The sequence below is a fragment of the Camellia sinensis genome, chromosome 9 (genome assembly GCF_055761805.1).
Source record: "Camellia sinensis isolate YWXY chromosome 9, ASM5576180v1, whole genome shotgun sequence".
In the NCBI taxonomy this organism is placed as follows: Eukaryota; Viridiplantae; Streptophyta; class Magnoliopsida; order Ericales; family Theaceae; genus Camellia; species Camellia sinensis.
In genome coordinates this window covers 147,206,193-147,350,371 of record NC_138969.1, presented here as the reverse complement: position 1 = coordinate 147,350,371, position 144,179 = coordinate 147,206,193, and the positions used below count along the sequence as shown (strand labels likewise).

At 40.8% G+C, this 144,179-nt stretch overlaps 1 protein-coding gene and 2 pseudogenes across 15 annotated transcripts; all 3 read right to left on the bottom strand.

Moving 5' to 3' along the window:
• Positions 1-37,051: 37,051 nt before the first annotated feature.
• On the bottom strand, positions 37,052-95,848 carry LOC114316740 (wall-associated receptor kinase-like 22 pseudogene; annotated as a pseudogene).
• A 13,772-nt stretch (positions 95,849-109,620) lies between these two features.
• Positions 109,621-111,245, bottom strand: LOC145799809 (tRNA (guanine-N(7)-)-methyltransferase pseudogene; annotated as a pseudogene).
• On the bottom strand, positions 111,015-117,789 carry LOC114316507 (long chain base biosynthesis protein 1-like). Of its 15 annotated transcripts, XM_082887784.1 has the most exons (13): positions 117,292-117,781; positions 117,028-117,099; positions 116,229-116,361; positions 115,314-115,488; positions 114,985-115,125; positions 114,803-114,898; positions 114,488-114,629; positions 113,354-113,481; positions 113,026-113,073; positions 112,621-112,710; positions 112,460-112,522; positions 111,664-111,738; positions 111,015-111,263 (listed from the first exon to the last, which is right to left on the bottom strand). In XM_082887784.1, the coding sequence occupies exons 3-13, from the start codon at positions 116,276-116,278 to the stop codon at positions 111,252-111,254; spliced, it is 1,020 nt and encodes a 339-aa protein (XP_082743910.1). In that variant the 5' UTR covers positions 116,279-116,361; positions 117,028-117,099; positions 117,292-117,781; the 3' UTR covers positions 111,015-111,251. The 15 variants fall into 15 exon arrangements, 13 of the variants coding, with proteins under 13 accessions (XP_082743910.1, XP_082743915.1, XP_082743907.1 ...); XM_082887789.1 differs by lacking the exon at positions 116,229-116,361 and having other exon boundaries at positions 117,292-117,770; XR_014340417.1 differs by lacking the exons at positions 117,028-117,099; positions 117,292-117,781 and having other exon boundaries at positions 112,614-112,710; positions 116,229-116,540.
• Between the last annotated feature and the right edge of the window lie 26,390 nt (positions 117,790-144,179).

The window sequence follows — 144,179 nt, the reverse complement described above, 5'->3', positions numbered from 1 at the left end:
AATTTGGTTGGAAATCCCAAGGAGTGGTGGGTTGACACTGGAGCAACTCGTCACATATGTGTGGACAAGAAGATGTTCACTACCTACAATGAGGCAGCAAATGGTGAACAACTTTTCATGGAAAATTCTTCTACTTTTACTGTGGCTGGACAAGGAAAGGTGATCTTGAAGATGACATCAGGGAAGGAACTGACCCTGAACAACGTACTACATGTACCAGACATCCGGACGAATTTAGTTTCTGGTTCTTTGTTGAGTAAAAATGGCTTTAGGCTTATCTTTGAGTCTGATAAATTTGTATTAACAAAGAGTGGTATGTATGTTGGTAAGTGATACATGAGTGATGGTCTCTTCAAATTAAATGTAATGACGGTTGTACCAAAAGTTGCTATTAATAAGAATAGCACATCTTTTGCTTATATTCTTGAGTTGAATTTATGGCATGGTAGATTAGGACATGTGAATTTTGATGCTTTGCATAGATTAATTGGTTTGGATTATATACCAAAGTTTGAAATTGATCCTAATCACAAATGTGAAATTTGTGTAGAAGCGAAACTAACTAAGGCTCCATTTAAATCGGTTGAAAGAAAAATCAAACCTCTAGAATTAATTCATACTGGTGTATGTGATATTAAATTTGTTCAAACTAGAGGAGGCAAAAACTATTTCATAACATTTATCGATGATTACACAAGATATTGTTATGTATACTTACTTAGAAGCAAAGATGAAGCCTTAGAAATGTTTAAACTTTACAAAACAGAAGTTAAAAATCAACTTGGAAAAACCATTCAAATGGTTAGAAGTGATAGGGGTGGTGAATATCATGCACCATTAAATAAATTTTGTGCACAACATGGCATTATTCACCAAACTATAGCACCCAATTCTCCACAGCAAAATGGAATTATTGAAAGAAAGAATTGAACCCTTAAAGAAATGATGAATTCCATGTTATTAAGTTCAGGTTTACCGCAGAACTTGTGAGGGGAAACAATATTGTCTGCTAATTATGTTCTTAACAAAATACCTCACAAGAAAACCAACAACACTCCTTATGAATTATGGAAAGGTCGACCACCTTCCTATAAATACTCAAAAGTGTGGGGGTGTTTGGCAAAAGTTGAAATTCATGTTCCTAAAAAGGCTAAGATTGGACCAAAAACAGTAGATTTGTGTTTATTGGTTATGCTCAAAATAGTAGTACATATCGGTTTCTGACTTATAAATCAGAAATACCTGATATAAATGTGAACACTATTATAGAGTCAAGGAATGTTGTATTTTTTGAACATGTCTTTCCTTCCAAGAAAGGACAGGAATTAAGTTCACAGAAAAGAATTTATGATTGTACACAAAGTCAAGAAACTAATGACAATCAAACACAAGAGACTAATAATGATCTCGACCAACAGGATTTAACTGATGATGAACCAAGATGAAGTAAGAGAGCAAGAACATCAAAATCCTTTGGTCCAGATTTTCTAACATACCTGTTAGAAAATGAACCTCAAAGCTTTAAGGAAGTAACGACAAGTCCTGAAGCACTTTTGTGGAAAGAGGCTGTTAATAATGAAACTAAATCCATTATGCAAAATCAAACTTGGGAATTGGTGGATCTTCCACCCGGTTCTAAACCTCTTGGATATAAATGGATATTCAAGAGAAAAATGAAAGCGGATGGTTCAATAGACAAGTATAAAGAAAGACTTGTAGTAAAAGGTTACAGACAAAAGGAATGTCTGGACTATTTTGACACATATTCCCCTGTGGCAAGAATAATATCCATTCGCATACTTATTGCTATAACAGCATTGTTTAATTTAGAAATACATCAAATGGATGTTAAGACAGCTTTCTTAAACGGTGATCTAAATGAAGAGATCTATATGGAGCAATCCGAAGGGTTTGTAGTACCGAGGCAAGAAAAGAAAGTTTGTCAGCTTGTAAAATCTCTTTATGGATTAAAACAAGCACCTAAGCAATGGCATGAAAAATTTGAGCATGCTATGCTTACTAATGGGTTTAAGATAAACGAATGTGACAAGTGCGTCTATGTTAAAAACACTGACCAAGGATATGTCATAGTTTGTCTTTATGTAGATGACATGCTTATCATTGGAAGCAGTCAAAACATGATTAAATCAACTAAGCAAATGCTTAATAGAAGACTTGATATGGAAGATATGGGGGTCGTAGATGTTATATTAGGAATGGAAATTACTAAAACATCTGACGGATATGCATTATCTCAATCACATTATATTGAGAAAATTCTTGGTAAATTTATCAAGGATGATATGAATTTAGCTAGAACACCTGTAGACATCAGTCTTTATTTATCAAAAAATAAAGGTGATACGGTGTCTCAGTTAAAATACTCCTAAATCATTGGAAGTCTGATGTACCTAATGAATTGTACTCGTCCTGATATAGCTTATGCTGTCCGCAAATTGAGTAGGTACACTAGTAATCCCGGAGAAGACCATTGGAAAGAGATCATTTGGGTTCTTACATAAATAAGATTTACCTGTGATCATGGTTTGAACTTTACTCGATATCCAGCAGTACTTGAAGGTTATTGTGATGCCAATTAGATATCGGATACTAAAGATTCAGAATCCACTAGTGGATATGTCTTTACTCTGGGAGGCGCTGTTGTTTCTTGGAAATCCACGAAACAAACATGCATTGCACGCTCCATAATGGAATTCGAGTTCATTGCTTTAGACAAAGTAGGAAAATAAGCAGAATGGCTTCGTCACTTCTTAGAAGACATTTCAATGTGGCCAAAACCTATGCCAGCTATTTGCATTCACTGTGATAGTCAATCAACAATAGGTAGGGTACATAATCATATGTATAATGGTAAGTCACGACATATTCATTGTCGACATAATATCGTAAGGCAATTGATCTCAAATGGAATAATCTCAATAGATTATATAAAACCGAAAGAGAATATTGCGGATCCATTAACAAAAAGTTTGACAAAAGAGCAAGTGTATAGATCATCGAAGGGGATGGGATTAAAGCCTATTACTTAAGGGTCATCATAATGGTAACCCTACTTATATGACTGGAGATCCCAAGAACTAAGTTCAAATGGACAACTAAGTTATGTGTGGCTTGCCAGAAATCACAAAGGGATTAAAATTCCTTACCCATTCCTATGGTGAGAGTGATATCTACAACATGTGTTGTCTGCAAGGGTCTAAGGATAAGCTTTGCTTTTAATGATTACTTATATCTTAATTTAGGAATAAAAATCAAGACGATTATAAGGAGATACTCACAATAAGAATTACCTATATGAGTGTCGAACTGGGGCCGGTTCTATGAGAATGAAGAGGCTAAATTTTCTAGAAAGCACTCATGAAAACCAGGAGCGTTTAAGGCCAAAATGAACACAACAGTGAGAACCACGATGTGTTAGATGATATTTTGTGTGAAATCTATTGTCTTGGCTTACACAAACGGCTGAACAATTCAAGGCATCACGTCCATTGGTTAGCTAGTAAGTCCGATAGGTTATCACTAGGGAAGGTTCAAGGCCGAAAGCCACATATCCTGATGCAAGATATGTTCGATTTATACTCTTTCGACAAAGTCTATATATTATTGTATTTCCATTGTCATCAAATTCCATTCATGTGGGGGATTGTTAGAAATGTTTTGGAAAAATGTAGGTTAAAATTGAATTTTTTCTTAACTTTGGCCTATTTTTTAGGTGAGACCCGTGCGCCAAATTTGGCGGGTCTAAGTAGTAATGCGTTCTATGCCACGTTGTGATTCATGTGGTATATTTGGTTCCTGAAAACCATTATCGAGTGAATGGAAAATTGAAGCCAAAGTGAGCTCCATGGAAATGGAGTTTTTGGTGGAAATTCCTTAAGGTTTGAAAATTGGCTTGTCCCACATTGATTTGGTGGGAAACTTTGAATGGTTTTACAAGGCTTGGAGTTGGAACTTGGGGTAGGCTCCAAGGGGCACCCAAGTTTTGTAGAGAGGGAGGTTATGGCAAAATGGGCTAGACCCATTGCACCAAAAAATTACCACATGTGCGCGCCGTCCGTTCGGGCGGGCGAGCGGGCTGGGCCGAGCCTGGGCTTGGGTGCGGGTGCGTGGTGTGAGGTTGTGTTGGGCTTGTTCGGCCCAATACCTATCTTTTTGGGCCAAAAACATTTGAATTTTATTTTTCTAAATTTAAATTCTAATTTTTTGAATTTGAATTTCGGAAATTAAATTCGAAATTGGGTCCGTTTTTTCCCACCCGAACATAATTGAATTTCAAAAAACCCGGATAGATTCAAATTTGTGCAATTCGATTTTAATCTGTTCAAGTTTGAACCCAAACAATACCAATTTAAATCTAACAGGTACAGTACCTGTTCAAACAGGTATGCTACCTATTCAATTCAAAATAAAAGGGTGCCACTACATTTATAAATAGATTAGCCCTCATTTGATGATTCATTCAATTTTTTCCTCCAAATAATTCTGCAACTATTCTTTACATATTGTTGCATTATTTTCTTGTGAGAAAGAGTGTAAGCACTTAGTGTGCTCGTTGTGTGAATAAATTGTAGTACTGCATTTATTTGTTGACTGATCATTTTATCTTGGGAGATAGACGTCCATATTCTGAAACTACCATAGAGAGGACAAATCTGTCTTAAAGACACAGTGTCAAACACTGGACTTGATCAGAATTTTGTTCAATAATTTAATCAAGTAAGTTGTTTATTTATTTTCTGTTTTTATTTATTTATATCAGATTTTTTATTTTGTTTTTGTAACAAAATAAAATTTATTTTTATTTATTTAATATTATTTCTAGTTTGATTTTTGTAATCAAACATTCTCTCTCATTTCCTATTTTTCTTTTGTATTCTGCTTGTAGTTTAGTACATAAACAGAATTTATTTATTTAAATACAGTGAAGATTGTCCAACAAAATATACATACAAAATCAGTAATACATACAAACACACATGCAAATCAATTGAATGGGAAATTAGGATATATTTATAGCATACATGAAAAATACAAAATATTGAAAATCTAAAAATCACAATCAGAAAAGCAGCAACACTTGATCAGCATGATCGCAAAAAGATAATATATAACTTTTAATCGGATAGACTCGATAGTTTAAATTTGAAGATAAACTCTAAGAATTTTGAAAAGAGAAAATCAAATAAAATCTTCTAAGAGAGGAAGAGGGAAGGAGGAGTTTTCAAAAAAAAAAGAAAAAAGAAGATAAATGTGTGTGTGTGTGTGAGCACACACATGGGAAGTGGGTAAGCAAATCAATAAAACTCTAATTACTAGCATAGCAACACTTGATCAACATGATTGCAAAAGGATAATATATAACTTTCTATCTGATAGAGTTGATAGTTTAAATTTGAAGATAAATTCTAAGAATTATGAAAAGAGAAAATCAAATAAAATCTTCTAAGAGTGGAGAAGGGGGGGGGGGGGGGAGAAGTTTTCAAAAAAATAAGATAAATGTGGGAGAAAAAAAAAAAACAAATCAATAAAACTCTAATCACAATAAAAAAAAATAGCAACACTTGATCATCATGATCACAAAAGGATAATATATAACTTTCAATCGAATAGACTCGATAGTTTAAATTTAGGAGCACTTTTTTATAAATCCCTTTTGACATACTTATGTTCCATTTAGTCCACATTATTTCGTTATGTTCCAATAAGTCCTATAGGTGACATAGTTACCAAAATACCCCTAATAATATTCACATTTGCTATGTGAATGTTCTGTGATGTGAATATTCACATTATCAATATGAATGTTAACATGTCAATGTGAATATTCACATTGTAAAATACAAATGTTCACATTACTAAATTGCTAACCGTTCAAAAAATATTTGTAAGGGTAGAAATGTCCATAAAATATCTTAAATATAAGAATTAGGATTTGGTAGATCCAATGTCCAAATAATAAGACCTATTAGAATATAAGAATATCTTATGGACTAATTGGAATAGAAACACTTAAAAAAAGGATTTTCTAATAAATTTCCTTTAAATTTAAAGATAAACTCTAAGAATTATGAAAAGAGAAAATCAAATAAAATCTTTTAGGTAGGGGGGGGGGGGAGAGTTTTCAAAAAAAAAAAAAGAAGAAGATAAATGTGGGGTGGGGTGGGGGAATCAATAAAACTCTAATAATAGAAGAATTTAGAGTAAAATATTTTGTTTATTTTTTAATAATTGGATTTGGAAGAAGAAAAAAAAAATCAATTTCAAATTTAAAGATATATAAAAAATAAGATAAATTTGGGTAAAAAATCAAATCAAATAAAACTTTAATATAAGAATTGCGAGTAAAATATTCCATTTATTTTTTAATAATTATATTTGGAATCTTAAATTAGATTTGATCATATCTTCGAAGAATTGAGAGTAGAATATATCTTTTATTTTTTAATATTTAGATTTGAAATATCTTAAATTAGAGTTGATCATATTTTGAGTTCTATATGCATATCAATATCTTTTTTATTTCAAATTTTAATTTTTTTTAAATATAAAAAATAACCTTTTATTAGAAATTAGGAAAAATGAAAAGGAAAACTTAGGAGAGAGAGTCTCAAGTTTGAATAAGAGGCCAGGTTTAAGCGTTTTGAAACTTTAGAAATTACATTACATTTGAATATAGATATAGTACAGATAAGTGTACTTATTTAGATACATGCACTTATTTGAATCATATCATATCTCTAATTTTCTACACATATTTCCATAAAAATTTGAAAAATATACTTATTTAGATAATCCCAAACAACCCATTAATTTGTTAAAATCATTCAATTCATCTCAATTAATCTACGAATCGCGAATTCACTTGATTTGCGTTTTGAAATTTATAATTCACCTTTTGAAACTATTCAGCTCCACTGTAGCCTATAATTAATATATATATACCTTTAATGAAATATCATAGTAAAAATCAGTCAATCCCATGGCCTAGTGAAAATGAGGCCTGGGACTTGAGGGTTCGCTCCCTTAAAGTCTCAGATTTGACTCTCCTGATACCCTCAAACTTGACCAGTTAGTTGGAAACTTGTAGACTTATGAAGCCCACCAGATTTCTAAGAAAAAACAAAAAGATAGTGTGGCTTTCACTAGTGCCCATGAGACTGCAAAAACCTCTGAGATTGAGTTTGATCTAGAGTCCGAGATGACGGCTATGTTTACTAAATAGTTCAAAAAACAAATTAAAGAAAAAGAAGCCTAATTTCAAGGACCCTATTTCAATGATAAGAGTAATGAAAAACCCAAAATTTTTCCATCCAAAATTGCTCCTAAAACTGAAAAGAAGACCATAAAGGGGCAAGGGGTCAAGTGTTATGAATGTCAAGGGTTTGGACATATTGCTCTTGAATGTCCATCGAAAAAGAACCGAAAGAAAGTCTATACAGTGACTTGGGATAATGAAAGTGGGTCAGAGCAAGAACACGAAGAAACTGAATCCAGTGAAGATGGAGATAGTATTTACATGGCATTTTGGTCTATTGTCACTCAACCTCCTCCAAGGCCAGTGGAATTTGTTCGTGGTCAGAATCTACACCGTGCTCCTACCTTTGATGGGAGTAATTACTTGTTCTGGAATATCAGAATGAGGATATTTCTGAGAGCTTACAACCCTGAGGGCTGGCAAGTCATTGAAGAGGATGTGGAGAGCACTGACAATCCGAGCAATCAAAGAGTTCTGTCTACCATTCGTGAAGCAATTTCTGATGAAGAACAACAACGGATTGCTCACTGCACAAAGGCCAAAGATGCATGGGACATTTTGAGTCAATTTCATGAAAAAGGAGAGTCATCTTCACCACTATCTATCAATCTTCATGCCTTAGTTGCTCGACTGTATGAGATCCGGAAAAAACAGGAGCAAAAAGAAGATGATTAAACTTCTGAAGACAATGATGAGATTGATGGTGATGACTTATAACAAACGTATGAAAAGCTTTACGATGAATCTCTGAATTTGTCCAAAATAAATGACAAACTCACTCTTAAGCTCAAAGCATGTGAAAACGAGAATGTCAAGCTAAAGAGAGAGATTGAAGCTGCAAAAAATGATGTCATCAAGATCTCAAATGACAAGCAAGACCTCTGAGGAAAACTTCTAGCTTGTGAAACCAAAAGGAATGAACTTTTGAGCATCTATGCTACATTTGAAGAGAAGATTGGAATCCTTGAGATGTCATAAGCCACGTTGGAAGACCTGATTAGTCAGAAAGAGGAAGAACTCAAAGTTGCTAGAGCCATGATTGAGATGTGGAACAAAGGGTCAAAGACACTTGAAGGCATCATCGGGTCTCAACAAATGAGTGGTGATAATAGTGGAATAGGCTATACTGCTACAACACTTCAAAAGGGCCAGGCCTCTACATCACATGATCGAAAGACTCAAGCAAAGGGAAAGCTCAAGGTTGATACTTGTCTTCATCAACCCAAATGGAGTAAGATCGACAAACTGGAGGTAAAACCCGCGTTTGTTTGTCATCATTGTGGGAGGTATGGCCACATTCCTCCTTATTGTTTTGAGTTGTTTGGTAAAGTGTCTAAAAAGGGTAGAAATTCTAACACTCCTTGGGTTAGGAGACAACCTTACATGTCTAGGCGAAACACCAAGATTCATGAGGGTGTTCACAATGCTTAGATGTCTACAAAGACTGCCAGTCTAGCTTCCACTAAGACCAAAAATAAATGGGTTAGAAAGAGTGACTTAACATGTTTCGTTGTTCTCACTGCACTGAAAGCACATAACTCACACATGTGGTATCTTGATAGTGGGTGCTCTCGTCATATGTCTGTTGACAAATCCTACTTCACATCTCTTGATAAATATGAAGGAGGAATTGTTACATTTGGAGATGGTGGCACTTCTAAAGTCATTGGTAAGGGCTCTATAAATACTGCTGGTCTTCCTAAACTTGAATATGTTTTCCTTGTTGACGGTCTTAATGCTAATCTGTTGAGCATTAGTCAAATGTGTGATTCCCATCATGAAGTATTATTTTCAAAAATTAAATGTGAAATTTTGGATAAGAAAGGAAATACTGTCATGCATGGGGTTCGCACATCTGACAATTGCTATGGGATTGTTAGCACTAATGATCTTACTTGTCACTCGACCGTCACAAGTAACATTGACCTGTGGCATCAAAGATTAAGTCACATGAATTTCAAAGACTTAACTAAGATTGCTAACAAAGAACTTGTGAGAGGAGTACCCAAAATGGGTAAGAATGTGAACCATGTGTGTGGTCCGTGTCAACTTGGGAAGCAAACTCGTGCTTCTCATAAAAAGGTGAACAGTTTCACAACCAAATGCCCTCTTGAATTGGTTCATATGGATCTTATGGGACCCACTCGCACTGAAAGCATTAGAGGTAAAAGATACATTTTTTTAACCATTGATGATTTTACTCGTTTTTCATGGATAAATTTTTTAAGAGAAAAATCTGATACGTTTGATGTTTTCCAGGCCTTAGTCCTTAAAATCCAAAATGAACATGGTGTTTCTATTGGGCGTATCATAAGAATCCGAACTGATCATGGTCGTGAGTTTGAAAATAGTTTGTTTTCGGATTTTTGTGATATGTATGTAATTAAGCATGAATTTTCGGTACCGATTACTCCACAGCAAAATGGAGTTATTGAGAGGAAGAACAGGGTTGTTCAAGAGATAGCTAGGGTCATGTTCCTCAGTAAGAAAGTTCCTCCAAAGTTTTGGGTTGAAGCCTTAAATTCTACTATTTATGTTATAAATCGTGTGTATTTAAGGCCCGGTACATTACAAACTCCATATGAATTGTGGAAGGGATTGAAACATAATGTAAAATACTTCAAAACTTTTGGGAGTAAATGTTACATTTTCAAAGATAGAGAGCCTTTGGGAAAACTTTGTCACAACCCGCTCCCCGTACCCAACGCTTAAGTATCGTGATGGCCAGTAACTGAAATTTCCTCCGACCAATTCTTGAACAAATTAATAAACGCAAGCGTAAATAATATTTAAGTGGGGGTACCAAAATAATCATCGGAGCTTCTATTTTTATTACAAAATTTATTGACCAAAAAGGCTGATATTTACATAGAAAAATATCATAAAAGTGTTGTGTGTGTCTATTCTGCAGCCTCGCGTCTAAGACTTTCCAGAAACTATTTCTGAATTGCACTATTTCCTGAAAATTGATAAACAACTATAAGCACATGACAGAGTGAGAAATATTATGCCAAGAGTATAAGGGACACAAAATAACCATGGATAGTTATGTAACTAAAATATTTAAAATAACTTAGTCTGAACAAATAATCATTTAAGTAGCAAAACTGAGATTGTGTAAATAAATAACCATAACCACGGTACCGAACAAAACAGAACAGAGGTCACAGGAGTGACAGTCAAAACAAAGGTTTGGATTTAAAAGGAGGCTCGTACGAACTCTAGAGGTGGCACCCACAACAGTGTAACACTTAGCTCCGTACAGCACTTTGCTCGACACCAGAAATCAGAGGGTCAATGGATCCATGATGGATAAAGGGTCATAAAGTGACTAAACAGAGACCAACGGTTATTTAAGTCCCCCAAGGCATGGGACTCCCGTGGTGGTACTTATAAAATAGTTGCTCAAAAATATATTTAATAAATAATTATATCCATGGGTTTCTCTTTATTATACAAAATAAGGTTCATAAATTAAAAATATTAATATAATTTATAAAACATAACTTGTATAAAATAAACTATGGTAAGTCAAAACATACGTAAAATATATTATGGTAGCTCAAGGTATAATATAACTCACCTTTATATTAATTCCAACTTTTACCTTTCGCTCACTGCAACCCACTAAATGTTCCAAACTAAACTCAAACTTTTGTATATATAAAGGACAAACTAGTGACCAGAGAGAGAGAGAGAGAGAGAGAGTGAATTGGTGATAAGGATGAGATTGACATCTATATGCATCTATATATATAGAGGATAAGTGTGGCCCGCAAGACGGCTTGGTGGGCATGCAAGTTTGTTGTATAGAAAATTGTGTATTTTAGTGTATTTTGGTCCAGAAAAATATAGAGAAAAATATAATAAAAATACCATAACACTTAGAAAATAATATCGAATAATAATATAAAGTTAAAATTATTATTATTTTTTGAAATCATTTATAATTAAATAATACTAATATAAAATATAAGGGAAATTTAAAATTTTGGGTTGTGTGGGAGTCGAATTTTAAAGGAGGCATACTTTAACAAACAGGTATTGCCCGGTTCTATCCAGAACCATCAGGATGCCGAATATAAAGGGTAGATGGGCCGAATAAATACTGAGCTATGGAGCCGAATAAATATGAACATAATGAGCGAAAAGTGGACCTGGCCCCGAGGCCCAGTGAACGAGTATAAATAAAGGAATAGCAGACTGAGAAAGGTATGTGATAATTGTGGTGTTTAACTTAGAATACAAGTAATCTAGAACGAGACTGACTTGTCCGTCGGAGTGCTAATTCCGACACCCCCGACCGGAGTGTTTACTTCTTTTCAGGTGCCTATTGGTGGATCACGAGCGTCCCCCAGGATCAGAAGAGTATTTCCTAAAACCACTTCCCCACAATTGGCGCTGTCTGTGGGAATACTCAAGCACATCCATGGCGAGAGTGACGGAAGATCCTCCGACAGTCACTGTCGACCCTATACCTCACGATGAAACTACTCCAACAAACTTGCTTGGACCAGAGACTATCGCCGCACGACGTGCCTTGAATTTCACCTCACCCTCGACTTCGGAGCACGAGACAATGCAGGTGATCATGGAACAAGCAAAGCAAAATGAACAGAGGCTGGAGAACATGATCGCTGAGAACGAACATCTTCATGAAGATTTGGCCTTGGAAATGGCGAAGTCCAAACAAGCTGCACGCTTAAATCCGAAACGATCTCCGAAGGCAGGTGGTCGACAACCTCGAGCACGACAAGACACTGATAGCGACTCCGACTCATTATCCCCGGAGCCCAGGAAGAAGGGACGACATGAAACCACCAGCTCTTCCGAAAAAAGTTCCCATACAATGCAGAAGCGAAGAAGGAAAAGTTCGGACGAAGACCAACACGACCCCTTTGTACGACGGATCGCAAAGGCTACGCTTCCAAAGAAATTTAAAGCACCGTCGTTCACCCTGTACGACGGCAAATCAGACCCCACCGACCACATCCGCCACTACAAGCAGGCCATGACATTGCATGTAGACGACGAGGCCCTCATGTGCCGAATATTTCCCAGCAGTTTGGAACCGTTGGCGGTCCGGTGGTATTATAAACTGGAGTCGGCTTTAATCAAAACCTTCCACCAACTACAGAAATCCTTCAGGGCCAAATTCATTACCAACGAAGTCCTGCCAAAGCAAGCCGACTCCCTCTGGGCAATGCAAATCTTGCCAGAAGAAACACTAAGAGCTTGTTCGGCGCGATATTGGGAATGCTTTAACCTTGTCGATGACGCTTGCAATGACTCCATGGCCATCACTGCCTTCAAAATGGGACTATACCTAGATAGTGCCCTCTGCAGTTCCTTGACTAGAAGAACCCCTAAAACAGTCTGGGGGTTGATGAAGAAAGTAGAGGAATATTGCAAAGTGGAAGATGATGCCTTGCAGGTTAAAGCCGGACACGTGGTCAACAAAACGGCCCCTCCCGAAATCGCTCAGCCAATAAGTTCCGCACCACCTCAAAGCCCTGAACCACGACAGTGGGCTAAATGAGACAAGAGATGGGATTCTTGCCGATCCAGCAATCGATGCCCACACCAAGCCAATGAGCAACTGCAGGTCGATAGCAGGCGTACAAAGCGCGCCGACAAGAAATATACGGAGCTGTCAGAGCCAATCAGCTCAATTATGCCCAAGATCCAACATCTTCCATTCTTCAAATGGCCATCCAAGATGGTGGGACCTCCTGACACGAGAAGGCGGGACAAACGTTGTAAATATCACAAAGATCACGGTCATGATACGGACAGCTGCTATGCCTTGAAAGACCACCTTGAGGATTTGCTCCAAGATGGTCGGCTCCAGCAACACGTCCGGAAAAGAACAATCAAAACTGTCGCCCTTCGGCAGGAGTCACCTCCCCTCGGCGTTATACATATGATATACAGTCTTCCAACACCACGTACCATGCATGCAATCCATTCATCTCCCCAGAAGCAACGCACACAAACGTAATAGCCCCACCAAGCGCCGAGCATTATCTTCGACGATTCGGATCTTATCGGCATAACACTCCCCCATATTGATCCATTGGTTATTGAACTACACGCGAACTGGTTTACCGTTGAACGCGTCCTCATTGATCAGGGGAGCACTTCGGAGGTCATGTATTACGAGACCTTCATCAAACTCGGCTTCAACGAATCAGACCTATCTCCGGCTCCTCATCCATTATTCAGCTTCAACGCGAATCTGGAGTATCCGTTAGGGAAAATCACATTATCCGTTCGGGCGGGCTCCCTAATGGTGGAAGTGGAATTCCTGGTCATCAAGCTCCCCTCGCCATATAACCTCATTATGGGGCGGACTTGGTTTCATACTATTCGGGCCGTACCAAGCACCTATCATTAGCTGCTACGCTTCCCGACCGAGCATGGCGTTGAACAAATCCGGGGTTCCCAACAATCCGCACAAGCATGCTATCTCCTTTCTGGAAAGATGCCAACACAGACGCAGGTCAACTCCATTGAAGCATCAAATCAAGAGTCTCGATGAAGTTCGACGGTTAATGGAGAATTAGGCACGAATTCTATCATAAAACCCGACTTGTGGGAATGATATTGGTTCTGAGTGGCTCACCATGTACACTTTCCACTTCTGTAATGCAAAGATGCTTGTTTATTGACTCAGCAATCCAGTTCAAAAGCCTCCGGATTCAGAGCGCCCTTCATGGATGTCATGATTGGCCGAATTAAGTCTCCGGATTCGGAGCCCCATCGGTGCATGACGCCATTGGGCCGATAAAGCCTCCGGATTCGGAGCGCCCATCATGGATGTCACGATTAGCCGAATTAAGTCTTCAGATTTAGAGCGCCCTTTGTGGATGTCACAATTGGCCAAATCAAGTCTCTGGATTTGGAGCCCCATCGGCGCATGGCGTCCTTGGGCTGATAAAGCCTCCGGATTCGGAGCGCCCTTCGTGGATGTCACGATTGATCGAATTAAGTCTCCGGATTCAGAGCCCCATCGGCGCATGACGCCGTTAGGCTGATAAAGCCTCCAGATTTGGAGCCCCCTCAGCGCATGACGCCGTTGGGCCGATAAAGCCTCCGGATTTGGAGCGCCCTTCGTGGATATCATGATTGGCCAAGTAAAGCCTCTGGATTCGAAGCCCCCTTGGCGCATGACGCCGTTGGGCTAATAAAGCCATCGGATTCGGAGCCCCCTCGGTGTATGATGCCGTTGGGACAATAAAGCCTCCGGATTTGGAGCCCCCTCGGCGCATGACGCCGTTGGGTCGATAAAGACTCTGGATTTGGAGCGCCCTTCGTGGATATCACGATTGGCCAACTAAAGCCTCCGGATTCGGAGCCCCCTTGGCGCATGACGCTGTTGGGCCGATACGCATAAACGAGCCGGCACAACGGCATAAACGAAACAAAATGTGCCAACACTCGAAATAAGATGCTTAACAAAAATTCGCAATGAAATACAAACTTTTAAAATAAAACATTTTATTCGATTAAACAGTAATTACAAAAACGCAATTCGCGTTCGAGCATTAAAAAGTTTACTTTTATACGGCGTCACCTTCATCCTCACCCTTCTCAAATTTCGAAGGCGAAAGAGGGGAAGTGGTTGTGAAGGTACAGCGGCAGCGCCAGATCGATGCCCGATGCCCAGAGAGTGTTCGTAGCTCGAAATTCCTCGATCTGACTGCACTTGAACCCACAATGTTCACACCGGCATGACAATCATCCTTAAGGTCGAGAGCCTTGACACTATAGACAATGTCAACGCCAAGATCCAGGACAAGAAAAGGATTTCCCACGACAACAGTAAAATTCAACGGTTGTAGCACTACGTCGGCCTCTTTTTTCCTTCGGGGTGATCTGCTTCGACGACTTGGAGGTCAACGTTCTTCCCGTTCTTTGAACACCCCACCCCTCGCACGGGTGGGTTCCTTGCTGCGATTCATTGTAGTGTCAAGCTCAGCCAAGGTCCGAGCCCTTCTTCTGCTGTCGAAGAAAATTCCATTTGACATTCACATTTGTCTGCCCCATGCAACAAAGTTGTTTTAAAGCAAGTCTGAACACAGTAAGTGAAATTACTAGGGCAAAAAGTCTGAGGCAATCTATTTTTAATCCTTGCGGTGACCCCGAAGCAACGTCATTAATACTGAACTCGAAAAGACGGATGCCGATAGATGTTGGCCATAGCCATTCCATGTACTAATTTTTGGCCTTTTTGAGTTAAAATGGACTAATTATGGCAATTAAAGATGGGATGACAGTTTCCGGATTCGAAGCCCTTGGAGCATGGCACGTTTGGGCCAATTAAGCCTCCAAATTCGGAGCCTCATCGATGCATCAAGCCGACCGATACAAGTCTCCGAATTTAGAGCCTAATCGGCGAAGCGATCATGACAAGCCGGCACGTAACCTTTCGGAATTAAATGACTACTTGAGCCAGACAATGTTTATACAATGAAAACATATGCAAACACGTGTGTGCCGAATATAGATTACAATGAAACATTTAAAATAGGACGTTTTGTTCAATCAAGAAACAATTACACAATTACATAGTATTTTTATACGGCGTCGTCCTCATCCTCACTCTTCTCGACTTCAAAAGCAGAAAATGGAAAATGATTACGTTGGTATAGTAGCAGCACCGAATCAATTCCCGACACCCGGAGAGCTTCCGTGGCTTGAGATGCCCTGATCCAACCGTGCTTAAAGCCACGATTCTCACATCGGCAAACTTCTTCGGCGAGCTTCTCTTTGGTCTTCTGAATTCTGACCAATCGACTGTCATGAAAGCCCTTTTCATAGGCCATATTTCTCACAGTCTCGATCGCAAACATGTTTGTCGTATTACGATTGGCGATTGCATCACTAATCAGCCTTGAGTAACCCTCTCTGCGACAACTGGGTTGGGGGGGATGGCTGATTAGGGCAACGCAGACTTGTTTTTCCTCAGCTCGCGCTCGGCCTTTTCGACGCGAGCTTCCAACTTCCGAATGCATTCGTCTCTCTATTCTATGTCCCGACGAACGGTGCGGAGACGCATACCGATCTCATAAGACGTGTAAAGTCCCCTCACCGCCTCGTGAACGCCTTCACGAAACGCTTCAAAGTCCGGACGGCCTACCATCGACTGCTGAACTTTGGGCAGAAAAATCTGTCGAGCAAACTCGGCTGCCATATTTGGGTCTCGAATGATGAAATCCGCCTTCATCATCGGTCTGTTACCCACAAAGACTGCAAAACTCAATGGGCGAGCAGTTGCGTCAGATTCCCTTCCATGATGAGATTGAAGAGACTTATGTTGTGGCTGACTATCCCTCCTAGGCGATCTACTTCGACGTCGAGGAGATTGGTGTCTCTCGACCCCTCGACGTCCTACCGCCCGTGCGTGACGGTTCACCGCTTCGATTCATGGCACCTCCCAGCTCAACTAGCGTCTTCGCTTGACCTCTACCGTTGAAGAAAAGCTTATTTGACATTCGCACTTGTTTCGCCTTACTCAAAGAGCGGGACTGAGATGCTCATTTAGCACGTAAATAGGACCCTCGTTCACGAAGTACATGCCCATTTATTCCCTACAAGGACAGCATTTCCGAGGCTACCTCATTAATAATGAAGCATCAATAGCCCATCCTGTACCGTCCTGTACTAGTCCCAATCACCCCAATCGCCCTATCAACCGCTGATATACGACGTTCTCGGTTCATGAACCATCTGGAGCAAGGGTAGATTCATCAATCTATACGGCTCGAGTGCCCCAGCCGTTCCACGAATCGATTTATCTGAGCACTAGTCTTGAATTCATTTTGTTTTTGACTAAATCAGATCAATATATACGGCTTGAGTGCCCCAGCCGTTCCACGAATCGATTCTTGCGTGCAAAATTTATTACATTTTATTTGGCGTTCTACGTTCGTGAACCAGCTGGGGCAAGGGCAGATTCATTAATGTATACGGCTCGAATGCCCCAGCCGTTCCACGACTCGATTCTTGTGTGCAAAATTTATTACGTTTCATTTAGCGTTCTACGTTCGTGAACTAGCTGGGTTAAGGGCAGATTCATCAATCTATACGGCTCGAGTGCCCCAGCCGTTCCACGACTCGATTCTTGCGTGCAAAATTTGTTATGTTTTATTCGGAGTTGGGGCAAGGGCAGATTTATCAATCTATATGGCTCGAGTGCCCTAGCCGTTCCATGACTCGATTCTTGCGTGCAAAATTTATTATGTTTTATTCGGCGTTCTACGTTCGTGAACCAGTTGGGGCAAGGGTAGATTCATCAATCTATACGGCTCGAGTGCCCTAGCCGTTCCACGACTTGATTCTTGCGTGCAAAATTTATTACGTTTTATTCGGCGTTCTACGTTCGTGAACCAGCTGGGGCAAGGGCAGATTCATCAATCTATACAGCTCGAGCGCCCCAGCCGATCCACGAATCGATTTATCTGAGCACTAGTCTTGAATTCATTTTGTTTCTGACTAAATCAGATCCCTAATTTTAATCGACCGTTAAGTCAGCCGTCTCACGCATGCTTGACATTTTGTTCTAACTGCTGACTCTCCTAACTATACGCTCATATAACAGAGAATACGAAAAATAACTTGAGAGCATATAAAATTTTCATTCATAAATTGGGCGCTGGCAGCGGACATTTTACATATGAAAATCCAAAAAATGTACATTGAATATACTTAATAAAACTAGAATGTCTCCCAGATCAATCCTCGGGATCAGACACAAGTGGCTCAACATCCACTTGCTCGTATAGAATTAGCACGGCCGATGTAACTCCAACGGTAGCAAGGGCTTTGAGCCACCCATGTTTGAATCCCCGATTTTCGAATTTGGGGACTTCGTCTACGTATTCCTTGAAGGCGGCGCTCTTCCCAGCCTCAAGCACCGTAGAAACTTTGGATTCGGCTTTTTCCTTGGCTGCCTTCAACTCCTTTAACTCAGCCTCTGCCTTGGCAAGCACCTCCTTGGCTAACTCGAGCGATTCCTCGCTCGGGTTCACCCTATCCTCGGCTTCGGATCAGAGCTGGTCAGCAGTCTGAGCCCTTTCTATTTCCACTTCGGCTCGCACATTTTCCATAGCGGCCCTCATCGCCTCGAACTCGGTCCTGCTCCTTTCACCTTCAGCTTTAGACTTTAAGTGGCCAATTCTTTCGGCAGCATCATGCTGCCGACAGCCTAGTTCGACTATCTTTCCAGCCGTTTGCAAAACAAATTCGGATCATCACATCAAGCAATATAATGTGCAAACCAAATCAAACGAGCAGAAAAGAGAATATCGTATACATACCAGAAGGGCAGACTGGGCAGCGAACACTATAAGCTCCAAATCTGGCTCTTCTTGAAAGGTGGCCTTATCAGCCAGTAGTGAAACTGAGGTGGCCAAGCTCAATGCTACGGCCGGATCCTTTATGACGGATGCGTCATTAGAGATTGGCATGTTTTGAACAACAAAAGGAACAACCACGTCGGATTCCTCTAAACGAGGCCTTTTGCCAATAAGACAATCCTCCGAGCTTGCGTCTCCCTCGGCATTACGTTTTTCACCCCGTTCTTTACGAACCAGTCGTTCTTTCATGACCTGCTATTCGGCCTCCCTCTCTGTCTCATCCAAAATGATTTGAGCCGTTTCTTCCACAGTAACAGGTTGTAAAGATTCAGTCGGGGCAGGCTCAGAATGAGCGGCCTCTGCCTTCTTTCGAGCGGCCATTCGCTCGGCATTTCTGTTTCTCGCTATCAGTGTGAGATTTTCCCCAGCCATGCCTTTAGAAAAATCGCTGGGCAGGTCCCCCAAATCCGTAAAAATGTCTCCGAAAGAAAACTCTACCTGACCCGAAATGGACGTTGAGTTAGGTTGGTTAAGACTGGCAGTTTCAAACGCTAATTTCAGAGCTTTGTCGACTTCTGCGGCCTCGGTATTGAACTCCCTTGTTGATTCGACGACCACCTCGACTTCCGGCTCTAAGTCTTGCTCCAAATCGGAAGTCTCGAGACCAATCTGTCTCAGGGACTTGAAGTTGGGGAAGATAAGAGCCGTATGGTGTTGTTCACTGGTTGGGATCGGAATGTTGTCTGCGGCCGAGAACGTAGTATAGGTAGGCTCGTACCTCAGAAGAATATGGGCGGCTCTGCCTTGTTTTTGTACGTTTGGACAGCCAAAATACTTTAGCGTAGTCATAATGTTCGAAAGTCCTGCGTCGTCAGCCGAGGTTAGAACCCTCTTTAACTTATTGCCTGCAAAAAAGGAGGATTATATTTGGAGAAGAAGCCGAATAAAAGAAAGTTCAACAAACAAGGAATCACACGGCAACCCGGTTCACCCCTCCGTCTGGGAATAGGGTCCAGGCGATCTTCGCCTTTGCCGAATTCCCAGTTGCCCCGAACATTGACCATTACATCATTAACTCGTTTGCCAGAGCTGGGAAGCATGGTTACCAAGTGATGATCGGTGTCCCTGGCCCTGAGAAAGCAATGCCCGAGTCGACTGGAGGATTTGGCTAAAGCGTAGCAATGCCGAATCGCAAGAATGCCCAGGTTGATCCTGAGGCGTTGGTTCAATTCAACAATTCCTATTACGATTCGAAAGAAATTCACATTGAGTTGCAAGGGAATCAGATCCCAGTGGCGGAGGACGGCCCTAAGAAATGGATGTAGGGGAAAGCGAAAGCCACCCTCCGCAATGGATAGGAGAGGGAACACGATTGTATTTGGGTCATCCCTCTCCATATCCAGGGAACTCTCCATTACTAGAGATAGATGAACATCATCAGGAATAAAGAAATGTTTTCGGAACCCAGAAATTCGACCCTCAGAGAGGAGGTCTTTCAAATGCTTAGCCATTCTAGAGAGAACTCAAGGATATTCTAAAGCAAAAAATAAATATGGAAAGTAGGATTGCAAAGAAAAGAGAAGAAGACTTATGAGAGGCAGAGGGAACGAGAAGAAGACGAAGAGGAGTTGCAGAAAATATGTCGGAGAAGAAATATCGATAGGCGGTCCAGAAGGTTCAAATATTCGAAAAAGTATGTGTTCGAAGGGACTTAAACTTCAAATCATAATAAATGCGAGAGAAGCACGAATGAGGCGGGAAGGCGTTACAGTGACCGAAAAGCATGTAGGTGTCCTGACATGCATCGGGAAGAGGATTAACCGCCGAATTTCTGTTTTCCCAAATCAGGAACCAAACAAGCCGACTAACTGATGCTTGAAGGGTATTTGGGGGGCAATTGTGGGAGCCAAATTTTAAAGGAGGCATACTTTAACAGACAAGTATTGCCCGGCTCTATCCAGAACCATCAGGATGCCGAATATAAAGGGTAGATGGGTCGAATAAATACTGAGCTATGGAGCCGAATAAATATGAACATAATGAGCGAAAAATGGACCTGGCCCCGAGGCCCAGGGAATGAGTATAAATAAAGGAATAGCAGACTGAGAAAGGTATGTGATAATTGTGGTGTTTAACTTAGAATACAAGTAATCTAGAACGGGACTGACTTGTCCGTCGGAGTGCTAATTCCGGCACCCCCGACCGGAGTGTTTACTTCCTTTCAGGTGCCTATCGGTGGATCAGGAGCATCCCCCAGGATCAGAAGAGTATTTCCTAAAACCACTTCCCCACAGGTTGTTACAAATTTGACTCCTGAAGTGATGAAGGTATTTTTTAAGGTATTCTACCACTAGTAGAGCTTTTCGTGTCTATAACTTGCAAACTCTATCTTTAATGGAATCGATCAATGTGGTTATAAATGACACAGGGTCTCCTACTTCAGCGATAAATGAGGAAGAAAGTGATGAGTCTCCAATCCTGGACACGGAATCACAAAGTCAAAGGGAAGGTGAGGTCCAAGCTCAAGAAGGTGAGCCAGCACCAACTTCTAAGGTAAGTCAGAGTCCAAAGAGTACACAAAGAGACGCCACTTCTGACGCTTTTGTCACCACAAGTCCAGAGTTCAAACCATCGGCAAGGGTCAAACTGAATCATCCGTCTTAACAGGTGATTGGAAGTGTCATAGATCGAATGAAAACCCGAAGACAAATTCGGGAGGAGGTATCTCATATGTGTTATGTTTCATTAATTGAACCTAAGAATATAAAAAAGGCCTTACTAGATGATAGTTGGGTCAATGCCATGCATGAAGAATTATGTCAATTTGAACGTAACAATGTTTGGACTCTTGTTCCCAGACCTTGAGACATGAATGTGATAGGTACCAAGTGGATCTTTAAGAACAAATCTGATAAGAATGGTACTGTGGTTATAAATAAAGCTAGGTTGGTTGCTCAAGGCTATACTCAAGTAGAAGGTGTTGACTGTGATGAGATGTTTGCCCCAGTTACACGTCTCCAATCTATTCGTATTTTACTTGTTGCTCAGATTTATGTTGATGATATTGTGTTTGGATCCACTGCTAATCATCTTGTGAAATATTTTTCGGATTGCATGACACATAAGTTTGAGATGAGCATGATGGGAGAGTTGTCTTACTTCTTTGGTCTTCAAATTAAATAGTCTCCTTCGGGTATGCTTGTTTCTCAGACCAAGTATGCCAAAAATCTTGTGTCAAAGTTCGGTCTCAAGTCAGCCAAACATGCACGCATTCCCATGAGCACCAATCTTTACCTTTCTAAAGATTCCTCTGGTATTGATGTTGATCCTACCCTTTATAGGAGTATGATAGGGAGTCTCTTGTACCTCATAGCCAGTCGTCCTGACATTGCATTTAGTGTAGGTGTTTGTGCCCGTTACCAAGCCTGTCCTAAAGAGTCTCATCTTCTTCCAGTCAAACGCATCATTAAGTATGTTAATGGGACATTGGGTTATGGGATTTGGTTTTCGACTGACACTATAACTGAAATCACTGGTTTTTTCGATGCCGACTGGGCAGGGTGTGTTGATAATCGTAAGAGCACATCTGGAGGTTGTTTTTACGTTGGGAATAATTTGGTCACCCGGCATAGCAAAAACCAAAATGCCATCTCTCTTTTGACCACTGAGGCTGAGTACATTGTTGTAGGGAGTTGTTGTGCCCAAATGTTGTGTATGAAGCAAATGCTTCATGATTATGGTATAGACCAGAACACTCTCACCCTCTTTTGTGATAATCCTAGTGCCATCAATATTTCTAAAAATCCGGTCCAACACTCTAGCACCAAACACATTGACATTCGTCATCATTTTATTTGAGAGTTAGTGGGAGAGGGTCTTGTTGTTCTTGAACATGTTCCCACTGAGCATCAAAAAGCTGATATTTTTACAAAATCCCTTGATTTTCTTAGGTTTGAGTTCCTTAGAAAGACCTTGGGTGTAGTGCTCAGTCACTAGGGTGTTACCTATTACTTGGGTGGGTGTGAGTGATTGGTTTTATGTGTGCTTGGATGCTATAATCTCATTGTCATTGATTTTGTCCTCTCTGCATTTAGACTCATATGAACACCTCTCATGTTGCTTGCAAGATTTCATTCTTCTTTGTTCATAGCTCATTTTGAATGCCCATGCACATTGATTTCATGATCTCATTTTGTACACATCCTTGAGATAAACTGTTGCAGGGGTTTCCGCACAAGTGATAAAAATTCTCTATGGATCACTAACAGTGTATCTTTTACATTATTGGAGGAATTAACCTATACTGGCATATCATAGGTGATGCTGAGTCTCTTAACCATCTACCATCATTTTTTCACCTCCATGGTTTCTCCTTCAATTCATTGACGTCCGGGCATTAGGAAAAGGCTACCTCAGAGGCACTAACCAGGCCATCCTTACTGATTTCATGCTTCTCTAGTTCGGTCTCCATACTCTTAAGCGTGTATGCCACCAGTGAGTGCCCACAAGAAAAAAACAATGAAAAAAAAAGAACTCATTGATTGAGAAGAAGCCTCATCGTTTACTCAAATACCCTTTGATCCCTAGTGGTTTGACTTTTCTCTGTACTTTTTAGTTACTCTTGCTGGAGGTCTAGCCATCCGATCACTGCGAGGATTAACTCTAGCTCTGTGGCCTCTCAAGGAGTGCACACACACTTTCATTATGTGAGCTCTCATGTTTGTTTTTGAGTTGTGCATTCTCATGATGCTTATGCTCATTGATCAATTTTTATCGGATTTGCTCATGATTTTGTGGTTCATATGTCAAAATTTGCGAGTTTGCAGGCTTCATGGTTTGTGGATTATCCCATTTGAGTGTCACATACTTGTTAGTGTGCTCACTTTCTTTTGTTTCAGGTCCCACTTGGTAGTGTGAGTTGGTTTTAACTGCTCAGAAAGGTGGTTTTTGATCCTTGGTGTTTTTCTTATCCACTCGAGCGGACATTATAGCGCTCGAGTGCGTTTTCACTTCATCTAACATTTTTTTAGTGTACGCGAGTTTCTGAGATCAAGACATTCTAGCTTGAGCGTACTTTTCTACGCTCGAGCGAAGGGACACGCATAAGTGAGTCCGCTCGAGCGTTAAGGCTCATGCTCGAGCGGCATTCCCTAGTATAAATTCCTTCCCCGTCGTTTTAGACTCATTTTTCCCCTCTTGTTGCAATTTCTCTCTCTCTCTCTCTCTCCCCCCCCCCTCCCTAGGGCTTTGATTGCGACTTGTTTGGGCTTTGATTTGGTTACCCTCCTTCGATTTCCTCATCTAATTCATCCTTGGTAAGTCTTTCATTCCCTATTCTTTAGTTTTTTCTTTTCCTTTGCCCTGTCTCTCATTCTGACTGTTTGGGGTTTGTTTTGTATTTTGCTCTTTGGATTGTGTGTGCTTAGTCCTTAGCTTGTTCACTTGTTCAGACTTGTTCACAGTAGGTTTTTTGCTCTTTGGATTGGGTATGTTGTTTTTTTATCCGTGATAAACTCTTCACGTACTTATCTATCTGCCCAGTTTTTTTATGCTCCATTGCTGTTACTGTGTGAGTTTGTTTGGCACTTTGAGTTTGTTAGTATTTATTTTATTTCATTCAAATCTTGTCTAACTTGGTTTTTTTTACTAATGTTTTTTTTCCCTTCACTATTTTGGATTTGTTTTTTGCGGGTGTTTAGTTTGGTTAGTTGTGTTTTTGTCCATTGAGTTCGATATGTCCAGTGCCAAACGGAGGAAGTCCACAGTCTCTCGCACCTCGTATAACACCGACAAATTTCCATCCACCGATAAAGCAAAGTCTTTTCGCGAGTCCTTCTCCTCTAGGACAGTTCATCTAGAGCGTCATGTTCAACCCAACACTTTTGAGTCCATTCACATTTGCCCATTGTTTGATCCGTTAGGAGGTGACTTAGTTTTGTCCTTCTCCAATCGCCAAAACCTTGATTGGGTCCGCGAGTTTTATTGTAACATTGAGGGCATTGATAATATTGGCCCTTCCTTCCAGACATGGGTTCGTTCTAAGTCTATCTTTGTTACCCCTGATCTTATTAGAGACCTCTTAGGCATTGACCATGTTTTTCTGGAGCACTATCATTTTCCTGTTTGCCCCACATGTGATTTCAATGAGGTGGCCGCTGTCTTGTGTGGTGCGCCTCGTAATTGGGTCAAGGGCACTTTGATTAAATAGTTTGAACTCCTTCCCCAGTTTCGTCTGCTTAATCTTATTGTTTATGCAAATATCATAGTTATAGCGATTCCGGTATTCCCTTTACTGTTCTGTTGCATTTCGGACTCGGTTCCGTGGAGTTAGTAGTTGTGTCTATCTTGTTGTCGCCCTTTAATTCCATTTGTTTGAGTTTTAGGATGTGTTGGGCTTGGTTGTTACAAGTTGGTCGAGCTTTGGCTCCTATTATTGTTGCCCAGTTTTTGAGTGGTCCGCTCGAGCGGGTCATTTTGCGCTCGAGCGGGGTTTAAACCCTTCCAGCATTTCGAGTCCCTGCAAAACTTCTGTAGGTGTGTTTTCTACGCTCGAACGGGTTTCTTGCGCTCGAGCGGGTTGCGCTCGAGCGGACTTGTTGGCGCTCGAGCGGGTAGTACCTCGGTGGTGAAAGTTCTGGGAGATGAAAATCTACGCTCGAGCAGATTGGTTTTCGCGCTCGAGCGGATGTACTTTATCCTTGTGTCTTGGCGCTCGAGCGGACATAGTTTTTTTATTCTTGACACTCGAGCGTTGTGTTTTCCGCTCGAGCGGGAATGTCGTATAACAGAGGGCAGCTGGGCATTTTTGAATCACTTTCTACACTTTCCCTCTCTCTCTTACTTTTCCAAAACGTTTTTGAGAGCCACTCTCTCTAGAACCTTTCCTTCTCTCTAGGTATTGATCTAGTAGGAGTTGTCTCCTCACCTTTGGCCTTTACAAAAAGGTTGTTTATCGTCGAGGGCTATCTTTTGATCCAGGAATTTCGAGATTTGGAGCATTTCCGTTTTCTTCATCTTCTTCTTTGGGTGTCATTGTTTGAGGTAGGGATTCCTACTCACTCTTATGGTCTTTGACATAGATTTTTGGTTGTTTTGATAAAGTGTTGAAGTTGGGCAATTTTGGGACTTAGGGTTTCAAAATATTAAAAGAGGATTTTGTTATTTTGATTCTAAAATGTGTATTATGGGTTTAAAAATAATGATTTCGTTGTTGGATGTTGATATATAGACCATTGGGTCAATATTGGGAAATGGGGTAGAAAACCCTAATTGTTTGTATAAATTAATTGGTATAATGAATTTGGGAAAATTGTGGTTATATGGAATTGAGTTGGAAATAATGAAATTGGCTCATTATATAGTAGAATAGTGGGGTTGGATTTATTAATCGCTCACTTTTGAAAACATTGATATTTTATCTGTTGGAGCTTTTATTATCTGTTTAGAAATAATTGCATGGGCTACCGGTGGAGGGTAGTTTTGATTGTTGTAGACAATGCATGATGATTAGGCAAACTAAAACTAATCAATTGGATATGTCATAGAGTATGGCTGGTGATAGAATACATTAACGTTATGTATTGATTGATTGTGTATATGACCCATGTGTATATACGTTGTGTGTGTGTGGGAGGAGATAGGAGATGTACTCCACGGTTTAGGGGAAGATAGGGGATGGACCTCTAAACCGGATGTTATTTGGGAGGAGACAGGGGATGGACTCCACTGATACAGCTCATATGCTTGTCAGTTAATGTGTTGATATAGCTTATATGCTTATCTATGGAAGTGTTAATACAACTCATATGCTTATCTTTGGAAGTGTTGATATAGCTAATATGCATATCTGTTGAAATGTGGACACAGCTTGTATGCTTATCTGTTAAGATGTTGATACAACTAGTATGTTTATCTATTGTGAAATGGGAAACATTTAATATGAGTCACTGTCTCATATAAATGGTTGGCCAGGTTCTGAGCCGTTGATGTAAATCGTGAAATTGATAAGAAATGGAAACTAAAATGAAACATGAACATAGTGGTCATGAAATGGAAATGGGTTATGAATTGGTTTATGGAAATTGCACATTTATCAATTGCTAATGTCTTAGTTATTGCTCATACTGTGTTTAGCATATCTCTGCTGGGCGTTGGCTCACCCTTTATAGGACATTATTTTCAGGTACATGTAGTATGCCACCTCCAAGGACATAGCTTGGATGACGATAAGAGTTGAAGACTCTTGTTTTTTGTTATTTTGTCTATATTACATGTATATCAAGCCAAGGGCTTATTTTGTATAGAGTTAGTACTCTTCTTTTGTGTAACCAGGTGTTGACTTGGAAAGCTGTAAGCCCATAGGGCATTTCCTTTTGTGGTTAACATGTAATACAGTTGTAAGAATTACTCTGATGAATATAAATGGTTGATTTCTTTTATATCAATGCATGTCTAAAGTGATGGGTTTTATGTATTATTTTGAGGGCGTTACAACTTGGTATCAGAGTGTACCGGGTTCGAATACTTTGGGTACGTGGGAAGTGATTTGGATCACAATGGGTTTGTCTCGCTTGATAGAGACTTAGATGTAGTGTCATATGCTATGTGTTTAATTGATAACATGCTTATGCGACTATGTGGGTATGGAATGTAGTTTCTAGGATGTTGATTGGATCCTTGGGTTTCTGGGAGTCTTGTTGGAAAAGCACTTGATCAATGCTGTTTCTAACCGGAACTCTAGTAACGCCTCGGGACTGTCACTATCCGGAAATAAAATTCGTAATTGCTTAAGTGATTATGTGCTTACGTGGAGTGAATTACAGTTGTCCATGCATTAGGACGTGAGTGTTATAGCTTCGGTACATTTGTGAATGTGCTAATGGTCTTGGTTACCTTTATTAGGATGTCAGGACGAGGACGTGGTAGGCAAGACATTCCTTTACCGGATGATATTCCGGCACAGCAGGAGGGAGTTGGTCAGGCTAATGTGGCCGAGCCAGCGGGTCAGCAGGCTATGAGTGCCTTGGCCTGAGAAATAGCAGGAGCTTTGGGTATTCTCAGAGCGGGGAATCAGGAGCAGGCCCACGCAGTTGAGGTAGGCCCTTCTTTCTTGAAGAGGGAATTCTTCCGGTCCAATCCGGACGAGTTTGTTGGGGATCCGAAGGAGCCACTTAAGACTGACGAGTGGTTGGAACAGATGGAGAAGACTTTTGAGATGCTTGGCATCGAGGACGGGGCTTTAAAGGTGACCTTGGCATCCTTCCAACTGAAGGGAGATGCGGGTCAATGGTGGAAGTACAAGAAGGGCAGTGTTGGTGGTGCATGGGAGGCGTTTGTGAATGCTTTTCAGGAGAAGTTTTTATCTTCAGCTGCTAGGGAGAAGCTGAGGGAGCAGTTTTGCCAGCTTAAACAGCAGGGCTTGTCAGTGGCCGAGTTTGAGGCTACATTTACTAGTCTGTCCAGGTTTGCACCGGAACTTGTGTCGTCCGAGGAACGCCGTTGCTTTGAATTTGAGCGAAAGTTGAGGCGTGGACTCAAGCTGAGAGTTGGAGGGTCCTTTATCCAAGAGTACAGACGTTTGGTTGATGCTGCTGCTCGTATGGAGATTATGATGCAGGAAGAGGATGAAGGGCAGAGAGGCTCCAAGAGGAGCCAAGATGGTCAGGGTGACGGCAGGAGACAGAGGGGCTCTAACCCTCTGCAGTCTCAGGGTGGTTTGGCTAGATCGACCTTTCCAGTGCCGAGTGCGGGCTCTAGGAGAGGTAGTCAGGGAGGCTTGACTTGTTTTGCATGTGGCCAGCTGGGTCACAAGTCTTCGATTTTCCCACAGAAGGGAGGGGGTCAGCGAGCTGCTTCTTCTTCAGCTAGACCTCAGGGCCAGAGTCAGGGCAAGGGCTAGCCTTTGTCTTGCTATCAGTGTGGTCAGCCTGGGCACCTGAAGAGGTATTGCCCACAGTTGAGTGCCACTTTAGGAGTGTCTGGTTCTAGGCAGACGCAGAGTTATCAGCCAGCTCAGTCTGTGCAGGCCTCGAGGGCTAATCTGGGAGCTTCATCATCCCAGTCAGTGCAGCAGTCTTTTGCTCCTAGAGGTGAGTAGGTGGAGCAGGGGCCTACAGGGCGCGTGTATGCTGTTACTGCGCAGGACCTAGTACCGGCTCCATCAGTAGTGGGAGGTACCTTTCTGTTTTGCAACTCGGTTGCTAATGTATTGATTGATACGGGTGCATTTCATTCTTTTGTATCTGCTGCATTCGCATCTCTGTTGGAGTTGGAGTTGGCACAGTTAGCATCTCCTATTTGTGTTGTATCACCTGTTGGGGGTGAATTGATTTTGAAACACGGATGTAGAGGTTGTGATATAGAGGTCGCCGACTATAGGCTTCCTTTTCCTTTTGTGGTCATGCCCATGAAGGGTTTTGATGTTATTTTGGATATGGACTGGCTATCGTCTTACCAGGCTGTTATTGATTGCTACCGTTAGAGGGTCACAGTTTGTTCCTTAAACGGGGAGTGTTTCCATTTATTGGGGGATCGGGTTGGTAGTGTGTTGCCACCGATGTATGATCAGCGAGGGCGGAATAAGCTTAGTGGTCTACTTGCTAGCTTTATGAGTGGTGAGTGTGATGAGACCCAGATTGTATTGTCGAGGGTGGTTTGTGAGTATTTGGATGTTTTTCCCGAGGATCTCGTTAGTTTGCCACCTCACCGAGAGATAAAGTTCTCTATTGATTTAGTGCCCGGCACAGCGCCGATTTCTATGGCACCTTATCGTTTTGCCCCAGCCGAGTTGAGTGAGTTGAAGATTCAGCTCCAGGAATTGCTAGATAAGGGTTTTGTTCGCCCTAGTGTTTCACCGTGGGTAGCACCGGCCCTCTTTGTTAAAAAGAAAGATGGTGCCTTGAGATTGTGTATCAACTACCGAAAGTTGAATCGGGCTACGGTTAAGAATAAGTACCCTATGCCCCGTATAGATAATTTGTTTGACCAGTTGAAGGGTTCCCGTTGTTTCTCTAAGATAGACTTGAGATCGAGTTACCACTAGTTGAGGGTCAGGGATGAGGATATTCCTAAGACGGCATTCCGTATGTGGTATGGCCATTATGAGTTTCTAGTGATGCCATTCGGGCTTACCAATGCACCAACAGTCTTTATGGACTTGATGAACCGGATCTTCCGGGAATTCTTAGATCGATTTGTGGTCGTTTTCGTGGACGACATTCTTATCTATTCGCCTTCTGAGGAAGAGCACGAGGAACACTTGAGAGTGGTGCTTGAATTGCTTAGAGCCCACAGGCTGTATGCCAAGTTTGGGAAGTGTGAGTTCTGGTTAGGAGAGGTCAAATTCTTAGGCCATGTGGTATCCAGGGAAGGAGTGTCTGTTGATACATCCAAGGTAGAGGCAGTGCAAGATTGGGCACAGCCTAAGAGTGTGTTTGAGATTCGCAGTTTTCTGGGATTAGGTGGGTATTACCGTCGATTTGTGAAAGATTTCTCCGGGCTAGCTTCGCCGTTGACTAGATTGACGCGGAAAGGGGTCAAGTTTGTATGGAGTGAGACTTGCGAAAAGTCGTTTCAGGAGTTGAAGGTTAGATTGACCACCGCTCCGGTTTTGATTATTCTGGAGAGAGGGTTGGGTTATGCGGTTTATTGTGATGCCTCACGAGAGGGTTTGGGTTGTGTGTTGATGCAAGAGGGGAAAGTAGTAGCTTATGGCTCACGTCAGTTGAAAATACACGAGAAGAATTACCCTACACACGACCTAGAGTTAGCAGCAGTGATCTTCGCCTTGAAGATTTGGAGGCACTACCTTTATGGTGAGAGGTTCGAGGTGTTCTCGGACCACAAGAGTTTGAAGTATCTGTTTGCACAGAGAGACTTAAATTTGAGGCAGAGAAGGTGGATGGAGTTCATTGAGGACTATGATTTTGAGTTGCACTATCACCCGGGAAAGGCCAATGTTTTGGCCGATGCACTTAGTAGGAAACCCATTAGTGATGTAGCTTGTATAGCCATCCGGGAATGGGAGATGTTGGGTGCACTTGGCGAGTTTGATTTGTTTCTGGGCGAATCTGTTGAGGCTGAGGCCTTGTTTTCTATTGTTGCGCAGCCTACACTTGTGACCCGAGTGTTAGAGGCACAGAGAGGTGACCTTGAGGTAGAATCCCTCCGAGAGAAGATCTCCAGTGGGAAGGTTGAGAAGGGTTTGTCAGTGTATCCCGACCTGAGTGTGAGATACTGAGACGGTTTGTTTGTGCCGAAATCTTGCCGAAAGGAAGTACTCCGAGAGTTCTATCATTCACGCCTTGCGGTGCATCCGGGAGGCACTAAGATGTATCGGGATTTGGGTCGCCAGTTTTGGTGGCGGGGTATGAAGAGAGATGTGGCTGTTTTCGTATCGAAGTGCCTTACTTGTTAGCAAGTGAAAGCCGAGCATCAGAGGCCAGCGGGTTTGTTGCAACCCCTGCCTATTGCCGAGTGGAAGTGGGAGCATGTCACTATGGACTTCGTTGTAGGTCTTCCGAGGACTCAGCGGGGTAGTGATGCCATTTGGGTGGTTGTAGACCGGTTGACTAAGTCGGCGCACTTCATTCCTATGCGCGTGAGAGATTCGGTAGATCATCTCGCCGACTTGTATATTCGGGACATAGTGAAATTGCACGGGGTCCCAGTGACGATCATCTCAGATAGAGATCCTCGTTTTACTGCTAGATTGTGGCAGAGCTTGCAGAGTGCCATGGGCACTAAGTTGACCTTTAGTGCGGCTTATCATCCTCAGACTGACGGGCAATCCGAGCGTACTATTCAGATCCTTGAGGATATGCTTCGAGGTTGCGTCCTTGACTTTAGTGGGATGTGGGAGAGGCACTTGCCCTTGGTGGAGTTTGCCTACAGCAACAGCTTTCAGTCTAGCATCGGTATGGCACCGTTTGAGGCCTTGTATGGCCGGCTATGTAGGTCTCCAGTGTGTTGGGTTGAGGTGGGTGATGCACCTCTATTGGGTCCGGAGTTGGTTAGGGAGACGACGGAGAAAGTTGAGCTTATCCGTAGGAGGCTTGTTACAGCCCAGAGTCGTCAAAAGAGTTATGCCGACCGTAGGAGGAGGCCTTTGGCCTTTGAGGTAGGTGATCATGTCTTCTTGAAAATATCACCTAGGCGAGGTTTGATGAGGTTTGGGAAGAGTGGAAAGTTATCCCCTCGGTTTATCAGTCCCTTTGAGATCCTTGAGAGGATTGGGGAGGTTGCTTATCGTTTAGCTTTGCCACCGCAGTTGTCCAGAGTGCATGACGTGTTTCATGTGAGTATGCTTCGGAAGTATGAGCCGGATCCGTCCCATGTGTTAGATTGGACCGACTTAGAGGTAGATGAGGATGCCTCGTATGAGGAGAGACCGGTTTGGGTCTTGGATAGGCGGGATCAAGTCCTGAGTGGCAAGACCATTCCTTTGGTAAAGGTTTTGTGGAAACATCATGGAGTGGAGGAAGCCACTTGGGAACGTGAGTTGGAAGTCCGCGACAAATATCCGGACTTGTTTGTTGATGTGTAACCATGCATTGGTAATTTTGTAATATCGTTGAACTTTAAGAGCATTATATATGTCTTAAGTTGTAAAACATTGTGAATGTTTTGGTAAATGGAAATTTGTTATAACATTGCATATGTTCAATGTATTGTGGAAAGGCAAGCATGATGTTAATGTTGCATGTATTATGGAATTGTGGAAAATGAGCTGAAATTGGTAAATTTCAAAAGAATGCATGTTGATAATACAGGTTGTTATGTATAATGTGATATGCCTCTTGAAAAGAGATGGGATTGACTGGTAACGGGTTGGATTGTTTAACATTATGTTGTAATATTGTTGGGAATGAAGAAAACTTGTTTTTTACTAAACTTGTATTTAATTTCAGGGACGGAATTCTTTAAGGGGGGAAGGTTATAGCGATTCCGGTATTCCCTTTACTGTTATGTTGCATTCCGGACTCGGTTCCGTGGAGTTAGTAGTTGTGTCTATCTTGTTGTCGTCCTTTAATTCCATTTGTTTGAGTTTTAGGATGTGTTTGGCTTGGTTGTTACAGGTTGGTCGAGCTTTGGCTCCCATTGCTGTTGCCCAGTTTTTGAGTGGTCCGCTCGAGTGGGTCATTTTGCGCTCGAGCGGGGTTTACACCCTTCCAGCATTTCGAGTCCCTGCAAAACTTCTGCAGGTGTGTTTTCTACGCTCGAGCGGGTTTCTTGCGCTCGAGCGGGTTGCGCTCGAGCAGACTTGTTGGCGCTCGAGCGGGTAGTACCTCGGTGGTGAAAGTTCTGGGAGATGAAAATCTACGCTCGAGCGGACTGGTTTTCACGCTCAAGCGGATGTACTTTATCCTTGTGTCTTGGCGCTCGAGCGGCCATAGTTTTTTTATTCTTGACGCTCGAGCGTTGTGTTTTCCGCTCGAGCGAGAATGTCGTATAACAGAGGGCAGCTGGGCATTTTTGAATCACTTTCTACACTTTCTCTCTCTCTCTCTCTCTTACTTTTCCAAAACGTTTTTGAGAGCCTCTCTCTCTAGAACCTTGCCTTCTCTCTAGGGATTGATCTAGTAGGAGTTGTCTCTTCACCTTTGGCCTTTACAAAAAGGTTGTTGATCGTCGAGGGCTATCTTTTGATCCAAGAATTTCGAGATTTGGAGCATTTCCATTTTCTTCATCTTCTTCTTTGGGTGTCATCGTTTGAGGTAGGGATTCCTACTCACTCATATGGTCTTTGACATAGATTTTTGGTTGTTTTGGTAAAGTGTTGAAGTTGGGCAATTTTGGGACTTAGGGTTTCAAAATGTTAAAAGAGGATTTTGTTATTTTGATTCTAAAATGTGTATTGTGGGTTTAAAAATAATGATTTCGTTGTTGGTTGTTGATATATAGACCATTGGGTCAATATTGGGAAATGGGGTAGAAAACCCTAATTGTTTGTATAAATTAATTGGTATAATTAATTTGGGAAAATTGTGGTTATATGGAATTGAGTTGGAAATAATGAAATTGGCTCATTATATAATAGAATAGTGGGGTTGGATTTATTAATCGCTCAATTTTGAAAACATTGATATTTTATCTGTTGGAGCTTTTATTATCTATTTAGAAATAATTGCTTGGGCTATCGGTGGAGGGTAGTTTTGATTGTTGTAGATAATGCATGATGATTAGGCAAACTAAAACTAATCAATCGGATATGTCATAGAGTATGACTGGTGATAGAACACATTAACGTTATGTATTGATTGATTGTATATATGACCTATGTGTATATACGTTGTGTGTGTGAGAGAGGAGATAGGGGATGTACTCCACGGTTTAGGGGAAGATGGGGGATGGACCTCTAAACCGGATGTTGTTTGGGAGGAGATGGGGGATGGACTCCACTGATACAGCTCATATGCTTGTCAGTTAATGTGCTGATATAGCTTATATGCCTATCTATGGAAGTGTTGATACAGCTCATATGCTTATCTTTGGAAGTGTTGATATAGCTAATATGCATATCTGTTGAAATGTGGATACAACTTGTATGCTTATCTGTTAAGATGTTGATACAACTAGTATGTTTATCTATTGTGAAATGGGAAACGTTTAGTATGAGTCACTGTCTCATATAAATGGTTGGCCAGGTTCTGAGCCGTTGATGTAAATCGTGAAATTGATAAGAAATGGAAACTAAAATGAAACATGAACATAGTGGTCATGAAATGGAAATGGGTTATGAATTGGTTTATGGAAATTGAACATTTATCAATTGCTAATGTCTTAGTTATTGCTCATACTGTGTTTAGCATATCTCTGCTGGGCGTTGGCTCACACTTTATAGGACATTATTTTCAGGTACTGGTAGTATGCCACCTCCAAAGACATAGCTTGGATGATGATGAGAGTTGAAGACTCTTGTTTTTTGTTATTTTGTCTATATTACATGTATATCAAGCCAAAGGCTTATTTTGTATAGAGTTAGTACTCTTCTTTTGTGTAACCAGGTGTTGACTTGGAAAGCTGTAAGCCCATAGGGCATTTCCTTTTGTGGTTAACATGTAATACAGTTGTAAGAATTACTCTGATGAATATAAATGGTTGATTTCTTTTATATCAATGTATGTCTAAAGTGATGGGCTTTATGTATTATTTTGAGGGCGTTACAATAGTCACCACTCATTCTTCTGAAATCAATCAAGAACAAGGGTTTGTTCTTTTCTGCATCGCTCGCCATCTCTCCATTAATCTTGCCACCCTTATCCTTCGCAAAATGATAGCCATTTTTGGGAGCAAATAGCTCGGGTTGCCTTATGGTTGTTTGATCAACCGACTTCTGTCTCGCCTTGAGGTCTCGGTCTTTGAGAACGATGAGTATGCCACCCCTATTAAACCCTTCACTAAGAAGACTGTTTCTCAGAGTCGGGCACATGTTAAGGGGGAGTCTTCTAGGGCTGGTCCTTTTACAGGTGCTGAGGATATTCTAGCCGAGGAGGCGGAGATTGATGCAACGACAGCTGGTCCGGAGGAGGCTGATGATCATCCCCGAGCCTTTCGTGGCCAACTTTGCCATTTTGAGCAGTTCGTGACTCAGCGGCTGGATCATCTGGATGCCTGCCTTAATGCCTTTGATGGCCATCTTGGACATTTGGAGCAATCTGCAGCCCATATTACTGTTCAGCTTGCTTAGATTATCTCCTTACTTCAGCTACAGCAGCCTCATCCACCTTCAGCTGATCCTTGACTGTGTTTTTCTCTTGGACTATTTTTGTTTGACTCCCGACCAAAAAGGGAGAGAATTTTACATTCATTTGGTACAGTTGGCTATTTTTATTTTGCTATTTTATTTTAGAACTGTTGCAGTTGGCTATTTTATATTGCTATAGTTAGTGTTTCATGTATTTTAAAACTGCTACAGCTAATTTGTTTGTTTTCATATTTGTTGCATTTTTTTATCTTATTGAGTTCCACAGTTTTTTTTTATGTGGTATGTTGGAAGTTGTTTCAGAGGTGGATGGTGGATTGTTCTAAATTGTTCAAATTCAAACTATTTGTCCATCAAATCAGTTTTTGTGGTTTTGCGAATTTTGTTTTGTGTCTGATAGGTTGTGTCAGTGAGTGTGTCTAGTGCGTGTGTTTTTAGGAAAAATTGTTAGAAAAGTTTTGTCCGGGAATTGACAAATGGGGAGGTTGTTAGGTCCCCACTTGTTGCCAATTCCGCGAACAAACTCAATTTTATAGAGTTGTATTTTTTCCTTGGTTTTGGTCTTCTCACTCGAGCGGGAACATTTGCGCTCGAGCAGAGATTGCACTCTCTTAGTAATTTGGCTTGTTTGCACAAATACTGGGAGGCATGTTTTTGCACTCGAGCGTGAGTTTCGGTGCTCGAGCGGAGACTTGTTTTAATCACACGTGTTTTGTTGACTCCACTCGAGCGACAAGTCTTGTGCTCAAGCAGGGTATGTGGCCCATGTTTTCTATAGATATGTGTTTATGTATTTTTTTAGGGTTAATACTTTTAGATCTGCTTTGGGGGCTCTAGGGTTTTCTTTTGAGACTAGTTTGCTAGTTTTCCTTTGATGCTTGCTTGAGTGTTAAACTCACATGGTCGGATAATATACATCAAAGGGTTTTTTGAGTGATCATCTTCAAGAGTGTGCTTCTTTGGTGGAATCCGGAGATTTAAGCGTGAAGCGTTCAAAGGTGTTCGAAGCTGTGCGCGGTCGTTGAGTCGACGTGGATGTTGTGGAGTCAACATCAATCAAATCAATCCTGAGATGAAGGTTGCGGTGGAAGATATATAAAGTGTTGAAGACAAATTGACAGAGTTTGGGTAATTTGTTTGAGAATTTTGTATTCTTTGTTTCTTTCATAGTGTATTGATTTGTGGCGTTTCGCCCGTGATTTTTTAATCACAATTGAAGGTGCTCCAATAATGATTTTTTCGACGTAAAAATCGTTTGTGTCTATTTATTGTTTGAAACAACAATCTAAATCACTTCCGTACGCGCTTGATGATTTAGATTGTTAGTTTTAATTGTTTGGGAATTGGTACAATTAATTTTTGATCTAATCACGAATCACTTAAGTTTTTCATGAAGCTTAGGCGTTTGTCTAACTTGTTTAATGGACAGATCATTATTAATCACTCATATTTACAATAAATACATATATATGATCACCTTTATTAAAATGAATTATGTATAGTATAGGAAACTACTAATATTGCTAATCCAAAGCATAAGTCATACAAGTTTGTAGCATTTCATACTAGTACTTAATTATTCTAACCAACATTTTAATAACAAATCTTTATGGTAACTTGTTGGTATATTCTCAATCAAAAAATCTAAGATGGACAAAAGTTGAAATTAAATACACATGTTAGTTTTAATTGAAATGTGTGCATGTGTATACTTCACAGCTTGTTATGTAATAGTGATTGCATTTCAAATGTTGAAGCTCTACTGTTATCTAAAAAAGTTCTAGTCGAGGTTGACGCAACATCCCAAGCCTTAACAAGGTCAATTGCATTGTATTCAAGCTCTTCATAGTGTTGGTGAATTGTCGAACTTCCATGTGACATTCTAATTCCTTCCAGCTCAACTGCGACATCTTTCATTATAGGCCTCTCCTTCCCATTCAAATTTAGGCATCTTCTTGCGAGGTGAGCAACAACAATCATCTCTTCTCTTCAACCCTCTTTGAGAATCTGGGGATCAAGAATCTCAAGTAGACGATCTTCCTCTATTGATTGCATAAAATAACTAATTAAACTCCTACTTTCTTGGGTTCTAGTGGAAGAGATTGGTTTTTGCCAAGTTAAAAGCTTAACAATAACAACTCTGAAGCTGTAAACATCACTTTTATCAGTAAATTGGCTCCATTGAAAATACTCTGGATCTAAGTACCTGAAAGTCCCCTGTACTCATGCGGTCAAATGAGTATTATCAACATCAATTAATGTTAAAGTTCCAAAGTTAGAAACTTTTTCTTTGTATTTATCATCCAAGAGTATGTTGGTTGACTTCATGTCTCGATGATAGATAGGTATGGACGCCGCATAGTGCAAGTAAGAAAAAGATTTGGCAACTTCTGTGGCAATCCGAAAGCGCATCTCCCATGATAATGGGAACTCCTCATTTGGATCATGAATATGTTGAGAGAGTGTTCCATTTAGGATGAACTCGTATATTAGCAGAGGAACGTCGGTCTCTAAACAACAACCCAAGAGCTTGACTATTTTCCTATAGACAATTTGTGAAAGAATGAAGACCTCATTGATGAATTGCTCAACCCGTCCTTCGTCGACAACCTTAGACTTTTTAACAGCGATGATTCTCCCATCTGACAACATGCCTTTGTAAATAGTACCTGTTGGAAAATTAATTGAAAGTAAATGGTTGATTAAAAAATTTAGAAAAATAAACAATGAACAAATCTTATTGAAATTAGAGAAAACAAGACTCATAAATTTTGCTTCAAATCAAATCTTGGATATATGAAATAGCAGCTAATTAACCTCTTATGACAAATATATATATATATATATATATATATGTGTGTGTGTGTGTGTGTGTGTGTGTGTGTGTTGGTTCATACACGCTCACCACGCTAAATACAAATCTAATGCATGTCCCTAAAATATATGTATATATATGTATGTGCGCGTTGTGCTTACTTTTGGCCTAAATCATTCGTAGTGCTCTCATATTCTTGACCCTCATCAAGTGGCAGACGCAAGATATATATACAGAGGGCTAAATAATATGTATTAATTGACAAAAAAAATACTATCAAAAAAAGGATAATAAGTAGGTTTTTCATAATAGTGTACAAAACAAGCTAAGACCAAAAAATAAAAGAAGAAAGAAAGACAGAAACAAAATTATTAAGTACTGTTTTCATATTGATTAAGAAAACATCTTTGAAGATTTACATTAACTACAATAATTTCATTCATCAAATATGGAGTTCGACAAAGTAATCCAGAAAGTTACTAGAAACACTATTATTATGAAAAAAAAAAGGATTTGCAAATTGAAAGACTATACAAAAAATGATGTGTTAAAGATATTTTTGAAATTATAAAGATAATGGTGAATATTTTGATTGGAAATAAAGTAACCATAAAAAATCATATCATTATGTATAGAAATTCTATACAAAAAATTCATATCAATATCATTATTTTTTATATTAATCTGTGATGCTTTTTCTAATTTGTGAGCCTTGGAGGGGCCAGCCTTTACCATTTACAAACAAAAGATCAAAACAACATACTAATAAAGCTTTTGTGAGCCCTGCCCTTATCCAACATGAAGAAGGGTCCATGCATAAAAGGTCTCAAGATGTTTGGCAAGAAATCAATGCAAGATAAGAAATTAGTTGTAAGCTGTAGATAATGAAAGGATAACAAAATTGTAAAGCATTTCCAATAGTACCTTGGCCTCCTTGGCCGAGAATATGATCTTCATGGTAATGATCGGTGGCTTTCTCCAACTCCTTCGAATTAAATAATTTTATTTTTCCGCTGCCATCATTTGAAGATAACTTGTGTTGTAGCAAGAAACCACCATTTCGGTTGAAGAAATTTTCCTTGCGTTTCTTATCTCTTCTTTTCTTCATTACTTTGTACAGCCACCCCGAAGCAATAAGTAAAAACAATCCTCTGGCTATTCCAGCACAAACAGCTATAGAGAAATCAACTCCAGAATCAATATATATATATATATATAACCAAAATTAAAAAAGTAATCTTTGAATATCAGGTCTAGCAAAAAAATTTATTGTTTTTTCATGTGTAATTCAAAAAAAAAAAAAAAAACTCATAAAATAAAGTGGATGGTATATATTTAAAGTTAATGTCGTGTGGACCATACTCAAAATGTATAAACTTATACATTGTGTTAACAATTTACTAAAAATCTATCCTTACATAATAAAATAACAATAAAACTGCATATCGTTTTGTAAACATAACTTACGTTGAATTAGGATATAAATTTTGGAAAAAAAAAATGAAAAAGAAAAAGAAGAAATCACAATAAGGGAAAATTCGTATGATTCTGAAAAAGAAATTGTATATAACATTTATTTTGTTGAAACTATAACTTTATTATATTATAATTATTTATTTGTTTGTGATTTAAAAAGTTTAAATTAGAAAATTATGATTTTTTTTTTTTTGATCAGCAAAATAAACACTTTATTGATGAAACTAGAATGAAAACATGATAGAAGACATCAATAAAGAAGGCCAAGGAGCCACAAATCATAGTAACCCATCCTAATCCTAACCAGGTTGGCACCAAGAGGACCACACAATCATTTGAAGGCTCAAGGCCAAGTTGGAAAGGTACCAAAAAAAAACAAAACTACAAAACGCATAGACCCAAACATACAAATCGCAGCACCTAACAACACAAACATCCCTGCCTGGCACAGAAAAACACCCAACCTGCCAACAGAATTCTCAACCTGCCCCAATACAAACTCGAATCCAGTTAAGATTATAAATAAAATCACTAACCGTGAACTGCCAAGCCTTTGAAGATGATATCAGCCAAATAGCCACCCTGGCTTTAATCAAGTTAGATAGATCCCAAATATCAACCTTAGCCTTTTTGAAGGCACAATCATTTCGTAACTTCCATATAGACCACAAGGTAACAATTGGGACAATCCTCCAAATCTTCCTTTCTTGCTTCTTCAGCTTACCACCCTCCCACCAACTCAGTAAGCCAGCAACTGAATCAGAAATGACCCATTAAAGCCCCCACCACTTTAATAAGGAAGACCAAACATTCCACACAAAGGGGCAATGTAGCAGCACATAAAGCACTGACTCCTCCTTATCTTTATAGAAGTAACACAAGGTGGACATACCACCCGCAAGAACCCCAGTCTTTTGTAAGAACACTGAAGTCTTAATCTTATGCCTCCACACGAGCCAACCAAAGAATTGCACTTGGGAAGAAGAACATTATTCCAAATCAAATTAATAGGTCTCGGAATAAACCCTACCTCCACAATGTTAAGATTGTACAAAGAAGATACTGAGAACATACCTGTCGAACTTGCTGCCCACCTTGGGTGATCCACTGTTCCCTTGCTAACTGTAGGGCCAGAATCCAGGATAGAGGCTAACCTCAGCATTTCCATTTTTTCCCATTCAAAAAACTCCTTTCTAGGTAATAGATTCCACTCCCCTGATGTTACCTTCAGATTAGAAAACATACTAAGTGAGCCTTTCTTTTCCCTTGACAGGATAAACAGTCTGGGAAACTCTTCTTTCAAACAATACGAGTCACACCACTTATCTTCCCAAAACCTAACCCTACTACCATCTCTCACCTTTATCTTAAAATTAACCCGAAACTTGTCCAGCAAATCTGGATTGAAATTGGGCACTGAGATTATGTCAGACAATAATCTTAACAGTCTATTGCTAGCAGCACCAAAAGGCAACCAACTATACTCCTCCTGATTATACTTGCTACAGATCACTCTCCTTCACAGTGCCTTTGTCTCACCTGCAAACCTCCACCACTATTTAAATAATAAGCAAGAGTTAGCTACCCTAATTTTTCTAATGCCCAAACCACCTTGACCAAAACTTGTAGTAACCTCCTCCCACTTGGCCAAGTGCACCTTCCTTCTAAGATCCGAACCTCCCAAAAAAAAGCCGCTTGAATTCTCTCAAATTCCTTAGCCACACCCTCAGGCATTTTAAACGGAGATACACAGGTAAGCAAGATAAAATTGACTTGACCATAGTCAACCTACCTGCAAAGGACAACATCCTTTTTTCCCAACCAGCCAGTCTAACTCTAACTTTGTCTAGAACTGGTTTCCACATTTTTCTCTTCCCCAGATTAGCCCCTAACGGAAGACCAAGATAAGTTATAGGTAGAAGGCCAACCTTATAGTTCTGTTTCTAAGTAAAGTTTGCCAAGAGAGTTTCCTCCACACCCACCCCACAAACCACACTTTTGTGATAGTTTATCTTCAAACTGGATACGAGTTCAAAACATCTCAAAATCCTCTTAATATTGACCACATCCACAACTTCTGCCTCACAAAATAACATGGAATCATCCGCAAACTGTAGATGGGATAAAGGAACACCACTAACTCCAACTCTCACCCCCTTTATTACCTCCAACTCCAACGCTCTAGACAATAACATATTAAGTCCTTCAGCCACTATAATAAACAAGAAAGGAGAGAGAGGATCTCCTTGCCTAAGACCTCTTTGGGGGACTAAATTCATTCGTTGGAGAACCATTCACTAGGATTGATAACCTGGATGAGGATACACACTCCCTTATCCATGACACCCATTTATCACCAAAACCAAAATTTACCAACATTGAGAAGAGAGATTCCCAATTAATTGAGTCATAGGCCTTTTCAAAGTGAAGTTTTAAAATCAACCCTTCCTCTTAGCCTTTCTCCACCCTTCCACCACGTCATTTGCTATTAGAACACCATCCAAAATATTCCTGCCCGATAAAAAAGCAAATTGAACCTCACTAATTATTTCTACCAGTACATGTTTGAATCTGTTTGACAACACTTTTGGTAACACCTTATAAATTGAGCCCACAAGGCTAATTGGTCGAAAATCTGCCAAACCCACTGCATTTTCTTTTTTAGGGATCAATGTTGTAAAGGAACTATTAATCCCTTTGACCAATTTTCCATGAGAATGGAACTCCTTGATGAATTGCACCAATTCACCCTTCATTATCCTCCAACACTTCTGAAAACACAATAGATTAAACCCATTCAGGCCAAGTGCCTTGTTCCCTTCACAGTTTTTTATAACTGCCCATATCTCTTCCTCTGAAAATTCAGCTTCCAGCAACTCAAAATACTGATTGAGCCTCATTGATCTGAAACCGCCTTCAAGAGTAGGTCTTTTCCTCCACTTCTCAACAAAATGGTTAGTAAAATACCTACATACCTCTTGTTTGACTTCTACTGGATCTTCACATACCCTGTCCCCAATCATAACTGAGTTTAGCCCATTCCTACTCTATCTACTAGTCACCATAACATGGAAGAATCTTGTATTTCTGTCGCCCTTTAATGTCCAATCTAGCCTAGCTTTTTGAAGCCACAACCACTCAGCCCATCTACTTAATTTCTACGCCTCACTTGATACCTCTCTTTTTCTTGCCTTCTCAGCTTCTACTAGGTCTCTATCTTCAGCTAACAAATCCAACTCATGCAATTCATCCTCAGCAGCCTTAAGCTTAACTGTGACATCCCCAAAGACCTCTTTGTTCCACTGCCTCAGAGCATTTCTTAGCAACTTGAGTTTACTATGTAATCTCAATCCAGCCCACCCATGTACCCAACTTGAGTTTACTATGCAACTTGTGGATAGGAACTCGGTTGTCCATCAGTAATGTCTTCTTCTTTCCTCCCTTCTGGGGTTTGGCATTCTTGCCGATCTTTATTGATTTCTGGAATGATCCATCTTCGGCTCTTCGAGCACAATCTGCCATCTTTTGCCCCTAGTTCGAGGGGTGCTTCTGATCTAGCTTTGCAAGCTTCTTTTGATGACACCTGATCTTCTTGATCTGACTTCCCTGCCCCTAGTTCGAGGGTTGCTTCTGATCCAGCCACACAGGCTTTACATGGTGGTTGACCGTTGAACATTCTGAATCTAGGTTCAAGGTTTGAAAGCAAGGGGTCGAGTCTCGAGGCTGAGAGCGATCCTAGGCTGCACAATCTCAAGAGCGATTCCACACAGGTCTTCGTAGGACGGCGCAAAACATTTTTTGAAATCTTTTAAGAAAGCGACTAATCGCTCGCGCGAAAGACAATGTAGAACCAATCAGGATCAAGCCAGGATCCTTCTCAGTACTCACATTAACAAGCATGATCTCAATCATTAAGGGCTTAGCATGCCTTTCTTTCTCTCAATTGATCAAGTTTTGCCAAACCCGAGGAATTCCATTTTCTTCGTTTTCATCACAATGTTCAAAAAGGTTTTGAAAAACTTGGGTCGATGTAATGACTTAAAGGCACAGAAAAGAAAGCAAAAAGTATTGTTGTTTCATTCAAAACTTCTGGCACAACTAGCACAAGGCAGAAACAAACACAAGAGTGTGAAAATCACTGCTGTTCATTCGAATCTGTTGCCATTACTAGCTCCAAGGCAGAAACAGACTCAAAAGAAAGTGAAAAGACAAGCACAAAACAAGCAAGTGATGTCCGAGGTAACACCACCGAGATCACCCGACTTTAACAAAACAGGACTGACTCGATACAACAAGACAGACCCAACTGACTCAGTATGAAAAGACTGACTCTATACAATGGGACAGACTCTAAACGACATAACAAAACTGACTCAATACCTGAGTCAGAAAGTACAAAAACTAGCATTCACAAATGCTCAAAACAGTGCGTGCCATACGCCACATCTGGAGTAAACTGAGCGCCGCCTGTAGGTGGTTCATCCCTTGATCACATATTCATACTATCCCCCAAGTTCATGATCCAGTGGCGATAGACTTTGCTGAGCTGGTGCGGCGATGACCTTGTTGTCAAACAGATCTTGTACATCATGGCGAAGACGAAAGCAACTGTCAGTGTCATGACCGGTTTGTTGATGGTAGGCACAGTATTTAGTCTGGTCATGCTTTGGAGAGATAGGATCGGGTAGAGGCCGTTGTTCCAATGGTTTCAAATATCATTTCCGGAGTAAGACCTCTAGAGCCTTTGACGAAGGCATATAAAGTGGGGTAAAAACCCTCTTGACTCGAGGTAGATATTTGGTTTTTTGTGAGCTACTTCCGGACGCACCGGTGAAAGGGGTAGCTTTTTTGATGCGGTGGTGGTGACCATGCCCACTTCAGAAGATCTTACAGCTGCATCACCACTGGTGGTCGCATTCGAATTGCAGGAAAACGCCCTCCTGGGCTGCTCCTTCTCCTGGTCAATGAGGCCCTGCTTCATAGCATCCTCAATTTGTACCCCTATCTCATGTAAATCTGAAAAGGTGGGGAAGGGGAGAACAATTATTTTCTACATAAGCTTGGGCTGGAGATTGCACACAATCATCAGAATTTGATCTTTGTTAGTGGGCCTAGTGGTCATCATTAAGTCCTTGGCCCTTCACCAGGTTACGAAGTCAGAAAAACTCTCCTTAGGCTCCTGCCTAGTCATCTCGAGATCACGGGTCGTGATCTCGATCTGTGTATTATAGGAGTACTGAGCGACAAAAGCCTCGGCCATCTCATCCCAATTCCTCTTAACACCGTCTTCCAGTTTTGTGTACCAGATGGCCGCCACACTCGACAGGGTCCGGCCGAATAAAGAAAGCTTCGGTAGTCTGGTGAGGCCCATCGGCCTTAATATGTCTGAAAACAGCCGTGAGTGCACCATGGGATCCCCGGACCCGTCAAAGCGGTCAGTATGTGGCATCTTAAATCTGTCCGGCAGCGTCACGGCTGCATCGGTATACCCATCCTTGATGTTTGGAATGGACTTCACACCCTGAGATTTCTTGAACAGCTTTTCAAGCTTGCTCACTTTCAATGCTGTGGGGTCCACCTCGAACTCAAAGGGAGAATTCAGCAGGTTGGTGGGTGTTTTGGATAATTGGGGTAGGATTGGGGGCGGAGCCGGCCCTGTCAGAATGTCTGTATCTCCCTGAACATTTGGTGCCTCCTTGGGTGCTGGAACTCCTGGTGGGGGAGGGGCTTGGTGCGAAGCAGATGCTCCGGTTTGCTGCTGTAACCTGGCAATCAACTTTGCTTGTTGAGCCATGACCTCAGCCTATTGTTTGGTAAATTCAGCTTGACGAACATCGTCCTGCTGCATGATTTTCATACTTTCTTGGAGTTCACGCATCATCTCCTCCATGCCTGCCATACTGCCCTGATCTAACTGATCTCTCGGTATATCTGTCTATGTGGTGAAAACAGATATCTTAACCCAACTGCGCACATGTGAGATGGATAATGACCGCTGATCTGAGGACTGTTGAACTGGTGATCTGTGCCTGACTGGCCCTTTTACCCTGCCTCTGGCAAAGGAACACTGATTTTTCTTGAACTGAATCTCTGACCTAGCAAAGTCTATCAGCACAAGTTCGATGAACCTCGGGGGATATTGGAGCCTTCTGAAGCTACGATTCCAAGACTACCTAGCAAAAGAGAAAACATGTAGCATCTCAGCCTGATTTCACCAAAATAGATATGAGCAAAGCTGAATGACTGTGCTCTCCACTGGATTCTGCCCAAAATTTTTCCTTGTAAACTGATACCCTCTGGTAAAACTGATTCTCCCAAATACTGATGCCCTTAGGCCTGATACCCAGACTTGCAACTGATACATGCATTCCTGTAGAGACGCACTCTAAAGGCACATAGCAAGAAAATGAGAGCCAAAACACCCTTATGGTGGGGTAGGGTTTCCCTGTCCTATTTTGTGAGGAGCTAGGGTTTCACTATGCACACAGTGGTTTCAAACAACCTATAATCGGGTGAGCAACCTGTCCTAGTTTGGGATAGTCACTATGGATTCCAATATGCACTAGGTCGAATGGTCAAAAGGGGTGCCCCGGTAAAAATCGGGGTTTGTGTTCCTATCATGGCAGAGCCCGTAATCGGTCAGCTTGATGGCACGATTCTCAAAGAGAGCCTCCGGCAAACCGTTCAGGAATAGCAGATGGCAAACACGGTGTCCTAGGCGCACCCATGCCAATGCAGTGCAAAGAAACACATAAGTGTAATCAAAACAAGATATCATGAGTTCGAGTCAAGTTCTCTAAACTCCCCAGCAGAGTCGCCATAAACTGTGGACGTCCCCGAATGTCTTGGGAGGAATTCCGTTTTGTTCATTTGGGATTACTACAGTTCGGACTCAAATGTCACGGTTCTTAATCTGATCTCACAATGTGCGATGTGAGATTGATAAATCACCAAAGAGTCCAAATCTGGCAAATCGTTTTGAAAAACTGATTTTTAGAAAGAAGTGCCAAACATGGACTGTTTTGCCAGATACAGAGTCGCCACCTAAATATTTTATTTTAGGGGAATTTAGGAAACCCTAACTCGTGCCTAAGGCCACGTGTCCGTCATCACCAAAGTTGCCTTGGCTCGGGAACTTGGGTACGATTGGGGAAGGTCAGCTATGAGCACCCCTGCTCGCCCGATCAAAGATCAGCCACTACTAAACATGATATGTTGTTTTTGAAAACACATGTGTTCTTATTCCAGTTAATTAGCTAGAATTACTATATGATGCGCACAGCAAAACAAGTATAGACTAGATCGCCTAATTTGGAACAAAGCATTGCATGTCCGTTTGTTCGGAAAAATGGTTTGAGTTTTGCTACTCGCAAGTAGGCTAAAATACGGATTTCAATGAATTGTCCCAATTCAAGCAATCCAACCTTCACCCACAGTTACATCACATACGCAAATAGCCTCATGGTAAGCATACTGTCATGGCAACACTCACACACATGCATGGATGCTAAAGCGTAAATGCTTACCTAGTACTCCAAGCCAAAACAGAAGCTAGTTAGTAATCAAATACATGATCCTAGTTCATGTTAAGATGGCTAATGCAACACATGCAAAATGCAACTAGAAATAGGCTCGGCTATTCTAAGATGCCATGTGAAATGCTACTTGATACATGTATTCAAATTGGAATTGAAATACAGTGCAGTTAGCATGATGCGCCGAGCCTAATGCATGCAATACGAATGAATGTGTGCAAACATGCTATCATAAGTATGCTAATTGAAACGTGCCCTAAAACTAACCATTGTAAGCGGTTAAATAAAATGGAGAAAGACGTGGGGTTGGAAGACATGCATCACACACACGCACACTTATTACCCAATTTGCCCTCTCTCGGAGGGACTGAAAGAATAATACAAATTAACTAACTAACAAGCTAATTAATTATTACACAACACTTAACTAATTAAATGAATTAATTAAGCTAAGAAAGTAGTAAAGAGGCCTCGGGAAGAGGGATGAATGCATGCATGTTCTGTTTCGCTCAGAAATGCATCGCCATACTCATGCTGCCTCTGTTTACACTGCTCTGTACTTCTGAAAACTGCACAAGTCTCCAGGATGTTTTTGAACCACCTTCTGAGCACTATGGAAGGTCACCGGCCAAAAGGCAAGGCCACCGACCATGGGAAACTGGTCATCGACCATGTGTGAGGCTCTCGGCCAACAATTCACAGCCAGCCGGCACTGAAGATAGCCGACCGGCCATCTCTTCCTGCAGAATCCTGTTTTGCTGCAACAGAAGGCAAACAGAGCATGGCCATGCATTTTCAAAGCAATGTTTGCACAACCACCCTGTAGACGCGCCTGTGGGCCTCATGCTACAGTTCGGACTCGATTTGTGTCACGGTTCTTAATCTGAACCAAAGAGTCCAAATCCGGCAAATCATTTTGAGAAACAGATTTTTTGAAAAGAAGTGCCAAACATGGAATGCTTTGCCAGATACAGAGTCGCCACCTAAATATTTTAAAATGGGGGAATTTAGGAAACCCTGACTCGGTGCCGAAGGCCACGCTTCCATCATCACCAAAGTTGCCTTGGCTTGGGAACTTGGGTACGATCGGGGAAGGTCAGCTATGAGCACCCCCTCTCCCCCGGTCTGAAGACCGGCCTCTACTAACCGTGATATCCAGTTTTGAAAACGTTATGTGTTCTTATTCCATTTATTAGCCTAGAATTACTATGTTATGCGCACAACAAACAAGTATAGACTAACTCGCCTAAATTGGAACAAAAAAAACATTTCATGTTTGTTTTGAAAATGGTTTGCTACTCGCAAGTAGGCTAAAATGCAGGTTTTGCCACCCTCAAGTGGGCTTTTAGAAAAGGTGGTTTTGCGACTATCTAGTGGGCTTAAAATTCACAGCTTTAATGCATTTTTTCCAATTTAGGTAACTCAACCTCCATCCACAGGCATTCAAGCAGTTATATCACATAAGCAGCTAGCGTCATGGTAATCATGCTGTTATGGCAACACTCACACGCATGCAAGGATGCTAAAGCAAAAGAACTTACAGAGTACTCCAAGCAAAGACAGGAACTAGTTAGTAATCACATGCATGATCCTAGTTCATATTTGAAATGGCTAATGCAACACATGCAAAGATGCAATCCAAACAGGCTCGGCTATCCTAAACATGGCATGTGAAATGCTGCAACTAACACGTATTCAATTTGGAATTGAAATACAAATGCAGTTAGAATGATGCGTCGAGCCCGGTGCATGCAAGACATATGTATGGATGCACGCATGCATAGCATAAGGTATGCTAATTTAAATATGACCTAATACTAACCATCAAAAGCAGGTAAGTAAAAGGGAGAAAGAAGTGGGGGTTGGAAGACATGCACACACGCACCCACACTTATTACAAATTCGCCCTCGCTCGGAAGGACCAAAAGAATAATACAAACCGAATAAGTAATTAACTACTCTAGTTAATTAAATATTACAAACCCTTAATTAATTAAACAAATTAACTAAGCTACTGAAGCAGTAAAGGCCTCGGGAAGAGGGATGAATGCAATGCATGCTCGGCTCTGCTCGGAAGTCCACTGCCATGGACAAGTTGCCTCTGTTTTCCCTGCTTTGCTTCTCTGAAAATGGCACAATTTTCAGGGTTGCTTCTCTGAGTGTTGTGGAACACCACCGGCTAAGGGGGAACACCACCGGTCAAGGGAGATGACCACCGGCTGCTTCCAAGTACATAGGCCACCAATCTACAGCCGGTCGGCATTATACAGTGCCGGTCGGCAAAAACTTCCTGCAGAACCTATTTTGATAGCAGCAGAGGGCAAAACAAGGCATGGCATTGCATTTCAAACAAATGTGTGCACGAACACATCCCTTATCATGTTTATGACTCAAAGGGACTTGGTTCTCGGTTCTCGGACCACCAATCGCGCATTTCAATGCGTGATGGCCCAAGAAACCAAGTGTGCATTTTCAATGTGGAATGAAATGCACGTAAACAAACAATGAGCTCAACCTCTATCATACTCAAGTCAAGAGGCCAAGCATGCATGCCAATGCAATGCACCCTAGGCATGTGAGCTAGTATGCAACATGGCGATGCAAACAAGCAAGCAATGAACAAGCATGCAAGCTAGTGGACATGCAAGACATGATGCAATCAAAGCATGCAAAGTGTAAGACATGTAACAACATGTAAAGAGTGGACCTAAACTAATTTAGGCAGCCCTATACTAGGCCCAAAACAGTGGCCAAATGCCACGGAAATGAAGGCTAAGACGCACACAATCATGCATGCGCACAAGGTCCAACACTTAGGCGCCAAAGAGCAATTTTTAAGCACACTTAAAAGATGATAAACATGGATACATGGCATGCATAGAAAGCTCTGAAATCATGTTATAGAAGGTGCAAAACCAAGTAAACAAGACAAGCCAAGCATGCAACAATGGTCTAAAACTCAAGGCAAGCCAGGGGGGAATACATGGTAGCTATACAAAGCAAAGCATGGATGACCCGAATGACCCAAAAAAGATCTTAAGCATGTTAAAACATGCCCAAAAACTTCACAAAGCTAAGCCAAAATATGCAAGCATGGTGGTCCAAAGGCAAGATGCATTTCTAGGCAAAATAGTGGAATACAAAGCAAGTGTATGATGCATGCCAAGGGTCAACAAACCAACATGGGACAGAGGTAAAACATGCTAAATAAACACCAAATACCCACTGAAATAGAGCCAACACATGTTAGAATGAGGTGCTCCTTTGGAAGGCCATGCAAGGGGTTGTTATACACATGCAAGAGGGACACTCAATATGACCAAAACAACTCTAGAAATGACTTACGGGGGTCCTAAAACCCACTGAAAAATGCCTGAACCGAGCTCAAGAAGTGTGCAAATATAGGCCCCTTTGTAAGGCCAAAAAGGGCAACAAACAAGGCAACAAGGGAGAGGGTCACCCCTCTCCTTCTTAGGACCTCAAACCACTATCGTCACCACTGAAATCCCTCAAGATTTCAGTGGTGAGGAAGCCCAAACAAGGTGGTCCTAGAGCTCACTAAAAATGCACAAAAATGAGGCCAAACAAGGCTTAAGAGGGGTCAAACAACCCCAAACACCAAAGTGGTCTTAATGAAGTATCTTAAACACAAAAAAAAAAAAACAAAAAAAAAACTTTTTTATGTTATACACCAAGCTCAAATCAGCAATCAAGATAGGCTAAAATGAGGTACAAGAGAGTGCTAAAAAGGGGAAGAAACTTACCCTTGAAGGCCAAATTCGAGACCAGCAGCTTTGGGGGCCAAAACCAGCTTTTGGAGCTCAATAAACCCTCCCAAGAACCTCAGTCCAATGGTAGTGGTGTATGGCCATGAGGTGTGGTGCAATAGGCCAAGAACAAGGGTCTTTGAACACTCTAACACACCCAAATGTAGAGAGAGAGGGAGATATAGAGAGAGAGGGTGATATATATGTTATATGTATGTATTAGGTCTGATTTTTTCTCAACCAAAACAAAGGAGGAGAGGGTTCTCTTATATAAGCAAAGGGAAGGGCTTGAAGCTTATAAGACAAGCTAAAAAGAAAGGGTCAAGGGGGCAAAGGGGGCAAAGGGGGCAAGGCTTATTAAGGAAGCCAAGCTGGGGGTGCAAGCTTCTTGAGGAAGCCAAGACAAGGGATCAAAGCTTCCTCAAGAAGCCTTGAGCAAAGGGTGCAAAAAGAGGGGTCAAAGGTGGTCAAAGGTGCAAAATAGCCACATATATGCACGAGGAGCAGGGTCTGTGCATCCCAGCTGGCACAGCTGGCATGCACCATGCCTGGAAGGTGCAAAAAGGTCAAACCGGCCAGAAAAGGAGGTCGTCGGCCAAAATAAATGGCCGATCGGCACAATAAATTGCCGGTCGGCTAAATAGATTGCCGATAGAGGCTTCCGAGGTCAAAAAATGGCTGGTGGGTGTCCAAATTGAAGCCCCGGAAGTTAGCTTTCCAATGCCGCAAACTTTGCATTAAAATTTCTCCTCTGCAAAAAGTTATGCCCTTTTTGGTGAAGCCGCGCAGATTCGATCCAACCGGGATGATGCCCAACTTCAACTAATCATATCTCCCCCACCCGGACTTGGCTTTAAGAGATTCTTGAGTGCAAAATGAAGCCCCGGAAGTGAGCTTTCCGACGGTGGTGGCCCTATAGCTAAAATCCAAGTATGAAGATTAATAAGCCCGATTCAGCGAGGACTGCTCGACTCCCTTCTACCCGGATTCATGCCTGTCTTCTCCTCCAACTTGGTTTCTTCTCTCTTCCCCTCCTTTCTTCAACTTCAAAACCCTAAGCAAGGTGTTTTGAAAGATTTTTCAAAGATTTCATCGCTCTTTCATTCATTTCCACTTTGTCCCTGCTCGGTTTACCGAAAAGCGCAACGTTTGACAAAATGCGAGCCTCGGAACATCATAGAAACTTTATTTCAAGAAAGTTTTGAAAGAGAGGGTTTTAAGGTCTAAAAACCATCAAAAATAGCTTTGGTCCAAAACGGGGTGTGAATTTGGGACTTGTCTCTCTCCTTGCCGAAGAAACTGGATCTTTGCCCTGCACACCTTTTATCACCAAGTAAACCATCAGTAACGCCCAAGTCTTAAGAGCGGTCAAAAATGGGGTGTCTACAGTTGCCCCTCTTTGACAGAACTCATGAGTCATGAAATGACGTGAGTGAATGTCAAAGCCCAGAGATGACCCATTTTTGATGAGGCCGAAGACTTGGACAAACAAACAAAAATACAAATGAATGGTTGTGCCCGCAGGCCGCCTACGTATCCCTTTGCAAGGAATCAAACCAGCGTAGTTCAGGGGCAGGATGCAAATGATATGCAGGAAGATTTTGATAATTGGCCTTATACGCTACGCGAAGCCTGTTGGGAAATTGGACTTAGACACTACGCGAAGCCGGTTTGAAAATTGGACTTATACGCTACGCGAAGCCGGCTTGTATTCAAAACAATGCAATGTACTAACAAGTACAGGTAAGGTGCGCAAGATAGCGCGATAGGATGCATGCAAAATGCAAGTAAGGTGCACAAAACAGTGCGATGCGCAAGAAAGCGCGAGTGATTTGAAATGCACAAGATAGTGCGAGTGATTTGAAATCCACAAGAAAGTGCGATTGAGGTGCGTAAAATAGCGCGAAATGTAAACTGAACAAAACAGCGCAATGCGCAAAATAGCGCGAATGTAAACTGCACAAAACAGTGCAATGCGCAAAATAGCGCGAATGATAAACTGCACAAAACAGTACGATTAAGGTGCACAAAATAGCGCGAATGTAAACTGCACAAAACAGTGCGATGCGCAAAATAGCACAAATGATAAACTACACAAAACAGTGCGATGCGCAAAATGGCGTGAATGATAAACTGCACAAAACAGTGCGATGCGCAAAATAGCGCGAATGTAGCTGCACAAAACAGTGCGATACGCAAAATAGCGCGAGTGATTTAAAATGCACTAAACAGTGCGATACGCTAAACAGCGCGAGTGATGAACTGCACAAAACAGTGCGATGCGCAAAATAGTGCGAATGTAGCTGCACAAAACAGTGCGATACGCAAAATAGCGCGAGTGATTTGAAATGCACTAAACAGTGTGATATGCTAAACCGCGCGAGTGATTTTGAAATGCACAAGACAGTGCGATACACTAAACAGCGCGAGTGATGAACTGCACAAAACAGTGCGATGCGCAAAATAGCGCGAATGTAGCTGCACAAAACAGTGCGATACGCAAAATAGCGCAAGTGATTTGAAATGCGCAAAATAGCGCGAATGTAGCTGCACAAAACAGTGCGATACGCAAAATAGTGCAAGTGAGATACAACCACAAGATGCACAAGACAGTGCTAGTGGGATACAAAGTGTAAGTGCACAAGACAGTGCGAGTGAATGCATGTTCTATGCAAATGAGGTGCATTTTCTATGCAAGTATGGAAGAGTGCATTTTCTATGCAAAAGATACGAGCATTTTCTATGCAAGAAACAGGAGCATATTCTATGCAATATTGAAAGCATATTCTATGCAGAATCGAAAGCAAGCATATTCTATGCATAAATCATAATGATGCGCGGCACGCATGTAACAGAAGTGTATATAGAAGTGCACATTCAATGCAATGGAAGGGCATCAAACATGTACTCTGGTGCCTCCGATTTACCTTTCGGAGGACTTTGTAACATACTCAGCTCAAAAAGGGCACACCCTGTTTATGTTGGCAAGAGATAACATCTGCTGCTGCTTTAATTGCCATTCTGACTTGAAGCAGGCTTACACTTGGGGTCGAGATACACTCATACTCCAGAGAAATGGCGAGGTCTGGGAAGGAGCACCTGAAATGCAGTCTCGGATCTTGCCAAAGCTGGAACACCCTAAGATGCTCCAAATTTTCCTTTTTTCTTTTGCTTTGCAGTCTGGAACCTACATAGCTTCAGATAGGTCCTTGTTCTACTGTTCACACTTATCGGGGGTGGACCCTGCAGTTTTATGAAAGAACAAATACTGTTTTGCACAAATGTGGAGAATGGCACAGCACTCTGAGCACAAGATGATTTTTTGGAAATTGAGAAATGAGTTCTTAACCGGGGATTGAGCCGACGACTGGCCACAGCCAAAACGACTCGACAAGGGAAAAACAAAGGTAAACAACCTAAACACATCGAATAACACTCGAAGCGACTCAAAACAAGAATCGAGACAGACAAAATAAAACACAAGACTCAAATGTGCACATGGAGCCTGTTTCCCCGGGTATTGCTTCCTGCCCTTTCTCATTTGTGATTCTCACATCGCTCGGCCCTTAGGCTCCGTTTTTCTGAAAAAATCCCTTTTCTTACTTTTTCTCTCAGCACACATCTCTCTATTCTTCAATCTCTCATTTTAAATCCCTTGCCTGGGTGGTTGATGGATAAACAGAAAGTTGCGGGCTCTTGCCCCTAGCATTCCACTAGATTCTTCTTCTTGTTCACAACAGTGAGTTTCTCCCAGAGAGGGGCTGTGCTACAACTGGACGGGTAGCAGATCTGCAGCTGACATCGGTTGACGATGCTCTGCTGGGGAGTTTGGACGTGATCAGATCTGTCCAGATAAAGGAGTGGAATATCCTAATCCATTCCAATTTGTGCTTCGCACTTGGTTTGATACCTCGTTGCTTGGAGGATATGAGAGTTTTCTGCCCTTTTGCGGTTAGCTTCAGTGGTGCCTTTTTCTGGCAGGTATGGTGCCTTTCTTGGAAAGCATGTTAATAATGGGGAAAAGACAGAACAACTGACTCAATTGTGCCCCTAGTTCATCATTTTGACCATTTTTTGTTTTGGTTTTCTACTAAAACGGTTTTGACCAATATGAGAGTTAGATTAACATACTTGTTCGATTTTTGATTTGAAAATCATGCAAGTCAGGCTATGAGCACTGAAAATTTTCTTTTTTTTTTTGGGTCCAAGAAATGGTCCAGTTTTTTGGAAAAATGGAATAATTTTCAAGAGAATTAGTCAACTTCAATAAAAAATTCTCAAAAACTATTTTTGCAAACGGCCAATGCTTAACAAGCACGGAACCTACTCTTCAGACGCACAGCCTCGGATTTGGAGGAAAATTGCCCCCTTTGCTCGAAGAGAGCTGCATGGCAATGAAAAGTTGCCCCTTGTTTGAACGGCACCGCAGCGTATTGAATGGCAACAGAAAGTTGCCCTTTGTTTGAATGACACCGCGGTGCATTGAATGGCAACGGAAAGTTGCCCCTTGTCTGAATGGCACCGTAGTGTATTGTAATCAGTCCTCAGAGCGATGATTGCAACCGAACTCCCGGATACAGAAAAGACAAAGATGACTTGAACCATCACATGGACACAATTGAATTTGAAGTATTTTACGGCTGGACTTCAGAAAGAAGTTGCCTACGTATCCCAAAGATGGGAATCAAGCCTCACGTAGTTCGGGGTTAAGGTACACTCGAGTATTTAACCTCTCCTTTTGCGCTCTAACTTTTGCCAAGGCCGTCCTTCCGGATTTTAAACCTTGCGAGCTTTGTTCTTTTTTTTTTCTTTTCAATTTTTTTTCATTTCTTTTTCTCTTCTTTTTTTTCGTATTTTTTTCTTTTTTTCTTTTCTTTTGCATTTTTTTTTGCTTTTTTTTGTATTTTTCTCTTGCTCTAACTTTTGCCTGGGTCGCCCTTCCGGGTTTTCGGCCCAACGAGCCTCTTAAAGGGTAAAAGTGTAACAAGTCCATGCCAAATGGTTTTAGGGTTTTGAAGCCATCCGTATCCAGGAGAGTGGCTGTTGTATTGATTTACTGAAGGATCCATCTTCGGCTCTTCGAGCATATCTGACATTTTTTGCCCTTAGTTTGAGAGGGGGGGGGCTTCTGATCTAGCTTTACAAGCTTCCTTTGATCTGATCTTCTTGATCTGACTTTGGTGCCTCTTGTTCGAGGGCTGCTTCAAAATGGCCACACAGGCCTCACGTTGTGGTTGACCGTTGAACGTTCTGAACTCAGGTTCAAGGTTTGAAAGTGAGGGGTCGAATCTCGAGGCTGAGAGTGATCCTAAGCTGCACAATCTCAAGAGCGATCCCACACAAGTCTTCGCAGGACCGCGCAAAATATTTTTTGAAATTTTTTAAGAAAGCGACAAATCGCTCGCGCCAAAGACAGTGTGGAACCAGTCTGGATCAAGCCAGGGTCCTTTTCAGTACTCATGCCGACAAGCATGATTTTAATCATTAAAGGCTTAGCATGCCTCTCTTTCTCTCAAATGATCAAATTTTTGCAAAAACCCGAGGAATTCCTTCCTCTTCGTTTTCATCACAATGTTCAAAAACAGCTTTGAAAAACTTAGGTCAACGCAATGACTTAAAAGCACAGAGAAGCAGGTGAAATGCACTGTCGTTCCATTCGACTTGCTGGTACAACAGACACAAGGCAGAAGTAAGCACAAAAGCATGAAAAAACTGGCTCCATGGCAGAAACAGACTCAAAAGAAAGCGAAAAGACAAACACAAAACAAAATAGTGATGCCCGAGGTAACACCCCCGGAATCACCTGACTCTAACAAAACAGGATTGACTCGATACAACAAGACAGACCTGACCGACTTAGTACAAAAAGACTGACCATATGCAAAACAACAAAACTGACCCAATACCCAAGTCAGAAAGTACAAAAACTAGTGTTCGCACATTGCTCAAAATTGTGTGTGTCAAACGCCACATCTGAAGTAAACTGAGCGCCGCCCGCAGGTGGTTCATCCCCCGATCGCACTGCATTATCCCCCAGGTTCACTGATCCAATGACGATAGACTTTGTTGAGTGGGTGCGACGATGACCTTATTGTCAATCAGATCTTGTATTTCGTGGCGAAGACGGAAACAACCATCAGTGACATCGCCGACCTGCTGATGAAAGGCACAGTACTTGGTCGGATCATGGGAGGAAGGAAGTCTATCTGGCAGTGGTCGCGGCTCCAGGGGTTTCAGATCCCCCTCTCTAATTAGGACCCTCAAGGCCGCTGATAAAGACATGTACAGTGGTGCGAACACCCTCTGGCCTCGAGGTGGGTGTTTTGAGGTTTGTGGAGTTTTGCTGGATGCACCAGCAAAGGGATTGGTAGGCGCCAACTGGGTTTGCTGATCTCTTCCAAGCAAGGGTTTAGAGCTGAAAGGAACATTCCTGGTACAGCGGCCCTTCTCCCGGATTGCCCCTTGATTCAGACTGCTCTCATTCTGAGTGGCGAAAGTGTCATCTACAATTTTTGTAACAGTTGCGAGTACTTGCTATTTGTTCAGCCCTTCAGCTTTCAAAGCCTCAATATCCCACTGAAGGTGTTCATGGGGACCAATGCCTGCCCCTACCTTGTTCTTACCACTTGCCTCCACTTTGCCAAGGGATTGGCCTTCTTCAAATGCAGCCCGTCCTGAGGAGCCTTTTGACATGAACTCCCTGGTATGTGATGCGGTTGATGACGGGGCCAAAACTCCAAAGGCTAGATCTGCCACAGTTCTCCGAAGATCTTCGATCATCTTCATCAGCTCAGAAGTAGTGGGCTCATGGGTTTGAGATAATTGGGGTTCAGATGCACCCATCATGCATAAGTCCATGCTTTCCGGGATAAACACCTCAGGCTTGGGTAGATGGGCCGGGGTGATGTATACACTGGGGTCGTAAGGGATGGCCAGTGTGTGGATCAGATTGAGATGTGGATGAGGTACTTGGTCATCGGGGGTTGAAGGTGGTGCTATCGTCCGGTTGTCGATGAGATTTTGGACCTCATGACGAAGGCGGTAGCAACGGTCGGTGCCATGACCGCGTTGCTGATGGTACATACAATACTTGGAGGGATTATGTCTAGCTGGAAGTGGGTCAGGCAGAGGTTGAGGATCGAGGGGTTTGAGATGCCCTCTTTCCATCAAGGCTTTTAGTGCGCTAGTCAGGCTCATATAGAGGGGAGTGAAAGTTCTGCCCTAAGCTCGGGCTGGGCCAGCTGTTTGTAGGCTTGGTTTGGCAAAAGGGTTGCCTGTGGCGACTGCATTGATTTCGGTGGGTTTGGGAATAGTGCTACTACCAGCATTGGTACTCCTTGAAATCACCCTCCTTGTCGGTTCACTTGTTCTGGGGATGATCCCACTGTTGAACGCATTCTCGACCTGAACCCCCAGTTCATGCAAACTTTTGAAAGTGAATAGTGGAGCGACTATCAACTTTTGCAACATATCGTGCTCGAGGTTTCGCACCATCATCTGCACTTGATCCCTCTCGGAAGGCCGATCTGTCATCTGTGCTGCCTTTGCTCTCCATCTTGCAACAAATTCCACAAAAGGCTCTGTTGGGTTCTGGCGGGTTGTTTCAAGCTCTTGCATGGTCATTTCAACTTGGCTATTGTAGGAATACTGATCAACAAAGGCCTCAGCCAATTCTTCCTAGTCTTGCTTCACTTTATCTTCCAACTTAGCGTACCAAGTGGCTGCTACACCCGACAAGGTTCTTCCATACAGAGAGCGTTTCTGTGGCTTAGTCAGACCCATCGGCTTCAGCACATCCAAGAAAAGTCGGATATGTACCATTGGATCTCCAGACCCGTCGAAATGGTCAATATATGGCATTTTGAATCTGTCTGGGAGCCGTACGGCAGACTCAGTGTGCCCATCCTCAATGTCGGGAATGGAATTAAGGCCCTGTGCCTTTTTGAAGTGCATTTCAAGGTTTGCAATTTTCACTGCAGTCGGATTGAGCTCATTAACATCAAGGGAATAAAGTCTCTCATTAGGCTGTACCAGGGGTCTGAGCACCTGAGCTTGAGTCAACCTTTGTCGAGGATTCGGACACTGCAAATCTTCAACCGGTGGAAGTGGGTCAAAGTTTGGCTGGGGTCCCAAAGCTGGATGTGAGGCAGATGCCCCAGATGGACGCTGCATTTCAATACTGGTCTCAGCCTGCATGGCAGTTCCCTGATTTAACGCTGCTATCATGGCCACAAATTCTTCTGAACCCTGGGCCATCATGGTCTGCTGAGTCTGAACAAAGGTGATGTGACTGGCGACTGACGGATTAGATGAACCGGTGAGCCCTGACTGGCCTTTCTTTGCCTTGCCTCAGCGAAAGAACACTGGTTGCCCTTGAATTGAATTTCTGACCTAACAAAGTCTATCAACACTAGTCCAATGTACCCCGGGGATATCGGGTCCTTCTGAAGCTATAGTTCCAGGACTACCCTAGCAAAAGAGAAAATAGACAGCACCTCAGCCTGATTTCGCCAAAATAGATATGAGCATAGTAGGATGACTGTGCCCTTCTACTGAATTCTGCCCCAAAATTCTGCCTATAAACCGATACCCTCAGGTAAACTGAATCCCAAAATACTGAACTGGTGCCCGCAGGCCTGATACCCAGACTTGCAAACTGGTATATGCGTTCCTGTAGAGATACACTCTAAAAGCACATAGCAAGTAAGAGAGAGCCAAAACACCCCTATGTTGGGGTAGGGTTTCCCTGTCCTATTTTGTTAGGAACTAGGGTTTCACTACGCACACAGTAGTTTCAAACAACCTAACATCGGGTGAGCAACCTGTCCTAGTTTGGAATGGTCACTATGGATTTCAATATGCACTAGGTCGAATGGTCAAAAAGGGGGCCCTGGTAAGACCGGAGTTTGTGTTCCCATACTGTCAGAGCCCATAACCGGTCAGCCTTATGGTCATGTCTTGACAAGACAAGCCTCCGGCAAACCGTTCAGGAATGGCAGATGGCAAACACGGTGTCCTAGGCGCACCAATGCACATGCAATGCAATGAAACACATAAGTGTAATCAAAACAGGATATCACGAGTTCGAGTCAAGCTCTCTAAAATCCCCAGCAGAGTCGCCAGAAACTGTAGACGCGCCCGTGGGCCTCATGCTACAGTTCGGACTCGATTTGTGTCACGGTTCTTAATCTGAACCAAAGAGTCCAAATCCGGCAAATCGTTTTGAGAAACAGATTTTTTGAAAAGAAGTGCCAAACATGGACTGCTTTGCCAGATACAGAGTCGCCACCTAAATATTTTAAAATGGGGGAATTTAGGAAACCCTGACTCAGTGCCGAAGGCCACGCGTTCGTCATCACCAAAGTTACCTTGGCTCGGGAACTTGGGTACGATCGGGGAAGGTCAGCTATGAGCACCCCCTCTCGCCCGGTCTGAAGACCGGCCTCTACTAACCGTGATAACCAGTTTTGAAAATGTTATGTGTTCTTATTAGCCTAGAATTACTATGTTATGCGCACAGCAAACAAGTATAGACTAACTCGCCTAAATTGGAACAAAAAAAACATTTCATGTTTGTTTTGAAAATGGTTTGCTACTCGCAAGTAGGCTAAAATGCAGGTTTTGCCACCCTCAAGTGGGCTTTTAGAAAAGGTGGTTTTGCGACTATCTAGTGGGCTTAAAATTCACAGCTTTAATGCGTTTTTTCCAATTTAGGTAAATCAACCTCCATCCACAGGCATTCAAGCAGTTATATCACATAAGCAGCTAGCCTCATGGTAATCATGCTGTTATGGCAACACTCACACGCATGCAAGGATGCTAAAGCAAAAGAACTTACAGAGTACTCCAAGCCAAGACAGGAACTAGTTAGTAATCACATGCATGATCCTAGTTCATATTTGAAATGGCTAATGCAACACATGCAAAGATGCAATCCAAACAGGCTCGGCTATCCTAAACATGGCATGTGAAATGCTGCAACTAACACGTATTCAATTTGGAATTGAAATACAAATGCAGTTAGAATGATGCGTCGAGCCCGGTGCATGCAAGACAAATGTATGGATGCACGCATGCATAGCATAAGGTATGCTAATTTAAATATGACCTAATACTAACCATCAAAAGCAGGTAAGTAAAAGGGAGAAAGAAGTGGGGGTTGGAAGACATGCACACACGCACCCACACTTATTACAAATTCGCCCTCGCTCGGAGGGACCAAAAGAATAATACAAACCGAATAAGTAATTAACTACTCTAGCTAATTAAATATTACAAACCCTTAATTAATTAAACAAATTAACTAAGCTACTGAAGCAGTAAAGGCCTCGGGAAGAGGGATGAATGCAATGCATGCTCGGCTCTGCTCGGAAGTCCACTGCCATGCAGAAGTTACCTCTATTTTCCCTGCTTTGCTTCTCTGAAAATGGCACAATTTTCAGGGTTGCTTCTCTGAGTGTTGTGGAACACCACCGGCTAAGGGGGAACACCACCGGTCAAGGGAGATGACCACCGGTTGCTTCCAAGTACATCGGCCACCGATCCACGGCCGGTCGGCATTATACAGTGCCGGTCGGCAAAAACTCCCTACAGAACCTGTTTTGACAGCAGCAGAGGGCAAAACAAGGCATGGCAGTGCATTTCAAACAAATGTGTGCACGAACACATCCCTTATCATGTTTATGACTCAAAGGGACTTGGTTCTCGGTTCTCGGACCCCCAATCGCGCATTTCAATGCGTGATGGCCCAAGAAACCAAGTGTGCATTTTCAATGTGAAATAAAATGCACGTAAACAAACAATGAGCTCAACCTCTATCATACTCAAGTCAAGAGGCCAAGCATGCATGCCAATGCAATGCACCCTAGGCATGTGAGCTAGTATGCAACATGGCGATGCAAACAAGCAAGCAATGAATAAGCGTGCAAGCTAGTGGACATGCAAGACATGATGCAATCAAAGCATGCAAAGTGTAAGACATGTAACAACATGTAAAGAGTGGACTTAAACTAATTTGGGCAGCCCTATACTAGGCCCAAAACAGTGGCCAAATGCCACGGAAATGAAGGCTAAGACGCACACAATCATGCATGCGCACAAGGTCCAACACTTAGGCGCCAAAGAGCAACTTTTAAGCACACTTAAAAGATGATAAACATGGATACATGGCATGCATAGAAAGCTCTGAAATCATGTTATAGAAGGTGCAAAACCAAGTAAACAAGACAAGCCAAGCATGCAACAATGGTCTAAAACTCAAGGCAAGCCAAGGGGGATTACATGGTAGCTATACAAAGCAAAGCATGGATGACCCGAATGACCCAAAACAGATCTTAAGCATGTTAAAACATGCCCAAAAACTTCACAAAGGTAAGCCAAAATATGCAAGCATGGTGGTCCAAAGGCAAGATGCATTTCTAGGCAAAATAGAGGAATACAAAGCAAGTGTATGATGCATGCCAAGGGTCAACAAACCAACATGGGACAGAGGTAAAACATGCTAAATAAACACCAAATACCTACTGAAATTGAGCCAACACATGTGAGAATGAGGTGTGTAACAAGCCCGCGGGGGACTTCGCTACAGCTCGGACTCGATTTGTAGTCACGGTTCTAAATCTGAACCAAAGAGTCCAAATCCGGCAAATCGTTTTGAGAGAATAGATTTTTAGAAAAGAAGTGCCAAACATGGACTGCTTTGCCAGATACAGAGTCGCCACCTAAATATTTTATTTTGGAAAATTTAGGAAACCCTGACTCGGTGCCAAAGGCCACGTGTCCGTCATCACCAAAGTTGCCTCGGCTCGGGAACTTGGGTACGATTGGGGAAGGTCACTTCGTGAGCACCCCCGCTCGCCCGATCAAAGATCGGCCTCTACTAACCATGATATCTATTTTTGAAAACATTGTGTGTTCTTATTCCGGTTATTAGCCTAAGTTACTATGTGATGCGCACAACATACAAGTATAGACTGGGTCGCCTGAATTGGAACAAAACATTTCATGTTTGTTTTTGAAAGATGGTTTGCTACTCGCAAGTAGGCTTAAAATGCAGATTTTGCCACCCTCGGGTGGGCTTAGAAAAGATGGTTTTGCCACTATCTAGTGGGCTTAAAACAAATATTTGATGAATTGTCCCAATCCAAACAACCCAACCTTCACCCACAGGCATTCAGGCAGTTATATCATATAAGCAATTAGCCTCATGGTAAGCATGCTATTCATGGCAGTCACTCACACGCATGCAAGGATGCTAAAGCATAAAACTCACCGAGTACTCCAAGCCAAAACAGAAACTCATTAGAAATCATGCATGAATCCTAAGTATACAGAAATGCCTAATGCAACACATGCAAAAATGCAACTATAGCAGGCTCGGCTACTCTAAACATGACATATGGAATGCCACAGCTAACACGTATTCAACTTTGAATTTGAAATACAATACAGTTAGTATGATGCGCCGAGCCCGGTGCATGCAATACAGATGAATGAATGCAAACATGCTGTCATACTGTATGCTAATTGAAACATGCCCTAATCTAACCATCATAAGCGGATAAATAAAAGGGAAGAAAGACGTGGGGTTGGAAGACATACATCACACTCACGCACACTTATTACAGTTGTGCCCTCGCGCAGAGGGTCTGAATAAATAATACAGTCCCGAATAAAAGAATATTACAGTCCAAATATTATAGTCCAAAATAATATACAAATTCCTAATTAATTAACAAATCAACTAAGAAAATAAATAAAACTGGCATGCAAGCCAGGGACTGCCTTGCTTCTGATGGATGATGCATGTCTGGGTTGTCTTGCTGCAACAGAGAGCAGGAAAGGGGCATAGCAATGTATTTTCACAGATATATGCATGCCTCGATCCTCGTGCCACCAATCACGCATACCGAGGCATGATGGCCGAGGAGTCGAAATGCACAATTCAATATAGGATGAATGCACATGAAAACACAACAAGACCTAACTCCATCATGGATGATTCGGAGTGTCGGTGACTGGGGAATTGAGACACATTCCGTCACTCGGAGTACGAAATGCACCTCGTTTCCCGTGCCCGGGCTAACTCCTATCCCGAACACGATGCAATATGCATGACATGTATGAATGCAACTAAGATACAGCCTAGTATGCACAATGCTAAGAAAATGAGATGTCTCGAAATACGTGCACACGGGCACGCAAACCAAGGAAATACATTAATGCGATCTAAGATACAACCTAGCATGCACTATGCTGTAAAAATGAGATGCCTCGAAATGCATGCACACGGGCACGCAAACCGAGAAAATGACAGAATGCGATCTAAGATACAACCTAGTATGTACTATGCTGTAAAAATGAGATGCCTCGAAATGCGTGCACACGGGCACGCAAATCGAGAAAATGACAGAATGCGATCTAAGATACAACCTAGTATGCACTATGCTGTAAAAAAGAGATGCCTCAAAATGCGTGCACACGGGCACGCAAACCGAGGCAATGGCATATGCAATGTAAATGACATGGAAATGTGATATGGGCTTACACTAACATGGGAGAGCCTCAGCCACACTCACATAAGAGGCCGATGGATGAAAATGAAGTGCCTCGAAATGCGTGCACCCGGGCACGCAAACCGAGGCAATGGCATATGCAATGCAAATGCATGGAAAATGATATGGGCTTACACTAACATGAGAGAGCCTCAGCCACACTCACATAAGAGGCCGATGGATGAAAATGAAGTGCCTCGAAATGCGTGCACACAGGCACGCAAACCGAGGCAATGGCATACGCAATGCAAATGCATGGAAAATGATATGCAAACATGTTAATGGATTTTCAGCAAAGAAATGTGGGGGAAAACAGCCCCGAAATGAGGCGAAAACACACCCGATGCATGGAATAGTCCCGAAACATGAATTTTGGCACCCGAAGTGGCCTACAGCTATACCAAACATGCACAATACGGAGATGCAATGAAAAGACAGAAGCAAGGCAATCCCAAGATAAGAATTTTTCCAGTTCAAAACATGGCCAAATAGCAAGGAAGAACAGTGCAAAACTAGTATGCAAGAAATGGCCCTAAACATGGGATTAAGAAGCAACTCACAGCTGCTGTCCTCGAACAGGTTAGGGCCCTTCAACAAAGTTGAAGAGGGGCCTAAAATATGATGTTTTCCAGAACTGTAAAAACCCCAAAAACAAACACAGGTATGGCTGCACTCCCATGCAAGAAAAAGGGTCAAAAGGTGGCCAAAGAGGCAAGTGGTATATAAAAAGCCCAAACTGAAAAATTCCCTTCTACAACATTGAAGAGGGACCAAAAATAAGCATATTCACAGAACTGTAAAAACTCCAAAACAGTATACAAACATGCTAGAAATGCAATGCAAAATGAGGCTCAAAAGAGGCTATAACACAAAGTATACAAAATATTCCACAAACAGCCAAGGACCCTTAATGAAAAATGTTAAGAAGGTCAAAATAAGACTATTTCTAGGCCTGTAAAAAGACCAAAAACAGAAGCATGATAGGCTTCCAAAACATGCAAAAATGGGGATTAAAAGAGAGATATAACATGAAGTGTATAAAATATGCCTCAAAACATGAAAGGCCCTTAATGAAACATGAAGAATGGGCCAAAATAAGAACTTTTCTAGCTCTGTAAAATGACCAAAAATGGAACCAAGATAGGCTGCCAAGTCATACAAGAATAGGGGACTAAAAATGGATATAAAGACAAGTGGTACATGGAGGTCCCAAACAAAGATGAGCCCTTCTTCAATGTTGAAGAGAGGCTCAAAATAAGCCTGATATCAGTTCATGAGAAACTCCAAAATAGATCACACGTAGGCTAGAAAAAGCATGCAAAATATTGACAAACAAAGAGGGTATTGAAGCAAGTGCAAGGTGGAGGGCTCAAACAGGGTTGATCCCTTAATGAGACATGAAAATGAGCTCAAAAAAATGACCTTTTCAGTTTTGGTCGGAGCTCAAAACAATAAGCATGATGGCTAGAGGAATGGTGCAAAAATGAACTAGAAAAGAGGGAAAATGGACTCACCCTTGAAGATCAATACTTTTGTTGCTTCTTGGACCAAATTTGTTGCCTCTTAGCTGCTGGAATTCCTCCCCTTGCTGCTGGAATGGAGTGGTGGTGGTAGAGCTTGGTGGTGATGAAGAAAATGAGGTGTAGCTTAGGAATTTTGAGAAAATGAGAGAGATAGAGGGAGATTAGTGTATCAAGGCTTGAAGACAATTTTTCTAACCCCTTCTCCAAGTGTTGGAGGCTGGTTATATGGAGCAAAAAGAGGGAGTAAAGGTGGGGGAAAAAGGAGACAAGCTTTCCCCCACAAAATATCCCCCGGATTGAGATATTTTCTGGGGGATAAAGCTATGCAGCTGTAAAGTAAACAGTGTGAGGATCATGGCCGGCCAGGTACTTTTGTTTCAGGTGGCCGGCCGGCCACATCCCCTAGCCGGCCGGCTAGGGGTCAAAAGGGTCAAGTTGGTTTAGTGGCCGGCCACCACCTAATGGTGTCCTCCCATGTGCCCTCAACACAACCCTGTGGTTAAAAGTCCAAGAAAGTGGCTCAAGGGTGTTCAACATTGGCTCGGAAGGAGGGGTTCAAAAGGGTCAAGCAACATTAGTGGCCGACCACCAACTTTTAGGGTCCTCCCATGTGTGTACATCACAAATATGTGGTTCAAAGTTCAAGAAAGTGGCCCCAAGGTGTTCAACATTAGCTCGGAAGGAGGGGTTCAAAAGGGTCAAGTAACATTAGTGGCCGGCCACCAACTTTTAGGGTCCTCCCATGTGTGTACATCACAAGTATGTGGTTCAAAGTTCAAGAAAGTGGCCCCAAAGTGTTCAACATTAGCCCGGAAGTTTGAAAAAAACGGGCATTGGAGGGCGTCGGAGGATATATAACTGGTTGCTGCAACAATTACTGGCCTCCCACCCTTCAGTGACCTTCCCGGTGATAAAACAGAGGTACCTGCCAAAAATGAACAAAAACCGATGCAAAACGAATGTTCGGAGGCCAAAACGCGCAGTTCGGGGTCCCGAAAATGGGCTGTTAAGCACCGAAAGTGGCATTCGGCCACGAAGTGGGTTTCTCAGACCCCAGTGTCCCTCAAAAGGGAGAAAATAAGATGTATGCCAAAAATCAGAGCAAAGGGAGATGGTTAAGCGATCCCGAACCGAGGCACACGGCCCACGGTCCCGAAAAATCGGAAACCGGACTCCGAAATGGGCAAAATGGCTTACGGCCACCAAATGTAGCCCACGGCCACTGAGAGATGGTCTACGGGACCTCTCCCTCCCCTCAGGAAAAGAAACAGCGAAAACCGAGCCTGGTTCGCAAACCGAGGCAAAGCACAAAAGAGGGTTCGGAAATCCGGAGGCAGGGCTCACGGCCGCGACTCTGAAACTTCTGAACGAGCACATTATGCAACATCACCAAGCGCTCAATCAGTGACGTCTGAGTCTTAAGGTCGGTCAAAAATGGGGTGTCTACAGTTGCCCCTCTTTGACAGAACTCGAAAGTCACAAGTGACGGGAGTGAATGTCATAGCCCAGAGACGATCCATTTTTGACAAGGCCGAAGACTTAGACAAATGTACAAAGTAAACAGAGATGTGCCCGCAGGCAGGCCCGCAGGCAGGGGGGCAAAATGCAAAGCGATATGCAAGAAGTCGAACATAACTCAATGATCATGCAAATGCAGCAAGCTGTAATGAAGCAAGTATTCGCAAATAGATGCAACAGTTTTAAGCAAGAATGCAAAGCAACAACTATATTTCATGCAGTTAAGAATGCGGAGAATTATTCAATCCTCGCCACGTCTCACATGGAGAAGATACGATACCTGCACGATTCGTCTGGTCGCACCAGCCTCAAATGAACCGTACATACAATATCGTGCCTGCAAAAGAGAGAAATTCAACAAGCTCAATACACTATCAACATATATCCAATGTGATTCTGGAAGTCTGACACACGCAGTGCCGGCGAGTGAACGCATCGCAATGCAAGAGTGGAACATGCATGACAACGTATGCTCAAGCATAGAGGTATGCCAATATCAAGAAATGTGCATAAAAATGTAAGCATGCTCATGAGAATGCAAGTTATGTGCATGATAGTGCAAAACGAGCATAAATCAGGGTGCCCGTTTGTCATGAAATAACGAGTATCGAAATGCGTGTTTCGACGAAGGCGACTCGATCACGGCCTCCGATCCACTTCCTGGAAAGGCTACAACTCATTCAAAAAGGATACACTTCGATTTCGATTAATGATGATGAGACACATGTCAGATCTTGAAGCTGAAGTTCCGGGGGAGGAATTTCGCGACCGGAAGTGTACTTTTCTTGAATTTTTTCAGGTCGCGGGAACTCCAATCTTCCTCAAAATTTGCAGGGAGCTAGATAAGCCTGTGAGGGACATGGCCGGCCAGTTTTATGAGGGATAGGAGGTGGCCGGCTGGTTTTACAAAAAGTGAATGGCTGGCCGGCCGGTTTTCCAAAAAGGAAATCGCCGGCCGGCTGGAAAAGGTGGCCGGCCGGCTATATGACCAAATCCGAGGGCATTTTGGTCCTTTCACCTCTTTTCTTCATGCTCCTTCATCACAAGACTTGGAGCCTATAAATGCAGCCGAGATCTTCTCTTCCCTTGCCTTCTACACCACTTTCTTCTCCAGATCTGAGTTCCATACGCGTTTTCCAACGCCCCACGCAAGTTGTTTCCATAAAAATACTCAGTTTCAAGCACTTTGAACTGATTAAATTTTGGTTTCGGAGCTTCTTTTCTCATTTCCGCCACTTGAGGTGAGTTTATCTCAATATTTGGAAGATTTTCTCGGGAGTTGACTTTTGTTGACTTTTTCATTTCCCGAGAGTTGACTTTTGTTGACTTTTTCCAATTTTGGCTCATTTTCGCTCATTTTTGCTCCTTTTGCAGATTTTCTGAAAATGACGGGTAATTCTCCGCATGGTGGGGGCTTTCCGGGTGCCGGGGACGATTTTGATCCCATGACTTTGCCTCCGAGGGTCCGACCTTTTATTCCCGGGAGGTACGCTCCGCCAGCACATGTCCTTCCGCGCGCCGTTTTCCGTCATTTCACTGATTTCGATGAGCGAGCACCTAGGGATCTGCTTCTCCGAGAGCCAGAGCATCACCTGTCTCATGAGGCCCGAGAGGTATTTACTTCATTTTCTGCATTTTTCGTACATTTCGCACCTTTGCCATGCTTGAACACGCAGTTTAGCTTATGACATAGTACTTTGCTTGCATCCTGAACACGTAGTTTAAACACTCGAATTTCTAAACACTTGGCTCATTAATTAATTGCGAACGCACAGTACACATTAGTTTAGAGGTGAACACACGGCTCAAACACTGATTTGTCGAACACACAGCCCGAATTCGAAAGTGAACACACAGCCCACACTTTAAATTTTCTGAACACGCAGCCCAGAATAGAATAGTGAACACGAAGCCCACACTGATTGAACGTTGAACACACATCCCAAACTTTAAATTTTCTGAACACGCAGCCCAGATTAGAATAGTGAACACGCAGCCCACACTGATTGAACGTTGAACACGCAGCCCACACTGATTGAAAGTTGAACACGCAGCCCAAACTTCAAATTTTCTGAACACGCAGCCCAGATTAGAATAGTGAACACGCAGCCCACACTGATTGAAAGTTGAACACGCAGCCCAAACTTCAAATTTTCTGAACACGCAGCCCAGATTAGAATAGTGAACACGCAGCCCACACTGATTGAAAGTTGAACACGCAGCCCAAACTTCAAATTTTCTGAACACGCAACCCAGATTAGAATAGTGAACACGCAGCCCACACTGATTGAAAGTTGAACACGTAGCCCAAACTTGAAATTTTCTGAACACGCAGCCCAGATTAGAATAGTGAACACGCAGCCCACACTGATTGAAAGTTGAACACGCAGCCCAAACTTCAAATTTTCTGAACACGCAGCCCAGATTAGAATAGTGAACATGCAGCCCACACTGATTGAACGTTGAATACGCAGCCCAAACTTCAAATTTTCTGAACACGCAGCCCAGATTAGAATAGTGAACACGCAGCCCACACTGATTGAACGTTGAACACGCAGCCCAAACTTCAAATTTTCTGAACACACAGCCCATATTAGAATAGTGAACACGCAGCCCACACTGATTGAAAGTTGAACACGCAGCCCAAACTTTAAATTTTCTGAACACGCAGCCCAGATTAGAATAGTGAACACGCAGCCCACACTAGTTGAAAGTTGAACACGCAGCCCAAACTTCAAATTTTCTGAACACGCAGCCCAGATTAGAATAGTGAACACGCAGCCCACACTGGTTGAAAGTTGAACACACAGCCCAAACTTCAAATTTTCTGAACACGCAGCCCAGATTAGAATAGTGAACACGCAACCCACACTAGTTGAAAGTTGATTATACTGAACACATGGTTCGCACACTTCACTTCTGAACACACGGCTCATTCATTTTGCATGCAGCTTATTTCACTTCATTGGCACGCAGCCCATTTCGCTTCATTGTCACGCAGCCCATTTCATTTCATTGGCACGCAGCCCATTTCATTTCATTATTGGCACATGTATTCATTTTGAATGCAGGTTGGTTCTCGCAGTGTACGGGGATATGGCTCCACCGCTGCGAGGGATTGGTACATTGAGCTTCCGGAGGGTGTCCGAGATTTAGTAGACTTGGCAGGATTCGGGGCTTTCTGCATTGGGTTGTCACGTTGTTCTGCCTGGAGGACTCTGATGGCGGCACTAGTAGAGAGACGGTGGGATACTACCAACTCCTTTCATTTCTCTGCTACCGGGGACATGACTATGACCCCTCTAGACTTCGCTGTGTTGACCGGCCTAGACATAGGAGGTTGGCCCATTCCCTATGACGAGGACATGGGCGAGTGGGAGGCCACTTGGACATATCTGCTGGGGGCTCGCCCGCCTGTTGACAGGGTTTCTGGGAGAGTCCGATATACTTGGTTTTCTTCCCACTTCCGGCGGGCGGAGATGGTGCCCGAGACTCCTGAGGAGACGGAGCAGTACGCCCGTGGTTTCCTTATGTTCCTCTTCGGGACTACCCTGTTCGCCGATAGAGGGAACACAGTCGGGCTATATCTGCTGAGCGCTCTGGTTGACCTATCACAGGTCAGTCGATATGACTGGGGTGGCGCCGGCCTGGCTACCCTTTACTACTATATGAGCGCGACCTCCCGCGGGCGGGGAGACTTACTTGGCGGTTATTGGAGAGCCTGGGAGGTACTTTTCTGTCCCCTTGATTTACATTTCTGCTCTTCATTACTTGTACATTGCACACACAGCGCACTTTACAGACTGTATTTTGCTCTCAGCACTTTGTACTTACATTCTGCACTGCTTTTCTCAGCTATGGGTCTACGTATACTTCCCAGCATTAGCCCCAGAGTTGGAGGTGACAGGGCCTCTCATGACCCCATATTCGTTGGTATTCGAGGGCCCGCACCGGCCGAGACCCCGAGAGACTCTTATTTATCTGTGACAGTATTTTGACACTGTGCGCCCATCGGAGGTACTTCAGAACTTTCAGTTCTTTTCATTTTCATCTTTGGTTTGCTCTGTGTATTCCCGATTTCTGATTGGCTTATTTATTTGTTATCCGCAGATCACATGGCAGCCTTGGGCACCCTTGGGCGATGGTCTTCGATTTCAGTATCCCGGAGGATCGGGCACCTCCCAGTACAGGTTCCTGCTCGAAGGACCGGTTGGCAGGGCATGGTTTCTGGGGGAACGCTTTCTGCGTCAGGTATGGGGGTATCTTTCTCAGGATCCTCCCGCAGTACCCCCAGTCAGTATGCGGATTGCTGACAGGCTCTCTTTCTCGGAGGTAGTCGGCGCTATGCTGGGTAGCGATGCTTTATTATATCTCGAGGAGGGGGATTACGGCACTTACCGTCATACATATTTGATGCCTCCGCTGACGGGGGCTCGCACTCCGATGGCGAGGTCTGCTGGTACGTCATCTTCGAGCCAGGCCCGGGCTCGGGCTGCAGACGCCCCTTCCACCAGCGGGGTTGGTACATCTAGAGGTAGGGGTAGATCGGTTCCTCCGACTCCTCCGACTTATCCTCATCCTGGATGGCCGGACATGCCGTCCGAGTTGAAGAGATGGCGTTTTGGGACTCCTTACCAGATTCCGCTAGAGCCTCCACTTCCTGACCATAGATATGTCAGGGATCCTGATTCACCACCGGTATGATTTATAGCTTTGATTTATCAGTCGAGTACTTAGACATTCATTCCTTTACTGATAGTTTTGCCTTTGTATCTGCAGCCTCCGGCTGAGTATGTGGACGAGATTCTCGGGGTGATGGCCGCACTTGAGGGCATGGTTCTTCGGAGAGAGACACACCTATCTGTTATGGGTGTGCAGGTACCGTTCATTTTTCTTGCATTTATCACACTCCTAATGACACACTGGTTTTGAGAATTCTTTTGTATTGTAGAGCACATCCGACACACACCCCACTCGCATACTGTACTCGCATCTGATTTTCATATTTGAACTGATGTATTGAACTTTTCATTTTCAGATGCCTCCTGTATATGCTCCGCCGCGGGCCGGGCCATCTGGGCCTCCTTGGGGAGTTGGGCCATCTGGGCCTTTTTACGGAGCTGGGCCACCTGGGCCTTCTCAGGGAGCTGGGCCATCCAGGCCTTTCCGAGGAGCTGGGCCATCCAGGCCTTTTCGAGGAGCTCGAGGAGGGTCCTCCCGCAGACGTAGGGCACGCGTTGTAGAGGCGGAGCCCGAGGAGGAGGTGGAGGAGGAGGTTACCGACCGCCAGTCAGAGACATCTGCCGAGGAGGGGGGCTCCGGTCTTGGTTCAGGGAACAGAGGCGAGGCTGAGAAGTGCTTCTCGTTCCCGCTCCCGGGGATTCTGGGGATGACAGCTCCGACCCGGATGATGATGATGGTGCAGAGGTCGTCCCGCAGAAGAGGTTGAGAAGTGCTTCTCGTTCCCGCTCCCGAGGACATTGATGCTGCTATTTCCTGCTTTACTTTTGTTTTTGCTAGTAGTTTGTAGCACTTTGCACATTGTTAGGTAGTTCTATTTTTTTTTGTAAAACTTGTACCTTTGTTCATTGTAAAGCATGATGGAATGAAACAGCTTTTGAAAAGGTGTTTGTATTTTAAACTTTTAGCATCGTATCACATCATTTTATTTCGCATAAACAAAATGAAATTGAATGGGAATGCGCATTGTGTGATCACCAAGTCAGGTAGTGAACCGACGCAACAAACTAAGCAACTCAACTTACTAAGATATAACAGAACCTTTAGCAAGTTTACAACTCAATAAGCAAAATACAACAGTGTTGACAACGTAAATAAACAAGACTTAAACAAAGATTGTTTAATCAGAGAGCAATGACTCGAAAACACGTCCGCTCGACAAACAACTCGATAAGCAAAACAACAACTCGATAATCAAAACAACAACTCGATAAACAAAACTCAGCAACAACAGAGCGTACTTCGGACGATCCGGGTACCAGAATGCGTCCAAAACAGAGGGAAATGAAGGCCTTTGACTCTCCCGTTGCATGGAAATGCTTGAAACTTTCCCTCGAAGGGTAAAACAGGGCCAAGGAGGTACACTGGAGCATTGCCGGCCACCTTTGGGAGTCGGCCGGCCAATTTTATGGAGAGTGGGAGCCAGCCGACCAGTTTTTGAAAAAGAGAATGGCCGGCCAGCCAGAAAAGGTGGCCGGCCGGCCACTTATTCCTGCAGCCACCTATTCTTTTGACACGTGTCCCCGTGAATAGTGTTTTTCCCTCTATAAAAGCCTCAACTTCGGGAACATTCATTTCGTCTTAGTTTTACACAAAGATGGAGGCGTTTCTCGCGGAAAATCTCACATCTTGGATCTCTTCTCTAGATGGCTCGGAAAAGCTGAACTTCCGGGGTTTCGGCTTGAATGCACTATTCACGCTGAGCCGTACTCCACTACAGCTCCCTTTTCTCCATGCCGCGGTAAGGTTCTGGAACCTAGTGACGCACGTTTTTAGCTTCGGCGGCCAAGAGATGTGTCCCACTTTCGAAGATTTTCAGGTTTTGATGGAGTCTGAATGCTCTGAAGTGATCTTGCCCCAGCTCCGTTTTGGCCATGCCCAGGCTTTAGGGCGGATGTGTGGGCTCACGGTGCATGATGCTCGATCTCTGATCTGCAGTGGGGAACTGGACATCCTCGACTTGATCGATCGTTTTTCCGACGCTGGTGACCGCAGCAACCATTATTGGCAGGGTTTCCGACAGCACGCCCTCTGCTTGTGTTTGTTGTCTCACTTTCTGCTTTCCTCGGGCTTCGGCGGAGCTAGCATTCGCCTGATTGAAGTCGCCCAAGGCTTGAGAGAGGAAAGAGCTGCATCGCTATGACCTTGGCCGAGACGCTGATGGGTTTAGATTCTGTCTATCGCCGGGAGGCGACTAGGTTTGCTGGGAGTCCACTGCTGCTGCAGGTAATGCTTCCCACCCAACCTTACATATATATTTGCTCACATCACTCGACCCTCAGGCTCGGTTTTTCTCACAAAACCCTTGTCTTACTTTTCTCTCATCGTACATCTCTCTGTTCTTTATTCTCTCATTTTCCATCCCTCCCCCAGGTATGGTTAATGGACAAGTTGCAGGTTGTGGACTCTTGCCCGGCCTATTCAGCTCGAGGCTACTTCTTTCGGCAGCGCCTAGTCAATGCTCTTGACGAAAAGTGGTGGTTTGATTGGATGTGTAATTTGTCCGCAGACCGCATCGCTTGGCGTTGTCCTTGGCTCGACCTCCCGGCAATGAGCTATAGTATGTCCCGGCTGATTGGGATCCAATTGATTGGTCTAACCCACTGCGTATTCTATTTTTCGTTCCTGTTCCTGCGTCAGTTTGGTCATGATCAGACCTGCCCGCCGGAGGGGATTGAGTACCCAGCTGCTTTCCCGGTCCGGGGTGCACAGCTTGCCCGATATGCCACAGCATGGAGGACTAGAGAGCTCCTGGCCCCTGCTTCTACTTTCAGTTGCACTTTGTCCGATGAATGCTTAGATTGGCTTAACGAGGAGGCACAGGTTGGGCCTAGCTTGGCATCAGATGCTCCGTCCAGCTCTGGGAGGGGACGCAGAGATACTTGACTCAACCATGCCCCAAACTTATTGCTTATTTAGCATTTTCAAGTTTTCTTTATGAATGTACTAAAAAAAAGCAACCTCGATTGTAACGCAAGAGCAGGAGAACTCAGTTTTGAAATCAATGGAATTGAAGGTTGTGGTACTGAAAATTTTCCGCTTTGGTCCAAAAATGGTCTTAGTCGTAAAAAGATTAATTTGAACAAAGTCGACTTTTATTAAAACTTTTCAAAACTATTTTCGATGTGGATTAGAACTGGACACGCCGAAGATCTGTCACTGAGATGTACAACCCCAGATCCCTGCAACTGGAAAGTTGCCCCTAGTCTGAAGAACAATGCGCCACTTCATGGCAACGGAAAGTTGCCCCTAGTCTGAGTAACTTTGCACCGTCGCGGCAACGGAAAGTTGCCCCTAGTCTGAACAGCACTGTACTGGAGATCGCGATAAATGCTGATGGATAAAGATGACTGAGATGATCAAAATGGACAGAGTTGATCGGGGAAAATTTTATGGCTGAACTTCAAGGTGAAGTTGCCTACGTATCCCAAAGATGGGAATCAAGCCTTACGTAGTTCAGGCCAAGGTTCACTCGAGTATTTTCACTCTCCTTTTGCGCTCTAACTTTTGCCAAGGCCGCCCTTTGCGGGTTTTCAACCTTGCGAGCTCAGTTTTTATATTTTCTAATTTTTTATGCTCTGACTTTTGCCTAGGTCGCCCTTTCGGGTTTTCGGCCTAGCGAGCCTCTCAAGGGTAATATTTCTTCAACTTGTCCATATTGATTGGTTGTGAGAACTCCAAGCCATCTAGATCCATCAGAACCACAGCTCCACCTGACCAGATAGCTTTGATGATGTAAGGGCCAGTCCAATTGGGTTTGAACTTGCCCCTTGGGTCGTGGACGGGAGCTCGGTTGTCTTTGAGCACCAAATCTCCTTCTTTCAGATTCCTGGACTTAACCTTCTTGTTGAAAGCCCGGGCAATTCTGCGTTGATAGCCTTGGATGTGGTACAGTGCTTTCAGTCTTCTTTCATCAAAGAGCATGAGTTCTTCGAATCTGCTTTGCTGCCAATCTGCTTCGGCTATTTGGCATTCAGCCAATACTCGTAATGACGGAACCTCAATCTCGTTGGGTAGAACAGCCTCCATTCCATAGACCAATGAATATGGAGTTGCTCCGGTAGAAGTTCTGATTGAAGTCCTTTAGCCCCACAGAGCAAATGGCAGCTTGTCTGGCCAATCCCGATAGGTTCCCACCATCTTCTGCAGTATATGCTTGATATTCTTGTTGGTGGCCTCAACCGCTCCGTTGGTCTGCGGCCGGTATGTAGATGACTTATGGAAAGCCACATTGTATTTTTCCAACAAGTCTATCACTTCTTTCTTGAAGTGGGAACCATTATCTGAAATTATCTCATTTGGCACCCCGTAGCGACAGATGATGTTGTTTCTGATGAACTTTACGACGTGCGACGCCTTCAACACCGCGTATGATTGGGCCTCGACCCACTTTGTGAAATAATCTATCGCTACTAGGATAAACTCATGCCCGTTTGACCCCTTCGAGGTAACAGCTCCGATCACATCAATTCCCCAAACTGAAAAAGGCCATGGTGAAGTCATGTTGTACAGCTTTGACGGCGGGATGTTCATGCGGTTTGCATGAATTTGACACTTGTGGCATCGCCGAACAAAACTAATACAATCCTCCTCCATGGTTGACCAGTAGTAGCCCTGTCTGATGATCTTTCTGGCCAGCATTACTCCATTCATGTGTGCACCGCACTCCCCCCCATGGATGGCCTCCATCAGGCGCTTCGACTTTTCAGCTTCTACACAGAGCTTATGCATTCCCAGATGACCCCTTTTGTACAACTTTCCCCCGCAGATAATGAACTGAGCAGCCATTCTTCTGATGGCCCTCTTATCCTTAGCATTTGCCCCTAGTGGATACGTCTCCTTTTCCAAGAAGTTCCAGATGTCGTAATACCAGGGGTTGCCGTCTTGAGCCTCATCTATGGCGGAAATTGACTCGTATGCTGGCGCAAACTTTTGATCAATAATGACTGGACGCATCCGGACTCCGGACGGGATGTCTATCATAGAAGATAGAGTTGCTAGTGAATCTGCGAACCTGTTGTTCTCCCTTACGAGGTGGGTGAAATTTAGCTTCTCAAACCGAGGAATTAACAAATCCAAGGTTTGGTGGTAAATTATCATTCTTTCCTCCTTGACTTTCCAGTCTCCTTTTGCTTGAGACACAACAAGGTTCGAGTCCCCAATGACGTCCAACCGTCTTGCCCCTAGTTCTAGGGCTGCTTCCAGGCCAGCAATACATGCCTCATACTCTGCCTCATTGTTCAAGACTTTGAACTGGAGCTTGAATGCTAAAGGGATACGGGAATCGTCAGGCGCTATCAGCAACACCCCTATCCCATACCCATACTGGTTTGACGCTCCGTCAAAGTACATCGTCCAAGTTTCGTCTTCGATGTGCAGAATGGCTTCATCTGGGAATAGGTACTCAACCGCTTCATCCCCCTCAACCGGGTGGTCGGCAAGGAACTCCGCTACCGCTCTCCCTTTTACTGACTTGCGCGTTACATACTTCAAATCAAATTCGGAGAGCAACAGCAGCCAACGAGCTAGCCTACCCGTAAGTGCTGGTTTCTCGAAAAGATATTTGATGGGATCCAAACGCGAAACCAACATTACAGAGTGAGCTAACAGGTAGTGCCGCAGCTTCCTGGTAGCCCATACCAAGGCCAAACAAGCCTTCTCCAGCGGTGTATAGCGGGTCTCGTAATCCAGCATCTTTTTGCTCAGATAGTAGATGGCTCTTTCCACTTTGTCTTCTGACTCCTGCGCGAGCATGCAGCCCATGGTAGTCTCAGTTACCGAAAGGTACAATATCAACGGTCTCCCCGGCTCTGGTGGTGACAACACGGGCGGGTTCTGTAGATATTCTTTGATCTGCTCAAAAGCTGCTTGACATCGGCCGTCCCATTGGAATTTCTTTCCTTTCTTCAGGAGACCAAAAAGTGGTTCACAAGTCAAGGTTAATTTAGAGATAAATCATCTTATGAATTGCACTTTACCTAGAAAGCCTCGCACCTCCTTTTCAGTCCTTGGTGGTGGCATTTCTAAGATGGCCTTGATTTTGGAAGGGTCGACCTCGATGCCCCTTTGTGTAATCAGAAACCCTAGCATCTTCCCTGCTATAACACCAAACGTGCACTTCTGGGGATTCAATCGCAGTCGAAACTCTCTGATCCTTTGAAAGAATTTTTGTAAGGCGGTGTAGTGGCCCTCTCTTTCTTTGGACTTGACAATCATGTCGTCCACATACACCTCGACCTCTTTATGGATCATATCATGCAATATTGTAGTTGCTGCCCGTTGATAAGTAGCTCCAGCGTTTTTCAACCCGAATGGCATCACTCTATAACAATATGTACCCCACGGGGTAGTGAACGCAGTCTTCTCTCTGCCTTCGGGTGCCATTACTATCTGATTATAGCCTGAGAAACCATCCATAAACGAAAGCAAAGCGTGTCCTGCCGTGAAATCCACCAATTCATCAATGTGTGGCAAGGGAAAGTCGTCCTTCGGACTGGCCCTGTTCAAATCTCTGAAGTCTACACAGACCCGAATTCTGCCGTCCTTCTTTGGCACCGGAACAATGTTGGCCAACCAAGTTGGGTATTCAGATACCAGCAGGAACCCTGCATCAATTTGCTTGGTGACTTCTTCCTTAATTTTGAGAGCCCAGTCCGGGCGGATCCTTCTGAGTTTCTGTTTGGCAGGGCGAGCCTCGGGATCAAGAGGGATCCGGTGCTGTACAATCTCAGGATCGATTCCAGGCATGTCTTCGTAGGACCACGCGAAAACATCTTTGAAATCTTTTAATAAAGCGACTAAGCGCTCGCGCTCCTCCGAAGACAACGTGGACCCGATCTGGACCAGCCGCGGGTCCTTCTCAGTACCAACATTCACAGTAGTGATTTCATCCATTAAAGGTTTAACAAATCTTTCCTGCTCTTGATCAATTAATCGTTGCAAAACTGGAGGAATTTCTTCCTCGTTGTTTTCATCAAAATTTTGAAAATCCTGATTTAAGCAATAAATCAAAGGCACAGAAAAATACTCAGAAACCACATCCACATCATTCTCATTAAATATTTCCAAGCCGTCAGATTCCTCTGTTACAATAGACTCAAAAGAAAATGAAAATGACGACCTAGACAGGACTGTGGCATCTGGGTTATCACCCCCAGGAATACCGGACTCAGACTCAGTCGAGCTGGAATCTGATTCCGACGCATAAGATTCGGTGGAATCAGATTCCGGCTCACTACCTGACCCGGAGCTACTAGATAAAAAGCCTTCTTCATATTGCCAGATGAGAGAAGGTGCGATAGATGCATCCACGATCGGCGTTGGAAAGCCCGCAGCTATTTCATCTCCAATCATGGAAACCGAAGAGTTATCCCCCAAGCACTCTTGGTCGATCGGAGGATCTAAAAGTAGACTCGCCAGTGCTACCCCCATTTCAAGCTCTGTGCTCTCAGGATCCACTGCTCTACACTGCTCAACCTCAGTTGGTGGGTCTGTCTGCGCTTCGGCAACGTCATCCCCAGGTAATTGTAAGTCGAAGAAGATTTCGAAACCAGGCACGATCTTTTTCTCCACGTTCAGCCATGGTTCTGGGAAGCCGCAGAATGGAAAGTCTTCCCCCTCCCGGACGAAGCGTCCGTTTAGGGTGCCCTAGATGGGCCTACGCATTAACTCAAATGGCTTCCCAGCCTTCTTTGCTCTGGCCCTTCCAGCCATTTCTTTCCCTTTCCTCACCCAGTCCTCTTTGGTGGGCAGATAACCCAATCCAAAGGTGTGAGGGTTGTGTGGCACTTCGGCCGATATCGCGATGCCCTTTCGGCCGCTTCTTCCTAATCCCATTCCGGGGATATGTTGTAGCTTGTTCATGAGGTAGACAGATTGAGCACTGACGTACATACCCTCATTCACAACCATGACATTCTGCACCACTCGAGCCTCGGCCAAAGTGAACCCCGATAAAAACACATCCTCCGTGCCGTGCTCGATCTCCAAGACAGGTGTGGACACTTCCGGCGGCGGATGGATTGATGAATTCCCAAAAACGATCGCTACCCCTTTCCCGTGAGGGTACTTTAGCATCTGATGTAGAGTGGAAGAGACTGCTTTGACCTGGTGCAACCACGGTCGCCCCAAAAGTAGGTTAAAGGTTGCGGGAACGTCCAAGATATGAAATTTGATGCTGTGTTGTCCTGGACCAACCTTGGTTTGAATTTTAACAGTCCCCATCACTTCTCTGCTGGTATTGTCGTATGCTCTGATCACTTGGATAGTTGGGACGAAGTCCACGGGCTTTAACCCGATTGCATATGCCGTTCTGGTCGGGCAGACATTAATCGCAGACCCGGTATCAACAAGTACCACCGGTATCCACTTATCTCTACACTCCACAGAAATATAGAGAGGTTTGTTATGACTTGTGCCCTCAGGCGGTAGTTCCTTGTCCGAAAAGGTTAATGCCGGGGAACCTCCTCCCGGAAAAACCAGCCCAACCAGCTGTTCAGGCGTGGTGTCTATGGAGAGTTTGGACTTGTCCATAGCAGATAGGACAGCTTCCCTATGTACTCGTGATGCCATTAGCAGTCCCCAGATGGAGATGTCTGCTTGTATCTTTTTTAACTGTTTCAGCACAGCTTCCTCTTTAATCTGCTTCTCCTTCTGCTTCTCCGCTTCTCTATCCTTCCCGGATACCTCGGGTTGGTCCAGGTGTGGGGGTTTGAAGTACCGCCCACTTCTCGTCATATGGTCAACCTCATCGAGGTACCAAGTGTCATCCGGTTGATTATTTCCCCAGTCTTCATCCGTGTGGGCAAGACATAAGTCATCGTCTTCCCACCACATTCCGTCGGCAGCCAACAGACACCTGTCTGGCTCCGGTTTAGTTGCATTCGCAGTACTCCCTGTCCACATGCTCGCAGCATTCTCTATCTTCGTGCACACAGCACTTTCAGTCCCCTCAGGACCTTTAACTTTCCTAATTCTCTCAGCCTCCTCAAACTTTTCTTGTTCCAGCTGCGTCAGTACAGCTGGTTGTTCAACAATTCCTGTATCCATAATGCCCAAGTCTCGAGCGGAATTCTTAACACCGGCGCTCTCCGGCGATACAACTTGACTTCCGGCCATTCAGGCCACAGCTGATACCTCCGTCCCTGCCGGGCTCTGTTCTGGTTGGGCTTCCCCCACTTCATCTGGTTGATCCTCGAGCCATCCAGTGGCCTCTGCCGATTCCTCATAGTCGAACCAGTTGATTGCCGAATCCCCCGGTTCCTGGTCATCGAAAAATTGCAGGTTGGCAAAGTCCTCCTCTACGGCTGTCAAATCATCTGCCCCTAGCCCAGATCCATCCCCCCGGATCATGCACAGCTCTCCTGTCTCTGGCAATTCTACACCTAGCCCAATTCGGCTCGTTGATAGGATGTACTCGCTTGGATCATAGGCTCTTCTAGCAAAACTCTGTCCAGCCCCAGATTCAACAATCTCATTCTCTCCCGAAATCTGCCCTGCCCCATCTTCGACGGTTACCACCACCGGCTCTGGTTGGGTTTTGGAGATGTCCACCATGCACAAGAAGTCAGTGCAATCGGGGAGGAACACCTCCGGCTTGGGTAGGTGGGTGGGAGTAATATAGATGCTAGGATCATAAGACATGACCCCAGTCTGGATAAAATTGATTCTATTGGGAGGGGGAGCTTGGTTATGTGGTGGGAGAGGGTTGGTTGTGACATTGGGTTTATCAGGAGGCGCAATCACCTGTTTGTCAATAAGATCTTGGATCTCATGACGCAGTCTGAAACAACAGTTGGTGTCGTGACCGTGTTGTTGGTGATACGCGCAGTACTTTGCTGGGTCATGAGAGGGAGGGAGTGGATTCGGTAGTGGCTTCGGCTCCAGGGGTTTCAAATGCTTTTTCCTGATCAATACCCCTAGAGCTTTGGACAGGGGCATATATAGTGGGGTAAAGGTTCTTTGGCCTCGCGGTTGGAATCTGTTGGTTTGTGTGTTGCTTCCGGACGCGCCGGAGAAGGATGTGGCAGCCATGGGCCTTGGAGGGGGAGGGGGAGTGGTGGTGACCATACTGACTTCCGAGGCTCTTGTATTTACAGCGCCACTCGGGCCCGCATTGTTGTTACGGTTGAAAGTCCTCCTCGGTTGTTCCCTGTCGTGGTCAAACAGACCTTGTTTCATTGCATCTTCGATTTGCACCCCCATCTCGTGTAAATCTGCGAAAGTAGGAAAGGGGACTACAATCATTCTCTGCATCAATTTTGGGTGGAGATTGCGCACAATCATCCGGATTTGATCTTTGTCAGTGGGCCTTAAAGTCATCATTGACGCCTTCGCCCTCCATCGGATTACAAAGTCCGAGAAAGGTTCCTTGGGCTCTTGCCTTGTCGTTTCGAGATCACGGGTTGTGATCTCGATCTGAGTGTTGTACGAATATTGCGCGACAAAGGCCTCAGCCATTTCATCCCAATTCTTTTTCACTTCATCTTGTAACTTTGCGTACCAGTGGGCGGCCACACCCGATAGGGTTCGGTCGAATAGTGAAAGCTTCTGTGGTCGTGTTAGGCCCATTGGCCGCAAAATGTCTGCGAACAGTCGGAGATGGACCATGGGGTCGCCGGACCCGTCAAAGCGGTCGATTTGTGGCATTTTGAACCTATCGGGGAGTGTCACGGCCTCCTCGGTATATCCGTCTTCGATATCCGGCATAGCCTTGACCCCTTGGGATTTCTTGAAGAGCTTATCAAGTTTGCTCAATTTCAGAGCTGTATGATCAACCTCGAACTCGAAGGGAGAGTCGGGGCGATTGGGTGCATGGACCTTGGACAGTTGTGGTGGAAGCGGGGGCGGAGCTGGCCCCGTTGGAAGATTCGTGTCCTCTTGTAAGTTTTGGATATTCGGCAGGGTATTCTGGGCATTTGGTGGGGCGTTCTGAACAGTAGGTGCCTGTTTAGGTAATGGAGCCCCTGTCGGAGGAGGGACTTGATGTGAAGCAGATGCAGCATTCTGCTGTTGCAGTCGGGTAATTAGCTCAGCCTGCTGGGTCATAATCTCGGCCTGTTGCTTGGCGAGTTCATCTCGGCGAACGGCATCCTGCTGCATGGCCCGCATGGTTTCTTGCATTTGGTGCACCATCTCCTCAACTCCTGTTGGCGTTGCCATACTGTTTTGATCTATCTGAACTACTGGCAGATCTGTCTCAATGGGGATCTCAATCCGACTGTCCACTGATGGGGGAAACCACTGTTCTGGTGATCTCTGTTCAGATACACTGCGCTTTTTCTGCTTTCTTCTGGTAGCAGGGGGTAGAGAATGGAACACTGGCTGTCCGTCGATTAGATCTTCAGATCGATTGAGTCGACGTCCTCGTGTCCAAAGTGCTTGGGGAATGCCTGTTGGGTTGGAAGCAATTGTGCTAGAACTGACCTAGCAAAAGATAAATAAAGCGAAAAGGAAATAAATAAACAGATAAACGGACAACATAACAGCTTAAAATAAAATGCATGACACACAGCCGGGCATAACAACACACAATCAATAAGCTGAATACACACTGTCCTCAAACACTGATTATTATCCCTGTATCACTGTCCCCTAAAACAGAATCTGATATTCGCAGATAACTAATTCTCAAATACTGACTGATGCCCGCAGGCCTGATACCCATAATACTGAACTGATGCCCGCAGGCCTGATGCCCAAACTCATATACTGAACTGATGCCCGCAGGCCTGATACTGACAATATTGAACTGATGCCCGCAGGCCTGATGCCCAAACTCATATACTGATACATGCATTCCTGTAGAGACGCACTCTAAAGCACATAACAGATAAGTGAGAGCCAAAACACCCCTATGTTGGGGTAGAGTTTCCCTGTCCTATTTTGTCAGGAGCTAGGGTTTCACTACGCACGCAGCGGTTTCAAACAACCTATAAACGGGTAAGCAACCTGTCCTAGGTTGGAATGGTCTCTATGGATCCGAATATGCACTAGGTCGAATGGTCAAAGAGGGTGCCCCGGTAAAACCAGGGTTTGTGTTCCCATACTGGCAGAGCCCACAACCGGTCAGCCTTATGGTCATGCCTTGACAAGACAAGCCTCTGGCAAACCGTTCAGGAATAGCAGATGGCAAACACGGTGTCCTAGGCGCACCAATGCAAATGCAATGCAAAGAAAGACACAAGTGTAGTCAAAAACAGATATCATGAGTTCGAGTCAAGTTCTCTAAATCCCCAGCGGAGTCGCCAGAAACTGTAACAAGCCCGCGGGGGACCTCGCTACAGCTCGGACTCGATTTGTAGTCACGGTTTTAAATCTGAACCAAAGAGTCCAAATCCGGCAAATCGTTTTGAGAGAACAGATTTTTAGAAAAGAAGTGCCAAACATGGACTGCTTTGCCAGATACAGAGTCGCCACCTAAATATTTTATTTTGGGAAATTTAGGAAACCCTGACTCAGTGCCAAAGGCCACGTGTCCGTCATCACCAAAGTTGCCTCGGCTCGGGAACTTGGGTACGATTGGGGAAGGTCACTTCGTGAGCACCCCCGCTCGCCCGATCAAAGATCGGCCTCTACTAACCATGATATCTATTTTTGAAAACATTGTGTGTTCTTATTCCGGTTATTAGCCTAGGTTACTATGTGATGCGCATAGCATGCAAGTATAGACTGGGTCGCCTGAATTGGAACAAAACATTTCATGTTTGTTTTTGAAAGATGGTTTGCTACTCGCAAGTAGGCTTAAAATGCAGATTTTGCCACCCTCGGGTGGGCTTAGAAAAGATGGTTTTGCCACTATCTAGTGGGCTTAAAACAAATATTTGATGAATTGTCCCAATCCAAACAACCCAACCTTCACCCACAGGCATTCAGGCAGTTATATCATATAAGCAATTAGCCTCATGGTAAGCATGCTATTCATGGCAGTCACTCACACGCATGCAAGGATGCTAAAGCATAAAACTCACCGAGTACTCCAAGCCAAAACAGAAACTCATTAGAAATCATGCATGAATCCTAAGTATACAGAAATGCCTAATGCAACACATGCAAAAATGCAACTATAGCAGGCTCGGCTACTCTAAACATGACATATGGAATGCCACAGCTAACACGTATTCAACTTTGAATTTGAAATACAATGCAGTTAGTATGATGTGCCGAGCCCGGTGCATGCAATACAGATGAATGAATGCAAACATGCTGTCATACTGTATGCTAATTGAAACATGCCCTAATCTAACCATCATAAGCGGATAAATAAAAGGGAAGAAAGACGTGGGGTTGGAAGACATACATCACACTCACGCACACTTATTACAATTGTGCCCTCGCGCAGAGGGTCCGAATAAATAATACAGTCCCGAATAAAAGAATATTACAGTCCAAATATTACAGTCCAAAATAATATACAAATCCCTAATTAATTAACAAATCAACTAAGAAAATAAATAAAACTGGCATGCAAGCTAGGGACTGCCTTGCTTCTGATGGATGATGCATGTCCGGGTTGTCTTGCGCGGAAATCCACCGGGATGCCCCAATTAGCCTCTGTTTAGCAGTTATTCTTGAAACGCGTGCCAAGTCCCGAAAAGTTGTTGATTCTTCGTTTTGCTGCAACAGAGAGCAGGAAAGGGGCATAGCAATGTATTTTCACAGATATATGCATGCCTCGATCCTCGTGCCACCAATCACGCTTACCGAGGTATGATGGCCGAGGAGTCGAAATGCACAATTCAATATAGGATGAATGCACATGAAAACACAACAAGACCTAACTCCATCATGGATGATCCGGAGTGTCGGTGACTGGGGAATTGAGACACATTCCGTCACTCGGAGTACGAAATGCACCTCGTTTCCCGTGCCCGGGCTAACTCCTATCCCGAACACGATGCAATATGCATGACATGTATGAATGCAACTAAGATACAGCCTAGTATGCACAATGCTAAGAAAATGAGATGTCTCGAAATACGTGCACACGGGCACGCAAACTAAGGAAATACATGAATGCGATCTAAGATACAACCTAGCATGCACTATGCTGTAAAAATGAGATGCCTCGAAATGCGTGCACACGGGCACGCAAACCGAGAAAATGACAGAATGCGATCTAAGATACAACCTAGTATGCACTATGCTGTAAAAAAGAGATGCCTCGAAATGCGTGCACACGGGCACGCAAACCGAGGCAATGGCATATGCAATGTAAATGACATGGAAATGTGATATGGGCTTACACTAACATGAGAGAGCCTCAGCCACACTCACATAAGAGGCCGATGGATGAGAATGAAGTGCCTCGAAATGCGTGCACACGAGCACGCAAACCGAGGCAATGGCATACGCAATGCAAATGCATGGAAAATGATATGGGCTTACACTAACATGAGAGAGCCTCAGCCACACTCACATAAGAGGCCGATGGATGAAAATGAAGTGCCTCAAAATGCGTGCACACGGGCACGCAAACCGAGGCAATGGCATACGCAATGCAAATGCATGGAAAATGATATGCAAACATGTTAATGGATTTTCAGCAATGAAATGTGGGGGAAAACAGCCCCAAAATGAGGCGAAAACACACCCGATGCATGGAATAGTCCCGAAACATGAATTTTGGCACCCGAAGTGGCCTACAGCTATATCAAACATGCACAATACGGAGATGCAATGAAAAGACAGAAGCAAGGCAATCCCAAGATAAGAATTTTTCCAGTTCAAAACATGGCCAAATAGCAAGCAAGAACAGTGCAAAACTAGTATGCAAGAAATGGCCCTAAACATGGGATTAAGAAGCAACTCACAGCTGCTGTCCTCGAACAGGTTAGGGCCCTTCAACAAAGTTGAAGAGGGGCCCAAAATATGATGTTTTCCAGAACTATAAAAACCGTAAAAACAAACACAGGTATGGCTGCACTCCCATGCAAGAAAAAGGGTCAAAAGGTGGCCAAAGAGGCAAGTGGTATATGCAAAGCCCAAACTGAAAAATTCCCTTCTACAACATTGAAGAGGGACCAAAAATAAGCATATTCACAAAACTGTAAAAACTCCAAAACAGTATACAAACATGCTAGAAATGCAACACAAAATGAGGCTCAAAAGAGGCTATAACACAAAGTATACAAAATATTCCACAAAAAGCCAAGGACCCTTAATGAAACATGTTAAGAAGGTCAAAATAAGACTATTTCTAGGCCTGTAAAAAGACCAAAAACAGAAGCATGATAGGCTGCCAAAACATGCAAAAATGGGGATTAAAAGAGAGATATAACATGAAGTATATAAAATATGCCTCAAAACATGAAAGGCCCTGAATGAAACATGAAGAATGGGCCAAAATAAGAACTTTTCTAGCTCTGTAAAATGACTAAAAATGGAACCAAGATAGGCTGCCAAGTCATACAAGAATAGGGGACTAAAGATGGATATAAAGACAAGTGGTACATGGAGGTCCCAAACAAAGATGAGCCCTTCTTCAATGTTGAAGAGGGGCTCAAAATAAGCCTAATATCAGTTCATGAGAAACTCCAAAATAGATCACACGTAGGCTAGAAAAAGCATGCAAAATATTGACATACAAAGAGGGTATTGAAGCAAGTGCAAGGTGGAGGGCTCAAACAGGGTTGAGTCCTTAATGAGACATGAAAATGAGCTCAAAAAAATGACCTTTTCAGTTTTGGTCGGAGATCAAAACAATAAGCATGATGGCTAGAGGAATGGTGCAAAAATGAACCAGAAAAGAGGGAAAATGGACTCACCCTTGAAGATCAATACTTTTGTTGATTCTTGGACCAAATTTGTTGCCTCTTAGCTGCTGAAATTCCTCCCCTTGCTGCTGGAATGGAGTGGTGGTGGTAGAGCTTGGTGGTGATGAAGAAAATGAGGTGTAGCTTAGGAATTTTGAGAAAATGAGAGAGATAGAGGGAGATTAGTGTATCAAGGCTTGAAGACAATTTTTCTAACCCCTTCTCCAAGTGTTGGAGGCTGGTTATATGGAGCAAAAAGAGGGAGTAAAGGTGGGGGAAAAAGGAGACAAGCTTTCCCCCACAAAATATCCCCCGGATTGAGATAGTTTCTGGGGGATAAAGCTATGCAGCTGTAAAGTAAACAGTGTGAGGATCATGGCCGGCCAGGTACTTTTGTTTCAGGTGGCCGGCCGGCCACATCCCCTAGCCGGCCGGCTAGGGGTCAAAAGGGTCAAGTTGGTTTAGTGGCCGACCACTACCTAATGGTGTCCTCCCATGTGCCCTCAACACAACCCTGTGGTTAAAAGTCCAAGAAAGTGGCTCAAGGGTGTTCAACATTGGCTCGGAAGGAGGGGTTCAAAAGGGTCAAGCAACATTAGTGGCCGGCCACCAACTTGTAGGGTCCTCCCATGTGTGTACATCACAAATATGTGGTTCAAAGTTCAAGAAAGTGGCCCCAAGGTGTTCAACATTAGCCCGGAAGGAGGGGTTCAAAAGGGTCAAGTAACATTAGTGGCCGGCCACCAACTCTTAGGGTCCTCCCATGTGTGTACATCACAAGTATGTGGTTCAAAGTTCAAGAAAGTGGCCCCAAGGTGTTCAACATTAGCCCGGAAGTGTGAAAAAAACGGGCATCGGAGGGCGTCGGAGGATATATAACTGGTTGCTGCAACAATTACTGGCCTCCCACCCTTCAGTGACCTTCCCGGTGATAAAACAGAGGTACCTGCTAAAAATGAACAAAAACCGATGCAAAACGAATGTTCGGGGGCCAAAACGCGCAGTTCGGGGTCCCGAAAATGGGCTGTTAAGCACCGAAAGTGGCATTCGGCCACGAAGTGGGTTTCTCAGACCCCAGTGTCCCTCAAAAGGGAGAAAATAAGATGTATGCCAAAAATCAGAGCAAAGGGAGATGGTTAAGCGATCCCAAACCGAGGCACACGGCCCACGGTCCCGAAAAACCGGAAACCGGACTCCGAAATGGGCAAAATGGCTTACGGCCACCAAATGTAGCCCACGGCCACTGAGAGATGGTCTACGGTACCTCTCCCTCCCCTCAGGAAAAGAAACAGCGAAAACCGAGCCTGGTTCGCAAACCGAGGCAAAGCACAAAAGAGGGTTCAGAAATCTGGAGGCAGGGCTCACGGCCGCAACTCTGAAACTTCTGAACGAGCACATTATGCAACATCACCAAGCGCTCAATCAGTGATGTCTGAGTCTTAAGGTCGGTCAAAAATGGGGTGTCTACAAGGTGCTCCTTTGGAAGGCCATGCAAGGGGTTGTTATACACATGCAAGAGGGACACTCAATATGACCAAAACAACTCTAGAAATGGCTTATGGAGGTCCTAAAATCCACTGAAAAATGCCTGAACCGAGCTCAATAAGTGCGCAAATATAGGCCCCTTTGTAAGGCCAAAAAGGGCAACAAACAAGGCAACAAGGGAGAGGGTCACCCCTCTCCTTCTTAGGACCTCAAACCACCATCGTCACCACTGAAATCCCTCAAGATTTCAGTGGTGAGGAGGCGCAAACAAGGTGGTCCCGGAGCTCACTAAAAATGCACAAAAATGAGGCCAAACAAGGCCTAAGAGGGGTCAAACAACCCCGAACACCAAAGTGGTCTTAATGAATTATCTTAAACACAAAAAAAACAAAACTTTTTTATGTTATACACCAAGTTCAAATCAGCAAGCAAGACAGGCTAAAATGAGGTACAAGAAAGTGCTAAAAAGGGGAAGAAACTTACCGTTGAAGACCAAATTCGAGACCAGCAGCTTCAGGGGCCAAAACCAGCTTTTGGAGCTCAATAAACCCTCCCAAGAACCTCAGTCCAATGGCAGTGGTGTATGGCTATGAGGTGTGGTGCAATAGGCCAAGAACAAGGGTCTTTGAACACTCTAACACACCCAAATGTAGAGAGAGAGGGAGATATAGAGAGAGAGGGTGATATATATGTTATATATATGTATTAGGTCTGATTTTTGCTCAACCAAAACAAAGGAGGAGAGGGTTCTCTTATATAAGCAAAGGGACGGGCTTGAAGCTTATAAGACAAGCTAAAAAGAAAGGGTCAAGGGGGCAAAGGGGGCAAGGCTTATTAAGGAAGCCAAGCTGGGGGTACAAGCTTCTTGAGGAAGCCAAGACAAGGAATCAAAGCTTCTTCAAGAAGCCTTGAGCAAAGGGTGCAAAAAGAGGGGTCAAAGGTGGTCAAAGGTGCAAAATAGCCACATATATTCATGGGGAGCAGGGTCTGTGCATCCCAGCTGGCACAGCTGGCATGCACCATGCCTGGAAGGTGCAAAAAGGTCAAACTGGCCAGAAAAGGAGGTCGTCGGACAAAATAAATTGCCGGTCGGCACAATAAATTTCCGGTCGGCTAAATAGATTGCCGATAGATGCTCCTGAGGTCAAAAAATGTCCGGTGGATGTTCAAATTGAAGCTCCAGAAGTTATCTTTCCAATGCCGCAAACCTTGCATTAAAATTCCTCCTGTGCAAAAAGTTATGCCCTTTTTGGTGAAGCCGCGTAGATTCGATCCAACCGGGATGATGCCCAACTTCAACTGATCATATCTCCCCCACCCGGACTTGGCTTTAAGAGATTCTTGTGTGCAAAATGAAGCCCCAGAAGTGAGATTTCCGACGGTGGTGGCCCCATAGCTAAAATCCAAGTATGAAGACTAATAAGCCCGATTCAGCGAGGACTGCTCGACTCCCTTCTACCCGGATTCATGCCTGTCTTCTCCTCCAACTTGGTTTCTTCTCTCTTCACCTCCTTTCTTCAACTTCAAACCCCTAAGCAAGGTGTTTTGAAAGATTTTTCAAAGATTTCATCTCTCTTTCATTCATTTCCACTTTGTCCCTGCTCGGTTTATCGAAAAGCGCAACGTTTGACAAAATGCGAGCCTCGGAACATCGTAGAAACTTTATTTCAAGAAAGTTTTGAAAGAGAGGGTTTTAAGGTCTAAAAACCATCAAAATAAGCTTTGGCCCAAAACGGGGTGTGAATTTGGGACTTGTCTCTCTCCTTGCCGAAGAAACTGGATCTTTGCCCTACACACCTTTTATCACCAAGTAAACCATCAGTAACGCCCAAGTCTTAAGAGCGGTCAAAAATGGGGTGTCTACACACCCTCCTTATCATGTTTAAGACTCAAAGGAGTATAAGGAGTATGGTTTTCGACCCTTGGACCATCAATCACGCATTTCAATGCATGATGGCCAAAGAAGCCAAGTGTGCAACTCAATATGGAATGAAATGCACAAAACGCATAAAGGGCTCCAACCTCTATCATGATTGATCAAGAGGTAAGAGATGCACACATAATGCAATGCAACCTAGGCAAGCAAGCAAGGATGCAAATAACTCAAGTGTGCAACAAATCTAATGCAACATGAGCATGTTGACATGCAATATGCAATAGGCATACAACCTAAACATGTGGACATGTATAGCATGCAACAACATGCAAAATGAAACAAGCATGCAACAACATGGTGAGATGGACTTACACTAACATGGGTAGCTCTCAAGCATGCCAAAATCAGTGGCCAAATGAGATGAGAACAAGGCCAAAGATTTATGGAAACATGCACAATGCAAGGGCTCCAAGCCTAAGGCACAAAATGCAACTCTCAAAGAGCAATGCAAGGATGAAACATGGCATACAATGGCATACATTCCAGCTCTGAAATGGCATACTAAATGGCCCCAAAATGACTCTGAAGCATGCAAACACTCATGTAATGCATTGTTAAAGACTCAAACACCGAAGCTAGTGAAATGCTATACACTATAGACATGCAAAGCAATGCTCAAATGACCAAACCACCACCAAAAAGTCCCTATGCAGACCCTAAACAGTGGGAAAATGGTCTAAAATGATAGCTCAAAATGCATGGAAATGAAGCTCATGCAACGACCCAAAAATGAGGCATTCATGCACAACTCTCGAACGCATTTAAAGAGTGAAAAACATGACAATATGGCATACATATAAGCTCTGAAATATGATGCATAATGATGCCAAAACATGTCAAGGGCCCAAACAACGCATGCTAGTGGACCCGATATGCAAAGCTAGTAAGCTTGATTGAACTATGACCATATACAACAATGCATGCATGACCCAAAACACTTCAAACAGAGCTAAGGCAGCCTAAAATATGAATAAAATTAGTTTGGATCATGGCCAAAATATGCTAGGAAAGGGGGCCAAAACATCATGCAATACAAGCTAGTGAACCATGATTTACACTACAACCATATGAAGCACATGAGGAGTCACCAAATCAGTCAAAAATAGAATCATGGCATGTCAAAATATGACCAAAAACCTACTGAAACTCAGTCAACACATGTTAGAATGAAGTGCTACTTTGATAGGCCATGTAAGGGGTTGTTCTACACATGCAAGATGGACATTCAATATGACAAAACCACCTCTGGACAGAGGTTATGGAGGCCCTAAAACTCACTGAAAGGGCCTGAAATGAGGCTAGGAAGCATGCAAGTAAAGGCTCCTTTGAAAGGCCATGTAGAGGGTTACTCTACACATGCAAGAGGGACACCTAATATGGCAAAAAAAGCTTTGGATAGAGCTCATGCAGGTCCTAAAACTCATCAAAAATTGCCTGAAACATAGCTTGGAAACATGCAAATAGGGGCTCCTTTGTAAGGCCAAGAAAGCTAGTAAACAAGACAAGGGGTGAGAGGGTCACCCCTCTCTGATTTTGATGCTCAAAACAGCATGCTACCCACTGAAAATCCACTAGATTTCAGTGGCTAAAAGGCCAAACAAAGCACAATACAAAGGCCTTAGTGCATGGCTCAAAACAAGATGAAAACAAGCATGGAAGGGGGTAGATGACCCCTAACAAAAAAATGACCTTAAACAAACATGTTAAGAAGCTCAAAATAAGACTTTTTTCAGTTTATGCCAAAGCCCAAATATGCTTGCAAATATAGCTAAGATATGAAGCAAAATAAGAACCAAAAGAGGGATAAGAGAGTTACCCTTGTAGCCAAGAAAGACAACAGCTTCTGGACCAAGAAAGTGGCTTCTCAACCTCTGAAAATAAGCTCCAAGGTGCTAAGATGGATGATGGAGAGGTTAGGCTAAGAGGTGTAGTGCAAAGGGGCCAAGAACCTAGCACTTTTGGGACCAAAATAGAGAGATGTATGGAGATAGGTATATGTATGCCTTGGTCAAAAAATCTGAACCTTTGCTAATGAGGGAGAGGGTTTCTCTTATAGAAGAACAAAGGTCCAAGCTTCTCTTAGAAGCTTGAGCAAAAGGGCCAAGCCTCTCTTAGAAGCTAAAGCAAAAAGGGTCAAGCTTCTTGAGGAAGCTAAAACAAAGGGGTCAAGCTTCCTCAAGAAGCTAAGAAAGGTTCAAGCTTCTCTTAGAAGCTTGGAGCAAAGGGTCAAGCTTTTTTAAGAAGCCAAAAAAAATGGGTCAATCTTTTGGGAGAAGCTAAAAAGGGTCAAGCTTTTGGAGAAGCTAAAAAGGGTCAAGCTTCTTGGAGAAGCTAGAGCAACGGTTCAAGAGGTTCAAGCTTCCTCAAGAAGCTAAAACAAAGGTTCAAAAGGTTCAAGCTTCCTCAAGAAGCTAAAACAAAAGTTCAAAAGGTTCAAGCTTCCTTATGAAGCTAAAACAAGGGTTCAAAAGGTTCAAGCTTCCTCATGAAACTAAAACAAGGGTTCAAAAAGTTTAAGCTTCCTCAAGAAGCTTAAAACAAGGGTGCAAATCCTCCATACACGTGTATGGAGGGCAAGGTCTGTGCTTACCAGTTGGCACAGCTGGTATGCATAATGCCTGAAAAAGGCAAAGAAAAGGTCTCGGCCAGAAAAAGTGGTTGATTGACCAAAACAATGGTCGGCCGACCAAAAACAATGCCAACCGGCCAATACCTTTGGCTGGTAGCAATAAAACAGGGCCAGTGGCCTTAAGCCATGGCCGGTGAGGTGTGGGGATGGCCAACAAGCCATTCCCTGCCTTTAGAAGCAAAAACACAAGTGTTTGGTCCATGACCAAGCACAAAACAGATAAGTTGAGAGATCTTGAGGCGAGGCGCATAGCCGAGACCTCCGAGAACTCAAAACGAACACGATCATGGATGATCACCGAGTGTTCAAATGATGACGTCCAAGTCTTGAGGACAATCAAAAATGGGGTGTCTACACCCATATCTCTTCCTCTGAAAATTTAGCTTCCAGTAACTCAAAATACTGATTGAGCCTCACTGATCTGAAACCGCCTTCAAGAGTAGGTCTTTTCCTCCACTTCTCAGCAAAATGGTGAGTAAAATACCTACATACCTCTTGTTTGACTTCTACTGGATCTTCACATACCCTGTCCCCAATCATAACTGAGTTTAGCCCATTCTTACTCTGTCTACTAGTCACCATAACATGGAAGAATCTTGTATTTCTGTCGCCCTTCAATGTCCAATCTAGCCTAGCTTTTTGAAGCCACAACCACTCAGCCCATCTACTTAATTTCCACGCCTCACCTGATACCTCTCTTTTTCTTGCCTTCTCAGCTTCTACTAGGTCTCTATCTTCAGCTAACAAATCCAACTCATGCAATTCATCCTCAGCAGCCTTAAGCTTAACTGTGACATCCCCAAAGACCTCTTTGTTCCACTGCCTCAGAGCATTTCTTAGCAACTTGAGTTTATTATGTAATCTGAATGCAGCCCACCCATGTACCATAGCCTTTTGCCAAACCTTAGCCAAAAAAACTGAGAATTGAGAGTGTGCAAGCCATGCATTGATGAACCGAAATGGCCTAGGCCCCCAATCTCTTTCATCCTTTATCAAGATTAATGGACAATGGTCCGAGAGTAGCCTAGGCAAGTCCCATAACTTGAGCTTGAACACTTCTAGCCACTCTGGATTAACTAGAAATCTATCAATTTTACTCCACCTCCCCCCCCCCCTCTTGTGCATTACACCAAGTAAACTTCCTGCCCAACAGAGGAATTTCAGATAATTCACAATCATTTATGAAGCTATTAACTCCCTTATTCCCCTATCCCTCCTAGTACATCCCCTCCTCTCACCCACATTTCTAATTTCGTTAAAATCACCACCGATGCACCAGGGCTTAGCAAACTTCATCCTCAGATCACCCAGAATACTCCACAGCTTACCTCTACTACCCACCACATTAGGGGCATAAATATTAACAACTACACATTCAAATGAGTTAAAGATTGTACCTGAGAGTAATAGAAAATTCCTATTGCTGTAACATTCACTTAGTTGGAAGACTCGAGGATCCCAGATACACAGCAGCCCTCCAATAAACCTTCTGAATCCACACAAATATACACCATGTTGTCTCTTGGCCATAACGCTTTAACCTCCATATCAGAACAGTGTGACATTTTTGTTTCTTGAAGAATTACAAAATCTATTTCCTCTCAAATAACAACCTTCTAATTATCCCCTTTTTCTCCCTTTTCCCCAACCCCATACAATTCCAAGAAAGTGTCTTCATCTGGAAACTACATAACACCACTGCCACCACGAGGACCACAATCAAGCCCCAACCCCAACCCCAACCCCAACCCCAACCCCTCCTCCAATCCTTTCCTTATCATTTAGCTCTATTTCTGAGACCGTTATCAGTGCTTCATCTTCCTTTCCATTATAATTAATCCCCAACATGCTCCCCATCTGGACTGTAGCTTGAGCTTCCTTAAGGATTGAACTTTCATCTCCCAAGCTGCTCCCAAATGATGATGTCGATGCTAATGCAGCCACTGCTGGCCTGAAGACCACACCTTTGAAGCCTTTCTTTCTCGACGAAGCACCCTTCTAGTTCAAACTCCTACAAGGCCTGAGAAGCCTCCCATTTGAATCTTGTGGATTTGCTCTAATTTTCTCTTGTCGTCCATATTTCCTTTACCTTTCAGATAATCCTTTTTCAATTTGGTATGACTAAGCTTATCGCCCACTCCACTGGGCCTTGTCTGATTACTGATCACACTGGGCCTGATTACCCTTTTTTTGCTCATTAATACCTTCATCTGGGACTGTTAAGTCCACATTCCTTGGAAGCCCATTATTGCTGAAAGAGGATGGACCCAGGATAACTTCTAAATTTATCCCAGGCCTTACAATACCCGATTCACTCAAACTTTTTATGAAGCAAGGTGTGCACACCTGTCCATCCATCTCTTGGACTACCTTATATACACCCCCCACAGGGCTAATCAATGCACTTTTCTCCCAGGAGCCCCCAACATTTTCATTTCCTAAGTCATTCAATGACTCCTCAACTACCGAAGCATGCAACAATCCATTATCCTCATCCAAGTCACCCTCTTTCCTACCTTGACATGTCTCACTGCCTTGACATGTCTCACTGTCATGATCCAGATCATCTCTCCTATCTAGCTCACCCATTGAGTCAGCTACCTTAGTATCTCTTCTCTCATCCTTCTACCTGTTACTACACTGATGTTGTAGACCAACAGTGGCAAATGAACCCGAACCTTCGTCATGATGAACCTTACATTTGCATACCTCTGTCACTATTCTTTGCTCCTCACACACTCTGATTGGATAGATCATCCCTTTACACTTTAGATTGATCACGCTATTAATGAGTTCCATAATCTTCATTGTTACTCTTATTTTTGCACACCTGAATGAAATTGGATGGCACACATCGCCCTTAAATTTGACAACTTCACCCCACACACTACCAATCTTATTCAAGATGACACATATCTTTCTTGTTCCAGATACATACCAGGTACCCATTCTTTGCAGAACTCACACCACTCATGGATCCATGGATAGAACAATGGGAGTTTTGGTTTCATATCCTCCTTTGAATTGAAAGTGACAACCACGTCTCTACCACCTCCATCTTTCAGCAAAACATCTCCCACTCCTTTTTCTTTTAACTCTTTTTTGAACACCTCGAAAGAGGTACTCTGCTTGAGCCTTCTGATAACACTCTCATATAGCCAACCATTTCCCACTTTTGCCACTCTAACTATTGTACCTGTCCTGTTGTGATTGACCTTTGCAGTGACGACATCTGCAAAAGATCTATGGTCCCTGCTCTGGAATTTATTCTTTCCACCACCTGCACTTCCCACCCTTGTACTATCTATCCCATGGACCGAGTGTTGATTTAAAGCTTCACTCCTAACATTCTCTTTACTGTATTCTGCAATCTTAACCTCCAACGCTTTATCATCCACCCACAAACCATTAGCTCTCTAGACTGCTATGTCTGTGGCCACCAGGCAATCAAACCTAACAAAACCAAACCTCGAGTTTTTTGCCTTTCTTCTCTTCTGTGTGATAAAGACATTTTTGACGATGCCAAACTTTATGAATAATGAGTATAACACTTTTGGATCCATTGAGTTTGGAATATTATCCACAAACATTGTGAACAAGCCATTTCTTTGCCCCTCAAGCCTCATATCTTGTCTTTCTCGTTGCTTCACCACCGGAATCTGCCATTCTCTCCCTATCTCTCCTAGAGGTTGATGCCTTTATCTAATCTTATCATCAGAAAATTGTTAAAAATGAATGACAAATATTGATCAGCGAACAAGTACTCCAATCAATATTTTTAATTTAAGAAAATTATTAAAAAATAAATGATAAATATTGATAAGAGTAATTTTTTTTAGCATAAATTTTAATCAAGTTTTTAAATTAGTACTCCAATCAATATTTCTATAACGACCACGTGATGCCATGCCATTGTAAATGGGTAGTCACTTAAAAGCAAAAAGGAAAAGGCAGAGTAATATTGTAGTAGAATTATTGGGCGAATTCATACGAGATTTTATTTCGATTTTAATTGAGCTCTTTGTTAGTGATAGTGGAATTGATTCTCAAAATTAATAGACCTATAAGGCCAGATACTGAGTTATAAAAAAAATTATTGTAATAAGATTAGAGGATAACAAGCTTATTTGGTGCAACTTTTTGAAAGTTGAAAATTGATAATAAAAAGCCAAACAAGCATATCTCTTTCTTCTAGAGTAGAAATTAGATTAATTTTATATTTAAATTGAAGCCCGAAAGTAAACTTTTCAATGATTATGACCTCACATCAAGATTCAAAGCGTGGAGAGAGAAATGAGTAAAAGTGTGTAGACTAATCAAAAATAAATATATGAACTTGGAGTTTTTATTATAGGTGGATTCCCTCCGGTCCATAATCTGGATTGGAGGGTGTTATTCAAGTCCATAAGGGTCACCATGGGTCTCGTTCCAATGATCTAAACTATTCATTTTGTTAGATACATTGTGTATATCATCCACCTAAAAAATTAGATCGATCTGATAATTATTACCTATTCAATTTATTGTGTTTGTTTCACACAAAAAATGAATGGATTCTTTTTAAAACACAATTGTCGTCTATTTTTTTTTTTTTGTAGCAAATATGATAAATTAAATAAGATACAATTATCAAATCTACTTAAATTTTTTGTGTGGATGAAATACACAAACTGTCTGACACAATAAATGGTTTGGATTATTAAAATAGGACTCATGATGAGCCCTAGGATCTGAACAACATTCTCCAATCCAAATTATGGACCAGAGGAAATCTACCTCTAAATATTTATGTTCTTGTTTCTTTCTTTGCAATCAATTTTTTTTTTTTAAATTTACTTAAATTATTTTTATTTCATAGATTATAAAGAGAAAATATAACAAACACTCCAACATAAAATTTTAAAAATAAAATAAAGTAATTTATAAACCGCTTCATAAACTACACGAAGCAATCGCTCCATTTCTATGTTTCTAAACACTTGGAATGAAAACGAGCTTACCAATGATAATACCCGCATTTGACTTGGGAGGTTTAATGGACGTATCTGCATACAATTGCAATAAACTCTATCAGAAATTTAAAGCAGTTATCAACCCAAAAAACAAACTTTACAATTGGGTTTTTTATTGATAAATCCCATTTAGAGGTGTTCTATCCCAATAAGTTCATAGAGGAATATTATAACCTAATTAGTCCCATGTGTTTATACTTTTATTCCATAAGCTCCTTTTTTCTTGATTTATATTCTTTGTTAGACTATTATACCCTTATGTCTATTATTGATATATATTATATACAAGAATGATATACACGTTTCCATCTATTTTTGTTGTGGTAGGGTTTCGTTCCTATAGGAGAGAAGACGACGACACCGAGTTTGTGGTAGTATTTCGTTTCGGTAAGGTTTCATTCCTGTAGGAGAAAAGATGATGATTCAGAGTTTGTACTCTGTTTTTTTTTTTTTTCTGCCATAGTTAAGATTTCCGCTGGAAATCAAAGGAAGAGAGGAGGATTTGAATCGACGGAACAGAGATGATGGCTTACAAACTTGTTCAGTAGATTGATTGAAACTTACATTTGACTGGATTGAATCAAAGGGAAAGAGAAGATGGATTTGAATCGCAACTATTTTTGTGTCCAGTCTATATTGTTAAATTCTTTTTTCCAATTCATTTTCTGGAATTGATGGACATGCAAGTTTTATTTGGTTGAATGGTTTATGGGTTATGGGTTTTGTCTCGTTATGTGGTTGAGATATGACTTTGTTTTTTGAATGTGGTGAATATTCACATCGCAGGAAGAATGTGAATGTATATGAAGGATTGTATGCTCTGTTTCTTGCTTTTAACATTATTATCAAGATTAAATTTTGATTGGTTGGTTGTATGGGGTTGTTGGTTTTGATTGATCATGTGTTTGAGTTTTGATTTAAATTTTTGAATATAGTGAATATTCACATCACCCGAACAATGTGAATGTTCATAAAGTATTCGGTTTTGGGATTAGTTGTGCAAAATATAGACTAGCTATTTTTTTTGCATGATGTGATCAGTGTTAATATTCACATTAATTTGAATTGAAAATTTATCATTATGTTATCAATTGGTGTTAATATTATTCACACATCAATATAATATTGAATGGTGAATATATTTTCACCGTGTTCATTACCACTGTGACAAGGTGATGTGAAGGTTCACATCATTGCATCAACTTACACAATGACAAACCTCAGCGTTCTCTTTAAATACAAACATGATGTGAATATTCACACTAAAATATATGAATGTGAAGGTTCACACGAATTCTGGAATATAAATGAAGACACTATGGTTTCAAAGTGTTAATTACTAATATGGAATGGTGATATTAAAGTTCACATCAAAATTGCATTGCCCACAAATAGGGTGTAATTTTGGCCCGGTCCGGACCATGTTGGGCCTTGCAGGCTCCTGCCAAAAATTTGGGCTGGGACGGGCCAGAAAACTAGGCCCAGGCCTAGGAGTATTCGGGTTTTGGACGGGCTAGTGGGCCGGGCCCCTGGGCTTGGACCCGGGCTTTGGGCGGGCTTGGGTGGGTCTAAACAAATTTTTTTTTTTTTTAATTTTTCCATCAAAATTTTATTATTTTCCATTAAAAATAACACTGGGCCTCGAGGTGGGCCGGGCAGGGTGGGCCTTGAATGAGCCAATGGGTCGGGCCGAGCTTCAAAGCGATGGCCCAGGCCCAAGCCTTAATGGACCGGGCCCACCTCGGGCCGCGGGCGGGCTTCGAGCTGCCCGCGGGCCACGGGCCAAAATTACACCCCTACCCACAAATCACATTAAGCCAATGATTCTGTGTACACAATTGTAAAGCAGTTGACAACAATGTAAAGGTTCACATTGATTTTTTAATATTTAAAAATATGACTACATCAACATTGCATTAAACACAAACCATCATTTTTGTGTGTACACAAACATGAAGTGTATGTTTATCCACAATCAGATTTTTGGTATGAATGTTAATATCACGAATAAAACATCAAATGAATTAATTTAGTCACATTAAGCCAATGGTTATGTGTACATAATTATAAAATAACATAAACCAATATGAATATTAACATTGACTTTCTAGTAGCAAATATTATGACAATATACCATTGTATCTTATTAAGCATAATCAAAATAACTAATTATGATTCTTTTGTCCAATGTATTCTAATATTTACAAAATCACAAATGATGTGGAATTCATATTCATATTTTTCTCGCCGATGCAAGTTTTATTTGGTTGAATGGGGTTATGGGTTTTGGCTGGTTATGTGATTGAGATATGCCTCTGTTTTTTTGAATGTGGTGAATATTCACATCACATGAAGAATGTGAATGTATATGAATAATTGTAGGCTCTGTTTCTTGCTTTTAACATTATTATCTAGATTAAATTTTGGTTGGTTGGTTGTATGAGGTTGTTGGTTTTGGTTGATCATGTGTTTGAGTTTTGATTTAAAATTTTGAATATGGTGAATATTCACATCGTATAAACAATGTGAATGTTCATAAAGTTTTCGGTTTTGGGATTAGTTGTGCAAAATATAGACTAGTTATTTTTTTTGCATGATGTGATCAATGTTAATATTCACATTAATTTGAATTGAAAATTTATCATTGTGTTATCAATTGGTGTTAATATTATTCATGCACCAATAAAATATTGAATGGTGAATATTTTTTCCCTGTGTTCATTACCACTGTGACAAGGTAATGTGAAGGTTCACATCAGCATTGCATCAATTTACACAACGACAAACCTTAGCTTTCACTTTGAATACAAACATGATGTGAATATTCATACTAAAATATACGAATGTGAAGGTTCACATAAATTTTGAAATATGGATGAAGACACTATGGTTTCAAAGTGTTAATTACTAATATGGAATGGGGATATTAAAGTTCACACCAAAATTACATTGCCCACAAATCACATTAAGCCAATGATTATGTGTACACAATTGTAAAGTAGCTGACAACAATGTAAAGGTTCACATTGATTTTTTAATCTCCAAAAATATGACTACATCAACATTGCATTAAGCACAAACCATCATTTTTGTGTGTACACAAACATGAAGTGTATGTTTATGCAAAATCAGATTATTGATGTGAATGTTAACATCACGAATAAAACATCAAATGAATTAATTTAGTCACATTAAGCCAATGGTTATGTGTACATAATTATAAAATAACATAAACCAATGTGAATATTAACATTGACTTTCTAGTAGCAAATATTATGACAACATACCATTGTATCTTATTAAGCATAATCAAAATAACTAATTATAGTTCTTTTGTCCAATGTATTCTAATATTTGCAAAATCACAAATGATGTGGAATTCATATTCATATTTTTCTCGCCGATGTAAAATATGTCTTTGGACGCCTTGTATGTCTCTAGCACGCATACGATGACATCATTGAACTTCATGCATTTGTTGATGTCAACTTTATCGATCCTCAACACATTAATCAACTGCCAAAATGGTGTTTCCTTCAAACAATCTAGCTAAAGATCCGAGAACATGGTACTCATCATCAGTTTCACTAACCCAATGATGTTAGATCGGTAGTTGACCTTTTTCATATTCACATTTCAGGGGGGGCTGGCTATTTGTTCAAGTTTGTCTTTGACGTGAAATTGTTCTCTTTTTATTTTGCCATGAAATCTATCAGCAACATCTATTTGTTCAATTAGAAACAAATTTACTATTAATGGTCACAAATGGTAAATGATAACAAGTACAAACTATATGTGCTGTGAATATTGGAATGATGTGACCATGGTTGCATTGAGCAAAACCATGATGTGAATATTCACATGAACACAGTACAACATAAGATAAAATAATAAAGTCAAATACATGGTGTGAACATTCACATTGATCAAATACATGGTGTGAACATTCAAAAAATCAATTGAGTCTGCTATTTCCTACAATGAAAACACTAATGCGAACATTTGAAATACTGATGTGAATATTCACATATCTAAGCACAAGTGTGAACATTCACATCTTTGGGTACTGATGTGAATGTTCGCATCTATGGACAATGATGTAAACATTTACATCTGATAAAGGACTGAATGGATTGGGAATGGATTATGCATTTGTGTTAGCATTAGCACAAATTTATTTGGCATGTATTTCACATCAGTTCGTTACAATCAAACGTGAAGGAGAAACACAACAACGATAATATCAAATAGTTGTTTTGGAATTCACATTGAACCAAAAAGAGGGTGGAAGGAGTGTGAACATTCATAATAATTACATACTACCAAACACCATGACAATATCACCAATTCATCAACTGCAAACTATAAAGTTTTGCATCATACCCAAACATGATCTGAATATTAAGTTAACAAACATGGACAACATTAAGCGAGAATGGATAATTGTCAATGGTATTTTTCACATTATATTTACATACACATGTTAATTTACAATGTTAATGTGGAGATTGACATTAACATTGTATCATATTACATAACCACAAAAACAAGCCGTGTTTTGAATATAAGAATGATGAGGATGTTCACAGTTATAGCTTACAAAGTACATAAACATGACAACATTAGCAATACATTAACCACCCACCACAATTTTTGTGGGAATCAAAACATATTGTGAATATTCACATTGGTATGAATGTCAACATCAGAAAACAATAGTTTTATCCATATATCACATAACAAGTCCAAGAAAAGAGGTTTTTCATAGGTATTAGCTTGATGTAAATCTTCACAATGCAATATACAAATGAATTGGTCCACAACAATCATGTAACAATTTTATGCATGCCATGGTTTCTATGTGAATGTTTACATCATGGGAATAGCAACAACAACAATTAAAAATAAAAAAAAATCTGAAAAAAAAAGAGCAAAAACTTTAGGGGATTTACATCTATTCAGGGATATCATCAATACCAATAACAACTGCAAGAAATGAAAAATAACAACAATAATATGAACAAAAAAGACCAAAATCATATCAATATAATCATGGGGATGTGTGGAAGTTCGTATTGGGGAAAAAAATAGTTAGGGTTTAGGATTTATGTACAAAACGAGTGAAATCACTTACGTTTGGTACCCATTATGAGATGGTTGGATTGTCACAGATAATCATAGTGAAGATTCACAGTAGAAACGAAGGATGAGAATGGTGATTCCAACAGCCAACGACATAGAGAAGACGATAAAGGAGTTGAAGCGATGAAACGATGAGTTGATAAGACAATTTCACAGGTATGGAATATAGGACTTTTGCGGGATTGTGTCCGCTTTGCCTGGGAGAACTCCTATTTTTTCAGATTCTGTTGGTTTGAATGGCAAGAGACACTCAAAAACGTAACAGGGGTGTTTTGGACAAAAAGCTAGGTATGGGACTTATTGGAATAGTCAAAAACAATTTGGGTTAGATGGAATAAAACACTTAGGAATGAGATTTATCAAAAAATCACCCTTTACAAATTACAGGACAATAATTACTTCAATAATTCTATGTCTACATGACACATAATATGCATAAAAAATTATATTGTACAATTGAAATTCATTTTAAATGTGAATTGGGTCGTATTTAAATTAAGTTTTGATCACTATCGAACGACTTCAAACTTACCATTTGTCAAAAAAAATGAACCATTTGATTTGATTTGATTAATTACCTCCTAAATAAATAAATAAAGGAATAGAAGTGTGTAAAAGTGGGCAACTGAATATCCCAATTAGTTGGTTGGTTGGTTACTAATATTAGATGGGTAGAGAGAGAAAGCATAAGACGTACCTAGACAACCATTGAAAAAAATAAGGATTTCCATAGAATGGAAAATTGCAAACGCACTGGGGGGTTTGAACAACAACACACTTGTCGTCCGACAAAGAAGAATAAGCAAATGACGACGGAAGATGGGAGTAGCTCTTGTCAGGAACCAATCCAAGATCTGTGGTATTGTATACCCATTCGAGAATAGCAGGGACATGAGTTGGGATAGCCTCACTGAAACTTCTTGTTAGAAATGGTTTTGGAAAAACTAGGATTCTATTTGGTACAATTATGGAACATTAGTTCCAGGGCTTATTTTGCACATGATATTTGTTTACGAGTTTCAAAAATTAATTTTACACTCACTTTTGAAAACTCTGTCCAAGGCAGAAAAATTTAGGCTAACTGGTTGTCCCACCGGATGTCCTACCGTACGTCTCACCGGTTGTTCGGCCGGTTGACCAGAACAGTGAATTTTTTTACTTTTTTATTTTGGCAATTAACACATGTTAATTTTTATATATTCAATAAAAAATATTTTTTTAATTTTTTAAATTTTTTTATGAGATTTGAATAGAATTTTGAGTTGTGTGTTTGGTTATGAGTTGTAAGTTTTTGTATCAAATATCATGTGTCACATCAAAAATCCCCCACTCAATTCAAAACTCTTTTCAAAACTCATTCGCCAAACAAATTTTCCACACTCAAATCATAATTCCAAAACTCACAAACTCAAAATACAACTCTGTTATCAAATTATATTTAGAAAACTCTACCAAATGCAACCTAGTTTTTTTTTCTAAACTTTGGTCAAATTTTTAGGTGAGATCCATACGCCAAAGTTGGTGGGTCTACATGGTAACGCGTTCTATGTCGCATTGTGATTCACGTAGTATATTTGGTTGCTCAAAACTATTATCGGGTGAATAGAAAATTGAAGCCAAAATAAGCTCCATAGAAATGGTGTTTTGATGAAATTTTCATAAAGATTTGAGTTAAGAGTTGTCCCACATTGATTTGGTAGGCAAACTTTTGTGGGTTTATAAGGCTTGGATTTCGAACGTGGGGTAGGTCCCCAGGGGTACTCAAGTTTTGTAGATGGGGAGGTTATGGGCAAAGTAGGCTAGATCCATTGGATCCAAAATAATCATGCGCACACCGCCCAATCGAGCGAGCTGGGCTGAGCTTGGGCATGGGTGTGAGGTTAATTTGGACTTGTCCGGCCCAATACTTATCTTTTTGGAAAAAAAAAATATTTGAATTTAATTTTATTTTTAGTAAAATAAAATCTGTCCAGAAATTCAAATTTTTTCTCTTTAAACAGATTCATATATGTTCAAAACTCAATAGGTTCCTATATGTTTGAAATAAAACAGAACAGATTCAGTTTCTGTTCAAAATTCAAACCCAAACAGTGCCTTACTTGTTCAAATAGTACTGAATAGGTATTATATCTGTTCAAACAGATTTGCACCTGTTTAATTCAAATCGAGCAGCCACTATTTCATCTATAAATAGACAGGCCATCATTTGGATTTTTCACTCCAATTTTCGTCCTTAATTCTGTCATTAATCTCTGCATGTTGCTGCATTAATTTTTTGTGAGAAAGAGTGTAAATATAAAATGTGTTCGTTGTGTGAATAATGTGTAGTGCTGCTACTATTCGTTGTTGATCATTTTATCCTGGGAGATAGACATCCACAATCTAAAAGCACCGTGGAGAGGACGAATCTATCTTAAGGATACAGTATTAAATACTGGACTTGATCAAAAATTTGTTCGACAAATTAACAAGGTAAGTAAATAATTTACTTTCTGATTTATTTATTTTTCTTTATCAGATTCTAATTTTGTTTTTGTAACAAAATAAGAATCTGTTGTTTTATTTTATTTTATATATTGGTTTGATTTTTGTAATCAAACAGTCTCTTTCCTTTCTTTAATTTTTCGAATACAGTGAAAATTAGCCAACACTAGTATTCATACCCATTGACACTTGTGTTTGGTTATCTACCAAGAATGCATATAAACATGATTGGACTCCACTCTGAATAGTGCTGCTTGATATGCCTCCCAAATTCACCTTGTAGCCATGCAGATACTGCATGTTCCATGCGATTCCGACATTGCAGGAGCTAATATTATTAGAATTATTACTAGGATCGCAACTAGATGAGCATTTGGTAATCGTTTTGCGGGCCAAATTTTTAAATGTGGCTATTTGGTTGATGCTGCAATTCAAGTCCACGGCCATGAATACATTGCTTGTTTCTGAGAAGCGAAAAGGGCTAGATCTCAAGTCAACACTTGAGTTTGAAGGAGATGAGTTGGGAGATGTTACTGGATTGTTGACCTGAAGGTAGCTTCTATTCAATGAAATTTCCAGCACCTCAAGACCGATCTTTATTAAGTAAGGTGCGACTCCATTGCTGCTGCTGCTGCTTGGGTTCTTGCACCCTATGGAGAACCATTCATCAAAGTAACAATTAGGAGGACATATTCCAAAAGGATATGGAATTGTAACATTTCCGCAGTATTTTTGACAACTGGGCTTCGCATAAGAAAGAGCCCATGTTTTTGTCAGCCATAGAAGCAACTGCAGCGCTAGGAGGGGGAGGAGAGAGGAGGAGTTTTTCAGCAAAGCCATATTTATTTTTTTCCTCCATAGTTTCTAAGTTTTATATATATATTTCTCATGTCACTATAAATAATTAAAGTTTTAGAAGTTAAAATTTAGGGACAAAATTATTTTTTTGGCACCAAATATTTTTGTTACGAAAATTATTATTATTATATTTTTAGTAACGAAAATTGGACATTAGTGATAAATTATTATCCTTTTTGGATCAAATTTTTTGTCTAAAAAAATAAACCATTTTGAGGCCAAATTATTTTGTTCTTAAAAGTCTATTTATTAGTGACTTTTTCAAAATTTTGTCTCTAAAAACCTTGTTTTTGACTTTTCGAGACAATCTTTTAGCAACTATCCTCGTAACGATGAAAATTGGTCTCTAAATGTCTTGTAACAAAATTTTCACTTTTAGAAATCAAAACATTTAATTTCTAAAACCTTTATATGTTGTAGTGTGTTTTTTATTATTTCCCTACCCCATGTAAAATGTTTATGTAGAACAAGTTTTGAGATTCCTAGTTGTCATAATTAGCCGCAATAGAATAATAGAAAAAAATCTCTGATACATGCTTGATTCTGTTTATTTTTTAATACCTGCATAAAAATGAAATCCTTCAATAATATAAATGAAATCATTGAATAATGTAAGAGAATAAAAAATATCACAATCCTGATAAATACATACCACACGCATGCATGTCAATTGTCCAACTTCATTACAAAGATTGCAAATTTCCACACGGCATATTAAGACTATGAAAAGTATACTTTAAATTAGCAAATTATAATGGATCATTTTTTAAAATTTAAATTTAATTATGGGGTGTCATGTCAACACAAATAATAAATGATTTATATTAGTGTCGAACTCCCTTAATATTAAGTTGACACAAACAATCTATTTAATAGAAGATTAATTATACATTGTAATGTTATTTTCACAAAAAATGTGCCTTGGACATGTTTAAATCCCATGAGTAAGGAGGGGTTGAATAAAAAAAAAATATATATATATATATATTTCCATGCAAAAAAATCATAAATGGGGATTAAGTGAACTAGTCTTGTCTCCCTACTTATCGAAATATGTTGTGTTTTTCATCACAAAATGAGATTGATATGATCACGTGATATCACACTGTATCTAATATTTACTTGTTACGTACATAAAAACTAATTATAGAGTTAGACACATAATATACAAAAATCAATTATATCTAAAAAAAAATCTTATTCCTTTATATAGATTATATATATAATTTTTTTTTTCTTTTCTAATATAATGCCTTTAATGAAAATGAAAAGAAGAATTTTCCTTGGAAGTACTGCTCTGCTTGCAATGGCCATCTTCAGTGCAGGTTTCAAATTCGCAAGTCTAATCACGTGTTTAAGTCAGTCTTCATCTTCATTTTCACCAAGTACCTGAATGAAAAATCAAAAGAAGTTTTTTTCATTGAAGTATTATTTGTCATAGCTAGCAGATTTTCATATTTTTAAGTTTACTTTTAAAAGTCATCATTTCCTTGAAGTATTTGTTAAAAATTTTGAAAATTAATTTTTTTGATAACAAGAAAATTGAGAAAATTGCATGTACATACGTACGTCTTCTATTCTATTCACATCTGCTTCAAATATATATTTATGAAGATGAATATTTAAGCAATGCAAAAATGCATGTGAATGTTATTATGCACAAATCAAGATTGCTTTACCAAAATATTAATTTAAATTTTAAAAAAAGGTTGCATAAAAAATAGCATTGCAAATTAAAGTTTCGAGAGACTGGAAGATCAATATGAAAATTGATTTAGACCACACCATGCTACAAGATTGGCATGACCAGTCAAAATTGAAGAGCATTGTACATAATAGTTCCTAACTTTTATCTACCAAAATCAAAGGGAAAATGATCTACATACAAAACGGTTTTACAGAATTAACGTAAAAAATGATGTGGCAAGGGCATTCTTAGAAATAGAAGTCATTCTGATGGGCTTTTTCGATTTTAAAATGAGGGGACCTAAAGCTGCTACATCATTCTAGACGAAGATTCTGCATGTTTTTATTTTGTTTGTATGGTGCTAATCGGATCAAACAGACAGCACGATGCGTCTAAAAAGTGCTTGGAAAGTTTGTCCCCCATTCTGCACAACCTTTTGTCCTTCCTCAATGGCACTACTCAAGAGCTTCACAACTGGATCAGCTTCAAGTTCTTCATCTGTAAGAGCTTCAAACATAGGGTGTCCCTCCAAACAAGCCTTCATCCACTCCCCAAGTTCTTCCACATCCGTAATCGTATATATAATCTCGCCAACTCCAAGAACATAAGCATATTCATCTAGCAAGTGTGGGCTGATCACACGACGCCGATGATTCTTCTCTTTAAAGTGGGGATCAAGGAACAAGAAAAACATCTTCGATAATTGTCCTTCCTCAAAGTAATTCGGAATGTATTTCATGGAATTAGTTCTAACCATTGATACATTCTGGTACTGACCAGGATGTGCTACCCTCAAAGCTAAAAGCCGTTCCTTGACATACTCCGTCACTTTGTCCCTCAACTCCATCCCGATCATCAGGGTGTCAAGGAATAGTGTTGAAAGACTTATTAGGAGTCCTCCAAAACCACAGCCGATATCTGCAAATTGGATCTTCTTGGAATTGTCAAATTGATTGGATGATGGAAACAGTTGAGGGAAATGAAGGGAATAGTCAACATGGCAAGGGGAGATAGGCACAGGGAAGTAGGAATCACTTAGTGGATTGCTATGAGCTCGTGCCCGATAAAAACGTTCACTACAACAAATTGGGTCTTGGATGACGAATTTTTTTTGTCTCCAAAGAACTAATTTCGTCACTATAGATATTTGTGAGGAAATATTTTCGTCACCGGTTTTGTCATTGAATGTTTGTCACTAAAAATCACCGTGACAAAAAATAATTTCGTCACCAATGAAATTACTTCAGTGACGAAATTTTTTGTCACCAATAAAACAACATTTTGTCGCTAAAAATTCTCATTTTTGTCACTAAATAATTATTCAGTACCATATTTATAGTTTTAGTTGACGAATAAATTTGTCCCCTATGTTGATCATTGATGAGGAAATAATTTCGTCACAGAAAGATGTGAAGGTGACAAAAAATTTCGTCATGGGTGACAATATATTTCGTCGCAAATGTATATATATATATATACGTGACGAAATATATTTCGCCACCAAACAACAAAATCAATAAAAACTTCCATATATAAACTGCAATAAATTTTGTCACAAAAAAATGTTTATTAGCGACGAATAATCACTTTGTCATAATAACAAGTATAAATGACGAAACAAATTTGTCACTAAACTTGTTCCATATTTTATATTTCAATTTCAATTTCAATTATTATTTCACAAATATCGATGCTCATATTCCAATAGCCTTTTAATTGTACTAAGAAATCTACTAGCTATTATACATCACTCCACACAAAAATTCACTAAATAATTTATATTATAAATCAAAATATATCCATCAAACAACTTTAATAATATAAACCATTAAGTATAACAACAAAACCATCATAACAAATTCTAAAATGAACTATCGTGGAGTTCACAAAAAAACAAAAATAAATAACACTCGATCTTGATTTGCAACTAGAACTAAGTATTAGTCTAGGAAAAAAAATTCAAAACTTGATCTTAATTTGCAAGTATCCTTCCATACGTCATCAAAAACCAATCTGCAAAGAAAATAAACAAGAAAAACATTAGAGATATAGAAGGGGCATTCCCCAGGCCTTACAAAAGCAAACTAAAAAAAGTAGAGCTATACAAGAGAAACAAAACCAAACAGATAAACTAAACTAAATAAACTATAAAGAGAATCATCCTAAAATAAACCACACAAAGGAATATTCGTTTGCCACATGAGGAAACAAGAACATTCAATAGAGTAACCAAAAACAATACAAAATACACTTGCACAACCCTTAAGAGAGAAAAAGAAAGCAAAACTAGAGAATAAACCCAAGAAAAGCGTTGCATAAACAGCACTAGCAGCAACCACACAGATACAACTACAGCTTTCTTCCTTACTCTCAAGTTGACACTTTTTCTTCCTCAAGCTACTGAAACACTTACATGGATCCACCCAAAAGGAAAAAGCGAATATTTGTCTTGGACTTCAAAAATTTCTTCTTCATTCAAGGTCTGACACTGAACATTAAAAAATGTATTGATAAGCATCATTCAAATTATCAGTAGCTACAAATAAAAAACTGCAAACGTGAAACCAATGGCCCACATGGACACTACATGACATGCTGCAGGCATGGGGTAGGACTCGACATCAATGACACACACAGAAGCTTTCTATAAGATTTGATGCCACTGTTGTGGAACGGCTATGACTGAGAGTTCCCTCAGACTTTTTAAGTGTTTTCACAACAACAACAACAACAACAAAAAAAATTACTCTACTGTTATTTTTTTTTTCAAATATCAAGAGACTAACCACGATATTTTGCCCATGTTTTAAAATTGCAACTTATCAAAAACTATTTTCATCAAAACCCTTAACTTAAATTGCTTTCTTTCATAACCACTTCACCTCCATTTTAGGGCACATTAACCAGTGAGGAATGTTGCTTCATTTGTATCGGTGGCAAAAGCATGATAAATATATCAAAATGGAAAATGGGACTATTCTGGCTTTTTTAGATATCATAGAACCTTAGTTCTGCCAAAAAAAATACCAAAGTGGTACTCGATTTGCAATTAGCTATTCATTAGTTTCAAGTTGACAACATCAAAAACTGACAAAGCTGAAATATCAAGACAGAAATATACAAGACTTAAAATTAAAAAGAAAGAAGAGAAAGCAGGGGAGAACTAACAGCACCACAATAATTAACACAACACAAAAAAACTATCTTACCGAATCTGAAGTTGACTCTTGCTTTAGGACTATCAGTGTAGTGATATGGAACACCCTGTTTTTCTACAAAATGTGATCAAGTACATAAGTAACCACGAGTATAAAATATCTAAACATAGTTATCATTTTCTTTTTGTATTCACAAATCTTGTACCAATTACCAATGAACCAGCAAGAACACCACATGTTTCTAAATTTTTTGCAGTATTTTCTCGTGCCAATCTAAAAAAATCATCCATCATTTTTACTGGCTGCAATGAAAGTTAAATGAAACTAGCATCTTGTTCAGCAATAATAAAAAATCAACATAAAATGTTATGTAGGCATAAAATTGTAATCAAAACAGAAATTTCCAAAAACTGTGCGAATTGTGTTGTCAGAGTTATGATCAAAATTCAGTACACAAAACCTTGGGTTACATAAGATTTGTGAATTATGCGAATTGTAGTGGGGAGTAAAAGCAAGAGTACCCTTGGGTTACATAAGATTAACGTTTATTGATATTCATGGTGCATGAAAGAGAGAATTCTCTTGAAATCAAAGAGTTTGAAGGAGAAGACACCCACTCTGATTTTGCTATGGAAACCTTGTGAGACTAAGTCTTTCTTCAATACCTACAAGTGCACAAACATTAAGACCTCGAAATTGTGTAGGCAAGTGATCATGATGCCATACAATATATACATAACCTGAAAATGGTTTTCCCAAAACTAAAGTTATAAACCAACTCGCACATTGCCAAAACTCATTTCCTCTAGTTGCAATTTCACAGAAATGAGCCAAAGGCCCAATTTTCCAATACACACAAATCGTTCCATCAGAATGTGTAACCAGTAACTCACATTGACTTGCCAAAAAGTAGGAGTGAAAGAAATCTGAGAACTGCTGGATTACCTGCTCAGCAATATGTTCAAGCAATTGTGAGTCGCTCTTCAAGGATCCTGTGGAGTTCTTGAGTCCAAGGAAGACGATTGGGGATTTCACGTCACTCACAATCTTGAGGCCGTGTATATTTGACAATCCTGCAATTGCCAATATAAGAGACAAATGGTTAAGACCGATCAGATAAAAACAATTTAGTTCTGTTGTTCTATTTTGACTGAAAGGTGAAAGCCACACATACCCCTGAATTGGTAACCAACACCTTCAGCAACACTTGAAAGAGCTAGCAAAGATGCAGGATAAAGAAGAGCTAGTACCACAAACACCTACTGTTTGGTAACATTGACTATTTGTTGTTTTTTATTTACACACAACATTAAGCATGTTTGTTATATATATATATATATATATTTATAAGAATGAAGGTAAAAAAACACATGTTTGGTACAAGGGAGGGGTGGCAGGAGGGGGTCAGAGGTGGAGGGGGACTCGCCAGAGATGGTGACCAATGGGGCCAGAGGTGGAAGGGACAAGCCGGAGGTGGTGACTGGCAGCCAAAAGTAGTGGCCGGTGACTTGGGTGGTGGCCGGATGGGTCGCCAGCAGTATTGATAGGCTATGGGTGGTGGCAGGAGGAGGTGGGGAAGGGAGAAAGGAATGAAACCTTGTTTTAAAACAAATAAAAATAACTTTTTTGTTTATAGAATTTAGTAACTTCTTGTAAACTAATTGAACTTTTTTTTTTTTTTTTTTTTTTAAACCAAAACAAATGGCAAACAAGTTTTTATTTCCAATTTTCAATTTTTTTGCAAATATAAGCAGAAAATTGTAAACATAAAGGTTATCAACCAGATTAACGTTTTTCTTATGCTTTCTCTAGCTGCAAGTGGTTGATTTACATAACCTCTAAGCATCACATGTGCAACTAGACTAAGAGGTCCATGCATCCAACAATAGATCAATAAATCAGTGACACTGACTCATCTGATGCCAATGGAGCTACAAGATTTTCCTGAGTCACTTCGAGATAGTAACATAGGCACTTTATAAGTGATCTCAAGTTGAGGATAGCTGACACATCAACCATATCCCCAATGAGTACCTAGCACTTCGATATAGATTAAAAGAGACTGAAAATAAAACAAACCTTGGCATAGTACAACAATATTTTTGTTCAGTTTCGTAATAACATCAGGATTTTCCTCCAGAACATCAATAGCAGTAATAGCAGCAGTTGGAAGATACGGAGGCAAGGAAGCAGAGAAGACATAACCAGAACTACTGAGACGCTGCAAACATGTAACATGTCATCAACAATTAAGAATAGAAAACTAGGAAAAAAGAGCACTAATATCAATCAGTAAATAAACAACTACATAGACACTGAATTCTGATTATAAAAAAAAAAAAAAAAAATTCTTCCAAACAAGGTTCCCTTTTTCAAGTGGTGGTAATTTCATACTTGATGAGCAGTGACTCTATCGCTTCCTACGCAGAATCCTCCTTCCGTGGCCAATGAATGTCCCATGGAAGCAGTTATGATATCTACCTTCTCAATCTACACAACCAAGTACCAACACCATCATAAAACCACAAATTGAGAATTAATGAACTGACTAAATCTAAAATATCTTCAAAACATACCGGAACCCCATATTGCTCGGTGATACCTCTCCCGGAACTGCCAAGCACACCAAAAGAGTTACTCTTATCCAATAAGACATGGAAACGATATTTCTCCTTCAGTCGGATGATCTCATCTAATGGAGCAATTTGACCTGAATTCTGCAAATTGAAGAAATCTGTCAAAACATTAACATTTCCCAATCCTGCACGGGAAACAGAAATGCAGGGTATACATGATAATATGGTGTTAGTAAATAAGCAAACTGCTAATTGTCAATACTGGTCTGATGAAAGCTACAAGATATGTTATCAACATAGTAAATTAAAGCATAATTGCCAAAAGATACCTGGTACACAGCTTCAACCACAATATAGCGCCTTAGCTTCTTAGCTCGCTTATTTTTTACAGTAAATTTCTCCAGAGTACTTTGTAGAGACTCCATGTCATTGTGCTTGAAATACATAATTGTACTTCTGGAAAGATAAAGGCCATTTTGTATTCCCCAGTGGACACCCTCATCCCTAAAAAATTCCCACCCCCAGCCCAAATAAATAAATCAATAAGAAAAGCTCTAAAATAGAGAGAAAAAAAATTAACCTCATATACATGGCAGATTGCAAAGCCAAACCAATGCTAATTTTAAGGGACCCAAATAAATGTGCCAGTAACTACTCATATTACCATGTATATGCATAAATGTTTCCAAAATACAAATTAATAGAGGTTCTCAAAAAACTAAACAACAAAAAGAGAAAGCAAATTGCCAATTGATCGTGATTGATCCAATATGGCACAACCATTTAAACCATTGATCAGCATCTTCATTATAGCTGAATGGCTTATTATAAGCTCATGATATAAAATATCCACAGCTTAATATAAACTCAAATGATTATATTTACATCAACAGAACACAGTCAGCTAATATGCAGTCTTAGCCCTCTTCGCTCTTTTCACAATCATATTACAGCAGGTAAATTTAGTCAAGAAACGATACAAAAGCAATAACATATCATTATGTTTTCATATAACAATATTAGCACTTTCAACGACTAACTACATAAAACATAGTCAACCATTGAACAATACTTGTCATGCATTCTTCAATAGTAACCTTTGTAGGAAAGTCCTTGTAGCCTTAACGCTGCGTTTGGTTTGGGGATTTGGAGAGGGATTTGGAAAGAGAAAGGGAAACACAATGTAAAAGATTTATGCCATACCAAATGAAAATCAATAATTAAACAGTAAAGATAATACTCACGCAACAATAATATCCCCCGTCTTAGAAAGAGATGGAATTGCACTGAACATGGTGGAAAGTCCATAAGGATATAGTATGCAATCAAGAGTTCCCAAAAACTTAGCAATTCTGGATTCACAATCAAGGTGGACATCTATGCAAAATAACATAGTTAGAACGGTAATCATTTTCATGCACAAGACAAGGAGATAATTCAATTTAGTTAGTTATGGTTTGTAAATATAGTAGAGAAAGGTTATTGGGTTTCTAAGAAGGGTTGTATTTGCTTGATTTGCAAAGACTAGGTACTAGAATTTCTAGAGAACCATCGTTTTAAGAGGATTGGGTATTAGATTGAATGCCATGAGGTAGGATTTTGTTAGGATATTGATTGGCTAGGGTTTTAGGTTTGAATAGTTTTATTTGGGGTTATAAATTGTACTATAGTAACTAGGGGTTTTCGTGGACCAGATTGATTCGGTTTTGGAGTGGACCTACGATTGAATCGGTCCGTACAGTTCCATAAATTTTGGGTTAGAATCGGACCACTGAAGATGTGTATTTGAGCTGTAGAAATCGGTTTGATTCCATAAAATTCCAATTATCAATCAACATAAAACTGATCTATTGCAACAAATAAGGCAACAACTTAAATCTAGTTGATTTCAACAAATGGAAAGAGAAAGATTGCGACATTTGTAGCTGAAACAAAACGACCGAAAATCCACATTTCATTCAATTTGAAGTATAATATATATAAAGCTTAGAACAGATATATATAAACCTAGAGAGAGATATATATATAAAGCTTAAAAATTACCCAAAAAAGATTTTCATAGACTAGCTGTTGTTCTTCTTTTTCCGTTGTGGTCCAAATGCGAACCTTCTAGACCTGCAAATCACTGAAAATTATTAGTAGCATGCACTCAATTGCAGCCTTCGAAGGGAGGAAAAAAGGAAAAAAGAAAAAGACAACTGAAAATATAATATATAGCTCCAAAAACAGGGTACATATTAGCAACAAACCAAACCCTTAAGCGTTAAATAAATAAATAAATAAATAAATATAAAGCTTAAAAATTACCCCCAAAAAAGACTTTCATAGACTAACTGTTGTTCTTCTTTTTCCGTTGTGGTCCAAATTCGAACCCTATCTTTCTTATTCTGTATCATCATTTTCTTTGAGGTTTTGGGTTCGGAAACCCTTGAATTGACTAAACCATTGGGTCGGTAAAAGTGGTTTTCGTGTGTGAGTAGAAGGAGAGGAAAAAGATGAAGCAGAAAAGAGAGGAAGAGATGAAACAGAGAGTAGTGGCAACAGCAACAAGTCTCATTGTTGATTCGATCGGTTGAGAGAGATTACTCACTGAGATGAATCTCTCACCCCCTCTCTGAGATGAATCGAAATCACTAAGATGAATCATTGTTGATTCGATCGATTGAGAGAGATTAGGGTTTAGGGAAAGAGTGAGTGAGTCGATCGGTTTCCTCAGATTCAAAATAAGGGTTTGAAAAGAGAAAGGGGGAGGCTGTAGACATTTCGAACGATGCTTCATGTTCTTCAGAATAAGGATGACGGAATATTAGATATAAAAATAAAATTTTATATATATATATATATAATCGCACGTTAATTAAAAGTGTGATTAAAAAATTATATATAATCACATTTAATTAAAAAGTGACTTAAAAAATATATATAATTTTATTTAATTAAATTAGATGTGATTGAAATATTGATTTGAGTTTTTCAATCACACTTTCATTAAAAGTGTCATGTTTTAATTTCTGTAAGTGTAATCTTTAAGTATTTTTGGAGTAGTGACTTTTGCCAACTAATATAATTGTTGGTTGCTAATTCCACAACTTTTGCCGACTAAATTTTTTTTAGTTGCCAAATTTGGTTGCCAAAAGTGTAATTACCTGTAGTGTAGGTTACTTAGAGAGCTAGTTAACTTGTGTTTTATTTTGAGAGAGAGGGGGGAAAGCAATACTGATAAAAAAAAAAATTTACAAAAAAGTTAGTAGTCTATTTTTTTTCATTTCCGCCCAATATGTCAAAATTTTTCTCCAAAATTAGTGACAAAATAATTTCCTCACTAAAAAGTCTCAAAATATTAAAAATTATTACTGACAAAAATATATTTCTCAAAAAATTCGTCACTAAAATATTTAAAATCAAGTTTTTGAAAAAAATATATATAAAAAATTATTGGTGACGAAAATATATTCTTCACTAATAATTTTATAATTGGGAACAAATTTTTTTCTCACCACAAGTCTCAAAATTTTGGCGCCATCCAAAAAAATTTAGCAAGAAAACCTCGGGTGACGAAACTTAATTTTTCCTCATCTAAAAAGAAGTATTTGTTGACGAAAATAAATATCGTCACCTATTATTTTTACTTTTTTATTATATGTGATAAAATTTTATAATTCGTCACGGATTATTCTTATTTAGTGACGAAATGTATTTTCTTCACTACTTTTCGTCACGATAGGTTACTTAGAAAGTTAATTAACTTGTGTTTTGTTTTGAGAGAGAGAGAGGAAAATTGATAAAAGAGAGAGAGAGAGAGAGAGAGAGAGAGAGAGAGAGGGGAAAAAAAAAGATCGTAGTCTATTTTTTTTTTTTTACCGCCCAATATGTCAAAATTTTCCCTCCAAAATTAGTGATAAAACAATTGTCTCACTAAAACGTCTCAAAATATTAAAAATCATTACTGACAATATAGCGATCCCGGGTTTACCCTTGTTGTACAGTGATCCGGACATGTGTCCGTGGATGTTGGTAGTTGTTTATTATCTTGTTTGCATCCTCTTTACTTTGTATATTGAGTTATAGGATGTGTTGGGCAGGTTCGTTTCAGGTTGGTTGTGTTTGGGAGCCTAGTGTTGCTGCCCAGATTTTTGGACCATCGCTCGAGCGAGGAGTTTGTCGCTCGAGCGAGAGTTGAGTTTGTGTCTGGTGGGTCGAGCCAGAGTGGCTTCGCTCGAGCGAGCGATGGCGTCTGGTTCTGGACCTGAGAGTTGTATTTCTTGGCTCGAGCGAGCTTTTCTTGGCTCGAGCGATCTGGTTTGTTCTTCGCTCGAGCGAGTGGTCTGTCGCTCGAGCGTGCTTCTGGTTGCAGACCTGAGGGTTTGAGTTGTTGGCTCGAGCGAGCATTCTTTCGCTCGAGCGCACTTTTGAGTTTTTGGCTCGAGCGAGAGTTCCTTGGCTCGAGCGATAGTTTCTGTGTCTGGTCGCTCGAGCGACCAAGTCTTCGCTCGAGCGAGAGTGTTTTATATCAGCGGACAGTAGCGTTTTGAAACATCACTTTTTCACTTTATCTTTCTTTCAAACCCTTGATCCGAGACTCTCTCTCTCTAAACTTACACTCTCTCTAAGAATTGATCTCCCTAGAGTGTGAATCTAGCCTAGGGCCTTTGTTAAAAAGATAGAGGGCGTTGAGAGCTTTGTTTTAATCTAAAAAAGTTTGGATTTGGAGCACGTCGATCTTCGAGTCTTCATCTCCTTTTTGGCTCAAACTTCGAGGTAGGGATATCCTACTCCTCTCTATGAGTTTTGTCTTTAAATTTTAGTATTTTGAGATGTTGGGGTTGGTTTGGTAATTTGGTAAAAGTTTGGGGCTTTTGTGCAATTTTACAAAAGTTTGGGGTTTTATTCATAATAAACCTAGATGCATGTTTGGCATAGAGAAATGGAATAAAAGTGGAATCATTGATGAAAATGGAACCTAAGGGTTGAAATGTTAATTATGGGAATTGACCTAATTACATTGTTTAATTAATTGAGATAATTAATTGTGAAGAATGAGGAAATGAAATGTTGATTGAATATCCATTGTGCATTTATTTTCTGTATAGAAATAACTGCTTTGGGCTATCGGTGGAGGATAGTCGTGATTGTTGTAGACAATGCATGATGATTAGGCAAACGGAAACTAATCAATGGAATGTGTCATGGAATTTGACGGTTGATAGAATACATTAATTATATGTATTGAGTGATTGTATATAGAACCAATGTGTTTGTATACGTTATGTGTAGAGGAGGAGATGGGGGATGTACTCCGCGGTTTAGGGGAAGATAGGGGATGTACCTCTAAACCGGATAGTGTTGGGAGAAGATAGGGGATGAACTCCGTAGATACAGCTCATATGCTTGTCTAGTAAAGTGAAGATAGAGCTCATATGCTTATCTTTGTGAAGTGTGGATATAGCTTATATGCTTATCTGTGGATATTGTTGATATACATATCTGTTGTAGAATGTGGATATAGCTTATTTGCTTATCTGAGAATGTGGATATTGTTGTTATACATATCTGTTTAGAATGTGGGTGGTGCTTATATGCCTATCCGTTGAAAAATGGAAAATGAAAAGTAACTTGGACTCATAAGTCGTATGACATAAATATGTGATTTATGTGAATGTATTAGTGTTGGCCATCTATCAATTGCTAATATTTTAGTCATTGTTCATGGTTGGTTTAGTGTATTTCTACTGGGCTGTGGCTCACCCTATATGGGAATATCATTTTCAGGTACAGGTAGCATGCTACCTCCAAGGACATAGCTTGGGAGGCTAGAGGCGGGCACACTTTTGTTGTTTTACTTTTGATGTATTACATGGAAATTCAAGCCAAGGGCTTAATGTGTATGAGTCAGTACTCTTTTGTTGTAACCAAGTGTTAACTTGGAAAGCTGTAAGCCCATAGGGCATTTGCTTTTGTTGTTAACATGTAATACTTATGTAATAGAACTCTGATAAATGGAAGAATGTGGAACCTTTACATCTCAATGCATGTCTTATTTGATGGGTTTAATGTTATTATTTTGAGGGCGTTACAGACAAAAATATATTTCTAACCAAATGGTCTTAAAATATTTAAAATCAAGTTTCTCAAAAAAAAAATATATATATATATATAATTATTAGTGACGAAAATATATTCTTCACTAATAATTTTATAATTAGTGACAAATTTTTTTCTCATCAAAAGTCTCAAGATTTTGGCGCCACAAAAAAAAATTAGCGGGAAAACCTTCAGTGACGGAACTTAATTTTTCCTCACCTAAAAAAAAGTATTTGTTGACGAAAATAAATTTTGTCACCTATTAGTTTCATTTTTTTATTATATGTGACAAAAATTTATAATTCGTCACGAATTATTCTTATTTAATGACAAAATTTATTTTCTTCACTACTTTTTGTCACCATAGATTACTTTTGTTGTAGTGGTTTCCGTGGCAAACGAGTCGTCTTGCTGATACAAGGGTTTGCCTCATTCTCCAGCATCTTCTTTTCTCAAAACTGCATAGCAGCAGTAACTCATAATTTACAGGATAGGAGGGGGAAAAAAACCAAAAAAATAATTACAGGATGCAGATGTGAAGTTTAAAGCAGCTTTGTTGTCTAAAAGAAAGAAAATTATAATTGGATATTGTTAAGAAAGGCTTCTCAATGTTCTCATACAAATTTTTGTTTTCCAAAATTATGACTTTTTTTCCACATTAAGCAATGTTAAATCAAAGTATCATATTAGAGTTCAATGTTTCCTTTTTCCTAGTTTTTATTTTTTTTTCCTCTTCTTTTCCCAAATCTGGTTAAATATAAAAAGTATGTCAGATTCCATGGCATGTTTTAATGAAGAAGATAATGAAAAATTGGAAGAACTTTATCATCTTTCTCTCTCCGTCATTTCTATACAAGCAAAATATGGAAGTTTTAGGCTCTGTTTGGAACGATTTTGGAAATACAATTCTACCCACACACTCAAACTTCGCGTTTGGATAGGCCTTTCAAATTGTATTTCCACAACTAAGAGAAAACTTTGCAGAAAACTCTGTCTCAGGCGCGATTTTCAAATTTTTACCGGTCGTCCGGCTGATTGACCGGAACAATGCAATTTTTTTTTTGTTGCAATTGACCTATGTTAATTTTTACATATTCGAAAAAAATATTTTCCAAATTTTAAATTTTTTTTTGTGTTTTAATAGAATTTTGAATTAAATGTTGGTTATGAGTTGTAAGTTTTTGTATCAAATATCATATGTTATATCAACAATTCCCCACACAATTCAAAACTCTTTTCAAAACTCATTCACCAAACAAATTTTCTACACTCAAATCATAATTCCAAAACTCACAAACTCAAAATACAACTCATACTCTCAAATCATAGTTAGAAAGCTCTACCAAACGCAACCTTAGTTTGCAGACCTAATACTCCTTAGTTATGCTTTCATATTGTGAAAATTAAGTTCTACTATATTATTTTTTCTGTTCCCAACCAGTATTATTTCTTCTATAACACAATATTTGTTCCATTTTCCTGGCAAACACAGAAGCTTTCCATTTTCCAAAATATAATCTGAATAATTAGCCTCTCACACAAACATTATCTCTCCATATAAGAAATCACCAGCATAAAGTCTCTTATCATCCTTGCCAAAGGTTCTTGCATTTTAACAGCGGTAACATTACATGACTCTGAATAAAAAATTTCAACTGCTTTAGAATCCTCAGACACAACCTACTGATACATAATAATATCTGCTGATCTTCACTTTTATTACTTTACAATTCACGATTCACTAATTCAATCGTTGGGATAATCGAATCGAACTGTAACGTCATGATTACATCTATTGAAAATTATATAGAAATAAAAATATAATCATTAAATTCAATATAAATATCCCAAAAAAAAAAACCCTTTTAAAAAAACTTAAGTAGCACCAGCACACAAAGTTGGTCCCCTATTTTCGGGCCTTAAACAGAGCACAACAACATAAACAAAGAAATCCCTAGAACACCAGCCACTAAACCCAAAAGACAAGAACACTCTTGGACTATATTATCAATGAGATTATTAGGTTAGAGTAACTCATGGTTTGTCAAATCCTTAAATCAAAGCCATTATACCCATTTATAATAATAATAATAATAATAATAATAAAAATGCCTTCCAATGGTGTCCCAAATCTTCAGCCAAAATTTGTCAAAAGCACAAGATTTAGTTTTGTCAAATTTTCCACAGCAATTATGACCACTATATGCTTTTTTTACTTTTTTTTCTTTTTTTGAAAAAAAGATCAAATGGTCGCAAAATTGATACAGTTTAGCCGTGCCAAAATAACATGGGAACCATTTGAGTGATATAAAAACATAAAATAAAAAGAGGCCTTTTGGTACTGTATCAAGCCAATAAATACTTTGGCAAACCGATTTGACAATGGAATTTACTAATTGAAGGAAATATATCTAATTAAAATCTAAATCTATCGAATAAAATTAATAAAAAATTAGAGGGAAGATGAGGAGGAGAGTGAGTACCATGAGCTGAATCGCAGGACTGAGAGACAGAGAGGCCTTTCGCGACCTGAACGTGAGAGAGAGAGAGAGAGAGAGAAGCGAGTGGAATGTGAAACTGAAACTTTTCCCTAATTTGAAAAGTTTTATTCGTTGCACCGAACCGGCCGAGTAGACTGAACCGATATCGGTTCGTTTGGTTAATCGGTTGAACTGCCGGTCCGAGCGATTTTCCCAAAATATTCCAGTCCGTTCTTTTTAAAACGGTTCCAAAAGCAGATCTGGACCTCGTTGTGTTACTGCATGTATTAATTATTGTACATATTAATGTATTAATTAGTGTTATATCATTATTATTGATCTCACTGATTATACAAATTATAAATAGGGGGATTCGGTGATAGATCCATCACTGTCTAATTTGTCTTTTAAAGGACAAGAATTATATAGGTAGTTTCAAAACTGTAACGCCCTCAAAATAATAGCAATAACCCATCAGATAAGACATGCATTTACATACAAACCATCCACATTCCTTTATTCATTAGAGTTCCATATACATATGTACTACATGTTAACATCAAAACAAAATTCCCTACGGGCTTACAGCTTTCCAAGTTAACACTTGGTTACAACAAAAGGGTACTAACTCGTTTACATATTAAGCCCTTGGCTTGAAGTTACATGTAATACATCAAAAGTTAAGCGACAAAAATATGTCCACCACTAGCCTCCCAGCTATGTCCTTGGAGGTGGCATGCTTCCTGTACCTGAAAATGATATTCCCATATAGGGTGAGCCACAGCCCAGTAGAAATACACTAAACCAACCATGAACAATGACTAAAATATTAGCAATTGATAGATGGCCAACACTGATACAATCACATAAATCACATATTTATGTCGACCGACTAATGAGTCCAAGTCACTTTCCATTTTCCCTTTTTCAACGGATAGGCTTATAAGCACTACCCACATTCTCAACAGATACGTATAACAACAATAACCACAGATAAGCATATAAGCTATATCCACACTTCACAAAGATAAGCATATGAGCTCTATCTTCACTTCTCTAGACAAGCATATGAGCTGTATCTACGGAGTTCATCCCCTATCTTCTCCCAACACTATCCGGTTTAGAGGTACATCCCCTATCTTCCCCTAAACCGCGGAGTACATCCCCTATCTCCTCCTCTACACATAACGTATACAAACACAATGGTTCTATATACAATCACCCAATACATACAGTTAATGTATTCTATCAACCGTTAAGTTCCATGACACATTTCATTGATTAGTTTCAGTTTGCCTAATCATCATGCATTGTCTACAACAATCACGACTATCCTCCACCGATAGCCCAAAGCAGTTATTTCTAAAACAGAAAATAAATGCACAATGGATATTCAATCACCATTTCATGTCCTCATTCTTCACAATTAATTATCTCAATTAATTAAACAATGTAATTAGGTCAATTCCCATAATTAACAATTCAACCCTTAGGTCCCATTTTCATCAATGATTTAACATTCATTCCATTTCTCTATGCCAAACATGCATCTAGGTTTATTATGAATAAAACCCCAACTTTTGTAAAATTACACAAAAGCCCCAATCTTTCACAAAATTACCAAACCAACCCCAACATCTCAAAATACCAAAATTTAAAGACAAAATCCATAGAGAGGAGTAGGATATCCCTACCTCAAACCCGGAGCCCCAAAGGAGAAGATGACAAAACCCAACGTGTTCCAAAACCCGAGATTTTCAGATTAAAATGTAGCCCTCGACGATCAACAACTTTTTTGTAAAGGCCAAAGGTGAGCAAATCACTCCTACTAGTTCAAAACCTAGAGAGAAGGTAGTATCTAGAGTGAGAGGCTCAACAATGGTGATTTTGGAAAAGTAAGAGAGAGAAGAGAAAGTGAAAAAGTGATTTGGAAAGTCACAATTTCGGGACTTTAACCCAGGTCTCTGCTCGAGCGTAAAACACCCCGCTCGAGCGGCCACTCACAGACTTACGGTCGAGCGGCCAACCTCCCGCTCGAGCGCAGAATGCACTCGCTCAGCACTTTTGCAGAACCAGACCTCCGCTCGAGCTCCCAACCCTACGCTCGAGCGTACAACACTGCACAACAAATACTGAATGGGTGTATTCCCCGCTCGAGCGCCAAAACCCCCGCTCGAGCGTACAGGCCAAAATCTGGGCAACTAGTTTTGGTTTCTAAACTCAACCAACTTGAAACAAACCTGCCCAACACATCCTATAACTCAATTACGAAGTAAAAAGGATGTAAACAAAATAATAAACAACTACCAACATCTACGGACACATGTCCGGATCACGGTATAACAAGGGTAAACCCGGGATCGCTATAAAAACCCCCTAATATTTTAAAACTTATTTCTTTTATTATATTACTCTCATATCTATTAGCTCTCCTATTAAGCCATCTTCATAGTGTATTTTAGAGTAAAATTTTACTTTAAGTCATAGTAAATTTTACTCTGATTCAGAGTAAAAGTAAAATTTTATATTGTTAAGCAAATCAACATGGTTTTAACCAGAGTAAAATTTTACTTTGAATCATAGTCAACTTTACTCTGATTTAGAGTAAAATTTTATTCTGAAAGTACAATTTTACTATGATTTAAGGAGAGTATCCACTTTGAATCACACTAATTATCATGTATTAATAACCTTGTGTGTTTGGTTGCTGAGAAAATCACAGAAACATAACAAGAAAACCAAATATAGTTTGGTTGCTGAAAAAATCAACATGTTTTTTTAACCAAAGTAAAAATTTAGAGTAAAGTTTTACTTTGAGTCATAGTAAATTTTACTCTGAATCAGAGTAAAGTTTACTATGATTCAAAGTAAAATTTTATATTTTTAAGTGAATCAACATTTTTTAACAAGAGTAAAATTTTACTCTGATTAGTAAAATTTCTGTGTGAAATTCTGATTAGAGAGATTCTTATCAGAGAGAGAGAAATAGAGAGAAATTGAATAGATCATCCATTTTAATAAATCGATCATCCATTGAACAAGCTGAGAATGAACAGGTCAATTCAAAAACTAGTAAAAACATAAATCTATATTACAAGGATATATAACCACAAAACACACAGATCAAAAACTAAACAAAAACATCCAAATATCAACATAATCATAATCTGATTGAGGTGGCCATTTCAGAGAACACATCCAAATATCTCTCTATCTTTTGATTTCAAAGAATACATGTGTTCAACAACACTCATACACACACACATACATATATACATATATATCCAAAACTTAGATCTATGTTTAAAAACAATATCACGTAATATACATAAATACACTCACTTACCGATATATAGACATATACATATGTATGTATGAGTCATATATGCATACATACATGCACACACACACACATATATATATATATATATATAAATACATACATACACATATACATAAGAAGAGAAAATCAGCGGAGACGTGGCGGAGCTTGGCGTGTTCGCCGGAGGGAGTGGCGGAAGAGGATCAGACACCAGCGGCGTTGGCGAGATCGACGCAGGAGTTCCAGAGGCGGTAGCTGAGCTTCCAGATCTGAAGCTTAAAGGAGTTAGAGAAGGGAGAGAGAGAGGAGAGAGACAGAGAAGGTGGAGAGAGAGTGGGTGAAGAAGGTGGGAAAATTTAGTTGAGGATATAATAGTCTAATAAAATATTTAAATAATAAATTTTGTTCTTTATGCAAAAGTTTATAATTATGAGGGGGTTCAGAAACTATAATTTTTTTCTTAGTCCTTTTAACAATGAAAGGAAGGTAAAGGGGGTTTATAGCCAAATTTCCCTTATAAGTATTTAAAACTTTTAAAATTATGTCACATTATATGTTAGTATATTAATTAGTACATTAATTAGTACATATAGCATTATTCATAAATGAATCGAACTATTAATGAACAAGTTTCGCTCAGCTCGTTAAAGGTTTGGCTCGACTCGATTTATTTAATAAATGAGTCAAGTTCAAGATAGAATATTAGGCTCGTTTAATAAACGAGTCGAGTTCAAACTCGCATAAGTTCGGCTCGTATATTTTTATTTAAATTATATAATAAATATATTATTTATATATTAAATAATATAAATAATAGTATAAATACAATATTTATATATTAAATAATATTTTTTTTAAAATAATATTAAAAAAATTATCGAGCCGAACTCGAGTTTCATTAATAATAACGAGCTGAGTTCGAGCTCAATAAACGAGTTCGATAAGTAAACGAGTCGAGCTCGAGCTCAACAAAGCTCAACTCGATTCGACTCGGTTCGTTTGCAACGTCCATTATTGTTTCATTCCATTTTGTTCTTGGGTACTCAAGGCCGTGTTTGGATTAGTGAATTTGGGTTCAAATAGGTTCCCCCCTCCCCCGGGGGCGCGGCCCGGCGTTTGGATTAGTGAATTTGGGTTCAAATAGATTTCAAATTTTGGACACAAAACCCCCCAACCCCCATTGGATTAGTGAATTTGGGTTCAAATGGATTTCAAATCTTGGACCCAAATTATGGGTGCAACTCAGGCGGGTTCGGTCGGGTTGGGAGGTTGTCCAAGCCCAACTCAAGTTGTGTTGAGACCTGCCCAAGCCCGAATTGTAACCCGAGGTTGTCTGCCTAAGCCCGACCCGAGTTAAACTCGAGTTGCCCAAGTTGCCTGAGTTGTAAATGATTTTTTTTTTTTTTTTTTGCAGCTACATTATTAAATTATTAAAATTTGACTCTATTTACAATTTTTTTTTTATAGAAAATCATTAATACCACCAAAATAAATAATTTATACAATGTAAGAGAGATGCCACTATAGTAGTCCTTACAATTTATGAGTGAAAAAAAAAGAGTAAGATTTTATTGTATTTGTATATATAATATATATTCAATATGATTTAATAATATAAATTACTGTAATATTATGTAATGTCTAATAATTTATATGTATATTTAATATTTTTATATATCTATATATATACAATTCGGGCTTCGGGTTACTCAGGTTGTTTGACGTCTTTGCCCAAGTCCGCTCAAATTTAATTCGGTCTTCTGAATTTTTGCCGAAACCCATGCCGAATTTAAAAGTATTTTGTCCAAGCCCTAAAAAAATTCGGGCTGGACTCGGGTTGTTCCGATTGAGCCTGTCCAAGTTGCACCCCTAACCAAAAGCACCCCCCAATCCTCATCTCTTTCTTGTTTTGATCAAATCGTAGTTTATACGAGGTTTCTTGGTCTAATTTCAAATTTTGGACTCAAACCCTCCCCCCAATCTTCATCTCTTTCTTGTTTTGATCAAATCGTAGTTTATACGAGGTTTCTTGGCCTGATCTTTGCCCCTGAGGTAATTCCATCTCACATCATCATAATAATCATGTAATTCCATCCAATCCTTATCACTTTCTTCTTTTGATCAATTTGTAGCTTCTACTAGGTTTCTTGGTCTGATCTTTGCCCCTGAGGTAATTGCATCTCACATCATCATAATAATCATGTAATTCCATTAGTTAAATTACACCATCAAATATTAAAAAAATTGAATCAATCATATTTTTAGTCATTAAAATATATAATTTGAGTCGGTTTAATTTTTAATATCTAAATTATATTAATTTGGTTATCAATATTTAATTATATCATTTTGATTCTTAATATATATATAAAAAATATTTTAATTTAGATTCCCAATCAAATGTCATTAGTAGATGCCTTTAAAATCAAGAGTTTTTGTACGATTTTAGATATTTAAATGACACAAATTACATATTTTAAAAGTATAATAAGTTTCCACATTATTAATTTAATAGTGTCTATTACTAGAGCTAAATTGGAGAGACTAATTTGAAACACGAGCCACTAAACCTAAAAGACAAGAACACTCTTTGACTATATTATCGAATGAGATTATTTAGGTTAGTCAAAAACTCTAATGATGTGTCAAATTCTTGAATCAAAATCATTTTTAGTTATACCTTCATAAATAAATAAACACCTTTCAAATTATACAAGTGCTGGCTTTTTTGGCTTTCGTAGGTTAATAATGTAATTCTAAGCATGCCATAAGGATCAATTAGTCCTTATAGAATATTAATTGCCAACCAATTGTAAGACAATTGTGTTATAGTGCTCTCAGTCTCAATAGAGATGACTTTTACTGGTGGCTTGTTTAGGAGAATTTAGTAAATTAATAACAACAAGTGAAGAACAATTTCAGAGTCTGAATTTCATTAAGTAAAATGAAAACTTACAATGATTTGATCCAGCCTTGTATAGGTTTACAGCAACAAGCTATTTGAAACTACTCCTAGGAAATGAAGTGCAACACGGGAATTGAAGTGCAAAAATGTAAAGAAGTGTAAAAACTGAAAGGAAAAACGAAGTAAATAAACTGGTTTTTTGATCTGAGTCTCTGGTCTTTCATTCTGGGACCTTCTCTGCTATTTATATTTTTCATTGAGAACCGTCGAAGTAGGCTTTCAACCGTCAAAATGTCCTCCCATGATTGTTGAACATGCTTTCTCACAGTCAGTCCCACTACGCCACTCTTGCAGTTAGGCTTCCCTCCTGATTTTGAATTTAAACATTGTCAGTAACCGTTAGGCCACATCACCTTAGATCCCTTGATTGTTCCAGTGCTACGTAGATCCATTATTACTAATACGAACTACTACGTGCCTGTCTTTGGTTGGTAACTTGTATTAACTTCCCAAATTTCCCTTTTCGTACCACGTGTTAAATTGTGATTGGTTTTTACAAATTATACAATGAACATTACCCCTCGCACTAATATACCCAATACTTGGTGATATTAGTGAACTAGTGCAATCCACCCACGTTCTAAGACGTGCATGGTCTTTGTGTATTCTGGTAGTATAACTGCTTTTTTGAATAATGAAGTTGTGAACTTCATTAAATCCTTGTATCTTGCACTTCCATTCTTTGAGTAGACGAAAAGACTGGTACATCCCCAATGGTAAATCACACCTCCTCCTACATTGATCAAGCATACGAGGAGTCTATGGAAGATGATTATAGGCCTCGAAAGAATCTCAATGCATTTATTGGTTACACCTATCCACCTCAATTTATGCAACTTACGAAGCTTTTTCAAATTACCAACCTTTAGACCAAAAGTTTGCCAACTACAAACCCTTGGATTAAGCATTTACAAAAATGGATCTTGGCAACTCTTCTTTTGCCTTACCATCCTCTGCATGGGACACAATTGTTTCTTCTTCTTCTTCCCTACCATCCTCTGCATAGGACACTGCTGCTTCTTCTTTCTCCAGGTTTACTGGCTGGGGAAGCTAGCTAGAACCTGATGAACCCAAACGAAGAGAGTGAATTCACCATCGATTTGTCGAATTCGATGATCCTTTGTCTATCCCTCATTCTACTCAGAGCTCAGTGGTTTACCCCTATGTACCCATTGATCACCGACGTAGTCTAGAGGACAACTTACTTGTGGCGTGGTATACATCTTCCATGCCAACGAAGATAGTACGAGCAACTCCTCATCCAGATGAAGCACGGGGATATAATCTATCATTCTTGGCCAAGAAGGCAAAACTTTTCTCTTCTGACTGGCTCAAATACGTGAATAACCCTTAGTTCCCCTCTTCCTTTGGAATGGACCCCCCCTGCGCCTCCTCTTCCTCAAAGTCCTCACTGGATGGAGGAACTGAAACTTACACTTTTCGAGAATCAGTTTCTTCCTTCCCACCAACCTCCAGATCTTCCCACTACATTTGAGCGACACCAAGCTCAACTTCTACTTACTGCCTTCTGTCACTTTCCCTTCAATGTTCTTGGAGATGAGACTCCTCTCAAGAACATTCGATGGGCCTATGATATTATAACTAGGGGTCATGTCCTCAACCCCATTGCTCAGGCAGAGCTTCAAGCTTTTTTGGATCAACTCCTGCTACTTCTTCATTGGTACCAAATTTCTTTGGCTACCGGTAACTCTTTGGACAAAATCCCGGCCAATCTAATTCAAACCCAGTACGAAGCCATAATTTCATTGAAGAATATAATGATTTCAAGAATAAGGATTCTGCATACTGGGATGATCTAGATATGGACAAAATGGAACAAGGATTGAAAGAGAGAGAGTTCGAAATGAAAGCTGAACAGTTTTTCCATCAAATAAGAACATATCAACTGCAGCAACCCAACTTTGATAGGATAGAAGACAAAATAAAAGGAACATAAATTCATTGACCACTGTTGGACCAAATTTAATGAACTTGTTACTTTTTCCATTCCTTACTTTTATGAAATTGAATTTGTAGCCAAGAAGGCTTTCTAATTTAATTACTTACATATTTGGCATGATCTGGTTTTATGTTCCAATTGCATGCTTGTGACCATTATATTTGCCCAATTCAAATAAAATTACAGCTTCAAAATTACCAAAAAATTTTTTCCCTTCGAAGCTTGATTTGAACATTTCCAATAGAATACTTGAAACCTGACTTGAATATCTCCAAAATATGGAGTACAATTGACGATCTTTTCCTTATGTCTTTTCATTCCAATCGCATGGTCAATCTAATTTTAACAGCTTTGAATTGACCAACCTTTTGTATCAAAGTTACTTTTAAATACTTCAAAGTACTTAGTAACAATGCTGCTTTCCAAAAGGTTTGCTTTGACAGAAAATCTCAAAAGGAATTTTTCATGTTCAAGCAAGTCTTTTTGGATCTTGATCTCTTTACTTGACTTAGTACTGGCTCTAGAATATCAAATAAGAATCAAATTCTAGCTACAAAATGCTTCAAAGTTTACTTCGAAGGATTTCATCTTTCTCAAGAAATCTAAGAACAAGTCTCCAATCCCTTTTAAGAAGATCAAACCTGCATTCTCAATAATAAAATGCGCTTTGAAGTCAACTTTCTGCTCTCGAAGCCTTGGTTGGTTGTTTGGCATCCGGCTTTGGAGCCAAATCTTGACTTCGAAGCCAAATATTTGTTTTGGAAGCCAATATAATTGTTTGAGATACGTTTCCTGCCCAAATAATCACCCTTGAGAAAACCTTTTCATGTTGTACTTTCAAGACTCCTACGAATTTTAAGGCAATGTCTTAAACTCATACGGGTTCCAAAATCAGCCAAACAATTTATCTGGGGTCTTTTACCCATTTAGACAAATTGGGCATCTTTCGTACAGAAAGGTTTAAAAACCCTTTCCCTTCGCATTTTTAATTTACTTGCTCACCCAAAACACAAACCCTTCATTTCTATTGCTCTTCTCCTACTCTTTACTCTTTTCTCAGCTTTGTCCTTCAAAAACTTTTGTTAATGGCTTCTTCCTCATTGAAAGTTCCAATTATGGAACGCGTGAGCCCATCCTTGGCTTTAAAGAGGTGTATCGACGAAAAGATATCCAAGCTCAGAGTTGATGAACTGAGTACTATAGATAGTTGCCTCTTTATTCCTTGCCATAATGAACAACAGGAATATGTCTTAGGACCTATCGTCGGAGAAGCCCCAGCTCAACTTCCTGCTTTGTATCATCATTTAGAGGATCACTGTCTCCTCTATGAAGGGGGTTTTGATTGGAGAAGTTGGAGGATAAACCGCCCCCACCATCGCTGGCCTACATTGAGGGCTGAATGGGAGAAGTGGTATGACAAGGTTGTGCCTACTAGAGAATGGGATCTGCAAGAGCTCTGTATCCTTGATGCCCTTCGCCTTTCCAAGTTCATTATCCCTGAGGATCCTTCCTTGATTCCTGCAGCCCTTTGTTTCTGGAATTCGGCTTTCAATTTTTTCCAGTTTTGGTGTGGTATGATAGTCCCCACCGTTCTTGATAATTTCCATCTCTTAGGGCTCTCACCACTTGGTGCTCCCTTTACACTTGGTTACCCAGACCTTCTAGTCAGCTTCACCATTCCACCCTTGAATTCTTCCTTCAATGATTTTGTAAAATTTGAGAACAAGAAGGCAGGTCCTGTAGGTGACCGAGAGTTCTTCTCATTCATTCTTTATTGGTTATGCAAATTCCTCTTTTGTACTTTGTCTCAGTGGATTATGCTTGAGTTTGCCCCACTTACCAAGGCTCTTACCTCGAAGAAGAGGATAGCTTTGGCTCCTTATGTTTTAGGCCATGTGTATAGGGCTTGTTCCCAATTTTGCGAGAAACCTCTGGATGCTAACTAAGGAGGCCCCCTCTGGGTATTACAACTCTAGCTCTTGGCATATTTCACTGGTCTACACTCCAAGTGCTTGAGATTTTTGGTGCAAGAACTCACTACTTACGAAGAGAAATTTGCTAGGATTTCCTTATACCCTCCATCTTTGCCTATTATTTTACTTTCTTTCATCAACTCCCAATTTCTCCACTTCCTTCATTCTTTTGTCCCTTCGAAACCAATACAGGACCAGCTTGGCTCAGAGCATTTTTGGCTTATAGGGAATGCTTCAATTCATTACACAAGGATATGTGGGCTTCTATCTTGTTGCCAAGGGAGCTCTTTATTGGTACTTTGAATCTTCGAGCCTACAAATGAATATCTGAATTGTACTGTCCTTCCCAATTTGCCAGGCAATTTGGGCTTACTTAAAGAATTCCCATCCCTCTCTGTAGCCTCTCCAACACCAATCTCACAGTCAGAGACCTGAACGTACCTAAAACCAAATTGGAGGAAGCAACATTTAAATTGCTACAAGAGCTGAGTGAGTTTCAATTCATCCCCTTTCTCCTACATGGCATAACTTTGAAAAGATTTCAAACCTGGTGGACGACCAATATGAAGGTGCTCTTGGCAATACCTCCCAAAGATCAGCTAGAGGGACTAGATGTAACCTCTCAAGCCAAATCCAAAAAGACTGAGACCACTGTTACTGTCTCTACTGCCCCTGCTATCCCAGCTCTTACTCCTGCTGCCATAGAGACTGCTCCCCCTGCCTCTCCTCCTCCTTCTAGAGTCACCAGGGCTGCTTTGAAAAGAGGCATGGATTTCCATCTCCCTCTTTTTTTTTCTTTTTTTTTTATTTCTTTTCTTTATAATGCTTTGCTCATCTACTTATAGCTTGCTTTTGATATAGGAGCTTCACAAGTAGACTCTCCTCAAATGAATGAAGCGCTAAACATCCTTAAAGACAGACAACAACAACAAAAGAAAAGAAAACTTATGCTTGGTTTTGAAGAGGAGGAGGTACCTGAAGAAACACCACTTAAGAGGAAGAAGAAAACTATCTGCCTTTCTGATTTCAATGATAACCCTACTCAGCAGGCAGCTGTCAAGGCAGTAGAGAGGGAGCAATCTAAGGAATTAGTGTTTTTCTTGAGATCCGAGAAGATGAGACAGCAACAAATATTACAGAATGAAGCTGCTGTTGCTGACATACTCAAGAGAGAAGCTGCAAGGAGGCAACAAACTGCCAAATATTATGCCATTCGTAGTTCTCCAACCATTACCACCACTTCCGACGCTGGTAATTTCCTTGGTTTCTCTAGTAATTTCCTTTCCCAAATTTTCAGCAATAAAACTTACCATTGCTTCTTATTTTCTGTCTTGTAGCAATAGTTACTCCACCTCCTCCTTTGACAATGGCTTTTCCTACCTTGCCTGAAATTGAAAGGCCATTTGAGGCAGCCTTGAAAAAGAGGAAGAAGATCAACACTGAGGTGCCCTTAAGTGTAGAGTCCATCCAAGAAATACTTCCACTTTTCAGCTTTACACTCTCCATACCGCATTTAAGGCAAGGCATTCCTATTTCTTTATGCTTGGGCTTAATTCCATATCTACCCCATCTAACCTTCACCTCAGCCCAATTTACTCTTCCTACAATCCTGGCTGCTCATCCATCACCTGAGAAGGCCCTAGTTGCCGCTTTATCAGTGATAGCTGATGCTCCTAGAGAAAATACTGGTAGCTTATCAATTTCTTATCTACCACCACCATCTAGCTCCAGTCCCTCTTCTCTCGATTTGTTGGTGGGCAAGACTATAGACACTGTTAGGGACACTTCAATATCTTCTCCTATCCCTAGGCAACCATCTCTTCCAGTCCTCTCTGCACCTTCAATGCCAGTGGAAGAGATGGACATGTTTTTAGCTCGATTGGCTAGCCCTTTTGACACACCTTCAACCACTCCAACAGCCAGCAGTGAAGTTGAACCATTGGCCCTTGCTGGCTCTCTCTTGGAAATTTTTGAGAGCTTATCAACCATCAATAGAGCTTCTTTGCCTTCATTGGAGTTAGGCACTTGTTTGGAATTGCTAACATCATTTTCAAGGATCCCATTCTAAGCCTTACAAAGACCCATACTTAAGAATGGTTTCCTCTAGTGCTGCAAAATCATTGGGCAATCCAATATAGCCATTTCAAGCCACTTATCCCAAACAGCAGCTACCATAGATTTTTATGTCAACATCTGCCACATTGCAAAAGCTGCAGAAGAGAAGCTATTGAAAGATAAGGAATTTGTCTCCCATATACATACTGAGGTATCTGAATTGAAGGGACAACATTCTTCTGCTTCTCAGTTTCGTATCCAACTTTTGGAGAAAAATGCTCAATTAGAAAAGGAGTTAGCAGCAGTTAACTTAGCTTTGGATCGAATTGTTACAAAGCTGCAGATTACCAATCAAGGGCTTGCTGACCATAGGCAAGACATGGCTTCAGCCATTCGGTTGTTCCCATCCCTCAGGAGTAGAGAATCAATTATAAGGGAACAACTGAAGCATTGAACTGATTTTTAGGCCAATCTATAGCTGCATGTACTTAACTCTTTATGAAATGAAATCCTTATTTATTGTTTGAGTGTTTTCATGCTCCTTTTGTTTAGCATTTTCTACACTTCCTGTGTTTCCCACACAGTTGGATAATAAGGTTTCAAGTACTTACCATTAATTTTCTTAGGGTGCACATCTCCATTCAGACTTCTCAAATGGTATGCTCCCCCAAGAAAGACTCTATGAATTTGATATGGTCCTTCCCAATTTGGTGACCACTTACAAAATTTATGGCTTTTAATTCCTGTTGGGAGTATTGTTTTCCACACAAATTCACCTTCATCAAAGCTAATATGCTTAACCTTCTTATTATAGCTTTTGGCTGCCTTTGTCTTTTGGAACAAAATATTGTTTAATGCCAGAATTCTAACTTCATCTATATTCTCTAATTCTAAGAACATGCTCTGATGATATTGCTCAGAAGTTAACTGGTCCTTGCATTTCACCCTTAAAGACCTAATGTTAATCTCTACAGGCAACACTGCATCATATCCATATACCAAAGCATAAGGAGTGACTCCAGTACTTGATCTTGGAGAAGTCCTATAAGCCCATAATACATCCAACAACAAGTAATGCCAATCCCTAGGATTATCTTCCATAACTCTTTGTATTCCTTTTTTCAAGGACTCGTTGGATGATTCTGTCTGACCATTTGCTTGTGCATAATAAGAGGTGGAATTGATAAGACTAATTTCAAATTCTGCTATGAAAGATTTTACCATCTTTCTATCAAATACTGTCCCATTATCTATAGTTATGGTTTGTGGGATGCCAAATCTGTGAATCGGATCTTTAATAAATCCAATAACTTCAGTTTGATCCACAGCCTTATATGGTTTAGCTTCGATCCATTTAGTGAAGTAATCTGTGGCCACTAGAATAAAACAATGATGCTTCGAAGAGGGTGGATGTATTTTCTCTATCATATCCATGGGCCAACCTCTAAATGGCCAAGGCTTCACAATTGTATGCAGATCAGTTATTGGTACATGTTTTATCATGCCATATTCTATACAATCTTTAAGGATGGTTGGCCAATAGTAGGAATACCTTCGAAGCAACCACCTTTCACACCAGGCTGATGGACACCACAAATGCCTTCATGGACTTCAGCCATGGCTGTCAATGCCTCCTTCAGCCCTAGACATTCCAATAACAACCCATCTGCTCCTCTTTTGTAAAGAGCATTACCATACACTATATACTGTATAGACTGTAATTTAATCTTTCTGCTGGCCTTTGAAGATGGGCCAATTAAGTACTGCATGATTGGATGCCTCCAATCTTGATCATGTAAGTCATTGTGATTAACTTCTAACACCACATTCCTTTTAGCTAAGGTGGTATTAATTTTTGATATGTTGCTTGACTTATGTTGAATTGAGTGTCATTCTTCCTTCTGAAATTCGAAGCCTTCTAAGCTACATCATTGGATTTGTTATTCATGAACCTTGGGATATAAGTCACATTTGCTATCTGAAACTGAGAAAGCAAGTGTAATGCAACAACATAATATGGTAACATGCTTACACTTTGACATTTGAAAATTCCTTTCACTTGGTTGACTACCAATTGAGAATCTCCAAAGATATCAATTGCTTGAGCTTGTAATCCAATAAGCATTTCCAATCTCATTATTAAAGCTTCATATTCAGCTTGATTATTAGAACAAGTAGTTTCATCTACTCTGAAACCATTAGCCTTTGATCGATCAAACCACATCTGCCATGGCTCAAAATTGATCATACCAAGATCCATTATCTCCTGGCTTTCAGTTTGACGTGGATGATCTGCCAAGAAGTTAGCCAAAACTTGTCCTTTTACTGCTTTTTGGGGGACATATTCTAGATGAAACTCTGACAAAGCTAATATCCATTTGCCAATTCTTCCTCTCAACATTGTCTAGACAACATATACTTAACCAAGTCTGTGGTTGCAATTATCGAGACAACAGTAGGCAAAAGATAATATCTTAATTTCATTGTTGCAAAGTACAATGCAAGGCATAGCTTTTCTACAACTGAGTATTTACATTCACAAAAATTTTAAAACCAACTAAGGTAATAAACTGCTTGCTCCTTGCCTTCTTTATTGTCCTGGGCTAGGAAAACTCCCAATGAATCTTCTGCGGTAGCAATGTATAACTTCAAAGGCTTGTCGCTCTTTGGTGGCATCAGCAGTGGAGGTTTGGCCAAGTAGGCTTTAATTCCCTCAAAACTAGTTTGATGCTCTGCTATCCACACAAACTCCTCTTCATCTTCCAACTTTAATAAAGAAGAAAATACTTTAGTTTTCCATGCAGTGTTAGAAATAAATCTTCGAAGAAAATTAACCTGACCAAGGAACTTTTGTACTTCTTTCTTACTTGATGGAGGCTTGGCCTCAATGATGACTTTGGCTTTATTCTAATCAATCTGTATTCCCTTCTTGTGCACTACATACCCCAAGAAGTTTCCAGCTAATACACCAAAAGCATATTTAAGAAGATTAAGCTTTAACTTGAACTTTCTCATTCTTTCGAAAGCTGCTACCAAGTAAACCAAGTGCTCCTCTATGAATTGGGACTTTACAACAATATTATCAATGTAACACTCTAGGTACCCTCCAATAAGATCATGAAAGATAGTATTCATTGCCCTCTGATATGTTGCCCCAACATTCTTTAGACCAAATGGCATTTTTATCCATTCGAAGGTGCCAATTATTCCCAAGACACATGAATGTTGTCTTGTGGACATCCTCTTCTACAATGTAGATTTGGTTGTAACCAGAATGCCCATCCATCATAGACAAAATCATGTGCCTTGCTGAACTATCTACAAGTAGATCCATTATAGGCACGGGGTATTCATCTTTTGGAGTTGCCAACTTCAGATTTCTGAAAGCAATGCATACCCTCATCTCGCCATTCTTTTTAACTGTAGGCACAATGTTTGACAACTATTCAACATACCAGACTGTTCTAATGAAGTCTGCTTTAAGGAGTTTAAGAATTTCCTCCTTCACTTTCTGAACCACTTCAAGGCTCATCCGTCTTGGTTTTTGTTTGTGTGGTTTGAAGTTAGGCTTCATAGAGAGCTTATGTTCCACTAATGACCTATCCAATCCTGGTAGTTCATTATAAGACCACGCAAAACAATCTTTATATCTCTTTAAGACTACTAATAACTGGTTCCTGTCAAGAGCACTTAACCAAGCACTGATATAAGTGGGTTGCTGTGCAAAACCTCCCCCTAAATTGACTTCTTCCAAGGGGTCTTGTACTTGAGCACTCACTGATGCTTCTCATTTGATTTCTTCTGCCTTCAAAGCAACTTCTTTGCTTTATTCTGCTCCCACTTTCTCTAATTCAACATCTTTGCCTTCTTCCTCATAAACAAAATCTATCCATAAGGCTTCTTCTTCCTGTATTTCCTGGACTTTTGTTTCGATGTCCAATGCATAGTACTTATCAAAGGTCAAAGGCCTGACCTGTTGTTGCTCCTGCTTGCAACCAACTACCATGGCTTCTCTCTCTTGTTCTTGAACCTTCTGGACTATTGATTTTATGTCCAATATTGAAAACTTAACTAAAGCCAAGGGTCTGGTTTCTTGGGTTTCATCTTCTTACCTACAACCAGGCATCATTATCATCTTTGATGATGAATTCTTCATCAGCACTCTCATGCACTAAGTGCTTCAGGTGTGCTACTTCCTCATCAGCCGTCACTTCGGCTGAACCATTAGGTTTTCTCAATATACTGAGTGGTGTCGCTCCTTCAGTATACAACTTGGCCTCTAAAAAGTCAGCACAAGTGATAAAGGGTTGAGGGTCTGCATTGATCTCCTCTGTCTCTCCGTTGCATAGGGCCATCATTATCTTCTGATGTAAAGAGGAAGGCACACATTTGTTGTTATGGGTCCAATCCCTGCCAAGTAAAGCGTTATACTTGGCGCTGCTATCTATAACAAAGAATGTTGTCATGGAATCTCTGGTTCCCACACTCAGGTTGATAGACAGGATACGCTAAGCCATCTGCTTATCCTTAGCGAAACTAGCAATAGTTGTGCTGGATGGAATTAATCTGGGATTCCATTTTCCCAATTTCTTTAAGAAGGACTTCTAAAGTAGGTTCACTGCTACCCCATTATCCACTAACACCCTATTCGTTTGTATCCCATCGAAATAAGGCTTGATATACAAGAGCTTAACGTGCTACGTCATAGATGTTGTAGGATACTCGAAGGGATACGAGTGATTAATACTCACTTCCTCACTTTCATTTTCAGTCTCCATTGGTGTAGCCACTTCAGACTCTTCTTGAATCATGCTAACCTGTGAATCTTAACTAGAAACTGGAATGGGGTCATCTTCCTGACCTTTTTGACCTCCATTTTCACCCTGGAACTCCTATGGCAATATATGTACCATGTTTACTGACACTGAAGGAAATAAGCCAAACTGAACCGCTGGTTGTACTTGTTTCTTTTCCAAACTAACTTGTTCAGCTATTTCAGAAATATGCTCCATGCTGCACTCTGGTGCCTCAGTACTGGTGACTTCCTTCAAATCAACTCGTTTATGGTCTGCTCCTATTGGCTTCTCGACCAAAAAGGTTTGTTCATCCATGAAGGCCTCAAACATCTCATCTTTAGCCAATTCTTTCCTTTGGCCTAGTTCAATTTCTCCCTCTGTTTCACTGTCATTTTTCATCAAGGCTTTTTCAAGACCTGCTAAGTTGGATCTTTCCTTGGCTTTCAGTTCAGTAGGAACCTTAGCCAACTGCTCTCTACTGACACTTCTTTTGTTCTGAGGAGACAATTTTGGACTTTTTTTCTTCTTTGTCTGGCCTTTTGACTAGGCCAATGAAGAACTTTCACCACTTTCTTTCAGATCCTTTTGGTACATGGTGTGCCTTCGCTGGATCTTTCTCCTTTGAGACCTACAGATTACTGGAACTATATCTGGTTCTTCTGTCTTTGGGTGCTTGAGTAATACCTAATTATTTGGAGCCACCAAGGGAGGTTTAATCATTTTGCCCTGGTCTCCAAAGACACTTCTTTGTGCAGGTATTTCCTTAGGTTTGTTCTGCATGACAAACAAGTCTGGCACCCTAGGCACCCATGAACTCACTAGTTCAATTGCTAAACTTGCCTTTCTAATCTTTGAGACCATCTTCAAAGCTAACTTCTGATGCCATTCACTGGCTCTGACACTCTGTCTTGAGCCTAATTCAGGCCTTCTTTCAGGGTAATTGCCTTGCCTCTTGTTCAAACTTGACTTCGGAGGCCAATTATTGGTTCTGGTTCCCTGACTTGAGCACAATTTAGGCCTTCTCTCAGGATAATTGCCTTACATCCTGTAGTAATTGGGTGGTCTAAACTCATGCAGAGGTCTCTTACCCTTGGAATGTATTCCAGTGGCTGGTGGTCCAGCCAAGAATGGCTGTTGTCGGGGACCAGTGGGGTATGGCCTCTTGTCATAGGTATTGGTTGCCTTAGGACGTCTCTGTACATCCTTGTAATACTGTTTCCTATCAATTGGGAGCCCTTTCAACCATCTATTACTTAACCTACATCTGGGACACATTCTTTGCATGACAGCTGCGTCAAGAGAGTCATTATCCAATGCCTCTTCACTAGAGTCATCCTTTTGGTCTGCAAAGCTCTGTCCATTTGCTGGTGAACTTCTAGTATCCTTCTTGAAACCAATCTGGTTGACAACATGCATCTGCACATTAACCTCCTCCAATTCCTTCAAGGATAGGTTTTGGAAATCCGGCACGCCAACATTGGCTGTAACTTCCCCAATCTCTGGGAATGGGTTAGTGTCAATCCCCATAGCTTTCTCTGCTTTGGCTGGGAACTTTAAACTCCCCTTTCGAATCTATTCTTAGATCCTGTCTCAAAAAATAATACGGTTTTTAGTTGAATGAGACCAAGAATTGTGACATTTACAGTACATTTTCCCTTTAAGTTCTTCTGGGGATGGGACCTTAACTCTCTTTGGTAACTTTAGGAAATTTGCTGCAAGCAAATGATCAAAAATATCATCTGCTTTTGTTAAATCAAAAGAATACTTCCTATGAAGGTCTTTTTTTTTGAATTGCTTGTCTATTGTATTGTCCTTATGAATTAAAGCCTCACAGGTCATAGGCTCTTTCCCTACGATCTCTGCTGCATCAATTTCATAATTAGGGTCCCTATAATAAGTATTATATTATGCATTACTTCTATCCTGCTCTTCCTCAAGTAAAGATTCATATCCAGACTTCTTTCGAAACTCAGTTGAATCAAACTTCTTTCGAAGCCTAAACTCTAAACCATTTTGAGCCAATCTTAGAAATTCAGACTCTGGTAGAATGACCCTACACTGGTTTCGTGCCCTTTTGAATCTGGCAATAAATTGAGCAGCCTTCTCATCAGGCCTTTGGCATAACCATGCCAAATTTGCCATGGAAACTTCATGCTCTGTTTGGAAGAATTGGGCATGAAATGCCTCCTCCATTTGCTGCCAAGTTTGGATTGAACCAGGTATAAGGTTAATATACCATACAAAAGCTGCCCCAGTTAAAGAATTTGGAAAGAGTCTTAATTTCATATAATCATTATTGGCAAATTCACCATATTGAGCCGGGAACCTAGAAATGTGTTCAACTATTGACTGGTTTCCATTTCCATAAAAGAGAGCAAAGTTTGGTATTCTTAACCCCCTTGGGTATTCGTGCACCCTATCCACTCATTCTGGGTATGGCTTCCTATACATAGGAGTCTGAACCCCCCGAGCCATAAGTCCACTATGGGCTTGCCTTTTTCTGCACCTCACCTTTTGGAAAGGATTGAAAAGAAGGCTTCACAGTTCAGACTCCTACGTGTAATGTGAAACTGATAAACACCAAAAAGTCCAAATCCGGTAAATCTTTTTAGAAAATCGATTTTAAATCAAATAATGCCAAAATTGGACTGCTTTGCCAGATACAGAGTCGCCACCTAAATATTTTTTATTTTTGGAGAAATTTAGGAAATCCTAACTCATGCCAAAGGTCACGTGTCCGTCGTCGCCAAAGGTCACGTGTCCGTCGTCACCAAAGTTGCCTCGACTCGGGAACTTAGGTACGAGAGGGGAAGGTCATGAATTCAACACCCTATAGACACCCCATTTTGACCGGCCTTAAGACTCAGACGTCATCGATTGAGCGCTCGGTGATTATGCATGTTGTGCTTGTTTCGAGTTTCCAGAGTTTTGGCTGAGAGCCTTGCCTCCGGGCCTCTTAACTCTGTGTGTTTTGGCTCGGTCTGTGGACCGAACCTTGTTTCTATTCCTTGGAGGGAGGGAGTGGTCTTGTAGACCACCTCTTTGTGGTCGTAAACCACTTTTTGCGATCGTAGACCACTTTTCCCGCTTGGAGACTAGTTTCCGATTTTTGGAGCCTTCGGCTGCATGCCTTGTCTCGGGATCGCTTAACGTTCTCTGTTTGGCGTGGTTTTTGAACCACACCTTGTTTCCTCTACCTAGAGGGACACTGTGGTTCAGGAGACCACTTTTGTGGTCGTTGACCACTTTTGATGCCCGTAGACCAGTTTTCGAGGCTCCCGACTGTGCGCTTTGCCTCCTGATTTCTCGTCTTGCATCCGTTTTGGTTTATTTTTGGTACAAACCTTGTTTTCCTTGTTTGGAAGGTAGTACAAGGGTGGGAGACCAGTTCTTCCCCTTGGAGACCACTTTTCCTCTTGCCAGCCAGTTTTCTAGTTTGACAACTGGTCTCCTTGGTCTTTGGGCCACCTTTTCTGGTCGGCCACCACACCATTGCATTGTTTTCATGCTCTAGACCTTCTCCCACCATGGCTGCCCAGTTTTCTTCTTGGGAGACCACTTGT

Bases quoted from the DNA above. Each gene is read 5' to 3' on its own strand.
- LOC114316507 (XM_082887777.1), bottom strand. From the start codon at position 116,401: ATGAAAATGATTACCGTTCTAACTATGTTATTTTGCATAGATGTCCAC. The intron at 115,489-116,228 runs GTGAGTATTATC...GGAATTTTTTAG, and splicing joins ACGGGGGATATTATTGTTGC to GGATGAGGGTGTCCACTGGG. The intron at 113,482-114,487 runs GTTTGTTTTATT...TGGCAATTGCAG, and splicing joins TATTGTTGTACTATGCCAAG to GATTGTCAAATATACACGGC.